The following is a 136,710-nucleotide window of genomic DNA, read 5'->3' as shown; positions in this document are numbered from 1 at the left end:
GGTGACATCACCTCCCACCACCTGGCCTGACCTCGGTGGCAGGTGATTGGGAGGACCTCATGAGGCCAGAGAGGTCCCATCCCCACCTGCCTCGCACTTTGTCATGACATGGTGGCCAGGTGTGAAGACCCAGGCAGCCACGGAGGGATGGGTTCAAGCCCCTTCCCCATCTATGCATTGGGGGTGTGGCCAAGCTGCTAATAGGGTGCCACCAGCTTATCAGCAGTGCTCCCACCCACCCCATGGGGTCTGTGCCCCTCCCACAAAGCAGGGGCTCCTTGTCCTCAACATCAGGGGCGGGGTCAGTCCCTAAAGCCTTTTTGCACATCCAGGCAGCAGCATGTGCCCTGCAGAGGTGCTCACATGCCCTCACCATCCCCCTCCAAGGTCTGACGTTGGCGGCATGGCAGGCTTTCCTTGAGGTCCCAGCTTAGCCTCCTCTGCCCCTCAGCTCCTGGGGTTCCTTCTTCCCCAGCCCCCATTTGGGTTTGAGGAACTCTAAACCTTCCTCCACCTCAACAGGAACCTCAACTCCTCCCCAGTGGGCCCGTTCACCAGGATTGGTCCCACATCCCATACTGGGATGTCTCGAGCCTTCTTTCCCTGGGAGCTTGTGGCATCCTGGAAGTCCACATGGGGTACAGGCAGGAACACCGACTCCACCCTGTCAGCCTGACCTCGGGGACATAGCTAGGGCCTGAGTCATGGGGTCATCGGGCAGGGTCCACGCTCCACACCCCCAACATGCTCACACCCACTCCCAAGCCTCTGCCTCTGCTCACCTACCCTCTGCATATTGGCCTGGGGTCCTGGGACTGCCTGGTTCCCACCCAAAGATGGTGAGAAGGGGGAATCCCAGCAGTCCCCTCCCCAACACACCCCCACACCAGCCCCTGGGTCTCCCCACTGGTGACCCTGTGTCCCTGTCCCGTCCCAGGATGGGCTGCAGCAAGATAGCTGCAGAGGGCACCCCCCACACCCAGAGGCGGGCCCAGCAGGTTTTTCAGGTCTGCCCTTCTGACACCACAGCCGAGAAAGAAATTCCTGGCTGTAATGACTGTTTACAAGCAAGACACCTCACCTGGGTGGCACCCCAACACCTCAGTGGGACCCCCATTTCCACATCCCACCACCTTCGGAGCAAATACAAACTCCCAATGTCTGGGACTGTTCCCCACACCGCCCCAGAGGTCCTCCCCCACTGCCCTCACTCTAGGGGAACAGTGTGGAGGACCAGGCAGGTGCTGGGAAGTAGTTTCTCAACAGCCTAGTCTGGGCTTTCCTAGAGGGCTAGGCCCCAGGTTGAAGGAGGGCAGAGGCTACCCCTGCAGGGGAGGAAGGGGGAGAGGAAGTAGCGGGGAGTAGAGAAGGGGGACGCTGGCTTCTCTTCTCCCCCATCCCTTCCCCTCGTCCACTTCCGGCAAGGAATTAGCTTCATGCCAGGAAAGGAAATTGGACATTTTAGGCTTCGCCCCTCTAGCCAGGCCCTCCTTCCTCGCTGTGCCTCTCACATAGACCTGGCTCTCTCCCGCAGGGAACTTCAGCACACCCTGTGCCCTTCTCCCCCCACCCCTCGCCCCTGGGCCCATTGTTCCCAGGTGCTCACCAATGCCAGAGCAGAGAGGTGCTGTGGAGTGGTCTCAGGTACCTCAAAAAAAAATAGTTGTATCGACCAGGCCCTGCTCCGGCTGGTAGTGGCAATAAGTGGGTGAGCGCAGTGGCGGATGCCTAGGCCGCCTCCCACTAGGCAATGGCCCAGCCTACCTGGCCAGGGACTGGGCCGGCCCATACCTTTTAACCCTTGCCTGCCTGACACCAGGGCTCCGGCCACCCTTAGGAGCTGTCTTGGAGCCAAGTCCCCTCAGGGTGTCCAGCACAGCCAAGAAGAGAGCCTGGACCTCCCCCCTCCCCCCATACACCTAACAGAGGACTGAGGAAGAAGGGCTAAAGGTCGTGGGAGTGGCGACTGCCTCTGGTGCTGTCCAAGTACCCAGATCAGACCCTGTCCACCCTAGGGTACTACCTGGGAGCCAAGGGATGGAGGTCTGGGGAGTTGTAAGCACAGGAGAGGACTTGGGGTACCTCGGGTGTGCGTCTCTTGGCAGCACTGCACGTTCCTGACACCCCTACCCTTTCCTCCCAGGGCAAGGCAGGGGTGGGAGAAGGTCTTAGGGCAATTCCCACCCTCACTGGGGTAATAGTTTCCCAAGTTGGGACAGACAAGGTCCACTTTTCTAAGGAGAGACCATGTCTCAAGACCCTACCACCTTCTGCAGCTTCAGAAGAAATCATCCTAGCAAATGGAAGAAACACACTGGTGGTTTAACCCCTCCTGACCCCTACAAACCTGGGAGGATGGCACAGACCCAGCTCCTCATAGCCAACTTGGAGAGATGAAATCTGGGGCTCGCAGAAGTGAAGAGGCCCGATTCTGATCACAGAGTCATGAGAGCAGGTAGAATCAGAACTCAGGGGGCTGGGTCCTGGGTTGCAAGTTGACAGAGGCAACTCCTGCACGGGAGGAGGAGTGGGAAACGGGGCTCATGCTTCTTCACATCCAGGCTGGGTCTCCCCAGTTCCTCCCCCAACCTCCTGGGGCATTTCTGGTCAGGAGTCAAGGAAATGGAGGGCTCTAAGTCTCTGCGATGTACTGTTTCCCCCACACCACCACCTGGGCTTCGGGCCTGCCCTGGCACACACCACACATCTTGAGCTCCATTTGGGACCATCTGCTTTGTGACCTCAGGGCCCAAGCCCAACCCAGGCCCCGACAGCAGCCCACGCCAAGATGTGATAGAGCAGAGTGAGGAAAGCTCCCTCTCCAATTGGCAGGTGGGCCAAGCCTGGAGAGGAACTTGCTCTGTATCAGCAATGCCCAGTGTACCCCAGTGTACGTGTTACTGAGGCTTCCCGCCACCCTGCCCACCTTTCTTTCTGGGTGTGAGATTTCCGGCACGGGACCCAAAGGCCCCTTTCATCAGCCCCCTTCTCCCTCCCTTCACTGCCTGGGGCTGATGGAGGCAGCAGCCACAAGGTGGGCAGCTGGGTGTTGGTGGGGAGTGTCCTCTCAGCCATGGCCTCTCCCACCTCTTATGGGACACCAAGGAGGCTGGGAAGGGGGATGTTTATAAAATCAGAGCTGAATTCCCTGGTGGTCCAGTGGTTAGAACTCTGCACTTCCACTGCAGGGGGCACGGGTTCGATCCCTGGTCGGGGGACTAAGATCCTACAAGCCGTGTGGCACGGCCAAAAAAAAAATCAGAGCCGAGAGGGACAAGTGTATCTGGCCAGCAATGCAGATTGAGTCTCAAGGCTTAGATTTCTGCATTTGGAAACGGTGCTAACAGAGCCAATGGAGGCCAAAGTAACTTTGGAAGACATTTCAAAGTGCAAGAAAACTCATACCACATCATTAACAACTGTTAATAACTACAATAATAAACTCAGGCAGAGGTGGGCTGGGGCAAGAGTAAGGAGGGAAGAGCAGGTAACTGGGTCTCTTGGGCCAGGCAAGGCGGAGTCACCACACACATCATTGCCCTGGTCCACAGCTTTTAACAGTCTGGAAGACAACCACCTCTAAGCCCCACCCCAGCGGGGACCTGAGCCTCCTGTGGCCTCCCATAGGGCTAGCAAGTGGTGGGTCTGAGATTCAACCCAGCTCTGCCACTTCCCGGCTGTGTGACTGCTTGGACAAGTCACTCAACTTCTCTGTGCCTCAATGTCTTCATCTGTAAAATAGGGGTGCTGACAGCAGTATAAAACTCACAGGGGGGTTGGGAGCATGACAGGAGCTAAGACATTCAAAGATTGCTTAGGACAGTGCCTGGCCCACGGTAAGTGCTCAATATGTATATGTAATATGTCATACATAATTACAAGTATTCCTCCCAGTCCGAACTCAGGAATCAAACACACACACACACACACACACACACATACACACACTTTGAGACACAGCTGGTATCCCTCAGCCTCGAAACCCTCCCCACTTGCCGCCCAGATATAGAACCCTCCTTACTTGCCAAACCAGACATATTTGAAACAGAGCTGTTTTCCCTCATTATCCAACCTCTCCCTCCTCAACATCAAAAATGCAGGAACCAAATATATTCAGAAAAATTGTCTGAACTCTCACTATCCAAATACAGGAACTGAATGGATTCGGATACATTTTTGAGATAGGACTGGTATCCCTCACTCTCTGAGCTTTCCTTACTCACCAGGCAAAATAGAGGAACCAAATACATTTATATAATGCGGTACCCTTACTATCCCAACTCTTGCCACTGGAGCACAGGAAAATGAATAGATTTGAATACATTACTGAGTTAGAGCCATTACCCCTCGTTATCTGAATTCTCCCTACATTTCTCACTCTGCAAAATGCAAAAACAAAATAACTTCAGATAACTTAATATCTTTCACTGTCTGAACTATCCAAACTCTCCCTCTCAGAACTTGTGTACCAAATATACTGGGACAGTGAGGGATGTATGTGCTGTTATTAATAGGTTTGGATACCTGTTTTGGATAAATGAAACAGGTCTGATATTTCATTATTCAAACTCTCACTATTCTCTATGAGAAATACGGTAATAAAACATAATTGAATGACATGTTACTTCCTCACTATTCAAATTCTCCCTGTCTGTCCTCAAAATCAAGGTGATTCAGACAGTAAGAGAACTTATTTTTCTTGTTGTTGTTATTGTCACTACTGGATGAGCCTGATTCTAACAGAGCCCCCCCAATACACACAGACCTGCCCACAGAGGTAGAATGGACTCAGCATCAGGATTTGTACTGCTTACTGCTGACAGGAGGAGGATAAACTCCTGCCCCCATCCTACCCCCACCAAGCCCTGAAGCCTCTGGCCTAGGATGGACTTTTTTCCAGGCCAGAAAAGCAGGGATCACTGCACCTGGGATCAAGACCAGGAGACGGGGGTAACGTGATCTAGAAGACTCACACATACCCCTGAGTCCCCCACCCCTACATGGGGCAGCCCCCAACCTAGCAAGGCTGGAAACATGACCCAGACCTCAAAGACTCCCAGAGAGTCATTGAATAATTTAGGGTGTTCTTTCACACTTGGAGAGGGTAGGGGGCACAGGAAGAGTTCCATGCCCTCCTGGGGCAGGGAGAGAAATGCAAGCTCTGTGTGAGATCACTGGGTGGGGGAAATCACATGTGAAAACTCCCTCAGCCTCACGGGGCCCACAAGGCTGCTTGCTCTTGCTCATGCTAAAAGAAGCATTTGGGATGAATTTCAGAGATAATAGGTACAGTGGAACCTCCAAGTTCATGGCCAGGGTATAATGGAACCCCTGTCCTTCTGGGCTCAGAGGAGATGGAAAGTGGGTGTTACGAAGGAGGGAGATCTGAACAGCGTGGAGGGGCATGGGAAGGGGCAAAACAGGGGCCTGGGGTTGGGACAGAATGAAGACTCAGGACAGGAAGGGGTATAAGGGACAAAACAGAATCAGAGTTGTAGGATGGAGGTCAAAAGATAAGACAGAGAAGAATCCAGGACACTGGCCAGGGGCTAGGATGGACAAAGGCCAGAGAAAAAGTAGGGGATAGTAGGGGACAAAAGAGGAGGGCAGGGATCAGGATCAGTATAAAACGGTAGTCAGAAGACATGATGGGGGACAGGCCAAGACAGCGGTTCAAGGAAGAGGATAGGGAAAAGAGCAGGTTCAGGGTGGAGGTAAGGAACAGGAAAAGACCACGACAGAATGAGAATAGGAATGAGGACAGTGATGGGCCAAGAGAAGACAAGGGAAAACAGCATAGGTTTGGGGGCAGGGACATGGCAGGAGGCAAGAGGGACAGTCTAAAGGTGGTGGGCCAGGATGGAGTTCAGGAGACAGGAGGGGGACCCGGGGGATAGTACTGGGTGGGGAGAAAGTACATAAGTCAGAGGTCAGGAATTGGGACAGACCTGGATCAGACTGGGGTTAGGGGTACAGGACATGACTGGAAGGCGTTCAGGGACTGGACAAGAGAATAGGCAGGTCAAGCATCAGGACAGAAACTGGGGAGATCAAGACAAGGCACGATGAGCTTCAGAGATGGAACAGGGTCAGGCAAGGATCTGGGGTCAGGTCAAGGATGCTGAGAACATAACTGGATGGGGTTTGGGGTCAGGACTGGATTTAGAGATACAAAACAGGGGTTGAGGATCACACCAGGCCAAAATATGGTTAGGTCAGGGGTCAGACCAGAGCTCCTGGGGCCAAGACTGGCCGGGGTTCGAGGTTAAAAAAAGATGTAGCCAGGTAAGGCAGGGGTCGAGGGGGAGACCACGGGGTCAGAGGTCGGGGGTGCACGAGCAGGTACATCGCAGGTCAGCGTTTCCGGGCCTTCACCCCGCCGTCTCCTCCCTTCCAACCCCAAGCGGGCGTTACTCACCGAGGGTCCTCGCCCCGCGGCGTAGGCGGGGTCGGTGCAGGCCTGAAAGAGTGGTGGGAGCGCCCCTCCCTCGCTGCCCCCAGCTCGTTCCCGGGCTCGTGCCTACTACCCTTCCGCGCCCTGCCTGTGGGCCGCGTTCGGCCGTGCGACTATTAACCCTGGGGGCCAGACGGGGGGCGCGGGGAGGGTGGGAGGGTAGCAGCCGCTCGGCCGAGGGCAGTGGACCCCGGCCCCCCACCTTCAACTCAGGTCTGTCCGCTCCCAGCGGCACCGCCACCTCCGCCGCTGAGCGCGAGCCTGGAGGGGCGGGGTGGCGGGGGGAGAGACAGGGGGCGGGGCGCGAGACCACAGCAGCGGCGGAGACCAAGTGCGCAGGCGCCAGTTCGGGTCTTCTTTTTTTGTTTTTTTTTTTTTTTCTTTTCTTTTTTTTTTTTTTCCCCTGCCCTGGGAGCGCCAAGAACGAACCAGTTCGGAGCGCTTGCGCACACGCTTTCTCGAGGGCCGTGGAGCTGTCCCCTACCGAGGCCACGCCCCCTCAGTAATCAGACTAGCGCCCCTCACCCCAATTCACCCCGCAATGAGCACCCAAGAATTACCCACAGACTGCCTTCTATCAGCCACCACCACACTTCTAAATTCCCCCAACTACCCTCCAGTGCCCCAAATGCTCTCCAAACCACACTCCATCATCTCCCAAATTGTATCCCCAAACTATTGTCCATTGATCCCAAAGCAGTACCCCCAATCTGCCTTCCTTGGACACCCAAGCTGTACAAATAAGCTACCCTCCAATACCCCCAAGTTGTTCCCCCAAACCATCTACAATCAGCCCTGAAACTGTTAACCTCCGACGATCACTTCCAAATCACCCTCCCTCTACCCCCAATATGCACCCAAAACACCCTCCATGACCCTAAACCACTCTCCATGTACCGTCCTAACCATACTCTATTGATCCCCAAATGGCACTAAAGAGCCCTCAACACCACCCCAAACATTCTCAACTACCTTTGGAGTGGCCCCCACCTGCACGCCAGATCAATTCCAACAGTCACGTGCTCTAACTCCAAACCATGGTCCATGAACTCCCACCACCACCACCACCACCAAACCTTCCACTGACCAACCCCACTCCTGGCAAAACTCCCATGTACTCCCAACTACTCAAGGTGGATCCCCCAGCCGCACTTCAAACTACCCTCCAACACCCTCTCCACCTCCAAACCACATTCCACTGATCCAAACTCCGACCCCGAAGTTGAGGGACTCTCCAACAGTCCTCAACAAACCTCCATAACCACTAACTTTCTGTAGTTACCCAACTGAACCTCCAAATCATACTCCAGTGACCCCAAATGTGTCCCTCAAGCCCTCCAATGACTCTTATCCACACCCTAATTCATTCTTCAGTGACTCTAATATATTACAAAGCATCCTCCAACAATCTTTTTTTTTGCAGTTATTACATTTTTCTTTATTGTGGTAAAATATCTATAACATAAAATTTACCGTTTTAACCATTTTTAAGTGTACAGTTCAGTGACATTAAATACATTCACGTTGTTGTGACAATGATCTTTTCTTAAAACAACTTAACTGAGGTATAATTTGCGTATCATAAATGTCACTCATTTTAAGCATGCAATTCAATTCAATTATTTTAGTAAAGTTACCAAAGTGTGCAGCATCACCACAATCCAGTTTTAGAGCATTTTCATTATCCCTATAAGATCTCTCATGCCCAAATACCTTTTTTGTTGTTGTTTTTTGTTTTTGTTTTTGGTTTGTTTGTTTGTTTTTGTTGTCCTTGTTGTTGTTTTTGGTGGTACGCGGGCCTCTCACTGTTGTGGTCTCTCCCGTTGTGGAGCACAGGCTCCGGACGTGCAGGCTCAGCAGCCATGGCTCACGGGCCCAGCCGCTCCACGGCATGTGGGATCCTCCCGGACCGGGGCACGAACCTGCGTCCCCTGCATCGGCAGGCAGACTCTCAAACACTGCGCCACCAGGGAAGCCCCCAAATACCTTTTTAAATTAATTAATTAATTAATTTGGTTGCATCGGGTCTTAGTTGCGGCACCAAATACATTTAATCTCTGTTCCCCTTTCCTCAACATAATAAAGGCCATATATGACAAGCCCATAGCCAACATCATCCTCAATGGTGAAAAACTGAAAGCATTTCCACTAAGATCAGGAACAAGACAAGGTTGCCCACTCTCGCCACTGTTATTCAACATAGTTTTGGAAGTTTTAGCCACAGCAATCAGAGAAGAAAAGGAAATAAAAGGAATCCAAATCGGAAAAGAAGAAGTAAAGCTGTCACTGTTTGCAGATGACATGATACTCTACATAGAGAATCCTAAAGATGCTACCAGAAAACTACTAGAGCTAATCAATGAATTTGGTAAAGTAGCAGGATACAAAATTAATGCACAGAAATCTCTGGCATTCCTATACACTAATGATGAAAAATCTGAAAGTGAAATCAAGAAAACACTCCCATTTACCATTGCAACAAAAAGAATAAAATATCTAGGAATAAAACTACCTAAGGAGACAAAAGACCTGTATGCAGAAAATTATGACACTGATGAAAGAAATTAAAGATGATACAAATAGATGGAGAGATATACCATGTTCTTGGATTGGAAGAATCAACACTGTGAAAATGACTCTACTATCCAAAGCAATCTATAGATTCAGTGCAATCCCTATCAAACTACCACTGGCATTTTTCACAGAACTAGAACAAAAAATTTCGCAATTTGTATGGAAACACAAAAGAACGCGAATAGCCAAAGCAATCTTGAGAACGAAAAAAGGAGCTGGAGGAATCAGGCTCCCTGACTTCAGACTATACTACAAAGCTACAGTAATCAAGACAGTATGGTACTAGCACAAAAACAGAAAGACAGATCAATGGAACAGGATAGAAAGCCCAGAGATAAACCCACGCACATATGGACACCTTATCTTTGATAAAGGTGGCAGGAATGTACAGTGGAGAAAGGACAGCCTCTTCAATAAGTGGTGCTGGGAAAACTGGACAGGTACATGTAAAAGTATGAGATTAGATCACTCCCTAACACCATACACAAAAATAAGCTCAAAATGGATTAAAGACCTAAATGTAAGGCCAGAAACTATCAAACTCTTAGAGGAAAACATAGGCAGAACACTCTATGACATAAATCACAGCAAGATCCTTTCTGACCCACCTCCTAGAGTAATGGAAATAAAAACAAAAATAAACAAATGGGACCTAATGAAACTTCAAAGCTTTTGCACAGCAAATGAAACCATAAACAAGACCAAAAGACAACCCTCAGAATGGGAGAAAATATTTGCAAATGAAGCAACTGACAAAGGATTAATCTCCAAAATTTATAAGCAGCTCATGCAGCTCAATAACAAAAAAACAAACAACCCAATCCAAAAATGGGCAGAAGACCTAAATAGACATTTCTCCAAAGAAGATATACAGACTGCCAACAAACACATGAAAGAATGCTCAACATCATTAATCATTAGAGAAATGCAAATCAAAACTACAATGAGATATCATCTCACACCGGTCAGAATGGCCATCATCAAAAAATCTAGAAACGATAAATGCTGGAGAGGGTGTGGAGAAAAGGGAACACTCTTGCACTGCTGGTGGGAATGTGAATTGGTTCAGCCACTATGGAGAACAGTATGGAGGTTCCTTAAAAAACTACAAAGAGAACTACCATATGACCCAGCAATCCCACTACTGGGCATATACCCTGAGAAAACCAAAATTCAAAAAGGGTCATGTACCAAAATGTTCATTGCAGCTCTATTTACAATAGCCCGGAGATGGAAACAACCTAAGTACCCATCATCGGATGAATGGATAAAGAAGATGTGGCACATATATACAATGGAATATTACTCAGCCATAAAAAGAAACGAAATTGAGCTATTTGTAATGAGGTGGATAGACCTAGAGTCTGTCATACAGAGTGAAGTAAGTCAGAAAGAAAAAGACAAATACCATATGCTAACACATATATATGGAATTTAAGAAAAAGAAATGTCATGAAGAACCTAGGGGTAAGACGGGAATAAAGACGCAGACCTACTGGAGAACGGACTTGAGGATATGGGGCGGGGGAAGGGTGAGCTGTGACAGGGCGAGAGAGAGTCATGGACATATACACACTAACAAACGTAAGGTAGATAGCTAGTGGGAAGCAGCCGCATGGCACAGGGAGATCAGCTCGGTGCTTTGTGACCACCTAGAGGGGTGGGATAGGGAGGTTGGGATGGAGGGAGACGCAAGAGCGAAGAGATATGGGAACATATGTATATGTATAACTGATTCACTTTGTTATAAAGCAGAAACTAACACACCATTGTAAAGCAATTATACCCCAATAAAGATGTTAAAAAAAGAAAAAAAAAAATCTCTGTTCCCATTCCCACTCCCAGGCAACTGCTAATCTACTTTCTGTCTCTATAGATTTGCCTTTTAAATCCAATATGTGGATTTTTGGTGTTTGGCTTCTTTCACTTAGCATAATGTTTTTGAGGTTCAGTCATGTTGTAGCATGTATCAGCAGTTTGTTCCTTTTATTGCTGAGAATAGTATTCCAATGATCTTTCACTGCCCCCCAAATCACCCACTAATAGCTCCTCAACTATAACGCATAAAATCCCTCTGACATCCAGACCTCAAAACAGGCCGCTAAACTGCATCCCAGACTGTACCCACCAACCTTCAACTATATCCCCAAACCACACTATTGTTCCTCAAACTTCCTCACTAAACTACCCAACCAGGTCCTCACCCTCATCCCCAAACCTTCCAACTGACCCTACTTTACCCTCAAACTGTCCTCTAAATCCCAAGAATATCCCCAAAGTGCCCTTTCAGTGATACCCAACTCTAATCCCAAGCTACTCTCCAACAATTACAAACCTCGCCCCCCCAATTTCCCTTCCGAGAGCCCCCAACTCTGCCTCTAAATACCCCTTAACTACCTTCCCTTGGTCCCACAGCTACAGCCCCAAACTATACCTCCAAACCACTCTTCAATGACAGCTATAGCTGTCTTAAATTACAGTTGGCCTCCATATCCACTGGTCCCACATCCAGGGATAGGGAGGACTAACTGTACTATGCTATTTTATATAAGGGACTTGCACATCCTTGGATTTTGGTATTCACACATGGGGGTGTCCTGGAACCAATCTCCCCATGGATTCTAAGGGACATGCAACTATATCCACAAAACATCTTCCAGTTTTCTCCAATCGTACCACCCAAACCACCCTTCAAGAACCATACCTCCAAACCACCCTCTGGTGACTCCCACAACCCCACCTCGGTCTTCCCTTTGATGGCTCCAACTGCACCCAAACACTTTCAAATGCCCCAATTATACCCTCAAACTGCCCTCAATCACCTCCAAGCATACCCCTAAGTCCCTCCAACAACCCCAAATCTACCCCTAAGCCATCTATATTAGCTTCCTGTGGCTGCTGTGATGAATTACCACAAATTTGGTGGTTTAAAACATAAGAAAAATTTTAAAACAACATAAGAAATTTATTCTCTCAGTTCTGGGGCCCAAAAGACCAAAATCAAGGTGTCAGCCAGGTCATGCTCCCTTCAGAGGCTCTAGGAGAGAATCTGCTTGTTGCCTCTTCCTCTTTTGGTGGCTATCAGCATTCTTTGGCTTGTGGCCACATCACTTCAATCTCTGCTTGATTGTCACATTGCCTTCTTTTCTGTCAAATCTGCCTCCGCCTCCCTCTTACGAGGACACTATGGTTACGATTAGAGTCACCTGGATAATCCAAGATAATCTCCCCATCTCAAAATTCTTACCTTAATCACATCTACAAACTGCAAAGTCCCTTTTCTTTTTCTTTTCTTCTCTTTCTTCCATCTAAGTTACATTCAGAGGTTCCAGGAATCAGGATGTGCATATCTTTGGTGGTGGCATCATTCAGCCTACAACAGTACACCATTTGGCCTCCAAAGATGCACATCCACTCTATGTGAAAAACACATGTACCTTATCCCAATACTCCAAAATTTCAACCCATTACAGCATCAACTCAAGTTCAAAATCTGACTTTAATATCATCAGCTCAGAAGTTTCAAATCTCATCATCTAAATAATCTAAATCAGGCACGAGTGAGCCTCTGGGTATGATCCACCCTGAGGTAAAATTACTCTCCAGGTCTGGACTTGTGGAACTAGAAAACAAGTTATCTGTTCCCAAAACACAGTGGTGGGACAGGCATATGATGAGAGTCATAGACATTCCTATTCCAAAAGGGAGAAAACGGAAGGAAAAAAAGTGTCACTGGTCCCAGGAAATGGTGAAATCCAGCAGGGCAAGTTTCATTCAGTTTCAAGGCCTGGGAATAATAAATCCTCTGTGGCTTGATGCTCTACCTCTGGGCTCAAGGCTGTGTCCTCAGAGTCATTCTTTCTTTCCCTTGAAGGGTAGCACATGTTTGCTGCTGAGTAGTTTTAGCCTGTATCCTTCCAGTAAAATTTTGGGAGTCCAAAATCCTTCCTTAATTTCATCCTATCTCTTTTTTTTTTCAAGCCAATCAGGCAGTGTTTCCATCAGTATAACATTCTGAAAAATCTTTTGGATCTCCCATGGAAGGCACAAGGATTCACATCATTAGACAAGAGGGTCCTCCTCAAATTTTTCATGGATAATCCCATCTCTATTCCTGACTTCTACTGAGATGGTTGAGAGGATCCATGAGTCACACACAAAATCTCTTTAGTACTAGCAAAAGGCTGTCCAGCCACACCCTTGGCTTTCTCTCCAGAGCATACTTTCCTGACAGTGAATCTCCTAAATTTTATGTCTTTTACAATCTGGACAGCCTGAGAATTTTCCAAATTATCAAATCCTGGCTCCATTTTGCTTAACAGTTCTTCCCTCAATTTATCTCTTTCCTTTCACATTTTACTATAAGCAGCAAGAAGAAACCAGGCAGTACCTCAACATTTTCATTGGAAATCTCCTCAGCTAAATATTCAAGTCCATCACTTACAAGCTCTGCTTTCCACACAACTGTAGGACACAATTCAGCTAAGTTTTCTGCCTTATATAATAAGGATTTTCTTTTCTCCAGTTTCCAATAACATGTTCATTTCCTTGAGCCCTGTTAACAGCAGCACCTGTAACATTAATATTTCTACCAATATTCTGTTTATGATGATATACGTATTCTCTGAGACAATGTATGCTTTCTCTACTGTGCTCCTCATTTCCTTCTGAGCCTTCACCAGCAGTGCTTTTAACATTCATATTTTTCCTAGCAGTCTATTCAAGGCAATCTAGGCTTTTTCTATCATGTGCCTCAAAATTCTTCCAGCCTCTACCCACTATCCAATTCCAAAGCCACTTCAATTCTTTTAGGTATTTGTTGCAACGCGTTATGGAATTAATTGTGTTCAACCCCCCCAATTCATTTGTTGAAGCCCTAACCCCCCAAATGATTGTATTTGGAAATAGGGTTTTTAAGCAGATGATTAAGGTTGAATGGGGTCATAAGGGTGGAGCCCTTATCCAATAGGAATGGTGTCATTATGAGAAGAGGAAGAGACACCAGGAGTGCACATGCACAAAGGAAAGACCACGTGAGGACACAGCAAATATCAGTCATCTGCAAGTCAGGAAGACGGTTCTCATCAGAAATCAACTCAGATGGCACCTTGATCTTGGACTTCTAGCCTCCAGAACTGTGAGAAAATAAATTTCTGTTGTTTAATACTACAGTCTGTGGTATTCTGTTATGACAGCCCAAGCAGACTAAGACACAGCAGCATCACATATCCAGGTACCAAAATCTATATTAGTTTCCTGTGGCTGCTGTAACTAATTACCACAAATTTGGTGGATTAAAAATATAAGAAATCTATGGGATTTCCCTGGCGGTCCAGTGGTTAAGACTCCACACTTTCAATGCAGGGGGAGTGCATTTGATCCCTGGCCGGGGAACTAAGATCCCACATGCTGCGTGGCACGGCCAAAAATTAAAAAAAAAAAAAAAGAAATCTACTCTTTCATGGTTCTGGGGGCCAGAAGTCCAAAATCAATTCCACTGGGCAAAATCAAGGAGTCAGCAGGGCCATACTCTCCCTGGAGGCTCTAGGGGAGAATCTGTTGCCTCTTCCAGCTTCTGGCGGCTGCTGGCATTCCTTGGCTTGTGGCCATATCACTACAATCTCTGCTTCTGTGGTCACAATGCCTTCTCCTTTATGGTTTGTCAAATCTGTCTCTCTTCTTTCTTCTTATAAGGGCTTACAATTAGGGGTTACAATTAGGTTCCATTCAGATAATCCAGGATAATCTCTCTATCTGAAAATCCTTAATTTAATCACATGTGTAAACCATTTTTTTTTGACGTATAAGGTAACATTTACAGGTTCCAGGGATTAGGACATGGATATCTTTTGGGGGGGGCATTAGGCTACCACACTATCCTATGACAGTTAACAGTTCTATTAACAACTCCTTAAACTACAAAAGACTACATACTAACCTTCCATAGTCCCTCCAACTGCATCTCAAACCATCTTCCAACCCCCCAGAGAGTATTCCCAATTTACCCTCCAAAAGCTGCCACCTGCACTCTTAAACGGTCCTCTAACAGCCCCATTCCTCTTGAAGACGTGGTGGTCCTTTAGTTGTGTGCCAACTGTCCTGTAATAGACCCCAACCTCACCCCAAACCACCCTCAATCACCCCTCATATCTCTCTATAAACATCCCCAATTTCACCATCCAACTGCCCTCTCTTCTCCCTACATATCTCCCATTCACCCCGCTCCTCAGTTGCGTTGCAATGAAACCCCAGCTTCCAGAGAGAGACAGAGACAGAGACAGAGAGCACGCAGCAATGAAGACCCAATGCAGCCAAAAATAAATAAATAAAATAAATAAATAAATGGAAAAAAAGATGGCAGCCTCGGGCTTCCCTGGTGGCGCCGTTGTTGAGAGTCTGCCTGCCGATGCAGGGGAGGCGGGTTCGTGCCCCGGTCAGGGAAGATCCCACATGCCGCGGAGCGGCTGGGCCCGTGAGCCATGGCCGCTGGGCTTGCGCGTCCGGAGCCTGTGCTCTGCAACGGGAGAGGCCACAACAGTGAGAGGCCCGTGTACCACAAAAAGAAGAAGAAGAAGAAGAAGAAGATGGCAGCCTCATTCAAACTAAGAAAAATACAAAAAAAAATTTTTTTAAAAAGTGTGCCTGGGTTCCAATCCCAGGTTTTATAAACTGGTGTGACCTAGGGCAAGTGACTTAACTTTGCTGTACCTTGGTTTCCTAATCTGTAGGTTGGGAAAATAAATGGAACCCTCCTCAGTGGTCTGTTTTGAGGATTAAAATGAATGAATACAGATAAAATGCCAAGAATGACCGGTAAATGTTGCTTATTGTTACTTTTCTTTATAGCTTTTGCTTTTTGTATCCTGTTTAAGAAGGCCTACTTTTTTGCCAAAGACTTAAACATAGTCTCCAAACATATTTTGTTCTGATATATATATATATATATATATATATATATATTTTTTTTTTTTTTTTTTTTTTTTTTTTTTGCGGCACGCGGGCCTCTCACTGTTGTGGTTTCTCCCGTGTTGCGGAGCACAGGCTCTGGACGTGCAGGCTCAGCGGCGATGGCTCACGGGCCCAGCCGCTCCGCGGCATGTGAGATCTTCCCGGACCGGGGCACGAACCCGTGTCCCCTGCATCAGCAGGCGGACTCTCAACCACTGCGCCACCAGGGAAGCCCTGTTCTGATATTTTTTATAGGTTCTTTTTTAATGGTTAGGTCTTTAGCCAATCTGGAATTAATTTTTCTGAATTGAGTAAATTAGGGATCTAATCCCTCCCCCCAAAAGACAGTCATTTCTCCCCAAACTACTTTAGTAAATAGTTCATCTCTCTCCCAGTGACTTGAAATATCACTTTTGTCATTTATGAATTCCCACAATACCTAGGTCGATTTTTGGATTTTTTTTTCTGTACCATTGATCTAGTTTTCTATTCCTACTCCCATATCATGATGTTTCTTTTTATGTTTGTATTTCCCTGTGCTTATTTTATTTTATTTTATTATTTTTGGCTGCTCAGCACACGGGATCTTAGTTCCCCGACCAGGGATCCACCCGCTCCCCCTGCAGTGGAAGCGTGGAGTCCTAACCACTGGACCTCCAGGGAAGTCCCACAATGTTTTAATAACTAGAGCTTTGTCAGATATTTTGAATCTGGTAAGATGACGCCCTCCTCTTTCTTTTTCTTTTATAAAATTAGATATTCTTGTGTATTTAAGGCACCGTAGGAATTTTAACATCAGGTCTACAAGTTTCATTTTGCAAATTTTATTGGTAATGTATTGTTTTTTTAAAGATTAATTTTGGGAAGAATTGTCTTTATTATGTGGGTAATGTTTGTGTGTGAGCGTGTGGGGATGTGCGTGTTTACCAAGCCAACTTGGGAAATAAGGGTGCCAATACAGGAAGGTGCAAGGCAAATGGGCGCTCAGCGAAGTTCCCAGTGGTCCAACTGATGGGCATGATCTCGGGATGTTGGGAGGGATAAAGGGAAGGTTGTAGGTCTGGGTATTTTGTGAGCTGACTGTGCATCTGAACGTATGGGTGGGACCCTCTGCTGTGTGCAAGCCGGCTTGCATGTATCTAGCACACAGAGGAGCTCAATAAATGTTAAATCAGTGCACAAATGAGTGAATCAATTTTTGGAGAGATTATTGTATGTCAAACAACCTGCTAGCACTATTCAAAAATAACCTCCAATCCTCATAACAACCCTGTCAAACAGGTATTATGACCCCCATTTGACAGACCAGTAAAGCTGAGGCTCAGAGAGGGTAAGTCCCTTGCCCATATTCAAACCTTGGTCTTTATAATTCCAGAAGTCAACCACAGAAGGGGCCAGATCTAATTTCCATCCTTCCACTCATTCATCCATCTGCCAAGGATTCACTAAGCACCTACAGTGCAGCGCAACGACCTAGTACAACAACCGCTCTAAATGACATAGAGTAGGCGGACCGCTTCCAGGAAAACCAGCTGGGCGGCTGGACTGTAGGTACCAAAAGCGTGGGGTTTCTGGCGCGCACCTTCCGGGAATGTAGCTGCCTAGGCCTCAAGGCTATGGCTTTGGCTGAGGAGGCACCGCTAGATCAAAGTTGGAGCGCGGTTTAGAGAGTGGATACTATGAATATTGGCCTATAGAGGGCGCGTTTCCGAAGCTAGAAGCGTGTCCTGGAGACCCTCCGCGCGCAGACTGGCCATCAGTACGCAGGCGCAGAGAACCCAAGGAGCGGCTTAATATCTTGCGGAGGGATAATTTGAGAAGAGGAGGCGTGGTTCAATCTAATTACCTCTCATCGATTTGCCTCTGTCTCTGAGGGCGTGGCCTCGGTGCCCCCTTCTCGGAGTAAGGGCCTGCGGAATCTAGTTCTCTCTCGGCTTCGGAGGCGTAGCTTAGGGCGGGCCCTTGAGCCACCCCTCAACGATTGGCCGCCTCACCCGGAGGGCGTGGCCCAGCGAGCTGTCTATCCTCAGTGCGGTCACTTCCTGTGGAGTTTCCCCAGCCCAGGGAGGAGGGGGAAGAGGACGAGGGGGAGGAGGGCGGTCGTCCGGGGTTAGGTTGGGGGGGCGGTTTGGTCCGTTCTGGGCGGGGGATGACTCACAGCCCATCCCATCTCCCCGACGCCGCCCGCCCGCCCGCGCAGAGCTCGATCCATGGCTTAGCGGAGGAGGCGGTGGCGAGCGGGGGAGGGGGACTCTTATTTTGTTAGGGGGACCGGGCCGAGGCCCGACCGGCCTGGCAGGGCTCGCCCGGGGCCGGGCGTCATGTCTCATGCGGCCGAGCCAGCTCGGGACGGCGTAGAGGCCAGCGCGGAGGGCCCTCGAGCCGTGTTCGTGCTGTTGGAGGAGCGCAGGCCGGCCGACTCGGCCCAGCTGCTCAGGTGCGGGACCGCCTGGGACCGGTAGTGCTAACTGGGGTTCCCGGGGGCCTTATCTGGGGGCAGCGGGGGCCCAGGACTGTGATTGGAGGCCCCGGCCTAGTCTTGGAGGACGTCTGAGCGCCTGACTCGGGGGGGCACCTAAGGAATCTGGCGGTGGCTTGCTTGGACTGAGGCTTAAAGGAGTCGTGGAAGTGCAGTAAGGGAGGCCTAGTTCAGATTTGGCGGGGGCCCTTGACTCGGTCTCGAGGGGCTGATTCTGTTGTGTCCAAAAACTAGTCTAGGGTAGCTGAACTTCAGGGACTGAGACTCTGACTAGAGGCTGAATTTGGGGTCTTTGAGTCAGATATGAGGGGAATGAATTTGAGGGGGCACTCTGTAGGTGAGGCACTGATTTTTAAGGGACTTTTTCCCTCAGAGAAGACGTCCTGGGAGATAGAGGTGCTGTCTTGGGAGCTTGGTGACTCCCAGTGGCTGGTTGCTGGAGGCTGTGTTTGGGGATAAAATGACTCTGGAGGGATTTGGGGGTATCTCGGATATACTGCGTGGGACCAGCCTTGTGAGTGTGTGTGAGTGAACAAGAAAAGCAACATTCATCAAGACTTGATCAGAATAATCCCTTCGCCTGCCCACCCATCCAGCTGGGTAGTGGAAAAGCCCTCTTCCCACACCCCATAGGGGCTTGAATGGGAAACTAGTCAGACAGACAGGCAATGGAGATGGTGCTACCTCTTAGCCCAGAGAAGGCCTCAGACCTTATTTGGGAACCCACAGGAGGGTCTTGTTCTTGTTGCCACCTGCCCTAGCCTCTCAGCCAGCTCTTTTCACCCCCTACACACACACAGACACAGAGGTTTTTTTTTTTTTTTTATCTCACCTTCCCAGTCTGTCTCTCAGGCCCTGGAGGCAATCTTGAATCTGACCCTAGAGCTGGAATGAGCACCAATTGCACCATCCCTGCCTGGGTGGGTCCTCTCTGACCTCTTAGCCTCACTTCCATCAGTGGGCCTGGAAGCCCCAGCCTTCTCTGTCCATACCCTGCTCATTTCAGTGCCCACCTCTTCCAACTTCTGTGCAATGGAAGTGTGAGCATGGGAGGGGGCTTCGCCTACTTTCTGCCTGGGATTGTGCTGAGCTCAGCGGCTCCCCAGCTTCCTCTTCCCGACTTCCTGGGGTGGTTTTAGGGCCCCGTCTGTGAGTGAGGAAAGGGAGGAAGACAGATTCTTGGGGAGGGGCAAGTCAACGACAATCTCAGGATTATAAATCTTTGACTAAATTCAAGGATGCATATCTATCTGCCTGCATGTTAATGTCCCCTACACACTAGGGTCTTGCAGCCAGCATGGAGGGTTGAGCAGGAGCCTTTCAATATATGAATTTACCATCTCCTGATGCCTTTATAGCAACCTAGATCATCACAGTAGTGGCGATAGTTGAAAGGGACTGGTGTACATGGCTTCTTAGTTTGTGTGTCAGTGGGTGTTGGTATTGGAGGTGTGTTTGTGTTTTGATCTGTCGAAAAAACTGGAGAGTGCTGGGCAAGCTCCTCTGACCAAGAAAAGAATGTTCCTATAAAGCAGATCATCCACCCAAATTCTCCCTCTTGTCAATCCAGATTGTTGGACTGAGGGGAGCCTTTGTTATTTCCATCTTGTTTTTGGATGCGTGTTCACATCCCACAAACTCTGGCTGGGGCAGGGTTGGTGGCCGGGAGCTCTTTTGGGAAGTAGTGGATCCTTCAGTAAAGTGAATCAGCTACCCCAGTTCTCTTTGTGATGCATTCAGTTTGTGTTACAATGGACTGTTCTGCCGAGGGAAGCCCCTACCGTGCAGTATGCCTGTGGACCTATGTGGTCTCACATTCAGCAGCCAGGAAAACAATGGGGGGTGTGGGGGCTGGGAGAACTCTGAATGCAAAGTCAGGAATCCCACAAAGTGAATTGTCATTCCTCAACTCTTCGTTTCTATTCTCCTGAAACCCAGGTTGTACACCCAGGTGATTGTTAGATCGAGGATCTGGGGTTCAAGCTTATTATTTTTAATCTTAAGGAACTATGGGTAACACGGAGCAAAAGAGAGTGGAGAGGGGAGAAGACATGGGAATTCATGGTGGTGGTTTCAGCAAAGTGGCTGAATGTGAGGGATACACTCTATTCTCCTCTCTCCTGGTGTATGCTTCTCTTCTCTTCTTTTCTCTTCTGTCTCTGTCTCTGTCTCTCTCAGGGGAATGACGTCTCCATACAATCACTGACCATCACCCTGCCTTCCCCCCACCCTCAGCCTGAACTCTTTGCTTCCGGAATCCGGGATTGTTGCTGACATCGAATTAGAAAACGTCCTTGATCCTGACAGCTTCTACGAGCTCAAAAGCCAGCCCCTATCTCTACGCTCAAGGTATGTCTCTTCTCTCTGACTCCCCTCCCAATTCCTCAGGCCCCTCCATCCCCTCTTGATGGGCAGAGGCCCTCAGTGCCAGCCCAACCCATTCTCTCACCAGCCTGAATTTTCCAGATAGTAAAATTAAGAGCCAGAAAGAGCATGTGGAAAGCAGGAGGCCAAGCTAGGATTCTAGTATCTCAGACAAAATCTCCCCTGCTTCCTCCCCCACCTGCACATCCATTCATAGATAAAAATTGCAGCGTGCCTGGAGTTCCCAGACACAGGGCGTGGCCTGCTCAAGCCCAGCCCCCAAGTAGGCGGAGCCATTCCCATAACCCCTGGTCACCCCCCGCCCCAACTCAACAAATTCACCCACTCCCAGCCCTTGAAGAACCCCTGCTGGTCTCTTCTTTCCCCCAAGCTTGAAAGTCTAAATGTGCTGAGTCATGGGCCTGGGCTCTAAGAGAGGGGAGGGGACCTGGAAGAGGGGCAGGAAGGGAGGATTGTGAAATCTCTGAGATTTTCGAGACTGACTAGCTCCTGGGACCAGAGGCCCAGGCAGGGGAGGAAGAAGGGCCTGCGGTTGCCCATATAGATTGATGCCCACCCCCAGGAGCTCAGGGAGCATCTCCAGCCCCAAATTGAGCTTAATGAGCCCTCTGTGTCTGTATCTACTCCCACAACCTCAATTCTGTTTCCTTCTGCTCTCCTGTAAATAGCTCGCAGAGCTGAACAATGGTATCTCCGCTTGATATACGAACAGGCCCAAATCCAGGCTTCACCATAAGGACTGCAGGCTAAAGTTCCCCCACCAGACTGTGACCCCTGAGGGTTGTGACCAGGTCTGGTTCCTTTATCTCCCCTCCACATTGTGGCTTCTGAAGGCAGAGAACAGGCCAGGTTCGAATGTCTGCTCCATCGCACTGTGACTCCTTAGGCTTGGGCCGAGACTTTTAGCTTACCTGTGGCCCCGTATTTCCCATTCCACAGCCTCCCAATATCACTGCAGGCCACACCAGCCACCCCAGCTACACTCTCTGCATCATCTTCTGCAGGGGGCTCCAGGACCCCTGCCATGTCGTCATCTTCTTCATCGCGGGTCTTGCTGCGGCAGCAGCTAATGCGGGCCCAGGCCCAGGAGCAGGAGAGGCGTGAGCGTCGGGAACAGGCTGCAGCCTCTCCCTTCCCTAGTCCTGCACCTGCCTCTCCTGCCATCTCTGTGGTCGGCGTCTCTGCTGGGGGCCACACATTGGGTCGTCCTCCCCCTGCTCAGGTGCCCAGGGAGGTGCTCAAGGTAAGGTGACATCCAGAGGCCCTGGGAGGGGCTCCTGGTGACTGAGGATTGGTCCTGGTGGCTTTGGGACGAGGTCCTAGGGGCTCTAAGGAAGGTCTCAGGTACTGTTAAAAGGGGGCTGTGCTAGTATCCCATTGTGTTTAGGGTTTCCAAGGCATTCTTGTGGAGTTGTGAGGGGTTCTTGGGGGCCATAGGATGTCTTGGTGGATCATGGAGGCTCATGAGTGCCCTGAGTGGGCCCTGGAGTCTGTGAAGTGGCTTTGTAGGAAGCACTTCACATATGGTTATGCATTAGGAATTCTTTGGTCATTGGAGTGTCTTGGGAAGCCATGTATAGTTCCCATGTCTGTTAGGTGGGGTCACCAGCTTTGCGGGGGGCCTCTTGGGGACTGTGACAGGGTGCTCCAGAAACTGTGAAGGAGTCTGCCACCCATGGGTAGATCTTGAGGGCTGTGAAGGATCTCTGAGAAAGGGAGTTTGGGTCCTAGGGGAGACTTTAATCAGTATTTGGGGGTGGGAGAGGGTTCTCAGATTCTGGGCCTGGTTTGCCATCTTGAGCCTAGGAACAGATGACTTCTGTGGGGCAAGCTGGGGCTCAGAGTCACCCCTCTGAGCCCTGTTCTACCTTGTTCCCTCCCACCCTGTCTCCCCCACATTCCACAGGTACAGACCCATCTGGAGAACCCGACGCGCTACCACCTGCAGCAGGCGCGCCGGCAGCAGGTGAAGCAGTACCTGTCCACCACACTTGGGCCCAAGCTGGCGTCCCAGGCCCTCACCCCACCACCGGGGGCTGCTAGTGCCCAGCCACTTCCCGCCCCTGAGGCTGCCCATGCTACTGGCCCCACTGGCAGTGCTCCCAACAGCCCCATGGCACTGCTTACCATCGGGTCTAGCTCAGAGAAGGAGGTGAGTGGCTGCAGACGACCCTCCCATGCTCCCCCTGCCCCAGCTTCTTCTAAGGCTCTTCCATATTTCTTCTCCCAGATTGATGATGTCATCGATGAGATCATCAGCCTGGAGTCCAGTTACAACGATGAGATGCTCAGCTATCTGCCTGGAGGCACCACGGGGCTGCAGCTCCCCAGCACGGTGAGACCCTGAGATGGGAGGTTGGTCTAAAAATTAGCGCATCCGTCTATCACTGAGGGATATCTTATATACACTCGGGCAGGCTAGCTGTGTACATAAGAGACTGTCACCTTGGATTGTACTGAGATAGAGATAGAGGCTGTATGTTGAGAATGGGGCACACCAGTGCCCTGGGGCCATGTTGCACTGCATGGAGAGGTGAACCTTGTAGATTTTGATATCTACACGGTGGGGACTTCATGGAGCTATTAGGGCATACCGAAGCACTGAAGCTTCACTGTGGGAGGGACCAAGAGGTGGGGCTCTTGTAGCATTTTGTTTGTTTGTTTGTTTTGAGTATAAGACAGGTTTTTTTAATTAAGTTTTCCTAAACTTGTCTCATGTTTACTGAATGTTTTTCTTTGTGTAAGAATGTAACCTGGAGCTTTAACAAACCAATTTGGACAATGCAACCTGGATAAATGCTTGTCTGCACACAAGTCATCGATTACCATTCTCTGGCCTGGCCTCCATGTAAATCCAATTGGTCTTAAAGCCTATCTAAACAGAGAGCAAGCAGACCACATCATCTTATTTCTAGTTTAAACTTTAAACCTCAAATTCACCCCTATCCCAAGACCCACACCCTCCCCCACACACAAAAGAAACTTTTTAGAAGAAATGGCCATTAAGAACTGAGTCAGTTGCATAAGAATTGGCTTAATCCTGCAGCCAGCACTCCAAAGTAGCTCTTGGCTTCACAGCAGGCCAGCTGGAACTCTTGAAGCAGGACAGGTAGAGAATGGATAGAGGATGCTCTAAGAACAGGGCCAAGTCCTGGTGCTGCGAGGCTTCCACACATGCTTACACTCCAACATAAATACACTTCCACCTTCCTCCCCTAAGTGATGTTTCTCTATAGCACTTTAGAGCTTGTAACTCTCTAAATTTTTTAGTGCAGAGATGGACAGAAACTTATTCTAAACATGCAAGGTATAATCTTATTTCTAACAACATAGGCCAAAATTAACAGAGAAGCTCTCTGTTATACAGATTATCTTGTAGCGTTTTGAATGTACCAGGACATTCAGGTCATGAAGACACACGCAGACCATGAAGTGATTGGAACATAATATGCCAAAGGTGTCCAGATTTGATGTGGTTGGACCTTGAAGTGACTAGAACATACCACATCTCTTAAAGTGAACTGTGCCGAGAGGCTGGGTCCTTGTAAAGACTTGATAAAACTTTCTAGAGCAGGAGCTGCACCAATGAATTTTAACATTCTGGTTCTGAACATTCCAAGAGTCTCATAACTCGTTTTGGGACATACCAAGTGCCTATAAGCTTTACTTCTTTCCAACTTATCAAGAGGATAGAAGCACATGTAAAAATGGTACCAATTTATCAGAATTTTTCATTGATTTGGGCACAGCTAGAGATTGGATGGATCCAGCAGTCTAGTGGGGGTTTCAGGAGATGAAAACTCATCAAGAGGTGGGACTGATTACTTATGGATTAGTTCATTGCCCTAGGATGTATCCAGGAGAGTGTGAAAGAGAAAAAAAAAAAACTAGGCTGACATAAAAACAGTGCTTGTTGAGTAGTTGGACAAGAAATCCTGAGAGATCAGAATGTGCAAGAGGGTGCCAGATGAGAACTTCGGTGCATGGCAGCCGGAGACTATATGCAACGCAGTCACAGCAGAAGACTGGAGATTGGGCTGGAACTCTCCAAAAGGCCAGATTTTGGGTGGAATGTTGCCATGACAATTTCCCAAGGTCTGAGAAGACTGGGTTGGAGTGTTCCAAGAATGCTGAGTTGGAATGTAGCTCTAGGAGGGGCTGAAATGTTGCATTGGAGCTGACAAAGACCTGAGAAGGGTGGTTTTCTAGCACTTCTCAGAGCCAATGCCGGGGTTTGAGAGAGGGGCTTCAGAAGTCACTGGGGGATTCGAGGGGCTGTGGGGACACGATGAGCAGGCCAGGCAGGCTCTAGTCCCCCAGCAAAGCAGGGTAGGTCCCCTTGACCCTGTCTTTCCTGTTGAGTGGCTGTGTGAAATTCCCTTGAAGGAGAAGGAAGGGTTTCCATGCTGGGCCAGCCAGTCCTTGCATGAGGGAGCCCATCTTTGGGGTGTGTGGAGGGTCAGGAACCTGGTCGAAGAAGGGGCCGAGCCTGGGGTCTGTTTCCAACCATCATTTTTCCGCTCTCCCTGCCTGCAGCTGCCTGTGTCAGGGAATCTGCTTGATGTGTACAGTAGTCAGGGTGTGGCCACGCCAGCCATCACTGTCAGCAACTCCTGTCCAGCTGAGCTGCCGAATATCAAACGGGAGATCTCTGGTAAGGGCTAGGGTCTTGGCCCCGTGCAATTATCATATACCCCAGGGTGAGCCCCATATCTACCAGGTCTGGGGGTCAGGCCTGATTCTAAGGGAAGAGGGTTTAAACAGACAGAAATGGGGGCTGTTTGCCATCTTTGTCCATATGGCCCGTGGTCCTGCTTTCACTCCACTCCCTCTCCTCTTGGGTTTAACAAGTGGCCTGTCACCATGGCTTCTTTAAAAATTGTAAAAATGGTGGCACTCCCCTTGCCTGCGCCCACCAAAGCCTACCCCAGTGGCTGCACATGCTGCCCACCATCGTCTGTCATCTTTCCCAGGCCCAGAGGCCCTGACCACCTCCTGCACTCTCTTCCAGAGACAGAGGCCAAGGCCCTTTTGAAGGAACGGCAGAAGAAAGACAATCACAACCTGAGTGAGTGAGAGCGCGTGCTCCTGCCCATGTGCTGTGCAGCCCAGCCTCACTCTGCGCCCAGCCTTCCTTGGGGGCCTCTCCCTGCAGCAGCCTCCCAATTCCCCAGTTTCTCCTCTTCGCTTCTCAGCCTATTGACGACTCTTTCCCACTTTCTCTTTCTCTCCCCCGCCTTCAAAGTTGAACGTCGCAGGCGATTCAACATTAACGACAGGATCAAGGAGTTGGGCACCCTCATCCCCAAGTCCAGTGACCCGTGAGTCTGGGCCAGGAGCCCCAGGCCGGTGGAAGGTGGGGTGGGGGCCCCACTCCCTGAAAGTCATTCCCGGGTGGGCCCGCCCTAAGTGGGAACCACCCAGGCAGTCCTGCTCCTTTGCCCCTTTCTCACCCAGCTTTCCTCACCCTGAGCAGGGTGGCAGCCCCTCACCGTGTTCCCATCTAAAATTTTAGGTGCATGACATTATGGTCCATGACATTATGGTCCATGGTCCATGACATTATGGTCCACGTCATCTGCCCCCCTGTACGACATAGACAGTTTTCCGCTTATTTAGTACCTCCTTTATTTACTCAAAAAATGTATTGAGCTGCTTCTGCTTTGTGCCAGGTACCATGCTAGGCCCTGAGGATACCAGAGGGAACAAAATGCACAAAAATCCCTGACCTCATGGAACTGATGTTTTAGTGGGGGCAGACAGACAGCAAAGAAGATAAATATGTAAACTCCGGTGGTTATGATGAGTGTTGTGGAGAGGAATCAAGAACGGAGGGAAGATGGGATATTGGGGAGGGTCACAGTTTGGGGTGAGGAGGGTGGGGACAGGGCAGGCCTCAACTGATGAGGAAATACTTGAATAAAGAGCCTAAAGAGGTGAGGCAGGAACCATCTGGGTGTCTGAGAGAAGAGTGTTCAAGGTGGAGGGCAGAGCTGGGATGGAGGCCCTGAGGTGGGAATGATTTTCCATGTTCTAGGAGCATTGAGAAGCCAGTGTGGCTGCAGTGAGATGAATCAGATGGGCATGGGTAAGAGGAGCAGTATGGGATCAGGTCAGAGAGGGCTTTCTGGGTTCGGGGTGTGATGGGGCATCACTGGAAGGTTCCAGGCAGGTGGTTTTCATCCGAGCATTCTGTACCCTTGATGTCCCTCTGCCTCAAGTTGTAGGCATGTGGCGGGGTGCTCCATCTACCTGGTGCAATCGCCCCCTTCAGCTCCCGAGAGACTCCATGTGCAGCATTCCCTTCTTTCCTCCCCCTTGGGCCCCACAGGGAGATGCGCTGGAACAAGGGCACCATCCTGAAAGCCTCTGTGGATTACATCCGCAAGTTGCAGAAGGAGCAACAGCGCTCCAAAGACCTGGAGAGCCGGCAGCGATCCCTGGAGCAAGCCAACCGCAGCCTGCAGCTCCGAATTCAGGTCTGGAAGGAGAAGGCGGTGGCAGGGGTGAGGGGGGCTTCCTGGAGGCAGAGGCAGAGGGAGAACAGGCTAGGATTTCTCCTCCTGGCATATTTGGGGGATCCCCGGGCTTCCTGACTCACATGATGATGATGATGATAAGTAGTAATCATAACATTAGCAAGAATAATAATGAATATTGGTTAATGGACACAGTGTTTTATCTTGTGCCATGCACTATGACAAGAGCCTTATCTCCATTTACTAAGTTAATCCTCACAACAATCCTGTGAGACAGGGACCATTATTATACCCACTTTCTAGGTTGGGACTCTGAGGCTCAGAGACGGTAAGCAACTTGCCTGAAGTTACGCAACTAGTGAATGGCAGAGGCTGAATTCGAACCCAGGCAGCCTACCCTTTTAACTGTTATATCCTCTGCCTCTGAGGGACTCTGAACTCCATCTTATCCCACCCCCACCACCCACCCCGCTACGTTTTGCAGGAGCTAGAACTGCAGGCCCAGATCCATGGTCTGCCAGTGCCTCCCACCCCAGGGCTGCTCTCACTGGCCACAACTTCAGCCTCTGACAGTCTCAAGCCAGAGCAGCTGGATGTTGAAGAGGAGGGCAGGCCAGGCACAGCAACATTTCATGCAGCGGGGGGACCTGCCCAGAGTACTCCCCATCAGCAGCCCCCAGCGCCACCCTCAGATGCCCTTCTGGACCTGCACTTTCCCAGCGACCACCTGGGGGATCTGGGGGACCCCTTCCACCTGGGGCTGGAGGACATTCTGATGGAGGAGGAGGAGGGGGTGGTGGGGGGACTGTCAGGGGGCGCCCTGTCCCCACTGCGGGCTGCCTCCGATCCCCTGCTTTCTTCAGTATCCCCTGCAGTCTCCAAGGCCAGCAGTCGCCGCAGCAGCTTCAGCATGGAGGAGGAGTCCTGATCAGGCCTCACCCCTCCCCTGGGACTTCCCCACCCAGGAAAGGAGGACATGTCAGGATGAGGCCCCGCCTTTTCCCCCACCTTTTCATGAGATTGCCCTGCCCAGGTGTACTGGGGGAAGAGGAGACTGATGAGGCCCCACCCCTATAACCAGGCAAGGAGGAGGAGTCAGATGAGGCCCCACCCCTTCCCCACAGGACAGGCCAATGCAGGTATTTCAGACATGGAGAAGGTAGGGGCATCAGGGCCTGTCTCTTGCAGAACACAGCCTCACCCCTGCCCCGTGGGACCCGCCCTTGCCCAGGTGAGGGAAGGAGACAGGATGAGGTCAGCCCCTGGCCCCTAGGGACTGTCCTAGCCATGTTTCCTGGGATACAGAGTGTCAGGATACTGCTCCATTCCCTCTCTTGGAACCAACAGTCTAGTCTATCCTGGCAAGGAAGAGGAGTCAAAATGGAGGTCCCACCCTGGGGGTTTAAGCGCTGCCCCTTCCCCATGAACCCTGCCCTGCGCAGGCAAAGAACAGAAGTGAGGATGAGAGCCAACCCCTTTACCTGGGAACTCAGTCCTGGCCTTCTAGCAATGGAGGAGTCAGGCCCCGCCCTTTCCCTATAGGAACAGCCCGGCGCAGGTATTTCAGTGGAGGAGTCAGTAAGATCAGGCAACTTTGTGGAGATCACAGCCCTCGTCTCTTAGCAACATCCCATCCAATCATTCCACACTGCAGGGAGGAGTGGTACTTAAGCTCCCCCGCCTTAACCTGGGACCATTGTGACAACCTAGGAGGGCTCTAAGCCGACCTGGCCCTTGAAGAAGGGGGCAGATCTTGAAATCTTGTGGGTTGACATTCCAGACCTAGATCAGGAGTGAGTGAGAGTTAGACCCCCACACTTGGGCAGAGTTTTACCTCCTTCCTTGAAGGGTAGATTGGGGAGGTGATGGAGATAAGGGGGTACTGGGTCCATGTTCCCAGAACCAGCACCCCAGTACTCTTTTACAACATGTAGAGGAACAAGATAAAGGAAGGGGCCTTTCCAGGGAGTTCCCCAGCCCAGGAACAAGTAGAAGCCTGTCTCACCAAGGCAGAGGCTTAGGGGGAGGATTGCAAAAACATATATATACCCTCTTTATGAAATTTTTTTACTGACCCCCTACTCAGAAGCTAGGTCACCCCCAACCTCTGGCCTCCACCTAGTTCTCCATTTGGAGAAATCTTCCCCATTTCAGAGTTATCAAGAGACACTCCCTGCCCATCCCCATCCCTCCTACCCCATACACCCAAGGTTGTCAGCTTTGGATTGTTGGGGCCAAGCCCCGAGGAGGGTGTACTAAGGGGTCTGTAGGTTTGTGATTAAGATAATAAATGCTAGGCGTGTTTGATGCGCTTTTAACTTTGGCAAAGAGTCTCCTGTCCTTGCTTTTTGTCTGTGCAATGAGCATGGCTCATGAGGTTCTTGGAAGAAACAGATTTGAGTGGGATGGGTACAAGAAGTTAGATAGAGGGGCTGGAGAAAACAGTGTACAAACAAAAGCAATCAGTCCTTAACTATCTGCTAGGCAGCCTCCTAACTGTTTTACCCAATTTATTATTCTAAGGAATATTCATCAAGAAAGTACTGATTCTTACTCCTATTTCACGTTTGAAGAAACACGAATAGAACAGGGTTTAAGTAACTATCTGACGATATACAGCTGGTAAATGGATGAAGCGCTAAATGGTAAAGTTAGGTAAGTGAGGGCTCTGGTTTGAACAAAGTCATTGAGGACAGACGGGCCAATGAAGATTTTCGTGCAAGTTCACTTTTTTTTTTTTTTTTTTCGGTACGCGGGCCTCTCACTGTTGTGGCCTCTCCTGTTGCGGAGCACAGGCTCCAGACGCGCAGGCTCAACGGCCATGGCTCACGGGCCTAGCATGTGGGATCTTCCCGGACCGGGGCACGAACCCGTGTCCCCTGCATCCACAGGCGGACTCTCAACCACTGCGCCACCAGGGAAGCCCGCAAGTTCACTTTTGAAGCTGATAAGGAAGTATATGAGGATATCTCCTGGCAGACAGTAGAGGTATTCCAGATGGTGGAAATGGCAAAGACAAAAACCGTAAAGGTAGAGGAACAAGCAAACAACTCGGTTTTGGAACAGGTGTTGACATTTGTGGGGAATTTAAATGGAAGTGAACAGACACAAGTATCTTAGGCTGGGGAAAAAATATTCCTGGAATCTCTCAACCGAACTGACTCCCAGGACAGGTATCAGGCCTGATCCTGTGTCACCCCCATCAGGCTGTGACCACCACACTTGCTGCCTGCCCCTTTCTAGCCTAACATACTGTGAGCCCTAGGGCCTGGTTGCTGAACCTCTACCACCAGACTGGTGGCTCCCTGATAGCTTTATTTTTTTTCCTCCTCAAATTGGATATATTCTCTTTATTTTACAAAGATAACATGTAATACCCAGAAGTGTTTTTTTTTAACTTTGTATTCTGAAATAATTTTAGATTTACAGAAGTGTGGCAAAGACAGTAGAGAGTTCTCATACCTGTTATCCAGCTCCCCCTAATGTTAACAGCTTGAATAACCATGGCACATTTATTAAGGCTAAGAAAATCACATCGGCACAGTACTAGGAACTCCAGACTTTATTTGGATTTCACTGGTGTTTCCATGAATGTCTTTTTTCTGTTCTAGGATCCAAATAAGGATACTCTGTTTGTTATCTCTTTCTGTGTAACGAATTACCACAATCTTAGTGGCTAAAAAATCATGCATTCATTATCTCCCAATTTTTGCAGGTCAGGCAGCCAGGCTGGCTTAGCTGGCTCCTCTACTCCAGTGGCTCTCAAGAAGGTACAATCAGGGGAGGTGTGGACAGGACTGAGGACTCATCTGAAAGCCAGACTGGGGAAGAATCTGCTCCATACTTGCACTCACATGCAACTGTTTGGGGCAGTTCTCAGTTCTCTGCAGCCTGTTAAACAGAGGGCCTCAGTTCCTTGCTGGCTGTCAGCTGGAGGTGCACTCAGTCATTACCATGTGTGCCTTTCCTTCCATGAGGCAGCTCACAGCATATGTACTTTGCTTCATCAAAGTCAGCAATAGAAGAGTCTGCTAGCAAAACAGAAGTTACTATCTCTTGTAATCTAATCATGGAAGTGACATACCCTGACCATTGAGGCATTCTGTTGGTTATAAGCAAGTTACTCACGGGAGAGGATTACACAAGATCATGAATAGCAGTAGGACCACTGGGGGGACATCTTAGAAGCTCCCTACCACATTGGGTTGAGCTGTCATATCTTCTTGGTCTCCTCGGACAGTTTCTGTCTGCCCATTGAGAAGGCCTAGACATTGTGCTATTCCAGAAGCAACAAGCACATCTAGTACCTACATCTTGGTTTCTAAATGCCATTCTCCAATGAAAGGAACCAGGGCTCCTTGGAGAAATGGCTGACTTTAAGGCTGGGGGAGGGAAACACATGATGAGCCTGGAGCACTGTGTGGTACCAGAAAGTAAGGAAGAATCTAAACAAAAAAAGATGGGAGTGTGTCATAAAGATGCAGGAGCCAACCTGAAAGAACTCCCAATAACCAAATATGGAGCAATTTGAGCAACAAAAAAATGGTAGTGCTGTATTGTAGTCCAAAAACTAAATATCCATGATTCCATGCTTATATGTATCAGTGATATAATTGGGTAAGTAAATAAATGCTGGAGATGGGACAACTCTTGCTTGCATTAGAATTCCAAATAATAAATATAGAAGGAATGAGATAAATAGAAAATTACCATTAGAATACCACAGTAATACTTACTGGGGAGTGGATCCACAGCTAAACGCTAAATGTTAAAATTAGTGGGCAGAAGAGATAAACCCACGCACATATGATCACCTTATTTTTGATAAACGGGGCAAGAATATACAACGGAGAAAAGACAGCCTCTTCAATAAGTGGTGCTGGGAAAAGTGGACAGCTCCATGTGAAAGAATGAAATTAGAACACTCTCTAACACCATACACAAAAATAAACTCAAAATGGATTAAAGACCTAAGTGTAAGGCCAGAAACTATAAACCTTTTAGAGGAAAACATATGCAGAACACTCTATGACATACATCACAGCAAGATCCTTTTTGACCCACCTCCTAGAGAAATGGGAATAAAAACAAAAATAAACAAATGGGACCTAATGAAACTTCAAAGCTTTTGCACAGCAAAGGAAACCATAAACAAGACCAAAAGACAACCCTCAGAATGGGAGAAAATATTTGCAAATGAAGCAACTGACAAAGGATTAATCTCCAAAATTTACAAGTAGCTCATGCAGCTCAATATCCAAAAAACAACCCAATCCAAAAATGGGCAGAAGACCTAAATAGACATTTCTCCAAAGAAGATATACAGATGGCCAACAAACACATGAAAGGATGCTCAACATCACTAATCATTAGAGAAATGCAAATCAAAACTACAATGAGATATCATCTCACACTGGTCAGAATGGCCATCATCAAAAAATCTAGAAACAATAAATGCTGGAGGGGGTGTGGAGAAAAGGGAACCCTCTTGCACTGTTGGTGGGAGTATAAATTGATACAGCCACTATGGAGAACAGTATGGAGGTTCCTTAGAAAACTAAAAATAGAACTACAATACGACTCAGCAATCCCACTACTGGGCCTATACCCTGAGAAGACCATAATTCAAAAAGTCATGTACCACAATGTTCATTGCAGCTCTATTTACAATAGGCAGGGCATGGAAGCAACCTAAGTGTCCATCGACAGATGAATGGATAAAGAAGATGTGGCACATATATACAATGGAATATTACTCAGCCATAAAAATAAACGAAATTGAGTTATTTGTAGTGAGGTGGATGGACCTACAGTCTGTCATACAGAGTGAAGTAAGTCAGAAAGAGAAAGACAAATACCGTATGCTAACACATATATAAGGAATTTAAGAAAAAAAATGTCATGAAGAACCTAGGGGTAAGACGGGAATAAAGACACAGACCTACTAGAGCATGGACTTGAGGATATGGGGAGGGGGAAGGGTAAGCTGTGACAAAGTGAGAGAGTGTCATGGACATGTATACACTACCAAATGTAAAACCGGTAGCTAGTGGGAAGCAGCCGCATAGCACAGGGAGATCAGCTCGGTGCTTTGTGACCACCTAGAGGGGTGGGATATGGAGGGTGGAGGGAGACCAAGAGGGAGGAGATATGGGGCTATATGTATGTATGTATGTGTGTGTGTATATATATATATATATATATATATATATGAATGATTCACTTTGCTGTAAAGCAGAAACTAACACACCATTGTAAAGCAATTATACTCCAATAAAAATGTTAAAATAAAAATAAAGTTAGTGAGCAAAACTTTAAGGTGAGCAAACAGTAAGCCTAGACTGTACTTTCTTTCTGCCTGGGTCAGTTTCAGGAGCCCCTTGGAGGGAAGTGGAGCCTAGGAAGAGAATAGCAATATAACTGAGCCGGGTGGGAGAGATCAGATTTCGGGACTTCGGTCTAGCAGGCATGGTATTGGAGAAAAAAGAGCTTTGTAGAGGCAGACTTCCAGAAGTCACCAAAGGCATTGCTTTAGGTCTTTGGCCAAATACTAGGCTGTGCAGGCTTAGAATGAGACACTGCGAGGCCAAGCAGAGATCAGTCCTGGGCTAATGTGAACTGAATCGATGCTTGCACAATTCTGGGAGACACAGGGATTTTGACCAGCCTGAGTGCAGAATCTTCACCCAATACCCCACTGAGAAACAGACACTCCAGAAAGACCATGCCTTAAGAGTAGGCTACTTCAGCCCTAGAGTAAGGGTTACTGTAGATCTTCTCCAAAGTATCCTAAAAACATGCTTCAAATGGATCAAGCTGAATTGTAACATAAAATGTGTATAGCTATAGCATACATAACCATAACACAAAGGACAGGATTTGGGAAATGAAACTATACTTTTGCAAGGTTTTTCCATCTCATATGAGATAGTAAAATATTAACTTTGAGTCAACTGGGATAAATTAAGGATGCATTTTGTAATCACCAGGGCAACTGCTAAAGAAAATAATGAAAACAGGTACAGATGAAAAGCCAATAGAAGAATAACAATGGAATATTAAAATATATTTGGTTAACTCAAAAGAAGATGGGAAAGGAGGAACAGAGGATCAGAAACCAGAAGGAACAAATAGAAAACATATTATAACCAGATAGAGCTTAATCTGACCATATCAATAATTCCATAATATGTAAATGGACTAAAAGCTCCCATTAAAGGCAAGGGTTTTTTAAAATTAATTAATTTATTCTTTTTTGGCTGTGCTGTACAGCTTGTGGGATCTTAGTTCCCCAACTGAGGATTGAACCCGTGCCCTCAGCAGTGAAAGCACAGAGTCCTAACCACTGGACTGCCAGGGAATTCCCTAAAGGCAAGAATTTTAAGGCCAGAAAAATAAAAAGCAGGACTTAACCAGAGCTAGGATTAGGGACAGGCAGGTGAGGCACTTGTCTTGAGTGCCAAATGTAAAGGGGTGCTTCCCTGGTGGCACAGTGGTTAAGAATCTGCCTGCCAATGCAGGGGCCATGGGTTCGAGCCCTGGTCCAGGGAGATCCCACACGCCGCAGAGAAACTAAGCCCTGGCACCACAACTACTGAAGCCCATGTGCCTACAGCCCGTGCTCTGCAGCAAGAGAAGCCACCACAGTGAGAAGCCCGTGGACTGCAACAAAGACCCAAAACAGCCAAAAATGAAATAAATAAAATAAATAAATTTATTTTAAAAAAGAAAAGAAATAAAATGTATGGCCAGCAATAGCACAAATATTGGGAAGGGAGAAATGGAAATACACTGTTATAAGTTTCTTATACTATACATGAAATAGTACACTATCATTGGACAGCATATTGTAAAAAAAAAGTTAAAGATGAATAAATAATGAGTTAAAAATAAGTTAAACCCTAAAACCATTACTAAAGTAAGACAAAGAGTTATAACTAATAAATCAACATAGGAGCTAAAATGGTATTATAGAAAACACTCAATAAATCCATGAGAAGGCCAAGAAAGAGGAAACAAAGAACAGATAGGACAAATAGAAAGCAAATAGTAAGATGGTAGATTTAAACCCAACTATGTCAATAATCTAATAACAGAGATTCAAAATAAATGAAGCAGAAACTGATAGGATTGCAAAAAGAAGTAGACAAGTCCATGAATAAAGTCAGAGATTTCAGCACTCCTCTCTCAATAAATGGTAGAACAATCAGTCAGAAAATCAGTAACGATGTAGGAGACTGAATCAGAACCAATTTGACCTGACTGATATTTATAGACGATTCCATCAGCAAATGCAGAATACACATTCTTTTCAGGTGTACATAGAATATTTACCAAGAAAGACCATATTCTGAGCCATAAAGCAAGTTTTAAGAAATTTAAAAGGATTCAAGTCATACTGTGTTCTCTGACCACAATGGATTTTAATTAGAAACTAATAAGAAAAGTAGATCTACAAAGTCCCCAAATATTTGCAAACTAAATAATACATTTCTAAATAACCCATGGGTCAAAGAGGAAATCAAAAGGGAAATTATAAAGAGAATTTTAAGAAGAAATTATAAAATGAACTGAAAAAAATGAAAACATATCGGAATTTATGTGATGCAGCTAAAGCAATACTTAAAGGAAAATTTATAGTACCAAAATGCTTATACTAAACAAGAAAGATCTAAAATCAAATACCCCAACTTCCACCTAAGGAAAAAGAAAAATAAGAGAAAAATAAGCAAAAGAAACAAAATAATAAGGATGAGAGTGGAAATCAATGACATAGAGGACAGAAAAACAATAAAGAAAACTAATGAAACCGATATTACTGAGAAGATCAGTAAAATTGATAAACTTCTAACCAGATTGATCAGGATAGAAAGAGAGAAGATACAAATGATCAGTATCAGGAGTGAGAAAGGTGACATCATCACAGGTTCTACATATATTAAAAGGATAATAGGGAATACTTGTACACCAACATTCATAGCAGCATTATTCACAATAGCTGAAAGGTGGAAACAACCCAAGTGTCCATCAACAGATGAATGAATAAATAAAATGTGGTATATACATATAATGGATTATTATTCAGCCATAAAAATGAATGAAATTCTGACACATGCTGCAACATGGGTGAACCTTGAGGACACTCTGCTAAGCAAAATAAGCCAGACATAAAGGAACATATATTGTATGATTCCATTTTTATGAAGTATCTAGAATAGGCAAATTACCAGAGAAAGAAAGTAGAATAAAGGTTACTAGGGGTTGGGGGTTGGGGGAGAATGGGAAGTTCATGCTTAATAGGTACAGAGTTTCTGTTTGGGATGATGAAAAACTTCTGGAAATACACAATGGTGATGGTTACATAACACTGTGAATGTATTCAGTGCTACTGAATTGTACACTTAAAAATGGTTAAAATGGTGAATTCTGTTATGCATATTTTACCACAATTTTAAAAAGAGAATAATAGAATATTATGAGCATATTTATGACAATAATTCTGGCAACAAATTTCATGAAAGACACAAAATACCAATGCCTACTCAGGAAGAAACAGAAAACTTGAATAACCTTGTATCTATTAAAGAAATTGAATCTATAATAAAACATCTTCCCACAAGGAAAAGTTCAGGCCCAGATGGCTTCCTTGGGGAATTCTACCAAATACTTGAGGAAGAAATAATATCAGTTCTACACAAACTCTCCCAGAAGATTTAAGAGGAGGGGATACTTCCCAACTCATTCTATGATACTAGCATTACACTGATACTAAACCAAAGAACATTGTATAAGAAAACCATATGGAACCATTCTTCACAAACAGAGATGCAAAAGTTTTAATCATTTTACTAGATCTAATCCAATTGTATATACAAAAGATAATACATCAAAACAAAGTTGAATTTACCCCATGCAAGAAAAAACATGTGATTATCTCAAAGATGCAGAAAAAGTATTTGACAAAATCCACCATCCATTCCTGGCTTAAAAAAGAAAGAAAGAAAGAAAGAAACAACAAAAAAGAAACTCTCAGAAAACTAGAAGTAAAAGGTAATATCTCCTCAACATGATGAAGAGCATTTATGAAAAAACTTACAGTAACATCAAACTTAATGGTGAAAGACTGAATGCCTTTCCCCCTAAGATCAGGAAAAAAGCAAGGATGTCTACTCTCAGCCCTTCAGTTCAACGTTGTACTGGAGGTTCTATCCAGTGCAATAAGGCAAGAAAGAAATAAAAGGCATGAAGATTGGCAAGAAAGAAATGAAGCTGTCTTTATTCGGGGATGACATGATCATCTGTGTAGAAAATCGTATGAAATCTACAAAAAAGCTACTAGAGCTAATAAGTGACTTTAGCAAGATTGCAGGATACAAGATCAATATACTACATTTAACTGTATTTCTAGATACTAGCAATGACCCATAGAAAATTGAAATTTTAAAATACCATTCATAATAGTGTCAAAAATATGAAAGTACACGCCCAAGACCTGTACGCACAGTACAGGTCTCAGCAGTACAAAACTTTGCTGAGAGAAGTTAAAGATCTAAATAAATGGAGAGATACACATGTTCCCAGATCAAAAGACTCAATATTATTAAGACATCAATTCTCCCAAGATTGATATATAGATTCAATACAATCCCAGCAAGGTTTTTTCCTTTTTTCTCCCTTCCTTTCTTTCTTCCTTCCTTCCTTCCTTCCTTTCTTTCTCTCTCTCCCTCTCTTCCTTCCTTCCTTCCTTCCTTCCTTTCTTTCCTTCTTTCTTTTCTCTCTCTCTTCCTTCCTTCCTTCTTTCCTTCCTCCCTCCATCCCTTCTTTCCTTCCTTCCTTCCTTTCTTTCTTTCTAGACTTGACAAGTAGATTCTAAAATTCATATGGAAATGCAAAGGACCAAAACAACTTTGAAAACCAAGAACAAATTTGGAGGACTTGCACTTCCTGACGTCAAGACTTACTGTAAAGCTATAATAATTAGGATATTGTGGCATTGATATCACGACAGCCAAATGGGGGGGGAGGAATTTGATGAAGGTGGTCAAAAGGCAAAAGCTTTCAGTTATAAGATAAATAAGTACTAAGATAAATAAGTACTAGGGATGTAACGTACAACATGATGACCATAGTTAACACTGCTGTATGATATACTTGAAAATTGTTAAGAGAGTAGATTCTTTTTTTTTAACTTTTATTTATTTATTTTTGGCTGCATTGTGTCTTCACTGCTGCGCAGGGGCTTTCTCTAGTTGCGGCGAGCAGGGTCTACTCTTCGTTGCGGTGTGCGGGCTTCTCATTGCGGTGGCTTCTCTTGTTGCGGAGCATGGGCTCTAGGCACGCGGGCTTTAGGAGTTGTAGAACGTGGGCTCAGTAGTTGTGGCTCGCGGGCTCTAGAGCTCAGGTTCAGTAGTTGTGGTGCCCGGGCTTAGTTGCTCCGCAGCATGTGGGATCTTCCTGGACCAGGGCTCGAACGCGTGTCCCCTGCATTGGCAGGCAGATTCTTAACCACTGTGCCCCCAGGGAAGTCCCAAAGAGAGTAGATTTTAAGTGTTCTCATCACAGGGAAAAAAATCATTTCTTTTGTATCTATATGAGATGTGGGTGTTAACTAAACTCCCTGTGGTAATCATTCCATGATGTATGTAAGTCAAATCATTAAGCTGTATACCTTAAACTTATACAGTGTTGTATGTCAATTATATCTCAATAAAACTGGGGGCGGGGGAGACAACCAAATATGTCAATGAAGGAGAATAGAAACTCCAGAAATAGACCCACACGGGCTTCTCTGGTGGCGCAGTGGTTGAGAGTCCGCCTGCCGATGCAGGGGACGCGGGTTCGTGCCCCGGTCCGGGAAGATCCCACATGCCGCGGAGCGGCTGGGCCTGTGAGCCATGGCCGCTGAGCCTGCGCGTCCGGAGCCTGTGCTCCGCAACGGGAGAGGCCACTGTTGTGGGAGGCCTGCATACCGCAAAAAAAGCAAAACAAAACAGAAATAGACCCACACATATATGGTCAATTGACATAAGTGAGAGAGTGGCATGGACATATATACACTACCAAACGTAAAATAGATAGCTAGTGGGAAGCAGCTGCATCGCACAGGGAGATCGGCTCGGTGCTTTGTGACCACCTGGAGGGGTGGGATAGGGAGGGTGGGAGGGAGGGAGACACAAAAGGGAAGAGATATGGGAACATATGTTTATGTATAACTGATTCACTTTGTTATAAAGCAGAAACTAACACACCATTGTAAAGCAATTATACTCCAATAAAGATGTTAAAAAATAAAATAATAATAATAATAAAATCCCATAGATCTTTACAGCACACACACACACAAATGCATCTTAATGTATGAAAAACTTTAAAAATCAACCAGGAGGTCAGGGAATCCCAGTATGGAATGGAGGCTGTGACAATATAATCTAACTTTATTCTAAACGTATGACATAATGTCGCTGAAGAGCATGGGGAGAAGGTATGCTGATCTAAGTAACCTTGGAAAATGGTATTTTGACTGGAAACTCCAAGGCTAAAGACAAAGGGAACCATAGAAAAGCACTTAACTCCACTTTGGTAAAGTTGTTTCCCACAGGAGTACAGGTTAACAATTCTGATATTGCTATACATATACACTGGGATCAAACAATTAAGTAAATGGGTGGTGGATGGCTGGAGCTGGGCTTCTCACTGTTGGAATGGAAGGCTACAGATGAGCAAGAAGGGGAGGCTAGAATGTACTACGTGGTACTGGAATATCAGTATGAATTTGTGTTTATCTTAAAATATATAGATGGGGGCTTCCCTAGTGGCACAGTGGTTAAGAATCTGACTGCCAATGCAAGGGACATGGGTCCGAGCCCTGGCCCAGGAAGATCCCACATGTTGCGGAGCAGCTAAGCCCATGTGCCACAACTACTGAGCCTGCGCTCTAGAGCCTGCAGGCCACAACTACTGAGCCCACGTGCCACAACTACTGAAGTCTGCGTGCCTAGAGCCTGTGCTCCGCGACAAGAGAAGCCACCGCAATGAGAAGCCCACGTGCCGCAACCAAGAGTAGCCCCTGCTCGCGGCAACTAGAGAAAGCCTGTGCGCAGCAATGAAGACCCAACCCAGCCAAAAATAAAAACAAACAAATACATAAATAAATTTATTAAAAATATATATAGAGAGAGATGAATAGATACAGAAATACTTATAGATATGTGTGTATACATGGGTTAGCATGCATACATCGATTTTCTAGCTCCTAGGATCATAAACATGGTCAAAAGACAACTGAAAAAATGGGACAATATATATGCAACATATATTGCAATATAGTGTTAATATCTCCAATATACAAAGAACTCTTGAAAATTAAGGGGAAAAAAGTCCAAAAAGCCACTAGAAAAAATGGGCAAAAGATGTGGGCGATTCACAGATTAAAAAAGGATATTAAAATGGCCTTAACTTATATGAAAAGCACAATTTCACTCATAAGTAGAGAAAAACAAATTAAAACTACACCAAGAGAATGGATAAACAAATTGTGGTATATCCACAGTATGGAATTCTACTTATCAATAAAAAGGAAAAAATGCTGGTACACACAACTTGGATGAATCTCAGAAGCATTATGCTGAGTGAAAGATGCCAGACACAAAAGAGTATATATTGTCTAATTCCATTTGTATGAAACCCTACAAAAACACATATAATCTACAGTGACAGAAAGCCAATCAGTGGTTGCCTAAGATGGAGTGGAGGGTTGGGATGGGTCAGTAAGGAACCTTTTGGGGGTAATGGAATTTTTCCATATATTTATTGTGGTGGTGGTTACATCTTTGTATGTGTTTGTCAAAACTCATTGAATTGTACCCTCAAAATAGGTAGAGGGGTATACAGATAGAGAATATATCTCAATAAAGTTCATACGTTGAAAAAGGAAAAAAAAAAAAGAGCCCTGGCTGAAACCATTTTCCCACAGCAGGCAGATCATTTGGTCTGATGAAAATGAGCGGGAAAAAAACTACAATGAGATACCATTTCTTTGTTCTGAGATTGGAGAAAATTTAAAAATACAACAACACAGGCTATTGGCTAGTCTGTGGGGAAACAGGCACTCAAACACGTCGATAGTGGGAATGAACTTGGAACAGCCCTTTTGGGAGGGAACTTGGGAGTATCAACTAAATCCAGATATTCACTTTTTGATGCAGCAATCCCAGTTCTATGAATTTACCCTGACGATACACCTCAGATAATAAAAAAATACCTATAGGTACAAGGTTATTCTTTTTGGCATTGTTTATAATTGCAAAATATTGGAAACCACCTACATGGGCAAACATAGAAGAGTGGCTAAATTATGATACATCTACAAAATGGGGTACTATGTACCTGAGACCGAGAGAGGGAGAAAGAAGATATTATCAAATGAAAAATGCAAAGTGTAAAAGAATAGTTATAGGATGCTACCCTTAATGTAGGATAAATAAGATAATATACATGTATGTGTCAGGGCAGAAAAAATTTTCCTTCTACTCTTCTAGGTTCTTTGCTGGTTTAATAATTAAATTGACATAAGACAGAGTAAGAGGAGAAAAACTAATTTCATATGTACAGGATACCTATAAAAATATGAGACCCAAAAGTAGTTAGGCAATTGAAGCTTATATGCCATCCTGAGCTAAGGAATGGAATAGGGGCTTCAAAGGGGTTTCAAATGGGAGGAGGGCAATTCACAGGATGATAAGAAGAGCAGATGTTTGGTAGTCAAATGTTTGCCCTGCCACGTGGGTAAGTCTTTCAGATAAAAAGTTATCTCTGATATAGCTCTCTTTCTGGGCCAGACCCCTATCTAAATTCTTCTAAGCAGTTAAAAGAGAGGTAAACGTTTTTCTTGAGTGTGCTGGGTCTTGATTGCTTTCAGCTTAAAATAAGCCACACGCCAAAGTGGAACATTTTGTAGACATTTCTTCAAAGAAGACATACAGATGGCCCACAGGCACATGAAAAGATGCTCAATATAGCTAATTATTAGAGAAATGCAAATCAAAGCGGCATGTTTTGGTGTGGCATTTCTGCTCCCCTTCATATGTGTTCATTTGTGCGAAAAGAAACAGAAAAGATAAACCAGAAATTAAATAGATTAGTTACCTCAACAAGGGGGTGGAGGGGAGGGCAAAATGGAATTCAAACGAAAACAAAGGAACCTAACAATATTTCAAATGAATCGTGCAGCCTCATGGGGGGTGGTGGGAAGAGGGAGAACTAACCCAAGTAATTTTTTAAATTAATTAATTATATTTATTTATTTTTGGCTGCGTTGGGTCTTCATTGCTGCGCACAGGCTTTCTCTAGTTGCGGCGAGCAGGGGCTACTCTTGGTTGCGGCACGTGGGCTTCTCATTGCGGTGGCTTCTCTTGTCGCAGAGCACAGGCTCTAGGCACACAGGCTTCAGTAGTTGTGGCACTCAGGTTCAGTAGTTGTGGCTCTCGGGGTCTAGAGCTCAGGCTCAGTAGTTGTGGCTCTCAGGGTCTAGAGCTCAGGCTCAGTAGTTGTGGCGCACGGGCTTAGTTGCTCCGTGGCATGTGGGATCTTCCCAGAGCAGGGGTCGAACCCATGTCCCCTGCATTGGCAGGCGGATTCTTAACCACTGCGACACCAGGGAAGTTCCCCCAAGTAATTTTTGAACACAGTATTTTGACTACCATCAGATTAAAAACAAAAAGGAACTGCATCAAATATTGAAGCTACAATAGGCTTGTTAAACACAGTATTTTGACTACAGACCACCAGGAACTTGAAGACAAAAGAAGCTGTAAAAAAGTATTGACCTGTAGTTGGTAGATTTGTTTTTCACAGTCTTGTGGGTTAGCAGTTCTGGAGTTAATGTGTATTATATGATTACACAAATAAGTAAATTTATTGTGGATATTGGGAGCTAGGTTTCTTTCTGTTGGAGAAGGGACTTACAAATATGAAAAGTGAGGAAACTAGAATGAATCTTGTGTTGTTGTGTTGAAATGGAAGGTATTAGTAGTGTATTTATGTTTTTAAAGTATATATGCCTATAGCAAAATATATAAATATAGATGTGTGTTTACATGGATTAGACTATATACATGTATTTTCTAGCTCTGTACACTGAGAGGGCCTAGAAACAATTACACCCTAGTAGCAATGAATACTTTCTCAACTGGGGCTGAAAAGGAATAATGTTGAGTCTGGAGCATCTTGTAATGCCAGAAAGGAAGTGCATTAAAAAAAATGATGGGGGCATGTCAAAGGGACACAAAAGTCAACTTGAAGGAGCTCCCACTGGCCAAATCTGGGACAATTTGAGCGTCAAAGGAAATAATGATAGTGATTGATTATAATGTATAATGTATAATGAATAAAATAAGAACACGAGTCTGTACAGATATAAACACATAAATGGGGAAGAAGAGAAAGCTCTTCCTTACAGTAGAAGAGTAACTAACAAGTATCAAAGGAATGTTGGTGTTAGAAAATAATCGATGGATGCTGAAGCCAATGGTTCAAAATTTTTATATTTAGAGACAGAGAGAGAGATAATGATAAAGCAAAGGTGGCAAAATGTGAACAATTGATGAATCTGGCAAAAGGGTACAGGGAATTTCCTTGTACCATTCTTGTTTTTCTGTACGTTTAAAATGGCATCAAAATTAAGTTTCTCCCCCCCACTCCCCGCCAAAAAATAAAGAAAATAGGGTGTATCCTAGTAGAGATATGTTGCTGCTAAACATGCTTTCTAATTTTTTTCTTTCCCACATAAAAACTACTGTTTGGGTGGCAGGGTTTGCAGAGGTGGCTGGTAAGCACAAGAGAGGCTTATAATGCATTTTAATACTTATTTGAATGTTCCCGGTGTTTCGTCATCCTATTTTTGTTTTTTAAATGCAGCTTTCCCGTTTGCGTCACTGCCATTCTTTCCTCACAGGTATTTTAAATTTATTGGTGGCTAGGTCCTTTATCTAACAACAGCATCATGTAGAAAATCAGCGTCAAATCTTTAACAACAAAACAAAACAAACAAAAAAAACGTCAACGGTTTCACCAGAGGCGGAATTCCCTTTTGGGGTCACCCGGAGGAGGGCGTGAACAAGACGTGCGAAAGCTTCCGCTTTCTTTTCTACGGTAAAGCCAACCATTCTCCTTAAAGGAGTACCACAGAAGCGTGATTTTCGGTCGGCAAACGCATCCCTAGCGACGAGTCCACCCATGACACGGGGATGCCATAGTGTCGCATCACAATGAGTAGTCTATGAGAGCTCAAAAGCCAGAACAAATGACCTTGATTCTGGTAAAATATTACATTGCAATTCACCTAACCTGTCAGTTTCCTTCTCTTGTTTTCCAAAATGCTGAACTTCCGGAGTAGACTCCTCCCCCCTCTATTCCTGCCCAGTGGTTTGGTCCGACCTTAATACTACTGACAGGAGGGACAAACTGCGTCTGCGCAGAAAGCTCTTGGGGGGGTGGGGGGGGAGGAACATGGCGCAAGCTCTGTCTGAGGAGGAGTTTCAACGGATGCAGGTGCCGCTCGCCGGGGAAAAGACCACCGGGCTAGGCGACGGGAGGGCGGGGAAGAGAAAGATCGTCCCACCGGCTTTGTGCAGGGGTTGGTTGGGATGGACCTTGAGCCTAAGGGGTTGGTCTGGAGAAGGGAAACTGAGGCTCCGAGTGGTGAGACTACTGGATTCTGAGATACAATTGGGTTCTGAGGGGATGGATTCTGTTAGCCTTTTGGGCGGAAGAGAGAGTCCTAGCGTGGGCGATACCTTACTCAGACTTGGAGGGGACGAGACCTTTGGGCCCGTGCGGGGGACACCTTGGGTGGGTGACGGTAATGCTGGGGTTTGAGGGAAGGAGATCCTGAGAGGGGGAAACCATTTTGCCTGGAGAGGAAGGAAGCGGGTGTTGGGCTGTTTGCTTCGTGGTGGGGGGAGCCCTGGAGAGGGCAATACCATTATCGGTGGGAGGTGGACGTTTTTGTGGGAGATACCACTATGTCAGGGGACTGGGGAAAGACCCCACATGTCATTGTTCCTGGGAGGTGGAGCTCCTGTGCGAGGGGTGGTAGCGGATCCCAAGAGAGGGCAGTACCATTGGATGATTACGGGTGATCCCATTAGATGTGGGGTGAAGAAGGCCCTGAATGGGTAATACGATTAATCCTTGTTGGAGAGAGAACCAGAGGAGGTGAAAGAGTGATACCTTGGACTGCGTGGAGGGGAAATCACCAGTCTGTGGAGAGGTACCCTGACTGAGTTCTGTGACCACTTGATTCTTTTTGGGGGGATTCTGAGATGGATGAAAGGCCAGAGTAGGCCCTTGTTGAGAGAATTCCTTACTGGGGAAGGCCATTGGATTTTGTGTGGAGACTCTGAAAGGGGGAAACCCTGCGTAGGGTCCTGTGGGAGGACAGGAGGAACTCCGAGTGAGAGCAGGTAATCCATTCATCCTTGAATGAAGGAAACCAGTTGTCACTATGTGAGGGACCCTGAGGGTGGAAGACTGAGATAATTGGACCAAAAAAGGAGAAGGCCCCTGTAACTTGTGCAAAGTATTCCATGTAAGAGTAATCCAGCTGGCCCACCCAAGGCCTTGTGGGGGAAAAACCCTGAAGGGTATAGCATCATCCCATTGGATTATGACTGGGGAGATCTTGAGGGGTATAGGGGATCCTTGAATGAGGAAGATTGATTCTATTGGTCATGAGTGAAGGGAAAACCATTGGGCTCTGATGGATAGACACTGTAAGTGGGTGCCAGGGGTGTTCCAACTGGATCAGGACTGGGGGAGACAGATCACTGGGTCTGGGAGAGGACAGGGGCAGGAAAGATTCTGTAGAGGCCAAGCCCTCTCACCTTTAGCAGACCACCCAGGGATGGAGGCTGGTGCCGTGGGAGAGAGGGAAAGGCCCTGGTCGGGTAAGGGATGGTGGTCTGGGAAGAATTGGCCTCAGCACCTACAGGGCTGGTAGGTAGGGATATGCTGTTTGGAATGGCCCATACTTCACTTTCCCTCAATTCTTGAAAGGGGTCTGGACATATTTTGAGAGCCTTGGGGGTGGGGACCCTGGAAAGCCCCCTTTTACTCAGTGAAATTGGTCATAATACCAGGCTCTCTTCCCTTGGGAAAGAGGGAGGAAGGCAATCCCCTGCCCCCTACTCTGGCCAAGAGGATAGACAACACCTCTGACAGAAGACAAAACAGTGTTTAGCATGTGACGAGGCCAGGCCAGATGAAGAGGCAGACTTTATCCTTTGGGCATGGAACACACATGAGCAAGAGACTGACTGGGTCAGCACTCTGTCATGGCCTGAGGGCACAGTGGGATTGGAAGGGGAGAGATGGAGGCAGCAGGGAGACAGGTGAGGCTGACTGTGTTTATATAAGTAGAACTGGAGAAGGTGGGACAGGCTGAGTGGCTGGACTCATTTGGGATGAAGCAGGCACGGGTCTTAGGAGTGACTAAAGAGGCGCATGGAGGGCAGCAGGGTCTGTAGGGCTCAGGGGATTGGTTCTCTCCTCATGAGGGTAGGGGGCACATTCCTGCCAAGTCATTTCCTTCCCTGCTTCCCCCTAAGGCTCAGCTCCTAGAACTCCGGACAAACAACTACCAGCTTGCAGATGAACTACGCAAGAATGGTGTTGGTGAGCCAAGAGGGTCTCATTAGATGGGGGTGGCTTTGGAGGACAGAGGCCAAGGGGAAAAAATCTCAGAGGCCTGGCAGGAGGACCTTGCAGCTCCTTACCGCTGACTGAGGCTGAGACTCCCTGCTTTCCCCACACCAGAACTTACCAGTCTTCGACAGAAGGTCGCCTACCTGGATAAGGAGTTCAACAAAGCTCAGAAGGTACCTCCTTCCACCTACTCACCCACCCATGTGTTCCCTGTAGCCATCTGACTCATTCATCTGTCCAGTGAGCACCTACAGTGAACCAGACCTAATGTTACATGCTGTCACTAGTCGTTCAAAAATTTCTCATGGAAGTCTCCTTTGTTTGGTAATTTTATCTAGGTCTGCTTAATTAATTAATTAATTTTCATTTACTCTTAATTCATTTTTAATTTCAATTACTCATTCTCATTCACTGATTTCTAACTAAATAATCAAATCTATCAGTAAATCTGCCTTGAACCTGCCTCCTGTCCCCCACTCATACTCCTGCCTTGTGCTCCTATTCCCCACCCCTGTCCTGGTCCTGTTGGTAAAGTGAGACTAAACCTACCTCTCAAATCCTTTGAAGATGAGACAGCATATAACCTATCATGGCCCCTCAAGGCATTCAAGGCCCTCCTTTGTCTCTTTCTTCACTGCTCTGTCCCCATGCATAGTACAATGTTATACGCAGTATGTTCTCCATATATATTTGTTAGATGAAGGAACACAGAATGCAGAAAGTCTGGCAGTCAGAAAGCTAGGCTTCTCTTTGGTAGGGTACTGATTTCCCAACCTGGCAATGCCCTTAGCTGCCCAGCAGGGGAACAGCAGTTTCCACGGTGCATGGGAGGGATCCACATAGATGTGTTTGGACAGATGGAACAGTGAAGCCATAATTTCTGAGTCCGGAGATCCAGCCTATGAAGGGTTAAATACTAAGACCCATGAAAAGCCTCAAGAGCTTAGAGGAAAGGATGTAAGCAGGGTGCTCCTCATTCACCACTCACTCCATCATTCCTGTGGGCTACAAATTGTGTTAAAGACACCCCCATCCCTCACCCCCTGTTATCATGGTCCCCCCTTGACACTTGCCACAGTATCTCCATACCCTAGTGAGGGAGTCCATCTCTGGTCACCTTATCTCTCTTCTCACCTCCCTCACTTTTAGGCACTGAGCAAGAGCAAGAAAGCTCAGGTAAGGGGACCCCTGGCGGGTAAATGTGTCTGGGAGACTGTCTTAGAGGGGATATTTCTGTATGCTGGGATCTCCTGGTACTGGCCTTTCTTTCTCTGTGTGTGTGCTTGCATCAGTGACTACCTCCCTGCCATGTGTTTTTGTGTCTATCTTTGTTCTCCTGTTTTGTCTCTCACTCTGCACCTCTCTCTGTATGTCTTTCCTTCTCCCTTTCTTTCTCTGTGTCCTCCTCTCTGAGTCTCTCTTTGTCTCCGTCTTTCTGTTCCTCTCGGATTCTTGTTTCTCTCCCCAACCTTCTCTTTTTCTTTCCCCCACCTGTTCCTATCTCTGCCATCGTTTCTCTCTTTCCTTCTTTCCCTTTCTTCCTCTCTCTTGACTCCTTGTTTCTCTCTCCCCTGTTCCTCTCTCTCCTGTTCCTTTTTCTCTTCCTGATTCATTTCTTTCCCTGACCCCCTCTCTCTGTTCTCCCTCTGTTGATCTCTCTGTTCCTATCTCTCTGTCGCCCTACCTTTTCTTTTTTTCTCTCTCCCCCATCCCATCCCTCTCTCCTTCCCTATCTAACCCCCTTTCCCCATCTTTCTCTGCTTCCTTTCTTCCCTATTTCTATATACCCCTCTCTTTCCTCCCACTGTCTCCCCTCATCCCTTTCTCCTTCCACATCTTCCCTTCTCTCTACCCCATGTCTCTCTTCCCTCCTTATCTCCTCTTTTATCCCTCCTATGTCTGTCTGTCCCCCTGTATCTCCTGATTTCACCCATCTCATTCTCTGTACCCTATGTTCTCCCCCAATGTCATTTTCTCCCTCTCTCTGTTTCTTTGCCCTACTGCCCCATCCTTTCTACCCCTGTTGGAGACCTGGCCCACATCTGCCACTGCAGGAAGTCGAGGGGCTGCTGAGTGAAAATGAGATGCTGCAGGCAAAGCTGCACAGCCAGGAGGAGGACTTCCGTTTGCAGAACAGCACGCTTATGGCCGAGTTCAGCAAGGTGCTGGTGCCCTGGATAGTTGAGGGGGGTCCAAGGGGTAGGGGCCACCTGGGCTGAAGCCGGAGGGCAGCTGAGGGTGGTTGGACAGAGGCTGGCCCTGGGTCACTGTCCATGGTGCTGAAACAGGGCCTCGATCTCTGCTGGGGGGCAGTGATTTGACAGATGGGACCGCCCACTGTGCTGGGATTAGAAGGCTGCAAGCCATGAGGTCAGCTGGTTCCTGACCAAGTCACTCCTTTCCTTTGAGCTTCAGGTCTCCTTGTGTATATTTTGGGGCTGATGCTGTGGAGCCCCAGGTTGTTGGGAGGTCTTAGGTAAAATTCTTATGCTTAGTATGGGATGGAAAGATGTTCGAGCTGCTTCCCTTTTCTAAGTTTTTCATGTGTTGTAAGGGAAAAAGTCTCACAGCAACAAAAAAGGTATTTCCAAGGCTCTACCTGAGAATGTAGAGCTCAAAACCTTAAAAAAGAAAACAAACCAAAAACACAACCTTTGTGTAGGTACAATACCAGAGGCAATTTAATAAGTAGTAGTTAAGAGCCAGAGGCCTAGATTAAACTCTTGGCTCTGCCTTTTACTAACTGTAACCTTGAGCAAGTCACTTAAGCTTCCTGTTTCTTGGTTCCCAAATATTTAAAATGGAAAAGATGATAATGACAGTACCTGCCTGGCAGGGCTTTTGTGAGGATTGAATGGGTTAATGTCTATAAACCACTTAGAACAGAGCCTTGCACATAGTATCAGCTATGTAGGTGTTAGCTACTGATGGTATCCTTTTATTAATTCATTTTCCCTCTAAAATATTTCTTGACTATTTAAAAGTTTTATATCCATCCTGTGACCTTGCCCTGCCTCAGCCCTTACCACCTCTATTCCCACAGTCTCCTCGCTGGTCTCCTCACTTCTAGCTTCTTTTACCAGACCAAGCCATAACTGTTGTCCTGACCCGCAGGTCTTACCACATTGCTTCTTTAGACAACACCTCCCAGTGGGTCCTCATCCCCGAAATTTCAGAACCCCTGGTGCTCACATAACAGCTGACCTCATCGCCTCACTTCTCACTGCTTCCTGCCTCTGGCCTCAGTGGTATCATGGTTCTTGCTGGGCGAGGCAGGGACAGTTATTCCTCTATAAACCCAGCTCGTGTTTCTCAGCACCTGCCCTGGGCTAGGCACTGAGCCAGGTATAAAACCTCCTTCGCACTACCCCTCCTCCTCCTGGAAGCTAGAAATGCTCACAGGGAGACCTGAGTTCCAGGCCCGCCTCCACCACTTATTTGCCAACATATTTCAGCTCAATTGTTCCTTCAACAAATAGTTATTGAGCCCGCACTATGTGCTCTGTGTTCTGGAAATAGTTGTGAGCAGTACAAGATAGTCCTCCCTCTTGGGTAGCTTCTATTCTGGGGGTGGGATGGGGAAAAAGATGATAACATAGTAAACAAATAATAATAATAGCACTGATAGCTGACAGTTACATAGTGTTTACTGTGTGCCAGGTCCTGTTTGATGTGCTTTACATTATTCACTTATTTAATTCTTACAGCAAACTGATGAGATATCATTACTATCCCTATTCGACAGATGGGGAAAACTGAGCCCCGTAGAGATGAAGTAATTTGTGCCAAGGTGAAATGGCAGAGTAGAAATTCCCATCCAAGCAGTCTGGCTTCCGAATCTATGCTTATGACCTACGTTACAAAATAAAATTTAATTGTGAATCACAATTTATTATCCAAACATTTTCAGAGATTTAAAAAACTAAGAACATGTTAGGTAAATTTAATTGCAATTCGTGCTAGGTAAGAAAGAAGCAAACAGAATGCTGTGCTAGAGAGTATTGGAATTTCTGTGTTGGGGGATACTACTTGAAAGGTAACATTTGAGCAGAGCACTGAAGGATGCAAAAAAGTCAGTCATGTGAAGAACTGGATGAAAGGAATAGTGTTCTGGGTAGAAAATATCCCAGGCAATAAAATAAAAATTCTCTGTGGGCCTCAGTCTTCTCATTTGAAAATGGGGACAAAGGATCTTGTCAGGTCTGCCGTGTGAACTGTGTTTTCTTCAGGAGTTGAGCAGGGGGCTGGCTTAGTTTTATTTGCGTTGTACTCCTCTCCACGGGCTCTCCAAGGGCTAACGAGAGGGAGCCATGGGCAGTGCTAACCCTGGAAATGCTCTGAAAGCTGTCTGTGGTGCCTCGGCTCCCAGACGCAGACCCCTCCACAGAAGAAGGCTGGCAGTGGGGCTATCCATGATGCTGACATCTTGGACCAGCAACTTCCAGAGGAGCCTGCGGTCTTGGATTGCAACTGTGAGGTTGAAAGCGGGCAAGCAGAAAATTGTTCTCAGTATTCTCCATCTTCCATGTCTCTGTCACTTAACAGGTGTTTGAGTTTGAGGTTGTTTAACATCTGTGCCTCAGTGTCCTTATCTGTGAAGTGGGGATAATGAGTAATGAGAGCCTCTACATCACAGGGGCGTTATGGGAATTAAATGAATTGTAAAGTACATGGGCCAAATGCTATGTATATTTCAGCAAATGTTGTTCTGATTCTTTGCTCTTCTGCTACCTCACTTGTCCCCTGCTCAGCTCTGTAGCCAGATGGAACACCTGGAGCGGGAGAACCAGCAACTGAAGGATGGGGCTGCCAGGGCAGGGGCTACCCAAGCCGGGAGCCTTGTGGATGGGGAGCTGCTGAGACTGCAAGCAGAGAACACAGCCTTGCAGAAGAACGTGGCAGGTGCATGGAGACCCTCCTGGGGATGTGGGGATCTTGGGGCTTGAGTAAGGTGTTGTCTTCCCTGGGGGAAGAAAAAGGCTTCAGAATCAGGCTTGGCCCTGCCATGAACCAGTGTATGATTTTGGACAAGGCATTTCACCTCTCTGAGCCAAAGCTTTGTCATCTACGAAGTGCATGTAGTGATGTCTACCACCTGGAAAATTGTAGTAGAGATAAGAGGTGATATATTTCTGAGCTTAGTTCAGCACCTGGTACCTAGCAAATGTTACTGATAAGCAGATTGAACATCAGAAAGGAGGTGTTTGCTAAATGGAGAAAGTGAATGAAGGAGTGTTAGGAAGATTCTGAGCCCAAGTTGTCAGTGGGGTCTGGGATGAAAGCTGAAAGAAAGTTTGATAAAGTGTGGGAGTGAGTGTCCTGATGTGTGGACTTGTGGAGAGCAGCTGGGCTTGTGGGGTGGTGGGTGGTAGTTTGGTGATCAGGAAGGAGACTTCGTAGAATGTGGCTGGGGATTAGAGGTTATAGGAGGATTCGGCTGTAAATGGAGGATGGTGGGCATCACCTTGGAGGGCTGTGGGTGGGGCTTGGGGATGGGGGTGGGGCTTGGGAAATTATCTTGGGCTGATTTGATGGTAGACAGGATTTCCGTGGTTGGTGGGGCTTAAAAGATTTGTGAGAGGTGGGGGCGAACCTTTGTTTTGTAGGCTTATGGCCACTGAGGCAGGGTTTCTGCTACCTAAGGGGTTGAAGGCCAGTTCTCCTTCTATTTGAGGTGTGTCAGGGGTCTTCTGAGACAACCTCATCCATCATATGTCTCTGTTCTACCCACCAGCCCTGCAGGAGCGCTACGGGAAAGAGACTGGGAGGTCCCCAGCTGCCAGTGAGGATCAAGGGGATCCCTTGGGGGGCCCAGCTTCCCCTGTCCTGGCCCCCATGCCATTGGCAGAAGTGGAGCTGAAATGGGAAATGGAGAAGGAGGAAAAGAGACTGCTCTGGGAGCAACTGCAAGGCTTGGAGGTGAATCTGGGTCTGTTGGGGCTGCGGTGCCAGGAGGCAGGCAGATGCCCTAGCTCTGCCTGTGGTCCCACGGAGATATCTGTGACATCACCATCTTGTGGGCTGATGGATTAGGAAGGCAGGAGGGCAGGGAAAGGCACAGGCCTTACCTCCCTGCTTGCTGATAACAACTCCCTCCCTCATCCTTCCCAGCAGACCTTGAAGCAGGCTGAAACATCCAGGCTGCAGGAAGAACTTGCTAAGGTGGGGCTGCCGAGCTTTCCCTGGACTTTGCCCCACCCACTCCCCACCTGCCATGCTTCCCCTGGTAGGGTAGAGGGGCAGAGTATCTCTTCAAAGCCTCAGTTTTGTCATCTGTGAAATGGAGAGACTCTCATTTATGTCTCAGATTTGCTTTCAATATGAAATGGGCTAATGTGGTCCTTCTACGTCTTGTGCATGGCAGGCCCCATCCCATCCTTCTGGGTCCTCCGATCTCTGCTTTTTCATTCATCTATCCATCCATCCATCCGTCCATCCATCCAAGCATTTATAGACTGCTGGCTCTTATCTTAGGAACTTGAGACCCAGTGGTGAGGCAGCCAATCATGATCCTGTTTTCCAGGCCTCCCAGCCTAGCTATTCTATGACATGGCCATCGGTCGATAGGTCGGAGGCATAAATGTTGGGCTTTGGAGCCTAAGGAGCTGGGTAGAGGTCATGTTTTTGCTGCCGACCAGCTGCGCAACCAAATTATTTAACCCTTCTGAGACTCAGTTTCCCATTTGTAAAGCCAGTGGTGCTCACTTCTCAGGACTGTTTTGAGGATTCCATGAGGTAACAAAAGTAAATTCCAGTTTCTATAAAGGACTTAGTAGGAAGTGTCTGTAAACATGAAGTAAATTGTTGTCTTTATTAATATTATTCTCATTCTTATCACTTGTCTGTACCCTCCTCCCCCACTCCAGCTTGCCGAGAAACTGAAAAAGAAACAAGAAAGGTAAATTTCTTTCTTCCAGAGCTGGGGGGAAGGGGTTTGCGGGGACTAAGGAGGGGATTGACTTGTGGAATGGACCCATATATGTCTGTCTTTCTGTGCCCAGTTTTTGCCGTCTGCAGACAGAAAAGGAGACGCTATTCAATGACAGCCGGTAACTACCAGGGTTGGGGATATTGGTGGACAATGGGGCAGTGCCCAGCAGGATTAACCGAAGATCACAGGGGCAGAGCTGGGAGACTGGGCCTCAGTCTGTGGTCACTGTGCCCCTCCCTCCCACCAATCACCCCCAGGAACAAGATTGAGGAGTTACAACAGCGGAAGGAAGCTGATCTCAAAGCCCAGTTGGCTCGAACTCAGAAGCTGCAGCAGGAACTTGAGGCTGCCAATCAGGTAAGGGGTTGGGTTCTGAGATCACTGGGATAGGGACAGGGCTGGGAGTCCGGGGAGCTCTGAGGTCTACGGAGGCTAGTTGGGGAGTCTGATATTTCCTGTGTTGGAAATATAGGGACTGGATGGGTCCTGGGCCCCCTAGGAGCTAGGAAAATGGGAACTAGGGAACCCCGAGAGCCCTAGGAGTTGGGCTAGGAATCTGCATGAATTAAAGATCTCAGCGGGGCTGAGGACTAGGCGCCTATGTGCGACAGGTTTGGATGAATCTGAAACTCCAGGGGATTAGAGACAGGAATCTGGAGAAATCTGTGGTCACTGGATTGGGACCAGGAGTTTGGAGTGAGTCTGAACTCCCTGGAGGTTGGTTAACTTTGAGACCTATGGGGGCTGTGTGGATATAAGACTTTCAAGGGTAAGACAGTTGGGCCTGGAGTCTGAGTGCGTTTGAGACCCTCAGAGCTTGGGGGCTGGTTTGGGTCTTAAGACACCTAGGAAGTTGGATCATGTGAGTTGGTGGTCCCTGGGGGCTGTGAATGAAAAACTGGTGAGTCTGAGACATCGAGCGACTGGAGCAAAAGTCTAGGTAGGTCTGAGGCTCCTAAGGGTTGGCGGCTGGGTGACTTTAAAGCCTCCAGCCTTCCCCTTAGAGTGAGTGAGTCTCAGGTCCCTTGGATTGGGGGCTATGATGGCTTGTGGGTCTAACTAAAGCCCCTAGGAGCTGGGGACAGAAGTCTGGGTAAAGCCGGGTGTGAAGATCCCCAGAGACTGGGGACAGGAGTGGCAGGTGTGGTATCAGTCTGAGACCTCACCAGGAGCTGGAAACTACACACTTGTATCAGTTTGAAATCTATAGGAGCTGGGGTGGTGAGTTTGGGTGGGTCTGAGACTCTTGGGAACTAGAGACATGGGGGTTGCCTGTGTCTAAAACCCCTGGGGGTTGGGGTCAGGAATCTGGGTGAAGCTGTAGTCCCTGGGGGTTGAGTGTGTCTGAGAATCCTGGGGCCTCTGAGCTGGAATCTGGCTGAGTGTGAGACCATCTTATGGATGGGGGCTGAGTGAATTTGAAATCCCCAGGAGCCTAGGTGGTTTCTGAGGTGCTTAGAACTGGGATACAGGGGTGTGCGAGGCCCCTGGGGATGATGACCAAGAGTCTGGGTGAGCCTGAGATCTCTGATGGCTGGTAGTCCAAGGCCCTCAAGTACTTAGGCAGCATGCTGCCAGGTGGTCAGAGAGGGAGTCTGTGTGGTCATATGTACCCCAGGGGAGGCTGAGGTCTGGAATGGGCTCCCCTGACGTCGTCCCCACAGAGCTTGGCAGAGCTGAGAGATCAGCGGCAGGGGGAGCTCCTGGAGCATGCGGCAGCTCTGCGAGCCCTACAAGATCAGGTACATTGTACTGAGCGGGCTCAGGGAGGTGGGGGTGAGGGTGGGGTCAGCCTCAGTGGGTATTGTACAGGCAGGCAAGGCCCCAGGGTCCTGCTTCCCCTGGTCGTCGTTCTCGTGGGTGTGTGTATGTGTGTCCTTTCTTTCTTGGCTGCGGGTAGGTCCTGTCCTCCTGTTCTGGACCCACTCTCACTCGTTGTGGGGGTGGGGCCAGGTGTCCATCCAGAGTGCGGATGCGCAGGAACAAGTGGAAGGACTTTTGGCTGAGAACAATGCCTTGAGGACTAGCCTGGCTGCCCTGGAGCAGGTACAGGACACGTGGGAGCCTGCGCCGATCCCTCCGCAGCTCCCCATCTCCCTCTGCTTTTGATCCACATTGGGGCAACGTCGTCTGGACCTCATGCTGTTCTCCTGCCTCTGTTTCTGTTTCATTCTCAGCTTCTCCTTTCTGTTGGCTTCCACCCCTCTTCTCTCTGGACATCCATCCCTGCTTTTTTTTGCATTCTAGTTTCTCTCCAGTAAACTGCAAGAAGTGTACTAATCTTAAGTGTACACTCAGTGAATTATCCCTGTCTGTATATTTATCTGTCTCCATGTAGCCACCACCCAGATGAAGATATAGAGCATTTTCAGCACCCCAGAAGGTCCCTTTTACCCCTTCTCAATCAATGCTTCCCCAGAAGTAACCACTCCTCTGACCTTTAGCAACATAGATTAGTTTTGCTTGCTTTTCAACTTCATGTAAATGGAATCAGACACCCAATCTATGTCTGGCTTCTTTCCTGAAGCGTTATATCTGTGAGGTTTATCCATATGTAGCACTGATCTGTTCTACTTTCTCTGTGTACTATTTCATTGTATGAATATACCACACTTACCAATCCCCTGTTGATCTCTTTCTCTCACTGCTTTTCTCTTTGAAATACTCTCTCTCTACTCCTGGCTCTCCTTCCACCTCTCTCCCTGTCTCCCTGGAACACCCCGTGACTGGCCCCTGGGGCCCCTTTCACTCCACTTTCCATCACCACCACTCTCTCCAGATCCAAACAGCAAAGACCCAAGAACTGAATACGCTCCGGGAACAGACTGCTGGGCTGACAGCTGAGTTGCAGCAGCGGCAGACTGAGTATGAGGACCTCATGGGACAGAAAGATGACCTCAACTCCCAGCTCCAGGTGACGCCTCTGGCTTTGACCTGTCTCCTCCTAGTTCCCTAGTCCTGGCTCAGTGGAGTTTCCCATGAGGTGCTGTGGGAAGACCATGGAGTCAGGTGGACCTGGGTTCCAGTGTGACTCCCGAACTTATTAGCACCTGTGTGTCCTAGACCAAGTCATTTCACTTGAGACTGAGCCTCTTCAGTTAGTTAGGATAGCCATTCAGATTCCACAATAGAAACCGGAATAATAGCAGGAGAATGAATGCTGGGGAGCAGCTAGCAGCCTCTGCCATGTTTCTCATCTAGAAATAGAACATCACCCACTTTACCAGGGTTAAGGGAGATGTTCTACCAGAAATGTCCTGGGTGCGCAGCACCTCATGGGGGCTGTTTATCAAACTCACCCTTTTTGTCCCCACATTAGGAGTCATTGCGAGCCAATAGTCGGCTGCTGGAACAACTTCAGGAGCTCGGGCAGGAGAAGGAGCAATTGACCCAGGAACTACAGGAGGCTCGTAAGGTGGGCAACACCACAGGGGGAGGCCCAGTCTGCAGGGGGCCAGGTGATGTGGGCAAGCCCACGGGAATGGGAGGGCACAGAAAGTGACCAGTTCCATGAGGACGGGTGAGTGACTTAGCCGTTCAGTCGGGATGGGGAGGAGGTGGACTTCGGCTTGTTCCTTGGGCCTTGTTTGGTGTCGGGGGAGGAGGTTGACTGACCTCCTCCTGCCCCCCTCTCCTGGGTGCCAGAGTGCTGAGAAGCGGAAGGCCATGCTGGATGAGCTAGCCATGGAGACGCTGCAGGAGAAGTCCCAGCACAAGGAGGAGCTGGGAGCAGTCCGACTACGGCACGAGAAGGAAGTGCTGGGGGTGCGCGCCCGCTACGAGCGTGAGCTCCGTGAGCTACATGAAGACAAGAAGCGGCAGGAGGAGGAGCTGCGCGGGCAGATCCGCGAGGAGAAGGTGGGTGGGCAGATGATAATGCCTCTCTGCGTCTAAAACCTGGGGAGCGTAGCCTTGCTGATGGGCCAGGGGATGGCGTGAGTGAGGCGCCCGCTCCTCCACCTGGCCCTTGCTGCTCTGCCCTCTTGCAGGCCCGAACGCGGGAGCTGGAGACTCTCCAGCAGACAGTGGAAGAACTTCAAGCTCAGGTACACTCCATGGATGGAGCCAAGGGCTGGTTTGAACGGCGCTTGAAGGAGGCTGAGGTGAGTTGGTGCAGAGGCTGGTTGGGGGGTATGCATGTCAAAGCAGGGGACTGGAAGTGGTCAGGCCCTGGAACTTTCTGAGGCTCTGGACTTGGGCATCCCCACAGCGCCCCCTGTCTCAACAGCAGCCCTCTGGAGGGGATCAGGCCATGGCCATCAATCAGTAGGGCAGAATGTCAGATGTGCAAATTTGAAAAGGCACCTCTTCCTTCTGAAATTGTACTTCTGTCGGAAGATTATTATAATATAATAATTCTAATTTTGATGCAACCAGAACTTTTACTACCATTTTCTGGAAAACTCATGGTAATACATAAGAGGCAGTGTCATGTAGCAGTGAAGAGCACACATGCTGGAGCCAGTTGTTTGCCTGGGTTTGAATCCTGTCTGGGCTGCTTTCTAGCCCAGACAGGGCAAGTAAATAACTTGCCTTGGGCAAGTTATTTACTTCTCTGTGGCCCGTTTTCGACATCTGTAAAAAAAGGGATAACAATAATACCGGCTGTCTAGGTGTTACGGGAGGGTTATATAAACTGAGTTAATATATATAAAATCCCTACAACATTCCTGGTGTGCAGTAAGCGCTACGTTATGTTTTATTAAGTAAAGTAAGATGTAAATGCAGATGTTGGGCTTCGATGTGAATGGCGCAGCCCTCAACGTGACACTCTGTTTCTTCTCTGCATACGCAGGGGCCCTGCTGCAATCCTTCACACCGCTCACTGGGTGTGATGTCCTCTGGGGGGTGTGACGTCCTCTGGGGGGGCCGTGGCCAGACCTGGGACTTGTCTTGTAGGAATCTCTGCAGCAGCAGCAGCAGGAACAAGAGGAAGCCCTCAAGCAGTGTCGGGAGCAGCACGCCGGCGAGCTGAAGGTGCCCATTGCATGATGGCATTCCTCTCTGGTGGGAGGACTGAGGTTTCCCAAGCTGCGGCCTGAGCTGCCCTCTGCTTTGCAGAGCAAGGAAGAGGAGCTGCAGGGTGTGCGGGATCAGCTCCAACAGGCCCAGGAGGAGCGGGACTGCCACCTGAAGACCATCAGCAGCCTGAAGCAGGTCACCCACTGGTCCCTCCTAGTCCCTCGACACATCCTGGGCCTCAGCATGCAGTAATGGGGCAGGGAGGGAGCACGCTGCATGCAGCCATTCTGGCACTCACCAGCTGTGCTTTCTCTATCCCACAGGAGGTGAAGGACACGGTGGATGGGCAGCGAATCCTGGAGAAGAAGGGCAGTGCTGCGGTACGATGGGGAAAGGTGTCCAAGCATGGCCCACTCCTGCCCTGCGGCCACCCCCACCTGTGGGCCCACCGGGCCTCAGCCCCTATCTTTCCCCCGTTCCCCACAGCTCAAGGACCTCAAACGGCAGCTGCACCTGGAGCGGAAACGGGCGGATAAACTGCAGGAGCGGTTGCAGGACATCCTCACCAATAGCAAGAGCCGCTCAGGTGAGGGGCCCGGATGGCAGGGGAGGCTGAAGTGTGGGGAGGCAGAGCTTGGGTCTGAAGGCTGGGGCTGCTTCCTATACTTCACTCTGCAGGGCTCTGCTGTGTCTTCTGTCCCTCTTGCACTCTGTCTGTCTTTTACCCTTTCTCTGCATCTGTCCCACCTCTGTTTCTTTCTTTTTAATATATTTATTTATTTATTTATTTTTGGCTGTGTTGGGTCTTCATTGCTGCACGTGGGCTTTCTCTAGTTGTGGCGAGCGGCGGCTACTCTTTGTTGCGGTCCACGGGCTTCTTATTGCAGTGGCTTCTCTTGTAGCGGAGCACGGGCTCTAGGCACGCAGGCTTCAGTAGTTTTGGCACGTGGGCTCAGTAGTTGTGGTGCATGGGCTTAGTTGCCCCGCGGCCTGTGGGATCTTCCAGGACCAGGGCTCGAACTCGTGTCCCCTGCATTGGCAGGCGGATTCTTAACCACTGCGCCGCCAGGGAAGTCCCTCCTTCCTCTATCTCTCTCTGTGTTATCTCTCTGTGTGTGTCTCTCTCCCCTTTCTGCTGTGTCTCTTCTCTGTTTCTGTCTCTCTCTGCCTCCTCATGTCATCTCTGTATCTGCCTTCCTCTCCTGGCTTTCTCTTTCTAGTTCTCTCCTTTTCTCCTCCTGCCTTTTTCTTCTCCCTGTTCCTTTATCTCTGTCTCTCTTCTCTCTCGTCTGTGTCTCTGTTTGTCTCCCCACTATCCCTCATACACTCCCACACCTCACCCAGAGTCTCTAAGTCTCTTGTATCCATTCTCTCATTCTATAAATATGGACTGAGCCCTCTCGCTCACATCCAGGGTCCCTGGTAGGAGGCCCGCCCAAGTCTCAGTCCCCTAGGAGCTCCCTGTTGAGCTAGGGAGACAGACTTACAATCAGGCAGCAACACTACCGTGTGATCATTATGCAGCTAAAATCCATGTTATTTTTGCCACTTAAGGCAGAAGACACAACAGGAAAATTTGAGTTGCCTTGGACTTTTTTTTAGAAAGAAATGGCCTTTAAATATGTTTAAATAAATAAGATGCAGTGATGGCTCTGGTGCATCTCCCATATCACAAACGAGAGAAAACGTGCTCCCTGTCCCTCCACAGCCATCCTGCTCTTGCTGGAGATCCTTGGCTTGTGGTGTCAGCCCCCCTCCCTGACACCCAGAAGCAGCTGCAAGAACAGAGACACAAGCTTAGTGGCTGTGTTTCAAGTGACATGGCAAAAACGGGTGTATCTCTTACCAAATCAATGTCTCGCTGAGGCACTCAGTCTCCTGAAGTTACCTCTCTTTATAAGGGAGGACTTTTATTTCTGTTCTGTTACAGATTGGTGTACAGATCAACAAACAGATTCAAATTGTGTGCCATACATTCTATCCATTCATTAGGTGAAATTCAGATTTAGGTGCATGGCTACTAGTCTGCCGCCATCTTTTCTCTCTCTGTCTCTGCTCTGACTAGTGTCCTTAGCCAGGGTCTCTGTTTGCCTCTATCATCAGCTCTGGCTTGCTGTCTCTCTGGGGTCTTCTCTCTGCACATAGGGGTGCCCCTCTGCCCTCTTCAGCTGTCTTTACCCTGAGTCTGAGTGCATTCACCACTTTATGCCCATGTGTGTCCACATCACCATCTTTCTCCCCATCTTCATCTTTGTTTCACTTCTGGTGTGTGTTTGCCTAGAGAGGCAACTCCTTTTTCGGTTTCTGCCTTTCCCTACCCTACTGTCGGCTTCCACTGTTACCCATGCCTGAGTGTCTCTTTGCCTCTCTCCACCTCTGTCAAATCTATTTCTGCCTCTTCTTGCCAGTCGGTGCCCTGGGACCCTGGGGGATTGGGGCTCAGATTTCTCTTCCCTCTCTGCCCAGGGCTCGAGGAGCTGGTTCTATCAGAGATGAATTCACCAAGCCGGACCCAGACTGGGGACAGCAGTAGCATCTCCTCCTTCAGCTACCGCGAGATCTTGCGGGAGAAGGAGAGCTCGACTGTTCCAGCCAGGGTAAGGGGCAGGGAAGAACCTACAGCCCCAGCTTCTACCCAAATTCTGGGCCCTCCTTTTTCCCTCCCCTGCAGCCATCTTCTACTCTGGGCCCAGCACACACATTTTCTTGTCAACTTTTCCTCAAGCTCACCAACTTGGATTCAGATTGCTAAATGGGGGATGGACAAATTATTCTCTCTGACCCTCTGTTTCATCATCTTTGGGCTAATTCCACCTTTCCTGGTGCTATAAAATATGTGGCTCATAGTAGGTGCATTATCCATGTGGGAGATCCTTTTTTCCAACTCATAATTATCACTTATTATTATTGTTGTCTGCGTCAGCTTCCTTGCCAGACACTTTTATTTGGAAATAACCTTTTTATCATTCTGTAAGTAGTATGTATACATTGTAGAAAAGTTTAAAAAACACAAGCAAAGATTTTTTTTAAAAATCCAAAGAAATCACATCTTCACCATACAGAGATCACCACTATAAATCCTTAGTTCATACTGTTCTAGACCTCTCTCTCTCTTTTTTTTAAACCTAAATAAGACTACAAGTAACCTGTTGATCTCTACCCTCCCAATTTGGTAAATTTTCATCTTTTTGAATACTTTGACCTTAGTCAGATTTCTCTAGTTGGTCCCAAAATGTGCTTTATTGCTGGTTTTATGGAAACCAGCATTCAATTTCAGAGCACATTTGCTGCATCTGGTTGCTTTATGTGCCTTAAGTCTCTTGAATCTAGTGTGATCCATTTTTTTCATGACATCAACCTGTAGAAGAGACCAGCCCAGTTGACCTGAAGAAAATGTCCCACCTTTGGGATTTTCCTGCTGGCTTCCTAGTGGTATCATTCAGCTCATTTCTCTCTCCCCTAGTTTTCCTGTCAACTGGAAGTGAGAGCTCATTTGTTATAGGCTCTCTCTTCATGGTCTCAATAAGGCTATGGTGTGGTGGTTCCTGTCTCCCCCTTTAAAAGGCAAAGGGGGATCCAGAGTCTCTGAAGGTGCCGAGGCTTGTCTGCAGTTTGTCTGCAGCCCCAGTTGCAAAGCCCACCCTGGCTTGGTTCTCCTTCTCAGCCCCTGATCCTATCTGGGGTGTCGGCACTGAGCCTGGGCTGGCCTCTCTGCCTTCTTCCCCGCAGTCCTTATCCAGCAGCCCTCAGGCCCAGCCCCCGCGGCCAGCAGAGCTGTCAGATGAGGAAGTGGCTGAGCTCTTTCAGCGCCTGGCAGAGACGCAGCAGGAGAAGTGGATGCTGGAGGAGAAGGTGCTGTCTGCCTGCTCGTCCCCTCTTGGCCTGCCCTTGGGGAGGAGGCCGGGGTGGCAGGAGTGGGGGGTGGGGGTGGGGCAATATCTGGCCAGGCCCCTCCTCATGGGTGAACATGCACAGTTGAGGGCCTGAGGTGGGCTGGGCCACCCTGCAGGTGAAGCACCTGGAGGTGAGCAGTGCGTCCATGGCAGAGGACCTCTGCCGGAAGAGCGCCATCATCGAGACCTATGTCATGGACAGCCGGATTGGTCAGTGCCCCTCCCCAGCCCTCACCCCTCGTCCAGCCCCTCACCTACCCCCTCCTTCCCCAGTGTCCAGAGCTGCGGCTTCTCTCCTCTCCTTACGGAACTCACCAAAGTTACTGCCGAGACCACAGGTGCTAGAGGGAAGAGCCAGGCAGGCCAGGACCTGTGTGTCTTGCTCTGTATTCCATCTCTTGTCTCGGCTCCTCCCTCCTGTCTGAGTCTCTGTCGTCTCTCCACTCTCCTTTCTCTAGTGTCTCTCCATCATTCCCATTGTCCTTTCTCCTCCCTGTGTCTCTTCCTCTGCTTTCTCTCCCTTCTCTTCTTTCTGCCCCATCCCCCCTTCATCTTGTCTCACTGTTCCTACTGCCTGTCTGAATGGTTCCACCTCTGGAAATTTTCATTCTCTGGATGCATATCCCTTTTAGGGTCCTTCTCTCCGCTCTTCCTCCCCTTTCCTCCTTTCTCCTCTTCCTTCCTCCATCCCCCATTTTTATTTCTTTTGTTCCCTTCTTTCAGATCTTCTCCTCTCCCTGTTTTTTCCTCATTAATCAGAATAATACCAGTTGACGCTTGCTGAGAGCTGACTGTGTGCTCTGTGCTTTGCATACAGATATGTGTTTTTCCAGCTCCATGAGTTAGTTCCTAACCCCATTTCTCAGGGCCGCACAGCTAGTAAGTGAAGCCAGGTCTCACATGGCAAAGCCTCTGCTTCCTCCATTAGATGGCTTCTCCCCCCATTTTTCTCCCCCACTCTCTGTTTCCCTCTTTCCTGCTCTGTCTCTGTCTCTCCTTCGGCTCGACCGAGGGGGTGATTCTCAGCCTGGGCCCTTGCAGATGTGTCTGTGGCAGCAGGCCACACAGACCGTAGTGGGCTGGGCAGCGTCCTGAGAGACCTAGTGAAGCCAGGCGACGAGAACCTTCGGGAGATGAACAAGAAGTTACAGAACATGCTGGAGGAACAGCTCACCAAGAATATGCACTTGCACAAGGCAAGTGTGGCCTACCAGTCTACCCCTTTGTCTCTCCAGCCACATAGCCCCTGGGTCATCTGTCAGTCCTCTCTCCACACACCCCATTCACCAAGCACTCCTTCCCCCTCATCTTCCCATCCTCCAGTCAACCTACTCACTATCAGTTTAGTCTTTCACTCTTCCCTCTGTCCTTGCACCCACCCACTCATCCATTCATACACACATTCAGCCACTCTCCCATCAACCCACCTACTATTTGTCCATCTGCCCTGCTACCCGTCTAATCATCTGCCCATGCCTTTGCACCCATCTCCTTTTTTTTTTTTTTTTTTTAAATATTTGGCTGCACCGGGTCTTTGCGGCACGTGGGATCTTTAGTTGCAGCATGCGGGATCTAGTTCCCTGACCAGGGATCGAACCCGGGCCCCATGCATTGGGAGCGTGGAGTCTTAACCACTGGACCACCAGGGAAGTCCCCTGCACCCATTTCCTGATGCATCACTCTGTCTTACCTACTCATCAGTCACCCCTTGTCTTACCTTTTACCCACCCACCCAGCGACCTGCTTGCCTACCTGTTGTCCTCCATCTGTCCTCTGAACAGTTCATTTTTCCACCTATTTGCCTACCATGGATCTCCCATGCATCCATCCACGTGTCCACTCACCCATCCTGCCACCCAAGTATTTCCCCATCTCTGGGGGAAGTCAGAAAGGATGCAAGTCCGGCCCCTGCCTCTGAGAAGCAAGCTCACCATTTAGAGACAAGAAGGTGGCAGGGGTAGGGGTCATGTCCTCCAGCCTCACCACACAGAGCAGATGATCCACTCCCATGTCCATATCCCTAGCTCCAGGCACTCCTCACCCCCTCACACACACCACACACACCTTTGCCGAGCCCAGCCCACTGCTGGGAGCTCTGGGAGCTGCTCCAAATACCTTCCTGTCTCAGGCTAGACATAGCTGGGCATTGATGGGATGAGAAGGATGACACCCAGGCTTGATGAGGGTGCCATCGCCTGCCACCTTCTCTGACTCCTGATGGCTCATTTGTTTCTTAGGACATGGAAGTTCTGTCCCAGGAAATTGTGCGGCTCAGCAAGGAGTGCGTGGGGTCCCCCGACCCAGACCTAGAGCCGGGAGAAGCCAGCTAAAGACCTGCAGGCTGCACCCACTCCCTCCCTTCCCCACCCGCCATTCCCTTGGGCTGTGGTGGGAAAATGGGGGCCAGCGCCAAAATCAGATAGGTTGGGAGACTGGACATTAAAGGGGTTGGAGGCCTGGTGGCTGGCGTTAGTGACCCTGTCTTAGGGCCGAGGCCCCTGGGGAGTGGGGAATCCTGAGGGGAGGGGCAGGGATTCTCCTCCTTCTTGGCCCTGGCTCCCAGGGGCCTTTGCCTTCATCTCTGCATGAGCTCTCCCTCCCAGAGACCAACTCTTTTTTAATTTTATTTTATTTTTTAATTTATGTCTGGAAGCCTGGCTACTCTGCATTTGGGATTGGGGATGCTGGGTGGGGCACGGTCCATGTTCAGCGTTCTAGCAACATGTGTGTGTGTGTGTAAAAGCTGTGCAGCCAAAATACCATCTGGCCAGACTGGCCCACCCACTGACTGTCTGCTCTGATTCTTTCCAACCATGAGGGATGTGCTGGGGGTGGGGAGGTTATACCATTGGAACTGGGAGGGTGGTCTCTGGCTGCAACTTTACTCTCCTTCCCTCACCCTCACCCAGCCTGTCTCCAGTCACTGTTGACCAGCCTCTCAAACTGAATGGAGCAGAAATATCTGCAGATATGTATGTGGGTGAATGTGTATGGGATGTGGGTGTGGATGAGTAGATAGATGGGAGGATGGATAAGTGGTTGGATGGACTGATTGATAAATAAGTAGAAGGTTGCATGGATTGGTGATGGATAGGTTGGGAAATAAATGGATGGATAGGTGACTGGATGAATAAATGGACAAATGGATTGCTAGGTGGATAGGTAGAGGATGGATAGGTGGGGGTATAAATGGATAGATGGATAGCTAGGGGAATGTGTGGATGGATGAGTGGGCAGATAGATGGATGAGCTAATGGGAAGAGTAAAGAGTAGGTGAATAAATGATAGAGCAATGGATAGATGGACAGATAGTTGGGTGGTGGGGGATCCATATGGGTAGGGGTAGATGGGGTGAATATACAAATGGATGAGTGAATAGGTAGGTGGATTAATGACTAAATGGACGATGGGTGGCTAGAGGGAAGGACAGAGTAATTGGCTGTGTGAGGGGGAGAATGGATGGATAAGTGGGTGGTGGGTGGGAGGAGGGATGGACAAATGGACAAATCAGGAGTGTGATGAGCAAATGGAGGATTACATGGATGGATAAGTCCATTGAAAGGCAAAAATTGGCCCTGCATTACTGCTCCCCCATCACCACACACCTTTAATTGTTAAAGGTAAGGCGTCTTCTGTGTGCCATGCCCCTTTCACATCACTCCATTTATTGCTCCCAAAGACACTATCAAGCTGGGGTAACTCTCCATCCGACAAAGAGAAAAACAATGCAAGTCACTTGCTCAAGGACATAAGTCAGTGGCACAGCTGGGGCTTGAACCCACCCATGCCTGAGACACTTGGTACCCAGTGCTCTTGCTACCCAGGAGCAGAGCCCTCTAGCGGAGAGGCATGATTTGAGGCTCCTGGATGTGGACAGATGATGGAGACTGCACCTCAGAGTGGGGCCTGCCTGGGGGAGAACCTGCTATGGAGGTGGGACCTGGCTTGTCCCCATCTGTACTCCCCTTACCGCCCCCCCCCCACGACGTTTCACATCCGCAAACAGGACAGTGCTCCAGTCCCACGGCAGCAATTTTGGTTAGAGCAGGACTCTAACCCCTCCAGCACCACTGGGGAGCAGCTTTGGGGGCCTGGCCTCCCCACCAGTTTTCCCCCACCCCCCCTTCTTCAGCCTAGGGGGCAGGGAGGGGACACAGCGCTGCATCATTCCCCGTGGCACTCCCCGCTCTGGGGCCATTAACAGACGCCTCCCCATCGATCGGATCTGCTAAGTGCTGCTGATTCAGACGGGTGGGGGTGGGGGCCCCTGGGGGCAGAGGGGGTAGGATCTGGGCAGGAAGAGGGGGGAGTCCAGGAAGGAGGTGGGGAGAATTGGCAAAGCTCCCTGCCACCCCCATTTTCCAGATGACGCGACTGAGGCCCAACCAGCTTTGTAGGAGGCGGAGTCTCCCCAGGGTCCCTCTCAGGCAGTCCTAGGGGAGGGGGCTCTGGGAGCCACGAGGCCCCTCCCTGCCTCTCCATCTCCCGGCAAGCTCAGAGGGGCGGGGAGAGAGAGCCAGAGGAGGTGGAGAACTTGGGCAGCTCTGCAGAGTGGGGCAGGAGCTCCGGTGTTTGGTACCCCCAGCCCCACCGCTGTTGCTGCTGCTGCAGCGGGGACACAGGTGAGGACGGCCCTATGGGGAGGGGGAGGGGACCACCAACAGTGCTGTCCTTGTCCTTCCCTGGTCCAGCCCCCAGGCCCTAGCCCATCCTGGGACAGTCCTACTGGACCTTGTCCTTCCAGAGCCTCCTTCCAGGGACCCAGCCCCCTCCTCCTGCCTGTGCTGCCTTCTCTCCCAGGCCTGGCTGTGGCTGCTTCTCCTCTTCCTCCTCACGTCCTGCTGCCGCTGCTGCTTCTGCCGCTGCCCAGCACATACCACCAGCCCCTCGGGGTGTGGTTTCCCCAGACCAGCCCCCAACAGTGGGACGCAGCCTGATCCCGGCCCTCCTGGGCTCCTGTAAGGCCCAGGAGCCCCCCTCCCTGCAGACACACCCAACTCCCTTTCAACACCCCACCCTGCCCTCCAACCCATTTTGAGGGGGACCCCATCTTCCTCTTATCTTAGTCTTTTTTGATTCTCTGGATGCTCTGGGGCTATGCCCAACTTCCTTCCAGTTGAGTCCCAGCCCTGAGGCGTTCCCCAGGTCCCTTCCCTACCCCCTGAACTCTTGAGAGGGTGGGCCAGGCTTTCTCAGCCCCCCTGGATACCCTTCTCTACCAGACACCTCTCAGCCTCTGAAAAATAACCTGGCCGCATATCTAACCCTTTAGATACCCCACCCCCTTCTCCAGCCCCGCTAGGGGGCCCCACCTCTCCTTCCTTCCCCAGAACTCCTGTAGAGTGTGGACACCCCACCCCCAGGCTATTCTTGGCAGCTCTAGGCACTCCCAAGACACCTCTCAGCCTCTTTACAAACTCCTGGCTCTGTAGCCACCCCTTAGATGCACCACCCCCTTTCCTAGATCCACGAAGGGGCTCCAACCCCCTTATCTTCTCCCCAGAAGTCTTGAGAGTTTGGACAACCCTCCTCACCTCTCTCAGTTCCTTCAGAATCCCCCTCCAGACACTCTCAGCCTCTTGCAAACACCTCTGGTTCCATTTCTACCCCTCCGGATGCCCCGATCCCCTCTCCAACCCCACTAAGCGGTTCCAGTCCCTTCTTCCTTCCCTCAGAACTCTTGAGAGTGTGGACAACTCCCCAGTGTTTCTTGCTTCATTCTAGACACCCCCAGATACCTCTCAGGCAGTGCTGACCCCTCTAGAATCATCTCAGTCTCTAAACACTCCCTCGGATCCTTTTTGGCACCTCTAGACGCTCCTCTTCTGCTCCTCTCCATGTCCCCTAGCCCCTTCTCACTCCCTCAAGACATCGCCCTGGTCCCTCTTAGACCCTCTACATGTCCCCCAAGCCCTTGCCCATCTCTCTAGGTCCTCCTCCCGGTTCCTCTTGGCCTCTCTAGACACCCCCAGTTTCCTTGTGCGAGTGGCCCAGGGCCTCTCCAAGCCTCCACCATCCTGGAGACAGCCACATTCTCCTAAAGGCCAACCCCTCCCCCACAAGTCTCCGTGGGCCTGGGGCGCGGCAGGATGGCAGCAGGCGTGGCCACATGGCTGCCTTTTGCACGGGCGGCCGCGGTGGGCTGGCTGCCCCTGGCCCAGCAGCCCCTGCCCCCCGCGCCGGGGGTGAAGGCAACTCGAGGGGATGAGGTTCTGGTGGTGAACGTGAGCGGACGGCGCTTTGAGACCTGGAAGAACACGCTCGACCGCTACCCAGACACTCTGCTGGGCAGTTCAGAAAAGGAATTCTTCTATGACGCCGACTCAGGCGAGTACTTCTTTGATCGCGACCCAGACATGTTCCGGCACGTGCTCAACTTCTACCGCACGGGCCGACTGCACTGCCCACGGCAGGAGTGCATCCAGGCCTTTGACGAAGAGCTGGCCTTCTATGGCCTGGTGCCTGAGCTCGTGGGCGACTGCTGCCTCGAAGAGTACCGGGACCGCAAGAAGGAGAACGCCGAGCGCCTGGCGGAGGACGAGGAGGCCGAGCAGGCCGGGGACGGCCCATCCCTGCCTGCTGGCAGCTCCCTGCGGCAGCAGCTCTGGCGGGCCTTCGAGAACCCACACACGAGCACCGCAGCCCTCGTTTTCTACTACGTTACTGGCTTTTTCATCGCTGTGTCGGTCATCGCCAACGTGGTTGAGACCATTCCGTGCCGCGGCCCTGCACGGCGGCCCCCGAGGGAGCAGCCCTGTGGCGAGCGCTTCCCGCTGGCCTTTTTCTGCATGGACACGGCCTGTGTACTCATATTCACAGGTGAATACCTTCTGCGGCTGTTCGCGGCCCCTAGCCGTTGCCGCTTCCTGCGGAGTGTAATGAGCCTCATCGACGTGGTGGCCATCCTGCCCTACTACATCGGGCTCCTCGTGCCCAAGAACGAAGATGTCTCGGGCGCCTTTGTCACCCTGCGGGTGTTCCGGGTGTTCCGTATCTTCAAGTTCTCCAGGCACTCACAGGGCTTGCGGATTCTGGGCTACACACTCAAGAGTTGTGCCTCTGAGCTGGGCTTTCTCCTCTTTTCCCTTACCATGGCCATCATCATCTTCGCCACTGTTATGTTTTATGCCGAGAAGGGCACAAACAAGACCAACTTTACTAGCATACCCGCGGCCTTCTGGTATACCATTGTCACCATGACCACACTTGGGTGAGTGCAGACCCTGTGTGGGGAGCTGCCCGATCAGTCAATTACACTCACCTTTTCTGTAAAATTAAAAAGGTTAGATAAATGATCTCTCTCTCTCTCTCTATTTGAACTTCAATTTGGTCATCTTTAAAAAGTGAGGGAGTTGGATTAATCTCCAAATCCCTCCCAGCTCTGACAATGCCTTAATTTTCAGGTCAGGAGACTTGGATTCAACGATGGTCTTAGCTGCACTCTTTCTGTTGACCTTGTTTTCTCTGGGCTAGTTTTCCCCTCTGCAAAATGAGAAATGATGATCACTTCAACATCCAGAGGGGATTCAGTGACATCATGGTTATGAAAGTTATCTGAATGTTTCTGGTGCAGGATAAATAGATATTCGCTTTCTATCACCCCTTTTTCCATCTTGAGGACCCATGTCTCCCAACCCTTTAGATTCATCTGCTGTGTGGGGCACTACCTCTGTGGCTCCGTGATTCCTTGATGTTTCCCCAGAACAAGATATTTTCGGCATCATTTTTTTTTTTTTACTGCCAGTCCTTGAGAGGAAATGGGATAAACGCATCAAATGAAATCACCAAACTCATGTTGTTCTTAAAGACACTGTCTAGGGCAGATAACTGTGGTCCTTTTCTAAATTCCTATCACTGGGATTAGGTATGCAGTTGCTGCTCAGTATCTGTTGAACGGATACATTGGGATTACTCAGGACCTTAGTAGTAGAACAGAAAAATTGATTTGAGGTTTCTAAGAAGTAGAAATTAACTCTGGTTGGAGTTTCAGGATTGTATTGACAAATACTGAGCACTGAGAACAGGTTGGAACTGGGTATTTTGATGTCCTTTTATCCTATTCAGTCCTCACAACAACCCTGGGAGGATGTCTCATAGTTGAGGACACAGTCAGAGATGATACATCACAGAGCCAGAAATGGCCAAGTTGGAGAGACTTTTAAATGAGTCAAAGTAAAGAAATAAGGAAGAGGCATCCTGGGGGAGGGGGTGGGGGCAAAGGCCTAGAAGCTGAAGACTGCAGAGGCTGCGTTTCTTTGGAGGGGATCTGATTGGTCCTGTGGTTAGAACAAGAGTATGCTGTGTGATTTTGAGCAAATCAGTTATGGAACCTTGCTGAGCTTCACTCCCCCCACCCCCAACCAAACAAGTTGGTAAGATTGGCTCTGCTCCATCTCCATGGGAGGGGGGGTGGTATGGAGGAAGGGAGGGAGGAGTTTCAAGGCTCCCCCCCTATTTTTTAATATGAGGACAGTTTCAAGGCTTCCCCTGGGGGAATAAGATGGGGTGCTACCTAGAGAAGGTAAGACAGACACGAGCAAAACCAACAGAGCACTGCTCCCAGGACTCAGAGCCCCTTAGCTGGTTTGTGGTGGTGGGACTCTTTCTCCGGGAGGCTATATTTACTGCCTCTGACTTCCTCCTTCCCCCCTATGCTTGGTATTAATAGATTTCCAGCTGACTCAGATGCCCGGTGCATGGCTTGGATGGGGGCAGCAGACAGTAGGGGCTGAGGGCCCATTTCTCATTTGACCCCCACTGGTGGCCAGAGAGGTCATTCCCCAATTTTTGCAGAGCAAGAAACTGAGATCAGAGAGTTTGAGTGCCTGGCCAGGGTCGCAGAGTGAGTCAAGTTGGATGGGATGCAGTGGGGGACTGAGGGGTGGGTGGGTATTTTTCTTGACCTTGGCTTACCTCCCCCGGCCCCAGCTACGGAGACATGGTGCCCAGCACCATTGCTGGCAAGATTTTCGGATCCATCTGTTCACTCAGTGGCGTCTTGGTCATTGCTCTGCCTGTGCCAGTCATTGTGTCCAACTTTAGCCGCATCTACCACCAGAACCAGCGTGCTGACAAGCGCCGAGCACAGCAGGTAACTGCGCCTTCCATCTGAGTACCTCCTATTCCCCACACCCCAAGCCAGTCTACTCTTATGTTTGCCTACCTGACCTTCTATCTCCTCCTCTCTCTGTAGAAGGTGCGCTTGGCAAGGATCCGGTTGGCAAAGAGTGGTACCACCAACGCCTTCCTGCAGTACAAGCAGAACGGGGGTCTTGAGGTGGAGAGGGGCCTGGATTGGGGTGGGAGGTGAGCAGTGACGGGAGGAGGAAGGTGCTGACCTCATCCCTCTGCTCTATCCACTCCAGGACAGCAGCAGTGGGGAAGAACAGGCGCTGTGTGTCAGGAACCGTTCTGCTTTTGAGCAGCAACATCACCACTTGCTGCATTGTCTAGAGAAGACAACGGTGAGGCCTAATGAGAGGTGGTGTGGCAGAATGAAGGGGGTCCCTTTGCCAGCAAGCCAGCTCCCTCCTGGGATGGGAGGCTCACTACTAATTGTGGAAATCACACAGGGCTTCCCGGAAGAGGCCCCAGTAGAGCTGAACCTTGAAGGATGGGCAAGGGAAGGGAAGAGAGAGCGACTTACAGAAAGGAAGGAATGGCCTAAGCAAAAGCCTGGGGGTGAGGTCAGCTTCCTTGTGGTGCCCTGTGACCATGCCTCCCTTCTGCCCACAGTGTCATGAGTTCACGGATGAGCTAACCTTCAGTGAGGCCCTGGGCGCTGTCTCGCTGGGTGGCCGCACCAGCCGCAGCACTTCCGTGTCCTCCCAGCCAGTGGGGCCTGGCAGCCTGCTATCCTCTTGCTGCCCCCGCAGAGCCAAGCGCCGTGCCATCCGCCTTGCCAACTCCACTGCATCGGTCAGCCATGGCAGCATGCAGGAGCTGGACACGCTGGCAGGGCTGCAGAGGAGCCCTGCCCCTCAGAGGTAAGCATGCTGACCTGCTGTGCAACCCCTCTCCCGGGGAAGCTCAGAGCTTGGACCAAGGGGTCTGAGATTTCATGACTCCAGGCCTCCTAGCAAGTCAAGCTCAAACCCAAACTCCTCCATGCTGGAAGCTTGGGCTTATCTTGTCTGGAACTCCTCATTTTTCATTTGTACTTTCAATAAACATTTATTGAGCATCTCCTGTATGCTAGGCACAATTTGGGGCATTTTGGAATTCACTTTAGTTTAGGAGTTTAGTTCAGTTTTGGCAGTGAATAGAACAGACAGAAATCCTGACCTTATGGAACTTCTATTCTAGTGAGATGAGACAGTTAAAAAACAAATACACAGATGATGCAGTGTGTTAAGTGCCAAGGAGAAAAATAAATCAGGGATGGGGGATAGAGAGTGTAGAACAGGGTGTGATGCAGTTTTAACAGTGTGGTCGGGGAAGGTTTTGCTGAGGTGACATCTGAGCTGAGATCTGAAGAAGGAGAGGGAATGAGCCACGTGGATACCTAGAGGGAGAGCTTTCCAGGCAGAGCAAACAGCCTGTGCAAAGGCCCTGAGGCAGGAATGGGTCTGCATGTTAGAGACACAGCCAGGAAGCTTCTGTAAGTAGAGTGGAGTGAGTGAGGGGGAGAGTGGTAGGAGGTAAAATCAGAAAGGAACAGAAAGGACCAGATTGTGTAGATCTTACAGTAGACTGTTGTGAGGACTCTGGCACTGCAAGGAGTAAGCACAATAGATAACACTTTTATGTGTGTGCTCATTATGTTGCAGACACTACTCTGAGCATTTTGTATCATTTATTATCTTATTTAATCTCCACAACATCTCTGTGAGGTAGAAAACATTGTTATTCCCATGCTACAGATGAGAGAAGAGAGGTTTAGAGTGGTTGAGGTGGGATCAGGACTATTTGACTCCAGAGCCCTCATTCTGCACCACCATAATTAAGGGTGCAGGGGAAGCATTTAGCACAGTGCCAGGGACCTAGTAGGCACTCAGTAAATGTCATGATCGCCGTGGCAAGTATTAAAATAACTTTTTAAGAACCTTCCATCTTCCCACCCTTATCCACAGCCGCTCAAGCCTCAATGCCAAGCCCCATGACAGCCTTGACTTGAACTGCGACAGCCGGGACTTCGTGGCTGCCATCATCAGTATCCCCACCCCTCCTGCCAACACCCCAGATGAGAGCCAACCTTCCTCCCCTGGCGGTGGTGGCAGTGGGGCCAGCAGCACCCTCAGGAACTCCAGCCTGGGTACCCCTTGCCTCCTTCCCGAGACTGTCAAGATCTCTTCCCTATGAGGGACGGGCCTGCCCATCCAGAGTGCTCTCCCAACTCTTGGGGGCTCCCTTCCAAAGCCATATTTTGGGGACGCAGAGAAGGGCAGCCTGGGGACCCCTTCTGCCCCCCACTGAGAACTATGCAATGGAGTTTCATGGAATGGCCCACCTGGTGGGGAAATAGCCAGGGAAAGGGAAACTTCCCCCACCCCAGACGGTTTTCCCTGTGGGAGGTGAAGCACTGGGCTTCCTCAGGCCCCCAGCCTCCTTGCCCCAGCACACTGGGACTGGCCCCTCTACCCAAGCGGGCCTCCTGCATGCTCCTCCCCTCAGGAGTTCTGGCCCAAGAAGAAGAGGTGAAACTTCCTCTTCTCTCTGGCTGAGCTGTGGAGGTTTGGGGGTTCATTGAAGAGAACCCTCACTTCTGATCTGGCCTCTAGAAGAAGTCCCCACCCTCCACCGGGCCCAACAACTCTCAAATTCCGAAGCTTGGAATGCAACCACAGGCTTCATGGGCTGTGGCCTCAGCAGTGACCTTGGTTCAGGGGTCAGGCTGCCTTTCCCAACACACACAGATAGCACAAACACCACCCCCCTTCCCTGGCTGCTGGAAATGGGTCCCCCACAACCCCGTCCTCCACTGGGCCCCCAGCAAACTCTAGCAATAGCAGCTGCTGCCGTGACATTATGCAAAGCCTCTGCCCAGTTTGCTGCAATATTTACATCTGCCCTAATCATAGGGGCCACCTCTAACTACTCCTCCTTCTCTCTTCTCTGGCTTGCTTCCTTCCTGGGTTGGGCTGGAGTCTGGACTGGCTGAGATAAAAGCCTGGCAGCTGGCGAGAGCTGGGCTGTGTTTGGAGATCATGGGCTGATTCCATGTTCTTGGGCAGGAGTCCAGAAGTGGCAGGGGCTGAGGCCTGGGTTGTTCCTGAGCTCTGGGAGCTGGAGGAGGCAGGAGGAACTTCTTGATCTCCTCCTCCTCCCCCACAATGCCTTTTCACATATCCCTCTCTCTTCTCCCTCTTCGGTCACCTTCAGGAACTCTGTCTGCTCTCAGGCTGAAATCTGGCATCATCTCAGGTTCCCTGTCCCCAGCACTGTCCCTGTGGAGCTGGTGGCTGACAAAGATGTAGTTTCCATCAGTCAATAAAACCTGAGAGGAGAGACAAGGATGAGCACCTCCTGGCTCTGTGGGTTTGGGGGCTGGGTTGGGCTGGAGGGGTTGAAAATACTCCAATTTCAATTCCTTTTAACTAGTAGAAGGGCTGTTAGGGGAAAGGTATGGGAGGTGGATGGTTGCTGGTGTGTTTTGGAAGATGGGGATCTAGGAGAAATGAAAGAGGGTGGTTGAAGAGGTGAATCTGCAGCCAGTGACGTAGGCTAGGAGGTCCTGAGACATGCCCCATGGACATAATCTGCTCTAGCCCCCTCACTCACAGATGGGGAAACTGAGACCCAAAGCAGCACACGCTTGGTTAGAGGAGACTTGAACCCAGGCTTCCTGACAGCAAACAGCTCTGAACTGAACCCTGATGAAAAGCATCTCTCAGTTTGGCGAATTCCCCTTCCCTGTGGATGTCCCCTACCTGTATTCTCTCTTCTGGACTACTGGATATACTAGACTAGTGTAACTGAGCTCTGTGGAGCACAGAGAAGACAGACCTTGGATTCAGGTTGACCTGGATTCCAGTCCCTGGGTGAGAGAATCACTTATCTTCTCTTGCCTCAGGTTGCTAATCTGTGAAATAATCATTCATCCATTCACCAAATATTTATTAACTGCATATCATGTGCTAGCCCTAGGGGTACAAAAATGGGCAAAGTAGACATCATCTCTGATCTACAGAGGTGAGCATGGAAGGCAATTAAGCAATTACAATATAGTGTAGTAGAACCAAGATTAGTGGATTACAGAAGCATATAGATGGCAAGAGAACCTAACCTGGCCGAACAATGAGCTGAAGTTAGCCAGGCAAAAGACAAAAGAGTGAAAATGTTTTAGGCAGAGGGAACAGCATGTGCAATGGCCTGGAGGTTAGAGCGCCAGCTCAGGGCCTTGGGAAACTGAAGGGGTTCAGCACAGCTAGTGAGGAGAGTGTGAGACTGTGACGAGGGTGAGGATGTAGAAGTAGGCCAGATCACAAAAGGCCTTTGAAGCTATGATACAGATGTGGACTTCATCCTAAGGATAATGGGGACCTCTGAAGGCTTATAAACAGGAAAGTCCGCTAGTTTTGTATTTCAGAAGGATTATTCTGGCTGTGGGGAGTGGGTTATAGAGAACCAGTCCTGGAGGGAGGAAGAACAGTGAGGAGGCTTTTGCAGTTGCCGAGTTGGCAGGTGATAGTGGCTTAGACGGGATAGTGGCAGTAAGAGTTGGAAAGTCAAGAGATTTCAGAGATAGGACTGGCAAGATTTAGGATTGACAGGTATGTGGGAGTTGAGGAAGAGGGAGCAGTCAGGGTTGACTCCCAGGTTTCTGCCTTGGGCAAAGGCTGGAGGGGGTGCCATTCATTCACTGTCAAAGGGAACATCAAAGCTGTTGAGCACACAGTAACAGGCACATAGTAAGTACTTGGTGAAGGTTAACTACAATTATTATCATAAGTTCAGTTTTAGATGTGTAGTGCTGGACAAATATTGAGTAGGGAGTGGGATACATGGATCAAGTGAGATGGTCCTGAGAAGATTCAATGTGATAATGTACACAGGCATTTGGCACAGTGTCCTAAACACAGTAAGCCCAGTAAACGTGAGTCTTCTCCCATTAAGTCTCAAGAGCAGAAAACACCACCATAGTCTGTTTATTACCAACACCCTTCAGGAAAGAACTTCAACTAGGGTTGGCATCTGAAGGGAGACGTTTAGGTGGCACTCAGAAGAGCTTTCTGATGGCCTGTATATGGCTTGGCTCTTAAGACTGGCAGGGAGCCCTCACCTCTCACAACAACTTCTCGGTTCATGAGCTCATCTCAACTCCATAACTACTCCCTGAGGTAGTCTGGGCAGGCATTATCATTCCCGTTTTACACATGGGTAACCTCAAATTTGAGACACAATGACCTCCTCAAGGTCATACAGTTGGTAATGGTCCACCGTGCCTGGGACTGAGGTCTTCCTGACTCCAAAGCCTGGGATTCTTTCCACTGCACTGCAGTGCAGACTAATTTATTGAGCACTTACTAGATGCCAGGCACAGCACCAGACGCTTTGCAAGCATTAACTTCTGATCCTTAAATTGGGATTATCATTGCCATTTTACAGAGAAGTAGAAATTGAGGATGGGGTGGGTGTTAAATGACTTGCCAGATATCACTCAGAAGGGGCACAGCTAGGATTAGCTTGTAGCTCTCCATCCGTTCAGTAGCAGGAATTTTGCCAACCTTATTGCGAGACGCTGGTTGCTGACAGAGCTGGTTTACAAACTTTGCTCGATTCAGGTAAACACCATTGGGGGGACCTGTGGGGTGGGGAAAGGCTGTGCCGCGCCTGCGCGCTAGCCACAGGGGCGGGGAGGTCAACATGAGGGCAGCGGTGCGCCGGTGCCAGAGTGGGCGTGTCTGCTTCCCAAACACCCACTGTCCCAATGGTGCATGTCTGTCCCAAGGTTGGCCCGTTCGACTTGAGTGGTGGCATGTCTTAACCAATCACTGCAGAACCCGGCCTGTTGCCAGGGTGAAGCTGTGCCCGCCTCTCTACCGGAGGCGGATTTCTGGTGGGTGGAAACGGAAGTGATGCTTCAGGGGCTAGCTAACCTCTGGGAGTGTTGATATTTTCCAGTCAGTCCGGCTGACTGGGGCCAAGTTGGAAGCCCGGAAGGGAGGCGATTTAAAAACTCGTGCACGGGGCAGGCCACGCTGTCCTGTTGCAGTGCCCCCGCCTGCGAGTCAGAGCCTCGGGGAGACAAGAGCACGACGGGACGAAGAGGAAAGGCAAGGAACAAGGGTGCCGACTTTGACTGAAATCTGAGACAGAGGGCAGGGGAGGGCGATCGTTCGCTTCTGATTGGCTCGTGGGCATCATCGAGGACCCACGCAACCGCTTCGATTGGTTGGTGCCCTCAATTGTTGTGGCGGCGGCGAAGATTTTGCCCACGTACTTCCGAGCGAGAGGCGGGGCTGCGCCCCGGCGCGCCTGCGCAACGCCCCGGGCCCCACCCGGTAGTTCAAGAACCTGCGAGGGGGCGGGGCGAAGAGGTGCTTGTTTTGGTTCTGTTTCCTTTGAAGCCGAAGGCCGGAACGAGCATAGCAATAAACTTGCTGGGCTTGGAGAGAAGGCTACGACAAGCTCGCCGCGGTGCCTTCATCTTGGACTTCACATCCGGGTTCTCCGGCCGCGTGACCCGCGCGCCGCCGACGTTCGAAAACCGGTGCCTCGATCTCTTTATCCGGGGCCCGGCGATCCCGTCGTGCTTCGCGCACCACTGTAGCCCCCCTCATCCGGGTCCTCTCCCGGCGTGCCCCGCGCCGAGTTTGGTGGGGGGTACTCGGCGGTGCCGCCATGACTATTCTCCCCAAAAAGAAACCACCGCCTCCCGACGCCGACCCCGCCAACGAGCCGCCGCCGCCCGGGCCGCTGCCCCCGGCGCCTCGCCGCGGCGGGGGTGTAGGCGTGGGCGGCGGCGGCACGGGTGTGGGTGGCAGCGATCGTGACCGTGACTCGGGAGTCGGCACCCGTCCTCGAGCCTCGCCACCGCCTCAGGGCCCGCTCCCGGGGCCACCGGGTGCCCTCCATCGCTGGGCGCTGGCCGTGCAGCCTGGCGCCGTGGCGGGACCCCGGCCACAGCAGGCCTCTCCTCCTCCTTGCGGGGGCCCCGGCGGTCCCGGCGGCGGTCCCGGTGACGCGTTGGGTGCTACAGCAACGGGCGTGGGCGCGGCGGGCGTGGTGGTGGGCGTGGGCAGTGCCGTGGCCGTGGGCGGCTGCTGCTCTGGGCCGGGTCACAGCAAGCGGCGGCGTCAAGCCCCTGGGGTTGGCGCGGTTGGCGGGGCCAGTCCTGAGCGGGAGGAGGTCGGCGCAGGTTACAACAGTGAGGATGAGTATGAAGCGGCTGCAGCGCGCATCGAGGCCATGGACCCCGCCACCGTCGAGCAGGTATGGGCGGGGGGTGACGGGTGACTGGGTGTGGTGGACGGGATGCCCAGACTGCGTAGGGACCCAAGGAAGGCTATTTGAGATCGCTCCAAGGGGCCTTTGTCTTCTCTCTGAGACTGGCACTCTTTTCTCTGGTAGTGGGGGTGTGAGAGACCCTATTTCCCCCGCCAAGGACTTGGGGTTAGAGGCCCCAGATAAGATGGAGGACTTAAAAGTGGGGTCTGTGATGTCTCCTAGGGCCGTAGTTGTCATTCTGGGCCCAGGGACCTCTTCGTGTAGGGCCAATAGGTAGGAACTCCCCAGGAGAAACAGGCAAGATGGAATGCCTCCTGAGAGGGGAGTCTCACGACTCTCCAGAGGACCTTGGTCTGTGTTCAGTGACTTGAGATTTCTTCTCCTCTGGGATAAGAGTTTAAGGCTTCTTCTCCAGGGAATACAAGTAAGGTGGAGATCTCAGAGATATGAGTGTCCCCAAGATACCAAAACCGTTTCAGGGGTCTGAGACACTCTATATAGGACAACCCCCTTCTCTTTCTCAGGGGGATACAGCACAGGACCATGCAGCAGTGGGGTCTGAGACTCCCTCTTCTAGAAGTCAAGGGCCTGACACACACACATACATACCCCCCTAAGATCCCCTTCCCTATGGGAACAAGGGTCAAAACCAACACCCTGGGACCAGAAAGTCTACTAGGGTACATGAGATTCATCCCCTTCTAAGTGACAAGGGTCTGTGCTTTCTCAAAGAGGTCTGAGACCTCTTTGGAGACAAGAGTCTGAATTTCTCTCTAGGAGCTTAAGCTATTTTTAAGGTCTAGACACCCGCCCCCCCAGCACCAGGCCTGAACCTTTCTTCAAGAAAATAGGACTCACTGTTTCGGATACTGGAACCTAGGATTGCCCCTGCTTATGGACTGGGGCTTTCAGAGACTGGGTCTGAAGCCTCTTCAGGAGACTGATACCCCTCCACAGAGGTCTTTAGGGGACTTTTCTCCTCAGGGAGTGGTCTGAGAATTCTCTTTGGGCATCTGAGACACTGTGCCAAGGACTCTTGAGCTTTCCCTCAAGGACAAGAGATGCATACATGCCCCAGTGGCCAGTGTGTCTCTAGAGGTGAGGTCCAAGCTTCCCCCTCAAGGAACTTAAGGTACTCCTCAGGAGCAGGAGGTCTCCCCTGACCAGATTTGAGCCCTGAGACCCTTCCCTTGGGGCATGGGTAGAGTCCCTGGGGAATAGGGTTCCGCATCTCCCCTCATGAGTTTGAACTTTCTCTCAGCATACGTGTACCCCAGTTTTAGAGGCCTTTTGGGGGCATAAGATTTCATGCCTTGGGGACTTGAGCCTAAGCCCCCCTTCCACTTTGAACTAAGTCCTGCGGGCTGCTCATTACTCTTGGGGACATGGGTAAGGTGGGATTCTGGGGGAAAGAGTCTGAGCCTCCTCGCAGGGGCCTGAGCTTCCCCTCTGGGACAAGAGATCCTTCACCTTAGGGAGGGGCTTGAGCTCCCCCCTTGGGTATGAGGCTCCTCCTCCCCTCCCTTCTCCCCCAACCAGGCAATCCTTTCTCACCAGGGAGAGGGACGGGAAGTCCTCCCCAATGTGGCCTGAGGCCTCCCCCATTGGACAGAAGGACCTGGATGCTTTTCACAGTCATAAGAACTCCCTACCTGAGCCTGCTCAGGCTGGGAAGTTCTCCTTACTTTCTGTGAGAAAGGTGTCAGGTACTGGGGACATGAGGACTGAGGCCTACCCTCAAGAGCTAGGAGATGTGTTGAGTCTCTCCCTGACCCAGCTATGCTTCTAATTTCCTGGATCAGGGAAATATTCTGAGCTTCCTGAATTTCTTTCAATAAGCTTTTTTCTTCCCAGAGACAGGGAAGGGGTTTGGGACATCCCCACTGCAGGAAATTCTCCACCCACATTCCTCTCCCTCTTGGTTCAGGTAAATCTTTGTGTACTTCACGGGGGCCAGGGCCAGGGCCTGGTTTTGAGCTCCTGTTTTGTTCCCTTTCCATGCATTACTACTTCTCCAGGCAGGATAAATCATCTGCCAGGGTGAGGACCAGGAGTTATTTCTTCTCACTGGTTGCAGTAAAGTGTGCCTTTCCTTCTCCACAGAAACGAGGAGTCCCAGGAACAGAGAGAAAGTCATGTGCTGCCATGGTGACTAGAAAGACACCTCCTTACATCCCCTTTGCATCTCCTGGGCTAGGAGTCCCTCCCTTGTAATCGTTCCCATAAGAACATGGAAGTAAAGCTCTGTGGTTGCATGATACCTTCCCTTCCCAATGACGGAGGAGAGGCTTCATGTCCTCCCACTTCTTGGGACAAAGGGAGGAAGAAGATGCTTCTTTTTGCTTCACCTGGTTGAACTTGGGGATGAAAAGAGGGGAGATTCTTCCTGCAGCCCTAGGCTTAGTCCTGAACCGTCACTGGGGGCATTTGTAACCCGGAGGCCAATTAGATCCTTGGGAAAGAGGGGAGTTGTTGAGAGGGAGCCCAGATGGTGAATCTGGTCCTTGTGACTACTCAGACTTATTGTCTGTCCTGGTGCTGTTACTGTATCTACTGCCTTTAGGAGCCCTTTTGACACCCTGGGGGTCCCAGTGCTAGGAAGGTGGTGTTGTCAGGGGTTTCCTTTCCCAGGTATGGCTGCCTTGCCGAGAGTCTCCCCTCTGAAAAGAATGGCCTGAGAGCGTCCTGAGCTTGAGGACGCCACAGAGCATTTTGTGAAGGGGGCCCGTGTGCTGAAGTGGTGGGAGAGGGTGGACCTGACACTGAAGCCAGGATGCCTGGGTTCCCACCCTGGCTCTGATGGGGCTTTTCTGGATGAAGCAGAATAGTTCTGCCTGTGCTCTCTGGGCCACAGTTTTCTCTTTGGTCAGGTAAGGAGCTGGTGAGGTATTGTTTAGCTTTGGGATTTTAGGGAGCTCACACCAAAGCCCTTTGGGCCTGGAGGTGACAGGGAACAGTAGGTGTCTTTCGAGGCAGAACTGGGTTCCTCTTCTCTCTCCCCTGCCTCTGTGTTCCCTCTCAACCATCCAAGCTTGGTGGTCAGGACAAGTCGCCCGGTCAGTTTGAGGCTCAGGGTTGGCAGACAGTGATTTTTGTGGCCAGCTATGCTGTGGTGAATAAGCTCGGGGGTTGCCTGTTGGGAGACCTCTTGGATGGTTTGGAGGTAGGGTTATGTGTAGAAAAAGTTTAGGCTTTGGAGCTGGCAGGCCTGAGTTCAAATCCCAGGATCTCCTGCTTAGCTGCCAAAAGTCCACCCATGCCCAAGGTTATTGAGTGTCTGAATACCTGACCTGGCCCACCTTGGACCTTGGCTGATTCTTCTCTTGAAGTTTCCCCAGGATCATCTGGGTTCTTCCTAGGAGCCTTTGCAACAACTGATCTTTGTTGGCAAAAACCCTTCATTTGGCTTCTAGGAACCTGCTGATTCCTCTGGTGAGGAGGCAGAGTGGTATAGCAGGAAGTGGTCTCTGCCTGGGTGGTCTGGGTTTGAGTCCTGTATCTTTTGGTAGTTCCTTTTTCTGGGCCTCAGTTTCTCCATCCATAAAATGGGTAGTGGTGGGGAGGGAAGTTGTACTCATTGCTTTGAAGCTAGTTGTAATCTCTTTAATTCTCTGCTCTCTACTCCCCCCATCCATTGTGAAAGTTTTGAGTGGGACCCCTTGGCTTTGGGAGTATGCTATGAAGTTTCAAGCAGTTACCAGCTTCCCTCTCACCAGCCAGTGCTGTAGGCCTTTGTGTGTGTGTTTTTTGTTTTCTCTTGTTGTTGTTTTTATTTTTTGGCTTCACCACTCAGGATATGGGATCTTAGTTCCCTGACCAGGGATTGAACCTGCACCCCTTGCAGTGTAAGCATGGAGTCTTAACCGCTGGACCGCCAGGGAAGTCCCTATGTGTGTGTTTGTGTTTTTTTTGTTTGTTTGTTTTTTTAATTTATTTTTGGCTGTGTTGGGTCTTTGTTGCTGCGTGTGGGCTTTCTCTAGTTGCAGTGAGTGGGGGTACTCTTCGTTGCAGTGCACGGGCTTCTCATTGCAGTGGCTTCTCTTGTTGCGGAGCACAGGCTCTAGGCACGCAGGCTTCAGTAGTTGTGGCACACGGGCTCAGTAGTTGTGGCCGCACAGGCTTAGTTGCTCCGTGGCGTGTGGGATCTTCCCGGACCAGGGCTCGAACCCATGTCCCCTGCATTGGCAGGCGGATTCTTAACCACTGCGCCACCAGGGAAACCCCCTGTGTGTGTGTTTTTAACAGCTTTCTTGAGATATAATTCACACATCATGCATTTCACCAGTTCAAAGTGTACAATTCAGTGACTTCTAGTGTAGTCACAGAGTTGTACATCCACCACCACAGTCAATCAATTTTAGAACATTTTTTTCACCTCAGAAGGAAACCCTGCATCATCATCATCTCCCATCCCCTTATCCCCTCTCGGCCTCTGACAACCACTAATCTACTTTTTGTTTTGATTGATTTGTCTTTTCTGGATATTTCATATAAATGGAATCATACAACATGCAGTCCTTTGTGACTTCGTTCTTTCACTTAGCATAATGTTTTCAAGGTTCATCCATGTTGTAGCATGCATCAGGACTTTGTTTCTTTTTGTTGCAGAATAATAGAATCTTCATTTTTTAATCCCCCTCACCCCCCTACCCCAGTGGCCTGGCAGTAGGTTTGGGGCCTTTTGCTCTTTTCCGATTCCTCTGCCCTGGAGAGCTTGTGTTAGTCCTTAGCGGTGTGTCTGTCTGTTTCTCATTGGATGGGTTGCCTATGTTTAGCCCGTGGAGCAGAGCCAGTGTTCCTGGGTATTTTGGGGGAGAGAGGGGTGGTCTTGGCACCAGGCTTGCTGGGACAGAGCTGTGTAGCCCAGAATACTAAAAACCTCTTGGCCGTGGGTTCTGGGAAGACATCTGTCCATGAGCTGCCACTGCTGCTGCCATCTCCCCCTGCCTCCTCCCCGTTTCAGTGGCAACTCATTCATCAATAGACAGAGTCAGCAGCTTCTCAGGCTGGGAGGGGGGATTCCAGGCCCCTGCAGCCTTAATTCTAACCCTTTCCCTGGGGGGATGCAAACAGGGTGGATCTTGTGGGATGTGAGCATTGCCACGTTGCCTCACAGCTCACACAAGGGAGTGCTACAAGGAGGTTGTATTTGTTTCCTGTGGTTGCTGTGACAAATTACCACAAACTGGGTGGTTTAAAACAACAGAAATTTATTCTCTCACAGTTCCGGAGGCCAGAAGTCCGAAATCAGTTTCACTGGGCCCAAATCAAGGTGTTGGCAGGGCCACACTCACTCCACAGGCTCTATGGGAGAATCCAGTCCTCTTCCAGCTTCTGATGGCTACTCCCATTCCTTGGTTTTTGACCGCATCACTCTGACCTCTGCCTGCTTCTCCTCTGTGTATGGGTGGTCTCCTCCTCTGTCTGTATCAGGTCTTCCTCTTCTGTTCTAAGGACACTCGTGATTGCATTTAGGTCCTACTCTGATACTCCAGGATAATCTCCCCATCGCAAGATTCTTAACCACATTTGCAAAGATCCTCTTCCTGTAGCATTTACAGGTTCCAGGGATTAGGGCCTGATGTCTTTGGGTGGTCATTATTCAGCCTTCTACAGGGGTGTTCTTGTTTCCCTTCCAGGGCGAGGAAGGGAACTCATTAAGTGCTCTCATACTGGGCAAAGTCCTATAATATTTGAGTCTTCCCAGTATCCCTATTATTGGGAGGCTTGTTATCCCATTTCACAGATTGGAAAACTGTGGCTCAGAGCAGTTCATCACATGGCTAATAATTAGTGGAGTTGGATTGAAACCTCAGTCAGTTGGGTCCCACAGCCTGCTTCAACTTCTGTTGTGCCTTTGGACCAGTAGGTTGCAGTCTTGTACCTTGGATCTCCTGGTGTCAGAGAGCTTTGCCCAACCCCTTTGTGGAGGCTCAGAGATGTGGAGGGAGTCAGCCACAGGTTCAGCAGTGGGCTTGGAAGATTCAGGGTCTGGACTTTTTGTATTTTTATTTTATTTTATTTATTTTTAATTTAATTTTTGGACTGCGCTGCACGGCATGTGGGATCTTAGTTCCCCAACCAGGGATCGAACCCTGCAGTGGAAGCACAAAATCTTAATCACTGGACCGCCAGGGAAGTCCCAGGGTCTGGATTTGACTTTCTTAGGCCTGGACATTGATGTAGCTTATGCCTGGGCCAGCTCCCACCTTTCACTTCCGCCAGACCTTCCTTCCTGGGCCATTTTCCTAAACGACTCTCAAGTTGGCACTTTCCTTGGAGGCTCCTATCCAGCTGGGGAAAGGAAAAGACTGTGCTCTGAGCTCTTGGGACTCTAAGCTCTTTTTGGAGCCCAGGACCATGACCTCCCTGTTTTCTCCCCGCAGAGGGAGAGAGAGAAGGGGTTTCAGCCAGAGCCTGCTTTAAAGGCTGCTGGTGCCAAAGGCAGTGGGTGGCTAGTGGTCTGGCCTCCAGTTCCAGGCCCAGATGCTAGTCTGGCTGCCCCAGTACCAAAGCCTTGCTTGTGCAAGGGGAATGCTCAGGCCTTCTTCATTTTTAAGGACAAATCAGGATTTTCCCAAATGGGCTGCCAGGTACATCTCCATGCTGTGACTCATGAGGCTTCTCTTGTTGCCTTTACGCTAGGCTTTGCTGGTGCCCGAACCCCAGTTCCTTTCTGCCTTTGTAAAATGAAGATAATGCTTCCTGCCACCTGAGCTGTGGTAAGGACAGTTAAATGAGGTCACCTTTTGCATCTGGCACCTGGCATGGGCAGGCATTCGGCTAATATGAATTCATCTTTTTTCTTGGCCCTGCCCTGCTTACTTGCCTAGTCCTATCCAGGACTTTAGCTCTGCTGAACTCATTGCTGGGCCTCTGGCATCCCTGGAGTGACAGAAGTGATCTCTTATCCAATTAACAAGCATTTCTGGAGGTCTTGGTGTTTTACTCCTTTACCCAGGTGGCACCTCCTCTCAAGTGCCAGCCTTAATGACTGGCCAGGTCCCTTCCTCTGTTTCACAGCACACCTGTGTTCACCTCTTTCAAAGCCCTTGCTCACACTTCAGTGTGGACATTGCCTGTTTCCCCACCCCTCTAGCAGTTCATGAATTTATCGAGGTTGAGACCAAATTTGATTCATTTTTCTGTCCTCATTGCCAGCCCAGGGTCTGACTTAGTAGCTGGTTGGTAAACCTTTGTTGGATGAGTAAGTAGGAGCCACTCTCGTCCTCTTTGATCCCCTGTCCCCTCTCGATCTCTTTTCCCCCCATCCTTGAGGGCAGGAGGTTGCTGTGTGCCCTGCTTTTTTAGAACTACTTCTTCTGTCCAGTCTGGGGTTGTAGTCATAGTTGCAGCTTCCCTGCTGAAGACCCCTGGCTAGGGCAGGCGCCATGGTGCTGGGAGATGGCTGACCCTGCAGGTCAGGGATAGGGGAACTGGCTGGAGTAGGCCAGTCCAATGTGACAGCCTCAGGGCAGGAGGGACACCTGGACTGCTGGAATGTTGTACCCAAACAAGAGTTTGTGCTGTGGAAGCCCATTAAGAGCTTCCAGGTGCCTTTGTCATCTCTGGAAAGCCAGCCACACCTTCCTGGCGTGCAGGCCCTGATGGTGGGGCTACTGGCTATTCCCTTGTCACCCTCTCTTCATCCCCTCCTGTCTAGCCACTCACCTGGGACTTTCTGAGGGCCTCTCAGTTGTATGTCATCTCTGTCTGTGCTGGTCTTGCCCCTTCTTCTGTTACTGATGACCACCTCACCAGTGCATGGTATGTTGTTTAGAAAGCCTTTTCAGGTCCTGAAGCCCCTCTGAACCTCTTGACAGCTGTCGGACAGATCACATATCCCCCGTTTGATAGGCTGAGGCTTGGAGAGTTCAGGTAGCTTACCTGAACTCATGCAACAAGTGAGTGACAGAGCTGGGGTTGGAACCCAGAGCTTTTTAGCCTCTAAACCCTGTGTTTCCTACTTTGCCAGGAATTTCTCTCACCTGAGCTGGCTAAAAATGGCCTGCAGAGAGGTGACCTCCTCTGTCTCATTGGCATTAGCCCAGATCCTGTAAATCCCTAGGCTGGGTCGTGTCCCCAAGGAGCAGCAGCCTTGGGATTTCTGGTCCCTAGACCTGATGCGGGCTCAGGCTGGCTTCTTCTGGTGGCCAGCAGATGGCGCGAGGAGGCTGGGAAAGATCTGCTGCTTCTGGTTCGTTTTGTTTTGAGATGGAAAACGTGTTTTAAGTGACACGGACATTATTTTTTAATAGATTTATTTTTTAGAGCAGTTTTAGGTTCACAGCAAAATTGAGCAGGAGGTACAGGGAGTTCCCATATACCCCCTGCCCCCCCACATTCAGAGCCACCCCCATAATCAGTGTCCCCCACCAAAGTGATACATTTGTTACAATCATTGGACCTACATGGACACATCATAATCACCCAAAGCCCATAGTTTACATTAGGGTTTGCTCTTAGTGTTGTACATTCTATGGGTTTGGATAAATGTATAATGATGTAACCACTGTTACAGTATGTAACAGTATGTAACAGTATGTTTCACTGCCCTAAACATCCTATATGTTCCGCCTATTCATCTCTCCTTTATTTATTTATTTATTTATTCATTCATTCATTTATTTTTAGCCATGCCAGGCGGCATGCCGGATCTTAGTTCCCTGGCCAGGGATTGAACCCGTGCCCCCTGCAGTGGAAGCGTGGAATCTCAACCGCTGGATCACCAGGAAGTCCCTCTCCATTATTTTTTTTAAAAACATCTGAAAATACACACTTGTACAGATTCACTTAACCCCACACCTTTAGAGCCAGCTGTACTTTGGAATTCAGAAAAATTTCAGAATTTAGGAAAGTCACCTGGTATGTGTACTGTGTATTATGTAACACCTCCCGTCATAGTCAAACACCTGAATGTTTCTGCATAGAAATGTTTGAATATTCGCCTCTAGGTGGAATAAATGGGTTCTTGTCAACTCAGGTCGGATTGTGATGCTAAATGAGTTAGATAAAGACTTGATTTTAAAAGCTTTTAGAAGTTTGGAATTTTGGGTAAGGTATTGCATACCTCTTTTTATAAAGGAGGTGGTGAAGTAAAATCATCTGTAATACCAACATTTAGGGATAATATTTTGTTGTGTAAAGTCTTCCCAACTTTGTGTGCATGTGTGTTTGTATACATATGCATATATATATGTTAAATGTGTTCTATCACAAGTGACATCATACTTTGCATATGTTTTGCCTTATACAGTATATCTTGGAATTCCCTAGCTGTATGTGGAGCTCAGGAACTAGACTCTTGCCAGTCACTCCCTCCTAAACATCTCCCCTACCCTAAGTGACTAGAGGGGGTCCCCAGGTGAAACTTCTCGAGGTAGAGCCAGGTTTTCCCCCCCAGGCACTTGCTGGGTCTGGGCCTCTGGCTGCCTAGGGGAAGGCCCAACACTGGATTCTCAGCATGGTCAGCAGTGGTCAGAATACAGATGGGGCTTCTGCCCTTAGGGCAGCTGAGACCCCTCTGGGAGCAAGTCTGCTCACACAGTGACTGATTCCCTAAAAGAAAGGGTCTCCTCCTGCTTCACATGCACATAGAGTTGTCAAGCAGGGCAGAGAACTGGACCCTGCCCATTGTCCTCTCAGCCAATCATCTGGGCCCCTTGCAAGCTCAGGGGCAGGGCCCTGGGGCGAGGGTACAGGCCTTTCCTGTTGCTGACCCCCACCTCTTCCCTCCAGCAGGAGCACTGGTTTGAAAAGGCCCTGCGAGACAAGAAGGGCTTCATCATCAAGCAGATGAAGGAGGACGGCGCCTGTCTCTTCCGGGCTGTAGGTGAGTCTCTGCCTCAGCCTTCAAGGGCCTAGGGCTGCCCCTGAGCTGTGTCCCAGTTGTCAGGAGTAACCCGTGTGACAGGGTTGGGGGCAGAGTTAGCTGATCTTTTAGGGACTCCAGGCCCCAGCCTCAAGTTAGTGTCTGGCCTCTAGCCCTCAGTCATGAGGCAGTATGGTGGTATGAGAGTAATAACAGCAATAATAGTGATAAAGAAAGTAACATTACTTAGGGACAGATTTCTCTGTCAGACACTACAGGAAACCCTTTTAATTCTCCTCCAAGCTAGGTAAGTGTAGGACTATTGCTTCCAGTTGTTAGATGAGAAAAACATCTCAGAAATAGGGAGTGACTTACCTAGGGTCAGAAGTACATAGAACAGTCGGGAGTCGGAGTCTGGGTTAGGTTAGTCTGAGGCCTCTTAACTGCAGCACAAAGCTGTCGCCCTGGAATCATAGAACTTTTTTTAAACTTACACGAAAGAAGAATAGTGAACCCTCATGTACCCATCATTCATCTTCAAAATAATCGTTAACATATTGCCAGGCTTGTTTCATCACTACCCCACCCACTCTTTTTTACTCTTCTGAAATGAGTATTTTTAAAGCAAAACCGCATCATGGATCATCTCATTTGTAAATATTTCTGTATGTTTCTCTGACAGATAAGGGCCCTCTCTTTCTCTTTTAACATAACAAAAATGCCATTATCATACCTAACAAAATTAATAATTCCTTAATACCATCTACTATCCAGTCTGAGCTAGATCTTTGAAGCTTCTCTGGCTCTGAATCTCTGACTCAACAAGCAATTGTGAGGTCCTGTGCTGGTGTCCAAAGGAAGCTGGGAGTGTGATCTGATCCTCCCTTTGGAGCTCTGATATCTCCCAAGGAAAAGTGCCCTCCAATAGGAGCTTTGAGCTGGGAGTCAGAAGCCCTTTCTTCTAGTTCTTCCCCTGACTCATAACTTCCATTTTCCCATCTGTGAATGGTGTTGATTCTGAAGGGCTCATTGAATCCCTTCTGGGTCTGCTATTCTCTTAGTCTGTGCAGACCCATCATGTCTGTTGGTGGGCTGGACTGACTCAGGCTCCACTTCTGGCTCTACCACTGATTCTTGGTGTGCCCCTGGGCAAGCCCCTCTTTTTTCCCTGAGCCTGTTTTCTGTATCTCAGGTACCTGTGTACCATGAGGCTAAAAGATGTCGTGTTATAATGGTTAAATGAGATTACTTTAGTAAATCCCTTTAGTGCCTGACTTGGTAGACTCTCATGGAACAATAACATTGATAAAGCTTGAGTGCTATTATTAGTGGTGCCTCAGAGCCACAAATGTTTGAGTGGGTGAAAGAAAGTTAGGTGGGGTGACTGGTTGCCTCCCTATTCTACCAAGCAGAAGAGGTTCAGGCAATGGAATCTGCTGGGCTGGGAAAACTCCAACCTTCCTATCCCTGTGGCTCAAGTCCATGTTCTCCCTGGGATGTTTCCTAGAGAAAGAGCTAGGTTTGGGGGCATCTTGGACCAAAGGAAGGCAAAGAAAGAAGACGTGGGGGCCCATGAGGTGTTAGGCCTGTGCCGAGACCTTAGGTTGAATGTGGGCTAAGCAAGGCTGCTGGTGGAGTGAGGGTCAGAGAATGCAGCTGGGCATCTGGATCTTGGGTGGTCTTTGAGGCAGACCTTGGGCCTGGTGAGGACCTGGCTTGGCAGTAACCCATGTCAAGAACAAAATTTAAGTGTGTGTCCATCTAGCTGTTCTCCCCAAACACCTTCTGACCCTTCCCCCTCATTGGGGCCTTCCAGTAAGGGGCCTAAGTTTACAGGAAGAGCTGACCATGACAGGTTGAAGGCCTTTCCCTATCAGCACTATGGCTACACATTTCCTCTGACTGGGCTGCCCTTGGGTTTTCTTCGTAAAACCTCAGAAGCCCCACGGTCTCTCCCTGAGAAGTACATGATCCCCGGGTCTCTAGGCCTCACCTTGAGGTTTCCCTGGGGCAGAGTGCACAGGACATGTGCCTGGGAAGGGGACTTTATCCTCAAGCTTTCTGCTGCCCCTTTGCTTCCAGCCTAGCTTGGGACAGGGACAGGTGGTAGTTACCCTAGGCTCTGGTGAGAAGGGCTACAGGCTGCCACATATTGAATAGTAGAAGGACCACGTAACTGAGGGCTGGAATTGGAGGGGGGACCAACATAGAGACCACTCTGTCGTTCCTTGACCCCGAGTGATTGCTAGGCATTCCTCAGGGTGCTTCAGGTTCACCTGCAAAATTGCGATCATTATCCAATGAGACAGGTGAGAAGATTGAGGCTCAGGAAAGGGAAGTGACATGCTCAGGGTCATTAGTGGCAGAACTGCATGGGAACCAAGAGGTGTCCAAAGGACACATTCTTTCTATGACCCTAGGGAAGCCCTAGCTTCTTAGCTTAGCTGTCAACTGGCTGGGTGACCTTGGCTTTATTCCTTGACCTCTCTGGGTCTTACTTCTTCCAGCTAGGAACCTGTGGTCCTCTACTCTTAGGAATCCTGAGGCAGGTGGGTTTCTACCCTCTGTTTTACCTCTGAGGTCTGGGTGTCCCCAGTGTGAACCAGTATCCACTGCTTGTGCCCAGTTCTCTTTTCCACAACCACCTGTTGGGAACTCATGAGCATTGGCACAGGCTTGGGTGGAGTGGAATTGGGAGCCTGGGTCCCAGAGGTATCCTGTGGTCCACCCTGCCCGTGCTATGCTCAGATAACCTCCTCCTGGAAACGTGAGTCTGCATCTCTCTTCCCTCCCTCTCTCTATATGGCTTTGACTCAGCAAAAACCTCTGGCCCTGGCCCTGGCCCTGGTCTTGGCCTTGGCCTCAGCCTGTGTGGGCAGAGTGGCAGCCACATGTGCATGTGTCTGCGTGGGCCTTGGGGATACAGCTGGGACTGTGCACGTTACAGTGATGGGGCCCAGAAACATTAGCGAGGCCCACTGCTCTGGACCTTTTAGTCTTGGAACATGGACTATCAGCATTGGAGGAATGGATCTTAGATCAATTTTGACTCTTCTATAAAAGGGAAATAGGCCTTAAGAGAAAGTCAGGGCCTTATTATCTAGGTCACACAGCCAGTATCAGAACATTGGTGTTTGAGGTTGAACCAGGCCAGAAGGAGAAGCATCCCATGGGCCACCATGTACACCAGCTTCTGTTGACCTCTCTCTGCCCTGCCTCCTTCAGTGTTCCCATCTTTGCAGTGGGCATTTTATTTATCTATCTATCTATCTATTTATTTATTTATGGCTGCATCGGGTCTTAGTTGCAGCGCACGGGATCTTTCGTTGTGGTGCGCAGGCTCTCTATTTGTGGCATGCAGGCTGCCCTGCGGCATGTGGGATCTTAGTTCCCCTACCAGGGATCAAACCCACGTCCCTTGCATTGGAAGGCAGATTCTTAACCACTGGACCACCAGGGAAGTCCTGCAATGGGCATTCTTGAGTAGAGGAGCAGGCATCTCAGAGACCAGGCTATTGAGAGGGCTGAGTTCTGCTGTCTCCCCCGCTGAGGGTGTGCCAGTTGGGGTAGCTGGGGCCACAGGCCAGGTATGCACCACAGCTGCTTGACAGGCAGGTGAGGCCTTATTTTTGGTTCATCTCCTCAGTGGGGCCAGGGTTCCCACTGGGCCAGGAGAGAAGCAGGGAATAGAGCAGGTCCTGTCTCCCCCTACTGCTTTGTACACACATTCGTGTGGTTTGTTTTTAGATTTCCCTGCACACACCAAGCTTCCTTTTCTGTCCTCAGTGGAACTCGCTGTGGCTCTTCCAGCAGGCAGGTAGGCAGGCAGGCAGGCAGCAGCCTGGTAGGGAGGTAATCCCCAGGTGCCTCTAAAACAAATTGTAGGGCCTTGTACTTAAACTCTTTATTTATTTTTTAAAAAAATTTATTACTATTATTTTTGGCTGCACCATGCAGTATGTGGGATCTTAGTTCCCCGACCAGGGATTGAACCCATGCCCCCTGCAGTGGCAGCATGGAGTCTTAATCACTGGACCTCTAATGAAGTTCCCCTTAAACTCTTTAGAGAGTCCAGGCTCTCCTGTCTTGCTCTTCCACATAATTCCTCAAAAAACAGTGACTACATTTTGGGGGACCTTCCCCCAGGCAGCAGGGGAGGGAGGTTGAGACAAGTCTGTTAGAGCTATTGGCTATTCCCCGCTTCCATCAGGCCCCGTGGCAAAGGCTAGGAAGGAGGTGTGGAGGGGTCCTCAGTTTGTACAGCCTCATATCTTGTCCAGCCTTCAGTCTTTCCTGGTTGGTGGCAAGGGCATCTACTTGTTGGATGCGATAGTTCTCTGCAGTTGTGAGGGTTGTTGTGTGGGTATTTGGCCTCAGGGAACATCTTTGGCAGGATCTGCTGGTTGTGTGCATGCACATACGCATTTCTATGCTGGTGTCTCTGTATGCTCAGAGAAAGGACAGAAGTAGGGTGTGGGGAGGGAAAGTTCATGCTGACCTCTGTGGCCCTAGTGAGGGGTACAGCCCCTGATATCTGTAATCTCTGCCCACTTTCAGGCCTTTCCTGTGTTCCAGCTGATTCCTGCTTGTGCTGGTGGGGAAACTGAGGCAGTCAGGATCAGGCCTGGCCTAGAGAGTCAGGTGGCTAAGGTGATAGCTGGATTGGGAGTGGTGGTAATGTCACCTGGGGCATCAGTGCTTGAAGTTACCAGTTACACCTTGAAAGCCTGGCCTCTCCTTCAACCTCCCAAATGTGTGACCTTGGGCCAACTATGCCACATTTCTGTACCTCAGTATCTGTCCTGTGGAAAGTAGGGTTTTTTTGGGTAAGAATGGAATGAGTTAGAATGTGAAAAGGCCTTGGTGGAACCAACTGTAGTATTGTACTGAGGATTTCTGAGCCCTATTTGGGTTGGGGACAGAGGTGAGGTAGTGGGGACCCCCTTTCAGCTGGACTCCGGGAGGGGAGAGCAGGTGCAGATTGCCAAGTGCAGTGTCAGCAAGAGGAGGAGTTTCGGTTTCTATCAAAACAAGTGCTGTGAATTCCCCTACCTCTGCAGGACCATTGGGCCCTTTCCCTCCACCTTAGACTCCACAGGGAAATCCAGCTCAGCCCCTGGTTCCATGTGCCACCTTCTTGGGAGGAGGAGGGCTTTCTGGAGGACAGAGGTAGGGCTGGCAAAATCAGACAAGCATCTCCTGAGTGAGGATTTCTGTGTTCTTAGCCCTGCACTGGGTGTTTTTCCTGCCTTATGTCATTCAAAAGATCCTTCTACTCTCCCTCATTGGCAAGGTACTGTTGCTCTGTTTCCTTGGTTCAGAGATGCACATTTTCTTACATGTTGATGATCCCCAAACTAGGGTACATCTTATAACCAGTGAGGTGGGTTCCCCCCTCCCAAAAGCTGTGATTAAATACATGTACCGTAGAGAAGGTGGTATTTTACATTTTATAGATAAGTAGAGAAGGTCATACTTTGCCCACATGTAAGGAACCCATTTTGTGAGGCCTGTTTGGTTGCTGAAGATTTGAACTATAGGCACAGAATGTAGGCTTGTGGACCTTTGGATTCAGCAAAGGTAGAGAACCAGTTCTGCCTTCATGAGGAGGGACAACCTAGACTTTGAGTTTGGGGCTTTCCTCTGGCTGATGAAGTGCAACAAAAATGAGGAAGGGCTTAATAAGTGGTTCCGGTGACATTCTAGCTGACTTGTGGGTGGCTGGCTATCTGAAGGAGTCATCGTCCTCCTTATGACAAACAGGAGCCCTGTCTCTTGAACACCTAGTATGCTTTAGGTGTTTGGCAGACCATCCCCGTAGTCTTAACAACGCCCCATGAGAGGAAGAGGAGTTATCTCCCCCACTTTATGGATAAGGACATTGCAGCCCAGAGTGGTTAAAGGCCTTTTCCAGTGCCACATAGCTTGGTTAAAGGCCTTTTCCAGTGCCACATAGCTAGGAGGCAGAAGAGCCTTTCTGTCAGGCAAAGGAGTCAGTGACAGGGCAATGGGGGGACCCTCATGGGAAGGTTCTCCCCCAACTCCCTTCCCTGTCTACAGTCTCCCCTCTTTCCCCCAACTTCTTGCATCTGGCATCTAGGTCGGGTAGATCTACCTCCCAGGCCTGGAAATGCCTGTTGACCCTTCCCTAGGAACATCTCAGCCACCTCCCTGAGCCTGATAGACCAACCCCTATTTTTTAACCCCTTCACTCCTGTCTCAGTTCCTGTTTACTGCAGCTGCTGACAGCACTGCCTCTTTGGCACCCCAAGTTTATTCTACAGAAATAGCTCCTCGGGCAGCTCCGGCAGCCACAGCGGGTTCTGTGGTCCTGGCTTCTAAGAAAGGCAGCGACAGGGGGCCCCCAGCCTGTGCACAGGGCATGTGACTTGCTGGAAGTGCTGCTGGGGGGTGGGGCAGGGGAGAGTGTGGCCGCAGAACCCACATCCTTGTTTACATCGGTGAAGGGACTACCCCTTCGCGCCTTCACAGCCCCCACTCCCCATCCCTCTCAGGTCTCTGCACCTCCAGGAGGACGTGAGACAGGCATGGGCCCCGTTTTCTATCTCAGAGCGGCCTTTTTCTCCTTATCTCACATAACCCTCCAGGGAAGGAAGGGGAGGGCAGCGAAGGCGTTCTTCTAGCGATTCTTCACAGAGGTAGACTGGCTGTCATGGAAGAACTCTGCAGTGTTCCCTGCAGGACCTGCCCCTGCCCCTGCCCCAGTGCCCCAGGGAGATCCCGTCAGAGCAACGGTCTGGGGAGACAAAGGGAAATTCCCTCTTCGTCTTAGCCAGTGGACATAAGGCGTGCCTCATCTTCAAGCCCACTTTAATTTCTCAGGGAGAAGGCTCCCTGGCTCCCGCAGCCTTCCCATCCACTCAGCAAACTGTTCCCAATTTCTTGCACTGCATCAGGCTCTGAGCTGGGGGTGGACTTGGATGTGAACTGCCCTCTGCCCTCAGTGGGAACCCAGTGTGATCAGGCAGATGAAGTCTGTACGCACCTTTGATAAATCTGGTGATAAGAGGTGCTCTGGAGGGTGGGGAACTGTTTTAAGAATACATTGATATTTGATAAGTAGGCAGACAAGGAGGATGGAAATAATGTCTTGAAAAGGGAACAGCATGTTTGAACATCCTTAAGTGAGGCAGAGGGAGCCTAGTTCTTATTGTGACCAAAACCCTATAATGCCTGGACCATTTGGGCCACAGGCTGCCTTTCCTGAATTAAACTTAAGTTAGGTGCATATGTGTCTTATCTCTCTTATAGAATATATGCTTCTTGCAGATAGGGGCAGGATTTTACTCACCTCTATCACCTTCACAGTACTGCACGTTCAGGCCCCACTACAGGAAAGGGGGCTCTGAGTGACTGCTCTGTCCCAAACCCAGTGCTAGTCACTTCACACCTATTATCTCATTAATCCCACGAGAGCCCTGCCAGGAAGTCATCCAGCTCCATCCCATGTTACACGTGAGGCATATGAAGGTCAGAACACTTGGGTCATTTGCCTCTGGTCATTTTGCTCACTAGTACCTAGCAGAATTGGGCTTAGAGCCCAGTTGTTTTTCTTTTCCTTTCCTTTCCTTTTTTTTTAACCTTATAAAGGCCATACTGACTCCTGAGAGTCAGGAAACTGAATTATAGAATTGAATCTGTCACAGACTTGACTTCTGTGTGACCTTGGTCAAGCCACAAACTCCCCGAGCCTCAGTTTCCTCATGTGAAAAGTGAAGGGGGTGTATGTGGAATTGAAGGTGCTTAAGGCCACTTAGGGATTTAAAATGTTTGTTGACAAAGTCATCTGCTCAAGAGGCCTGTGGTTGTGTCCCTCTTACCTGTACTCTTGTTCTTAAAGACTGTCCCTGCCTGCCTCTATTTTCATGACCCTATTCCAGCCCACAAGGCCAAGAACTCTCCATGCCTTAGGGTAGGAAAGGGCATTTCCCTGGCCCCCAGCCCTCCACCCCCAAGGATGTTCTGTGACTCAGAACTCTTCTTTGGTGGCGGCTCTGACCCCAGCCTCTCCTTCTGTCCCCACAGCTGACCAGGTGTATGGAGACCAGGACATGCATGAGGTTGTGCGAAAGCACTGCATGGACTATCTGGTGAGACTTTGCAGAGACCTTGGGGCGGGGGCAGAGTGGGAGGATGTCTTCTCCACATAGAGCTTGCTCCTCTGATCTATTCTGCAGATGAAGAATGCCGACTACTTCTCTAACTATGTCACAGAGGACTTTACCACCTACATCAACCGGAAGCGGAAAAACAACTGCCATGGCAACCACATTGAGATGCAGGCCATGGCAGAGATGTACAACCGGCCCGTGGAGGTGTACCAGTACAGCACAGGTACTTCTGTGGTGTTAGTGAGCGACTGATCACACCTGGTCCGAGCCTGCCCCACCCAGCCCATTGTGGATGCTCCCTCCTTCTCTTTCTCTGCAGAACCCATCAACACATTCCATGGGATCCATCAAAATGAGGATGAACCCATCCGTGTCAGCTACCATCGGAATATCCACTACAATTCAGTGGTGAATCCTAACAAGGCCACCATTGGCGTGGGGCTGGGCCTGCCATCATTCAAACCGGGGGTAAGCAGGTCCCCATGCCCAGAATGGATGCTGGATATAGAGACCAGAAATCTCTGTTGGAGTTTCAGTTTTGCCCCTAGCCCACAAAAATATCCTGTCCCCTCTCTGAGTCGCCCGTAAGGTCTCACCTCTGTGAAGTTAGGAAGTTACCCAAGGTGATCTCTCAGGGCTCATTCTGTGGTCTTGGTTTGCCTGTCTGAGCTGGTTCACCCATCTTTTGTGCCTGTTAAGGGTTGGCATTTGGGGATATGGAGTCACACTTGGGAACTGTGAGCCAGGGCTTGGTCTGGGTGTCTTGGCACCCACATGGATCCTCCTCCGAACCTCAGCAGGTACAGACAACTGTGGTCACAGAGACTTGGAGTGTAGGCCTGGCCCCACAACTTACTGGCTTGGGACCTAAGGCAGATTGTACAAGTAATTTGACTTGGTAGCTTGGCCGATACAGAAAGTGCCTAACACTGGGCCTGGTGCCTAATAGGTGCTCAGAAGGTGGCAGTACATTTTCTCAGCACACAGTGACAGATTCTGATTCTCTGTCTCATAAACAGTTGTCTGCTGGGGATTTTGGTATCTTCTATTCAGGTTTCACTTCCTACAAACAGAAAGTGCTCCTGCCTCATTTTAGGAAACACACCCTAACACCAACACACCCTCTAGCATAAAGGTTTTTTGGTTTTGTTTTTTAAATTTTTAATCTCAGAACAGTTTTAGATTTATGTAATTATTGTGATTATAGAATTCCCATATACCCTCCTATGATTAACGTATTAGCATAGTGTATTTGTCATACTTAATGAACCAATATTGATATATTAACTAAAGACCATATTTCTGTGACAGTTTTTCTGAATTTCCTTGTTTTTGATCTGTTTACAGACTCTATAGTTTTGCCTTTTCTAGAATGTCATATAATTGGAATCATAACAGTATGTAGTTTTTCCAATGGCTTCTTTCAAGTAACACTGTACACTTAAGATTCATCCGTGACTTTCTGTGGTTTGATCATATGTATCTTTTCTTTTTCCTTTTGTTAAAAATGTGAGTGCCCTAAGTTTTTTTTTTAGTAGACTTGTTTAGAATAGTTTTAGATTTACAGAAAAATTGAGAAGATAGTAAAGAGTTCCCATATACCCTGCTCCCCCTTGCACACATTTTTGCTATTATTCACATATCAGATGACTGTGATACATTTGTTACAATATATGAACCAATATTGACACATCATTATTAACTAAAGTCATAATATCTCCTTAGGCTCCCCTGTCTGTGATGGCTTCTCACACTTTCATGTTTTTGGTGACATTGACAGTTTTGAGGAGTACTGGTCAGCTATATTGTAGGATGTTTCTCTTTCGGAATTTGTCTGATGTTTTTCTCATGATTAGACTGGGGCTGTGGGTTTCAGGGAGGAGGATCACAGTGGTAAAGTGCCATTCTCATCACATCATATCAACAGTGTATACTGTGAACGTGATTTATAACTGTTGATGTCGACCTTGATCATCTGGCAGAAGTAGCGTTTATCAAGTTTTCTCCACTGTAAAATTAGTCTTCCCCCACACCACCCCCTTTTCCATGCTGTACTGTTTGGAAGGAAGTCATTTACAGCCCACACTTAAGAAGTGGGGTTAGGGAATTCCCTGGCAGTCCAGTGGTTAGGACTCGTGCTTTAACTGCCGAGAGCCCGGCTTCAATCCCTGGTTGGGGAACTAAGATCCCACAAGCCGCACAACACAGCCAAAAAAAAAAAAGAGGATACACTCCATCTTCTTGAGAGCAGAGTATCTACATAAATTATTTGGAATTCTTCTGCAAGGGAGATTTGTCTCTTATCCTCCATTATTAATTTATTCAATCATTTGTATCATTGTGGACTGATGGGTATATCTTTAATACTTTTACACTTTGGGTTATAATCCAATAGTATTTTTATTTGATGCTCAAATTTTTCCAATTTTGGCTATTGGGAGCTCCTTTTGTTGGTTCCTGCGTCTCTGACATACCCCCATCATTGTGGTGGTGTGTTTTGGGAGCGCGGGGTGTTTCTTGGTTTGTTCGTTTTTCTTTTATTTATTTATTTATTTTAATTAATTAATTTATTTATTTATTTTTGGCTGTGTTGGGTCTTCGTTGCTGCACGCGGGCTTTCTCTAGTTGCGGCAAGCGGGGGCTTCTCTTCGTTACAGTGCACGGGCTTCTCACTGCAGTGGCTTCTCTTGTTGCGGAGCACGGGCTCTAGGCACACAGGCTTCAGTAGTTGTGGCACGCAAGCTCAGTAGTTGTGGTTCGCAGGCTCAGCAGCTGTGGCGCACGGGCTTAGTTGCCCCACGGCATGTGGGATCTTCCCAGAGCAGGGCTTGAACCCGTGTCTCCTGCATTGGCAGGCGATTCTTAACCACTGCGCCACCAGGGAAGTCCCTGTTTTATTTTGTTTTGAATACTTACTTTCTGGCACTGCAAGGTGCTCCAGGCTCACCTTGTATATTTCCTGCCCCATTCCTAGAACCAGCCATTTCTCCAAGGAGTCCTAGTTCCTTTTATTGGAGAATGTTATTAGAAACCAGCATCTGAGTGCTGAGTTTGCTCCTTGCTATTGGGGTATCCTTGTTTCTAGGCCCTTTCAGCTGACAAAACAAGGAAGTATATGTGTATATACTAACCTGTGTGTATACACGTATCTAGAAATATTTCTATATGTAACCATCCATATCTACATGAAGCTATAGTTCTTACTGATATCTTTAACTGATGGGTACCTTGTTGTTATTTTTAATTTGCAGTTCCTAATGACAAATGGTGTTGAGCATCTTTTCATGGGCTTATTTGCCATCTGTATATCTTCTTTGAAGTTGTATGTTTAGATTTTTTCCCCATTTTTTAATTGGCTTATTCTAACAGAGTTTTACATTCTTTTTGGACTGTTATCCATGGGTAAAAAATTACATTTTACATCATTACTTAGTGCATGCACACATTGGTGTGTGGTGTGTATATGTGCATTAAAATAAGTTTCACTGAGCAATACTTCACATTTATTCCCTGGGATATGCACTGATACTTTTCATTATTCCGTTTTTAAAAATCTGTTATGTCTCACAGCCTGACAGAGAACACTCTCACACAGTGTTCCACGACTCATAGCACCTCACACCATGCTGACACTGTTCTCTTGTCCAGTTAAATGCCCCAATAGTCCCTCTACCCTGTGCACACAGAGCTCACTTCTCGGGTGATCTTTTCGCCTTGTCCCATCTGGGCATAGGTGAGGAAGGCCTCAACAACTGAGTCGTCACTGGGTGAGGCTTCTTTAAATTCTAGCCCTGGCTGGAGAACACCTGACTGCCCCAGACTTAGTACTTCAGTTGAGGTGTCTTGGGGTTGGGAGCAGAGCTTCTGAGTATAGGAGTTTGGAATGACACGTCCCACAACCCAAACCTGCCTTCCCCCAGCCCCTGATGAATAGGCAGCCTGCCCAGGGGGTTGCTTAGTAAGAGTACCTGCCTTTGTGCCTCCTCTCTTGCGGGCCTGTGGGCCCACCTCCCTGAGCCAGTTCTGGCTCTTGGCCAGAGTTCAGAGTGTCAGCCCACATCACTGTTCCTCCCCCACTCCTTGCAGTTTGCAGAGCAGTCCCTGATGAAGAATGCCATAAAAACATCGGAGGAGTCGTGGATTGAACAGCAGATGCTGGAAGACAAGAAGCGGGCCACAGACTGGGAGGCCACAAATGAGGCCATTGAGGAGCAGGTGGCTCGGGAGTCCTACCTGCAGTGGCTGAGGGATCAGGAGAAACAGGCTCGCCAAGTCCGTGGCCCCAGCCAGGTGGGTCCTGGGGTCTGTCACTAGCCTGGCTAAGAACCTGTTAATTCCCACGTTCTGCCCACAAACAGGCAGAAAAAAACTAAGCAGTTTTGGCATCTGGGAGAGAAGGAAGCTCCCAGCCCCGTCTGTACCTTATCTTGGCCTTAGTCTTGGCATTGTGCCTTAGAACTCTCAACGCTTGTGCAGAACTAGCTCTTTTAAGGAGTGAGGGAGGGCAGCCACTGATGGTGACATGCAGGGTTCATGGATAGTTTCAGAGGGACAGGCTCTTGCTGAATGTTCTTGTGTGGCAGGCTGTGTGCTGAGGATGTAAAATCAGGTCTGGCCCACTCCACCCTCAGTGATTCTGTCTGTTAAGGGAAACACATGCATCAGTGGGACCCTTGACCCTGGCTGGGAGACCAGTGAAGGTGAGGGCTCTGGTCAGTCTCCACACAGAAAGGTTGAATTTTTAGGGCAGGGAGTGGGGCATGACAGCCAGGCATTTGAGGAATCACAAGGAGTTTAGAGTGATTAATAGACATTGGCAAGAGCTGAGTAATTCGTTGAACAAATATTTATTGCAGGCACTGTTCTCAGTGTATAGGGGTACATTGGTGAGCCGGGCAGTCCCAGATCCCTGTACTTGTGGTACTTACATTTATGCAGAGTGGAACAAAATAAACATAATGAATAAATTAATTGAGAGGTGGTATGCATGAAAGATGTAGAGCAGGATAAAGGGGATGAGTAGGACTGAGTGGGGCTGGGAGTTCACAGTATTAAATAGCATGGTCAGGGTTGGCCTCAGAGCAGGTGAGATTTGAGCAAAAGCTTGCAGAGGTGAGGGGATTAAGTGCCTATGCCAGGGAAGGCAGAGGGCCAGCTAGAGCAAAGGCCCTGAAGTAAGTGCACACCAGGTGTGATTCAGAAGCAGCCTGGAGGCCATTGTGGCAGAAGAGAATGTAGTAGTAGATGGAGTCGGAAGGCGGTGGGGCCAGATTGGAAGGGGCTTGTGGGCTGTGGTGAGAACTTTGGCTTTTTTTCTGAATGAGGCAGAAGCCATGAGAGGGTTGTGAGCAGAGAAAGAGTGGGATCTGACTTAGGATTTAACAGGATCCTCCTGACTGCTGAGTGTAGAATGGAGTCTAGGGGGCAAGGGTGAAAGCAGGGGACCAAAAAGGAGAAGGCTACCATAGCAGTTCTGGTGACTGACGACAGTGCTGGCAAGGGAGGGGGTGAGAAGGGGATAGATTCTGGATCTATTTTGAAGGTGGAGGTAACAGGTTTCCTGTCAGATTGGCTGTAAGGGTGTGAGAGGGGCTTTAAAAGAGCTTACCTTCATCCTGTGGTCCATTGTGTGAACAGGAATGGTGGTGGCCTATGTAGAAGCTATATCATAGCCAGGATCCTGGGAGGGAGCGAGCCCTTTGGGAATGGGGCAGAGGAGGGTTGCGACTGGTGTTGGTCTTTACCTCCTCATCCTTGCTCACTGCAGCCCCGGAAAGCCAGCGCCACGTGCAGCTCTGCCACAGCAGCAGCCTCCAGTGGTCTGGAGGAGTGGACCAGCCGGTCCCCAAGGCAGCGGAGTTCAGCCTCGTCACCCGAGCACCCTGAGCTGCATGCCGAGCTGGGCATCAAGCCTCCTTCCCCAGGCACTGTCTTAGCTCTTGCCAAACCTCCTTCACCCTGTGCACCAGGTCAGTGACTTGCTGATAGGGAGCATGCAGGGGTCAGGAGGTCCTGCCTAGGTCCTGAGCCCTGCCTCTGACTGTCCATCTGCCCCAGGTACGAGCAGCCAGTTTTCGACAGGGGCCGACCGGGCTACTTCTCCCCTCGTGTCCCTCTACCCTACTCTGGAGTGCCGGGCCCTCATTCAGCAGATGTCCCCCTCTGCCTTTGGTAAGCCTCCTCTGTCTATGGTCCAGGGGCCAGCTGGGAGTTGGGGAGAGATGGCAGAACCAGCTTGTCCTGCAAAGGGGGCTTCTTGGGCCTCTGGCCATCTCCCCAGGAAAAGAGAATTTTTCAGGTCCAAGAGTCTGTCCCAGAGGCGGATCTGAGTGGGGTTTTGTAGGCCCAGAGGAGTCTTCTCCTTAGAGAAAAGAGTGATGGGGGCCTGAATGGGATCTCTCCAGAGCCAGGGATCAGCAAAGGGCAAGGAGAAGGCAGGCTTTAAAGTGCTCTGTCATCCTTTCTCCCTTCCTCTTGCCCAGCAGGCCTGAACGACTGGGATGATGATGAGATCCTAGCGTCGGTGCTGGCAGTGTCCCAACAGGAATACCTAGACAGTATGAAGAAAAACAAAGTGCACAGAGACCCACCCCCAGACAAGAGTTGATGGAGACCCAGAGACTGGAGACCATCTCCCAACCCCCACACTCCTGCCCTCTGGTGCCACCCCACCTTCTTTGGCTTTCTTCCCTCTTGCCTTCTTCCTTCTTCCCTCTCTCCCCTCCTTTCACTCCTCCCCACTTCCCTCCGGCTAGCCCACCCTGCGCGCCCTCTCATCGCTGCCACCACCATCATCACCTGTCTCTTCGCCAGCTGATGTGCCCTGTTGCCCCCTGCACAGCACCATCCCTGCATTCCACAGGGGACTCGGGCAAGGGTGCTGAAGGTAGGCGAGAGGCACACAGAGACAAACCAACTGGCAGCCAGGCAGCCCCTGAGGAGAGACATTCAGACAGAGGAAAGTCTCCTTGTCCCCGATTCCTTCCAAGATCAGAAACTTGTCACCCCACCACAAATGATGCCGGGGAGGTGGGAGGAAGAAGTGGGAAAATCCCCTTCCCAGTACCCCAAGAATGTCTGAGCCTTCAATGTTGAACTTTTTCTTTATTAAAACGTTACTTTTATCTTATAAAATCAACCAATCAAAAAGTGATGTAGACAACAGCACTGGCTCTATGAAAGTGGCATCTCTCTGGTTTGGGGGCAGGCAGGCCACGGGGCACGAAGATGTGATTGATGTCCCTGGCCTCCAGCTCTGTGGAGGCGGGCAGGGTCTAGTGTGAGCCAGGGTGGGGTGGGAGGGCAAGGGGGGGCAGGTGTCAAGTGGGCTTTGGACAATGAGACTCTGACCTTGCTGCATTCCTTATGCTTCCACCACCACCACCAGTCATTTTGGAATCTCGGGGTGGGGGGCACCTTTGAGGATCATGGCCACCGCCCAGGATTTGAGTGTGGGGGGTGGGAGCAGCCTTGGCAGATGGGGCACCCATGCCCTGCAGGTGTCAGCAAGATCCGCCATCTGTAATGTCCTTGGCACAATAAAACCAAATGTCAGTTTCCCCTGAGCGCCTCTGTTCTGTGTGGGACAGGGGGTGGGTGAGCCTCTGATCAGAGGCGGTGATGGCACAGACCTTGGCTTGACCTCTAAGGGCCGTATGCTCTCCCTTGGGGTCTCTCTGGGGGCCCAGAGTTTGTTCATATTTGATTCACTGGTTACTAAACCAGCTTTTGGACCTGTTACCACCAAGAAAGCTCTGTCTTTGCCCATCGTCCTTGCCTCACTATTGGCACAGGATGTAGCCTGCCCACTCTATTTCCTGGGGTGTGATGGGAGCAGAGAACTGTGAGCTTAAAGGCAGGGACTGAACTTCCAACTTCTCTGCCTGCCTCTCGCCCCAATATGTTTGCTCTTTCCTTGTGATTGTTTGATTAGGAAATGCTTTGGTCAGCCACAACGGTTGCTTCATAGCAACATGAGTTTAGTGGAAGCGACCAGAGGGGACCTCCCCACACTTGGTTTTAGAAACCGAGGAATAGCTAAACCTTTTTTTGTTCATGTTCCCCAGTTCTCTGGACACTTCTGTCCTTGCCCTTCCTAGACTAGGTGAAGCCAAGGCAGAGAAGGATGGCTGGCCCTCAGGTTTTGTCAGTTGTCTTTGATGTCCCTCAATAATGGGGTTCTTGTGGAAGGATGTGTGTCCAGTTCTGCAGGTGAGGGTATGGCTGTCTGCAGGGTGTCTCTGTGGAATCCACTGGTTAAGCACATGTGTGGAGAGTTGGTTTGAAACCTCGGCTTTTTCTAACTATGTGGCCTTGGTCAAATCACAGGCTCTCTGAGTTTCAAGTGTCCCATGTGTGGGACAGGGGTGATTAATGTCTACTACCTCATGCTCTCTCTGGTTGTGAGCATTGAGAGAGTGTATATGGTCAACATAATGTACGACGGCGCAGTGCCTGCCACGTTCTGAGAGCTCAAATGTTAGCAGGTATTATTTATTATCCTAATGTTGAAATTTCTGCACCATTTGGCCCCTGCCTACTTCATCTTGCCACTCTGTCCAGTTTTCCTTGGCCTCTGCCTGGAATTTGCCTTTCCTCTGTCCCAAGCCTCCAACCTTGTCTTTCAAGATGGGTAGAGGGTCTCCTGAGAAGTCCTGTGTGACCCTGTCCACATTCTCACCTCTATCTACAAATATGTCTTTACTCCTTTCCCAGTAACTGTACTGTCAACTTCCTGGGCAAGGGCTATGATGCCTGACTTATCTGTGTATCTCTTAATATCTGCACCCCCTCTAGGGCCTTGCAGGCTTAAGTAGACCCCTAATAAATGTTGGATGAATAAGGGAGAATACATGTGTGTATTTGCTTTTTGGGTGTTTGTGTGTGTGTGTGAGACTGGTGAGTCCAAGTCTCTGTGCATCTCACAGTGTCTTTCTCTAGTGTGTGTGACAAGGGCTTAGTTCCAGGTGTGTCAGATGGTGACTGAGTGTGGGACTCTATCTCTGACAGTTTGTGTCTGTTTCTGAGACAAGTGCATGTCTGTGTGGGTCTGTCTGTGACAGGGCATCTGTGGTTTCTTTCTGATAGGGTGGATGTCCGTTTGTATTCCTGTGACGATTCTGGGTAGCTATTTCTGGACAGTTTCAGTGACAACACTGCATGTCTGCTGGTGTGTGTGTGTGTGTGTGTGTGTGTCTGTGACTGTGACTGGGTCAATCCATGTCTGTTTTTGTGACACTGCCTATCTGTGGCTCTATCACATAAGTATATGTCTGCCTTTGGAGCAGTGCATGTGTGTCTTGAGCATCTGTGTGTCTTCCTGTGACAGACTCTGGGTCTCATTTCTGGGACAGTACAAGTCTTTCTGTGACACTGTATGTCTGATGGTGCCAGTATCTTTGTGACAAGTTCTGGCGGTATGTCTGACAGGACATTTCTGTGTCTTTGTCACATGGCAGTGTAGGTCTATGTGAATCTATCTGGAGTACCTTTCTGTAACAGTGCATCTCTGGTGTCATTCTGGGACATAATTTTCTGGCAGCATGCCTGCCTGACAGTAGATTTCAGCCTCTGTGTGACAGTACATATGTACATGTGTGTCTAGGACAAGTTCATGTGAATGTGTCTGGCCGTATGTGTTTGTGTATTTCTCACATGCTGCTTCTGTGTGTGTGTCTTTGGAGTGCATGTCTGTCCATTTGCAGCATGAGGCCTATTTTTCCCAAATTTGTGACTGAGGGTATTTTACTACCTCCCCGAGCCCTCGTAGCCCCTGTCTCTCTCATCCAGAAGCACACCCCAAGCCACCACTACTCTGGCTTGCTCCCAACCCCAAGAACCGCCCCCCCCCCGCCATTCCAGATTCTAGACCTGCTGACTGGGTTCATGGCTGGGTCTAGCCAGGTCTGTCTACGTTAAGGGTTCCACAAACACCCCACAGGCCGTGGCCTCCGGGCATGGGAACGGTGCCTTGGACCAGCGCTTCCCCTGAGGTGGTTGTCAGGGAGGTTAGCCCTCCCTGACGGCTGAACAGGTTCTTCCAGGATCCCCGGCTTCAGTTTCCGGGCGGAGGCCGCCGGGCGCCTAGAGGGCTCTGGTCCTGGTTTGAGGAGCACCCTTCCGGAGACAGGGTCCTGGATAACCACAGGCCGGGATTCTTAGAACCCTTAGAAGGCCTGGCGTTATCTCCGCGCTAATCTCGAGGCAGCGGCGGCCAACCAACTTCCTAGGAAAGGAGGCGGTGCAGGTTTTTTTTTAAGTTTATATATACACATACAGACACATATATAAAAACAACTCCGCGCAACAACCAAAACAAACGCGCTTGCTGCAAAAGGGATTCCCAAAACCAGTTTCCTCTTCGCACGCGCCCCCTCATTTGCATGCAGACCCCGCCCCCGCGGAAGATCCGGGCATGTATTTGCATAAGGGGGTACTTGAAACGTTAGGGTGGCATGCAAATAAGGGCTGGCTCCGATTGGCTGGGGTACAGCAGGTGCTGCGTCCGGATTGATCAAAGCCAAGTGGGCGGGGCCGTCGCCCGGGGCGACTCTCTCGGGAAGCTAGTGCCCTGTCTCAGTAGCGTCGGGGCTGGCGCGCGCGGCGAATCTTAAGGTTGCGCTGTTTGCCGGCTCTTCTGGGCCACCAGTTTCCTTACCTTCCATCCTGGCGCCCCCCAGTCCTGGTTCCCCGGCCTCGCTGCCCCGGGCGTCCACGCCTTGCGGGCTCAGCGGGCTCAATCTGCGCAGCTCCTCCTCCATGTTGACTAAGCCTCTGCAGGGGCTCCCGGTGGCCCCCATGACCCCCACGCCGCCGCCAGGTGAGAGAGGCTCCCCTACCGCGCGACCAGGCCGGGCGGGCTGAAGTGGTTGAGGGCGGCGCGGGGGGAGGGGGAGAGGGTCGCGGCCGGCCTCAGCACGCCGCCACCCTGACTTCCTCGCCTCCGCCTGCGTAGGAGGCAAGGATCGGGAAGCGTTCGAGGCCGAGTACCGACTCGGCCCCCTCCTGGGTAAGGGGGGCTTTGGCACCGTCTTCGCAGGACATCGCGTCACAGACCGACTCCAGGTATCCACCACGAGGGTCTTGGGAGGGCCAGGTGTGTGTGGCAGCGGCGGGAGCCCCGGGGCTGGGATGCTAATTGAGCAGGGAATGAGCCTACAGTGTGCGAGTGGTAGGGTCATGAGGGCCGGGATCCGGGTTGCTGAGGGTGTCTTGAGTGCGCGCCTGTGTGTGTGTGTGTGTGTGTGTGGCGGTCCAGGTGGGTATGTGTGGGAAGGGGGTGTTTCAGGGCAAGGATTCTGGAAGTCCAGGGAGTGAGACTGGAGAGTGGCGGGTCGTGAGGACTCTAGACCTTGCGATCCAGGAGAGGTGTATATATGTGGGAAGGTGGGGACCTAGAGTTGAGATTTTTGGGATTTTGGAGGCAGGTGTCCAGGGTGGAGCCGTGAGGACCAGGACCCCCCCTACAGGGCTGGGGTGTCCTGGGGCTGGATGGGAAGATCGAGGGCTTGGGGTGTTAGGAAATTCAGAACTCGTCACGTGGAGTGAGGGGTCCTGAAGCCTTGAGAAGGAAGAGCCCAGGGCCAAAGATGGTGGGAGAGGTGTACTTGGTTTTGGAGACTTGGAGGGCAGGGGAGAAGCACCAGCTCATTTGGGGTTGTGGTGTGGAGTGGTTGGTTGGGACCAGAAAGACTAGGGTGAGGGTCCAGACCGGGAGAGGTCTGAGGGTCATGTGCTGGCTCCCTCACCTCAGCCCGCTTCTTCAGGTGGCCATCAAAGTGATCCCCCGGAATCGCGTGCTGGGCTGGTCCCCCTGGGTGAGTATCTTTGCAGTCCTTTTTGACCTGGCGACGCCATCTCTGACGATGGATTTCGCCTTTCTATGGTTTGTATAACTCCTTGGGCCCTGTAACGGTGAAAACACTCCTACCAGCCCATGTTTACTCCCCTGTGGTGATATCCACACCTCCATACAGTTCTGACTCACCCCAGTTCCCCTAGAGCCCTGGATTCTCCCCTCCCACCCTCCTTTCTCAGCCTCTAAACATTGCCTCAGGGGCTGCCCGCAGGGCATGCTGGTGAGGAAAGAGGGGCAGAGGTCATTGGTTGCCATGGTGACGGTGGCTGCTTCTCTTCTGCCTTTAGAGCGCTAATAGACAACAGGGCGGGTCTGGGCAAGTTGTAGGGGCGGGAGCGCCCCCTGGCGGGCTCTGGGGAAACTGCGCCTGAGCAGGCTGTGGGACCCAGAGGGAGAAGGTGCCCCTGCGCAGTAGCGGAATTTTCATCACCGTGAGAAAACCTGTCTGCGGCTGTGCAAGTCAGTGCACTGGCCGGCAGAGGGCCCCAGCTCAGGCAGGAAGGCTGCTTCTGGCAGTCCGTGTGCCCGCGCAGGGCTTCGAGAGTGGGGCGGGTTTTGTGACCAGTAACATGTATGCCTTTTATTGAGTACCGACTGTATGCCTCAGACTTTGCTTCATCATAAAAGCTTACTGTGTTCCAATTTCCACTAAGTATTTTCATTCAACACGGTTCTAGATGCTTGGTGACAGTGACAAAATATCACATAATGACACTATTGAGTTCTTACTTTGTGCCAGTTCCTTTGCAGTTAATCACTTTTAGCTATTTAACAACTGTATATTAGCACCTAGAACGTGCCAGGTACAATTCTAGGCACTTGGCAAAATATTACATTTATTGAGAGCTCTTTTTGTGCTAGTCCTTTTCTACTAATTGCTTTCACCTATTTAACAACTATGTATTGAGCTCTGCCCTGTTACCAAGCATTGTTCTAGTGTTTGAGCTATGGCAATGAACAAAGCAGACAAACCATCACACAATAATAGTATTTATTGAGTGCTAACTGCGTCAGATTCTATGCTATAAAGTGCTTTTATCTATTTAAAACATTTTTAACATTTATCAAGCAACACTGTGTGTAAGGTACTATTCTAGTCTCTTTACAGATGTCAGTGGACAAAACAGATAAATTACTACATAATAGTGTTTATCACTTGCTTCTGCTGAAGGCCTTTTGTTAAGAACCACCTTCATTTATTCCTCAAACATTTCCTGAGGGAATTCCCTGGTGGTCCACTGGTTGAGATTCGGCATTTTCACTGCTGTGGCCCAGGTTCAGTCCCTGGTTGGGGAACTAGGATCCTGCAAGTGGCACAGCCAAAAACAAAAACAAAAATGAACTGAGCTCCTATTACATGCCAGATGTGCAAAGGCTTTGGCTTTTTTAAAATTAAATTTTATTGGAATATAGTTGATTCACAATATTGTGTTAGTTTCTGCTGTACAGCAAAGTGAATCAGTTATAAATATACATATATCCACTTTTACTTTTTTTAGATTCTTTCCCAATATAGGTCATTACAGAGTATTGAGTAGAGTTCCCTGTGCTACACAGTAGGTCCGTATTAGTTATCTATTTTATATATAGTAGTGCTAACATGTCAATCCCAATCTCCCAATTTATCCCTCCCCACCCCATAGCCTTAAGCTTGAATCACCTTCCCAATGGCTATGTGAGTTTAAGCCCTTAAGATGAGAGAACTGAGGCCCAGGGAAGGAAGCAGGTTGCTCAAGGCCACACAGTCAGGAGGCTGAGGAGCTATGATTTAAGTTCAGGCGAGAAGTCAGCCTCAAAGCTGCTAGCCTGATGTCTGTATTCTCTTTTCTCTCCCTGCTTCCCCCCCCACCAGTCAGACTCAGTCACATGCCCACTGGAAGTGGCACTGCTATGGAAGGTGGGTGCAGGTGGTGGACACCCTGGTGTGATCCGCCTGCTTGACTGGTTCGAGACACCAGAGGGCTTCATGCTGGTCCTTGAGCGGCCTCTGCCTGCCCAGGATCTCTTTGACTACATCACAGAGCAGGGCCCGTTGGGTGAAGGCCGAAGCCGCTGTCTCTTTGCCCAGGTAGTGGCAGCTGTTCGGCACTGCCATGCCCGTGGAGTTGTCCATCGTGACATCAAGGATGAGAACATCCTGATGGACCTCCGCCGGGGCTGTGCCAAACTCATTGATTTTGGTTCTGGCGCCCTGCTTCATGATGAACCCTACACTGACTTTGATGGTAAGGCTTCCCTAAATCTCTGTGGGGGGAGTTTTCACCTTTTATCTTTTTGGCCTCTTGACATTTGACCTCCAGTGCTGGGGTATCCTGTAACCCTTGATCTATAGTACACCTTTATAAGGTTCTTGAGTTTTAATTTTAGGGGCTTTCAAGCCTTGCTCTCTAATAAGTCCATCTTCTGACAGTGCCCTGATCTTGTTCTGGGCTCTTATTCTGATGATGGGATCCTGCTATTATCCTGAGTCTTCTTTTTCTGGTAAGGAGGTCCTACTGTACCTTTTAAGTGCTTTTATTCCATTGAGCTTCTATTCTGGTGAGGGGACCCTGCTCATACAGTGAGTTCTCTTAATTCTAGTGAAGTAACCATACTTCCTGGGGAGGGTGGGATGGGAGAAGGGCATTATCAGAGAATGGTCTAACCTGTGGCTTATGTGCAGGGACAAGGGTGTACAGCCCCCCGGAGTGGATCTCTCGTCATCAGTACCACGCACTCCCAGCCACTGTCTGGTCATTGGGTATCCTCCTCTATGACATGGTATGTGGGGACATTCCCTTTGAGAGAGACCAGGAGATTCTGGAGGCTGAGCTCCACTTCCCTGCCCACGTCTCCCCAGGTGAGGCCCCACCCACCCTAGCCCACCAGACTTCATCCCTCCCAGGGATTGGTGCCCCCAACTCACTGCTAATCTCCTGTGTGCTTCTGATCTGCAGACTGTTGTGCCCTAATCCGCCGGTGCCTGGCCCCCAAACCCTCTGCCCGACCCACACTGGAGGAGATCCTGCTGGACCCCTGGATGCAGACACCAGCTGAGGATGCATCCCTCAACACTCCCAAAGGGAGTTCCACCCCTTTGGCCTGGTCCCTACTGCCCTAGTCCTGGCCAGGGCCCCCATTAGTTGGAATAGCCATCCCATGGCCACGCCACAGGGATAGATGGACATCTGTTGATCTGGTTTTACAGGTCATTAAAAATCCAGTGTTACTAGGGTCAGAGATTGGGGATCAGGTGTCAGAAGACATAAGCCAAGTTTACCTAGTCCCTATCCCAATCCTGCTAAGGAGCCTTCCTCCCAGAACGTATGCTCTGTTATTCTGGAGGGGGTCCTTCTTTGCTTCTTGTTTTGCTAAGGGTGTTTATTTGGTTGAAATTACATTCTGAGCCTGCAGGGCTCTTATTCTGATGAGCAGTAACCCCTACACTGGCACCTCCTGCTACCACCACACAAACTTAGTTTAAATGCTCTGACTTGGGCAAGGGTGCTTTCCTTCCAATACCCCAGCGGCTCTTATTTTAGCAAAGGGACACTTTCCCCTAGCCTAGGGTCCCATATTCAGTCAAGCTGCTTGCCTACCTCAGCCCAGGGTTGTTTATTCTGGGGGAGGTAAGCCCTATTGTTGTCCCAGGGCTTTTGTGTGTGTGTGTGAGGGGACCCTACTCTGTTATCCCAAGTGCTCTTATTCTGGTGAGGAGAAACCCCACTTTCATGATTTGGGAGGGGATGGGAGATGGACACTACTAGAGTCCACTAGGATGGGGTGGATGGTTTTTGGGGGGATGGGGTGAGGGAAATGTCTTGTTTGTTCTCCTAGGGCCCCACCCTCCACCTTTTTTTGATTCTTGCTGCCTCCTTCTGAGCCAGGGTTGTCCAGTTGCTGAAATGTAAATACTTATGTATTGGGGAAGGAGAGCTCCAACTGTATCTTCCTCTTCCTTCTCCCCCGCCTGGATTATTTAAAAAGCCATGTGTGGAAACCCACTATTTAATAAATGTAATAGAATCAGAAGCGACTGGCCATTTGTAGATGTGGTGAGGCATTCGTGGAGCATCTACTGAATGCTGAGCCAAGAGGGAGATGGATTGGACCTCTCTGCCCACGGGAAGCCTCAGTCTTGTGGTGCCATCCTGAAGATCTTTTATGGGTTCATTTAAGGTGAAAGAAAAACTTGATTTTCCCCTCAGCTCTTATGTAGCACCCCGTATGTGCAGAAGGGCTGCTTTGGAGATACCATAGACATTGAAGATGTCTGGGACACACTCCCAAATCAAAGATGGTCAGCTCAGAGGCAGAAAAAACTCCTTTCCCCCAACCCCAGGGGAGGAAATACCTTCCCCATGGGAGAAGAAAAGCCCTTTCTGGGGCTTGGTGAGGGCAGGGTGGGGGTTGAGCGCTGACAGGAATCTTCCTAGCCCTTCCTTGTTTTCTAATAACGTCCAAGGTGGAGTCACCTGTTTTGCCTCTACCTTTTTCACCTCTTCCTTGTCTTCTTACCTGTTCATCCCGCTCACTTCAACTTCCTCAACTCTTGACTTACCTGCCCTGCCCTATTTTATCATAGTTGCACTTGTCCCGACCTCAGTTGTACCTTCTCTTGCCCTGCTTTCAACAGCTAACCTAGGGAATTTCCTGGCGGTCCAGTGGTTAGGACTAGGTGCTAGTCCTAACTGCGGTGGCCCAGGTTCAATCCCTGGTCGAGGAACTAAGATCATGCAAGCCAGGCAGCGTGGCAAAAAACAACAAAAAACAACTAACCTGTAAACCTCTCACCTACTGGCTTACCTACCCACTTCTCACTTTTCCATTCTTAATGGTGACTCACTTGTCCTCCCTTCTCAGTCTGAACTCTCCTGTGCCATTTCACTAGTATATCCTTAACTGCCCTGCCTTTATCTGCTCGCTTACCTGCCTGACCCTCACCTGCCCTGTTCCCTCAAAGTCTCACTTCCCTCCCAGATGCCCGCTGTCTCTCCAGGGGGCGGGGGTTGGCCTCGCCGGCAGAAGGGAAAAGAACTTCAGTCCAACCCGAAGGACCCAGGAGTTTTGATGCAGAAAGGGCGGTGCCATCAGAAGGTGGCAATAAAGAGCCGAGACAGGAGACAGACACCGGAACCAAAGAGACGAGGAGACAGAATGGGCGGGCGATATGGAAAGCGGGGTCAAAGAAGATGAGGGCGGGTTTAGTAACGGGAGTGGGCTAAAGAGGCTCTGTAAAGACGGTGGGAGACTGAGCCGGCTGCGTGCCCTGCCTCCGGATCTCAACGGAATTTGGAAATCCTGAGACCGCTCTTAAACTAGCGTTCAGGAGCGAACGAGGAGAGCCACCGCTCTGGGAAGCTTCTCGCTCGCCCCATCCCCACCCCGGGGTGCCGGAAGCGGAAGTAACGGACACGGAAGTGGCTTACTGTTGCCGAGGGGACGGGCCAGGCAGATGCCAACATGGCAGCGGTGGGGTCCGGCGGTTCCCCCGCGGCGGCCGGGCCAGGGGTGGTCTCTGCAGGGATGTTGGAGCCTGGGACCACGACTGCGGGTGAGACAGGCTGTGGCTGAGCAGTCGGCGGCGGGCCGGGGGGTGGGATCGCGGGGGGGTCAGAAAGGTTCCTCACTGAGGCGAGAGGGAGCATCCCGTACGGACCAACCTATGTGTGGGGAGTGGGAGGGTGGGAGGAGGACGTGTGTTTTGGGGGCGCGGAAGAGACCATTCTGAGGGTGATGGGGAGGTCCCTTCTGCAAATGGGGAGTAGAGACCATTCTGAGTTGGAGGCGGGTGTTTCCTTTTGGGGAGGCTAAGACCACTAAGACCATTCTGAGTGTGTGTGGGGGTCCGTCCTTATACAAGGGAGAGACCATTCTGAGAGCGGGAGAGTTCTTCCTTACAGAAGGGAGGAGCTGTTCTGAGGGAGGTGGTTTCTTCCTTGTAAAGGGACAGGGGTATTGTGAGTTAGGGTGGGGCAGGTTCTTCCTTATATGACTTAGAATGTTTTGAGGATAGGGATGTCCATTATATGGGGAGAAGACCATTCTAGGGGTCCCTTCCTGATGGAGATAGTTCATTGTATGTTGCAGTGGGAGGGGCCTTCCTTATATGGCGGAGAAAGGACGTTCTGAGGGTGCCAGGCCATTCCTTATAACGGGGAGAGTTCATTGTGAGTGTGAGCAGGACAAGGGATAATTCCTTGGGTGGGGGTATGCGGTGGTGGGAGGATGATTGGTGTATAGGGAAATATTTCCTTATATCGTTAAGGGACCCAGACCATTCTTAGTGGAGTAACCATTTACTACATGGGATTCAATCCTTTGGACAGTGAGGGAATCATTTCTTATATTTGTTAGACCATTCTGGGGCAGGGAGGAATCAGTCATCATAGGCGGGAGGGGTTGGAGAGACCATTCTGAGTGTAAGGGAATGGAATAATTTAGATGAGAGAACGTTCCTTAAGGGATGGACATGCCTTATATACAGTGGTCTCATTCCTTGTATTAGGGTATCGTTTTTCACATGAGACAATCATTCACTAAATAGAACCATCATTTCATATAAATATTTGGTTGTTCATCCATAAAATGGGAACACTGATAGTTCATTCAGAGATCAGAGCCATGTAGGGGTCTGTTGAGGTGATCCATATAAATCCCTTATCCCAATGATAGGCACGCAGTAAGCACTCAATAAATGTCGAGGATGCAGTTGGTATTCTGCCCAGGGCAGGGTTGCTTCTCACTCAGGGGAGGGAGAGAGAGGGCTGAGGTGGGTGTCCAGGACCTGCCCCACCCATTTCCTGACACCTCAGCAAGGATTCCAGGTATGGGCTGGACAGGGAGAGGCCCACTTCTCCCTTTCTGGCTCTTCCTGCCTGTGGCTGAGGCAGTGGAAGCTGGCAGGGATGAGACTCACGTTGGGTCAGGATAGGCAGGCAGAAGGAGGAAGTAGCGGTGGCTAGGAGGATCCTGGTTGAGAAAGGAGAGAGGAGGGTGGTAGTGTGGTTATGCCACAGCAGCTTTTGACCCCTTCTTCCCCCTTACTCCTTCCATTCCCCACAGCTCACCGGCGCCTCAAATACATATCCCTAGCTGTGCTGGTGGTCCAGAATGCCTCCCTCATCCTCAGCATCCGCTATGCCCGCACATTGCCTGGGGACCGCTTCTTTGCCACCACTGCTGTGGTCATGGCTGAAGTGCTCAAAGGTCTCACTTGCCTGCTGCTGCTCTTCGCACAGAAGAGGGGTATGAGCCAGGGAGAGGGGCTGCAGGGAGGGGGGCTGCATTGGAGTCGGTGGGTGGCAGTGTGTGTATGTATGTATATGTGTGTGTGTGTGTGTGTGTGTGTGTGTGTGTGTGTGTGTGTGTGTGTGTGTGTGTGTGTGTGTACGTACCCGCTCCCACGTGGAGGGTTTGGTTGGGGGATTATCTCTGTGTCTATGAAAATGCCTGGGGACTGTGTAAGTGTGGCTTGGCTGCCTTGTACCTCCAGCTATGAGTAGCTGCATCCACATGTTTATACCCCTAACTCCCCAGGAGCTGGCCAGTAAACACTGAAGGAATGAGACAGTCTGTGCCCATAAGGTAGCAGGTGACCCTTACATGATGATTTATTGATTTCTCTCTAACTTTTCATTATGGAGAATTTCAAACACAAAATCAGAGAAAATAATAAAATGGTAAAATATCCATGTCCCATCACCGAGATTCAACAATGATCAACTCGTGGCCACTCTGCCATTAAACAGCATCAGTGATTATCCACTCACTACCAATCTATGTGTCTGTTTACCTACTCCTGCACCTTGATATATTTTTTTTTTTAATTTTTTTTTTTTTGCGGTACGCAGGCCTCTCACTGTTGTGGCCTCTCCCGTTGCGGAGCACAGCCTCCGGACGCGCAGGCTCAGCGGCCATTGCTCACGGGTCCAGCCGCTCTGCGGCATGTGGGATCTTCCCGGACCGGGGCACGAACCCGTGTCCCCTGCATCGGCAGGCGGACTCTCAACCACTACGCCACCGGGGAAGCCCCACCTTGTTATATTGAAGTATGTCCCACATGAAGTATTATTTTGAAGTAAATTCCCTCTTATTATCTTGAGTAAATATTTCGGTACATTTAAAATAATGACTTCAATCAGTCATGACTGCTAGAAATCATACATCAAAAAATTAACAATAATTTTTTAAGTTAATCAAATAATCAAATATCCAGTCAGTGTTCAAATTCGTAATGATTTCTCAAATGTCATAAAAGTTTTAAAAATTTTGTTTGAATCAGGTTTATATAAAGTCAGTGCTTTGTAATTGGTTGGTGTCTTCTAGGTCGGCTAGCCTCTAGTTTCCCCTCCAACTGTTTTTTTTTCTCTCTGCAGTTAATTTCTCGAAGACATAAGGTTGTTTGTCTTGTAGACTTCGGGTAGCCTGGATTTTGCTGAGTGCCTCCCACTGGTCTCATTTAACATGTTCTTCTGTCCTCTATATTTCCTATAAGTTGAATTTATTTACTAACTTAAACACTTCCCCAAAGGCCTTCTTTAAAATGTTGCCCAGTCATTTCTCTATAAAGGCCTCGCATGCAGCTCTGCCCTAGGTATTTACACTGAAGAAAGCATTCTCACCCACTCATTAGCTCCAGGGCCCTGGGAGGCAGCAGTTTAGGAACTCATCTGCTCTGTTCTAGATTGAGTCTGAGACGGTTCGAGTGAACACTGTGTGGCAGGCCATGTTCTGGCTGTGGAGGTGGACATGTTAGTGATGCAGACGTGCATCTTGCCCTCAGGGGGCTGATATTTTAGATGGGGAGAAACAAATAGCTACAGGTTAATCACAGCTTTCATCTCTTATCTACAATTTCAGCAACCCCCCCCCCCCCCGTTTTATTTTTTTAGTTTTCTCATTTGGTGTGAATGTGTCCACGGGTCACTGCAGAAATATGAATGTGCTTGATTACGGTGTGCAGCGCCATATACGTTGTGTGTGTTATGTGAAATGTATAGCATATATGCCGTGTTACCTTTCTAACACCTGGACATTCTTGAACACCCAAACCCCTGGGCCCAGGGAATTTGGGTAAAGGGTTAGAGGTTGATAGTTACTCCTGGGATTAATGCCATGAAGGGAAAGGGCAGGGTTTTGTGAATGAGCATCAGCAGGAGTTCCTGCAGTAACCTTGTGCAGTGGTTGTGGGGTTTTCCCTGAGGAGGGACACTCAGATGAGTCTTAAAAGATGAACTGCAAAAAAGTGGGGTGAGATTTGCAAAGGTCTTATTATATAGGAAATTATTCTCATTTATTGATTGGAGCAGGTCCCAACCACACTTTCTGCTTTAGAGTCAAGCCTGCATTCTTCCACGTGACAGGGGCAAATGCTTGGTGTGTGTGGGGCTGACAGAAGGAGGCGGCCAAGTGGAAGATGGCCCCTGCCCTCAGGCAGCTCTCAGGCTAGGAAGGAACTAGGAAAAGTCTAAAAGTTGAGTCTAAGAAACTTCCCTGGCAGTCCAGTAGTTAAGGCTTCGCCTTCCAATGCAGGGGGTGTGGGTTTGTTCGATCCCTGGTCAGGGAGCTAAGATCACACATGGCTCGCGGCCAAAAAACCAAAATGTAAAACAGAAGCAATATTGTACAAATTCAATGAAGACTTTAAAAATGGTCCACATCAAAAAAATCTTTAAAAAAAATAAAAGCTGAGTCTAAAACTTTCCCTCTGCTTGGTAAACAGCTTTCCACCCACACTCCTAGAGCTTCTACTTCACAAGCTCCTAGTTAGTGCTGATTATTTCATTGCACAAACTGTACTGAGTGCTTGCCCTGGGACTTTGTGCCAGGGAGGTGGGCTCTAAGATGAGTGAAATATGGTCTGTGATTCTCAGACTGAGTATCCGAAAGGCTTGCTGGAGACGTGTTTGTACTCTAGAGAAACCGAGAGTGCAGACCTCATTCTAGCCCTCAGGGAGTCGGAGTGTGGTGGGGAGACACAGGACCAGGCCCAGTCCTGTCCTTTAGAGGATCCCCATCTTTGGAAGTCAGCGCTAAACAGGGCTCTCCTCCCTCCACCTAGGTAACGTGAAGCACCTGGTTCTTTTCCTCCACGAGGCTGTCCTGGTGCAGTATGTGGACACACTCAAGCTCGCAGTGCCCTCTCTCATCTACACCTTGCAGAATAACCTCCAGTATGTTGCCATCTCCAACCTGCCAGCTGCCACTTTCCAGGTGAGCCCCAAGCCCAGGAACTGGCTGGGGTGGGGGATATAGGATGTTGGGGAGGGAGGGCTGCAGAGAGCGGGGGCTGTGTTTCCTCCAGAATGTCCTTGGATCTTCCTCAACCTCGGTTTCCTCATCTGTGAGAACTGGGAATGGAAATGGTAATAGTAGCTACTCACTGAGATGACTAAAAGAAGTAATATCTGGGAAGAGCCCTTGGTTGGTGATGGATAAGCTTTAGGCTATTTACAAGCAACCTTTAAGATGGTTAAAGAGCCTGGATTCTGGGGCCAGGCTGCCTGGGTTCAAATCCCAGCTCTGCTACTTTCCAGCTGTGTGATATTGGGCAAGTCACGTAACCTCTCCATCTCATCTTTAAATTGGACATTACAATAACACACTTCATATGTGAGGATTAAACGAATTCATGTGAAGTGCTTAGACCCACACCTGGCACATAGTAAGCTCTATGTAAATGTTTACTGACGTCATTTCATGGCTGATTCATTTGTATCAACACATCCTTATCAAGACCTCCCTCATCAGGATGTTTACCATTCATTCATTACCTGCTGTGTGAGGTGCTTCACATACATCAGTTGTATTTACAGATGGTATGTCAGGGCTCAGACAGGGCAAGTGCTTTGTCCCTCGTCACACAGCTAGGACATGGGGTTGGGATGTGGACTTGGGTGTGGCCCAGGACGTCCTTGCACAGCCATCCTCCTGTGTGCTTTCTGGGAGGCGCCTCAGAGCTATTTAGCCGCATCTCAGTCAGTGGCCAGTGGCTGGATATTTTTGCTGTTTTTATGGTTATCTACCCCACCCTGTCCCTCCATTGTGCCTGGGGGCCCACAGTGGGTGCCGTCCCCCACATGTACATGTTGGGGGTCGGAAGCAGCCCTCAGTGTCTTCCACATGCCACTCGCAGGTCACGTACCAGCTGAAGATCCTGACCACGGCACTGTTCTCCGTGCTTATGCTGAACCGCAGCCTTTCCCGGCTGCAGTGGGCCTCCCTGCTGCTCCTCTTCACCGGAGTCGCCATTGTCCAGGCACAGCAAGCCGGCGGTGGGAGCCCGCGGCCTCTGGATCAGAACCCTGGGGCGGGCCTAGCAGCTGTCGTGGCGTCCTGTCTGTCCTCGGGATTTGCAGGTGTCTACTTTGAGAAGATCCTCAAAGGCAGCTCAGGCTCCGTGTGGCTGCGCAACCTGCAGCTGGGCCTCTTCGGCACAGCCCTGGGCCTGGTGGGGCTCTGGTGGGCCGAGGGCACCGCTGTAGCCCACCGCGGCTTCTTTTTCGGGTACACGCCTGCTGTCTGGGGCGTGGTGCTCAACCAGGCCTTCGGCGGGCTACTGGTGGCTGTTGTCGTCAAGTATGCCGACAATATCCTCAAGGGCTTTGCCACCTCCTTGTCCATTGTGCTGTCCACTGTTGCCTCCATCCGCCTCTTTGGCTTCCACGTGGACCCTTTGTTTGCCCTTGGTGCAGGGCTGGTCATCGGTGCCGTCTACCTCTACAGCCTGCCCCGAGGTGCAGCCAAAGCCATAGCTTCCGCGTCTGCCTCCACCTCTGGGCCCTGCACTCACCAGCAGCCTCCGGGGCAGCCACCGCCACCGCAGCTGTCTTCCCACCGTGGAGACGTCAGCACGGAGCCCTTTCTGCCAAAGTCAGTGCTGGTGAAGTGAGGGCTGGCGGTGGCGGTGGGGGGAGACAGGGAGGGACACTGGGTGGAGGGTGTTGGGCATCTGCAGGACCCAAGTTGCCACCGGGGCCTGGCTCCCATGGGGTTGGAAGGGTCTTTTCTTCCAGGTTCTCGAGAATTCTGGAAGCCTGTGGGACTAGGGCAGGGCATCACGTGAACCCTTCCTTGTAGCCAGGGGTTTTTAGAGCTGCCTCCTCTGTCTCAGTCTAACCTCTTTGGGGACCGGGTTGGGGGTGTTGTTATTCAAGGCTTTTTTTGTCTGCCCCCCTCAGCCAGAGGCGTCCTGTGTCTCATGCCTGGGAGAGTCCCTCCCAGCAATCCCTCCACCTTTGTAGGGACAAATTGGACAAAAATCCTACAACTCCTTAGTAATGACTGATGCCTATGTGTGGGGTTCCGATTCTGATAGCTTGAGGCCTTCTCTCCTCCCTGACAACCACACTGGATCATATTAGTAGCTCTTTTTGTGGCCTTGGGGCAGCTTCCCTAACACAGGGACTTGAAAATGGGCCTCTTGTGAGCACCCAGAGAGAGAGGAAGCGGGGCGACAGCTGAGATTTTTGCATCAGCCCATTCAAGGGGAGGGTGCAGTAGGGGCCATTTGTTTGCGATTTGGGGGTTTGTGGTGTAATCAGATGAATGATCCAGGGTGTGGGAAAAGTGGAGAAGGGAGGTCCTTGAAGTGGCCTAATCTCATGGAATCTAAGACACTGTCAGTTGCTGGATGCAGGGTTATTTTCTAAGATACCCTGAGAGGAAAAATAAAGCTGCCAGCCACACTCATGATACCCCACTGGCTGTACGAGGCACCCTTCATGGGGAGGGGTGTCTTTAAATTGCTGAAATGTGGAACCTGCCCCCTGCACTCCCCAAAGCTTATTGACCCCTTAACTGTCTCCCAGGGTGTATATGGGTGTGTGTGTGTGTGTGTGTGTGTGTGTGTGTGTGTGTGTGTGTGTGTGTGTGTGTGTGTGTGTGTGTGTGTGTGTGTGTACACGTGCGTGCGCGCACAATGCCTGGGCTGTCTTTGCTATATGTACATAGGGCCGTTGGATCTTTATTTTTGATTAATTTGTTCTGATTTTTTGGTTGGTTTTTTTAAGGAACTGTAATGAACAAATGTCAGGATACCCAATGCCAAATAAAGATATTGTATTTATTTAGTCCACGTGTAGCTTTCTGACCCAGGGTACCCGCTCTCTCCACATGGGCTCTGTTACTAACCCTGGGGACTACCAGCCTCCCTAGTCATCCTTGCTTGCTCAGGACGTCCACCTGCCAGCCCACCCCAGCTTTCTGTGTTTTTCTTTCCTCCCCGTTCCCACCACAGGTTGCTCACCAAGGTGAAGGGTTCCTAGCCGCTGGGATTGAAGACGCTGGCCTGGCCTCACTCTCCCTTCTTGCCCTGGTCCAGCCAGGACCAAACGCTCTGATCAGTACTGGTGGGGGGGGGGGTAGACGCCAAACCCCCTGTCCCCACACCCCCTCTCCCACGCAGGGCTGACATGACTAAACTCTGGCCCAGACAGGACCCAACCACCCCCATGCCCCTGCTACCCCTACACTATTTCTTAGGTGAGTTTTTGTAAATAAAATGTGTTTTGCATCTTGCTGGCTTGGGTTGGGAAGTCTCAAAAGTGTGAGAGAAGGAAGCACTCAGGTCTCGTGGGCATGATCCACCGAAAAGCTTTTATTAAGAACCCCAGGGTGGGCCGGGCTGGGGAAGGTTCAGTCCTGCTGCTTGGTTCGGGAGGCCTCGGCATTGGCCCGGAGCACAGCCCCCGGGGATGGGTAAGGGCGCTGCTGGAAGAGGGGCCCGGCTGCTGTCGTGTCTGCACCCGTCTTGGCCTCATTCCGCTTGGGGAGTCCTGTTGACCACGTGCCCCTGGGGGTGACAAGGGGCGGGGGCGGGAATGTATAATATGTGTACTGTGGCAGGCACCTCCCACCCACCCACAACTGACAAAGGGGGAAAGGAGACAGGAAGAAAGGAACAGTCAGCGGTGCAGTGAGTCAAGGGGAAAAAGGAAGGGCTCTCGAGGGGTGGTCAATTACCGGGGTGCATCTGAGTACGAACTGGGGTCCATGGGGTCTAATTCTTCATCCTTCCGGCTTGCCACTGCGGAAGTAGGTGGCAGAGTGGGGTCTTCGACGGGGGCACAAGGAGTCCCCGATCACCGAGCTCTCCCATCCCCAGAAGAAATGGAGCCTGAGGCTGCCAGGCCCCAGGCTCAGGCACTCGTGTGAAGCCAAGCGAGGGCTTCCTTACACTGTGCCCCCCTGGTGCCCCCGTTGCCTCACCCCAGCTTACCCTTCTTGCTCTTGGGGTAGGGAGCCAGCTCCTCCCGGCGATGGTGGCGCCGTTCTTTGCCCTCTTCCCGGTCCACCTTGTCATACCCGCGGTCCCGGTCCCGATCCCTGTCCCGCTCTCTCTCTCTGTCCACCTTGTCATAACCACGCTCCCGGTCTCTGTCAGACTTCTCATGGCTCCGTTCTGACTTCTCATGGCCGCGTTCCGACTTCTCGTGACCTCGGTCCGATTTCTCGTGGCCCCGGTCCGATTTCTCATGGCTCCGATCCAACTTCTCCTCAGCATCTGGGGACACGAAAGCCTTGTGACCTTCCTCCTCCCACCTCAGGACCCAGCAGCCTCTGCCTTCAACAGCCTCCTTTGCCTGGGGCTGGGTCTGCCTGGTCTTACCCGCCCTGGTCTTTTACCTGACCCCTCCTGGAGAACTGCAAGAACACTCGAGGCACCCTTGTATCTGCCAACTCACCTGCATTACTGCTCCTGAGCTTCTTGGCAGATTTGGAAACAACGGAGTTGGGATCATGTGGGGACAGCCAGGACACAAGGTCTGTGTCCACATTCCAGTAGTAAGGGAGCCCGCTGCAGGGCAGTGGAGGGAGGGAGGGAGAGAAGGAATGTCAGCACAGATATCCTCTCCTTGTAGCCTCAACTCTCGTCTCCCCGATCTCTGCCTGTACCTGCCCCATGCCAGGACCCTACAGGGAGGGACCCCCAGATGTCTTCCTTTGTGGCCCCCATTTGCCCCCAGCCCACCCCGCTGCATCCCCAGACTCACCAGGAAGGGTCAAACACCTTGTACCAGCTTGGTGGCAGGCCCTCCAACCGGGTAGCCTCATAGTCCACAGGATCATCATCATAGTCCTCGGCAATGATCTCTTCCTCCGGTTCTGGCAGGACAAGGAGGAAAGGAGGACAGCAGTAAGGACCAGAGGGATCCCCATCCTGCAGTCAGGGCCTGGGGAGACACACTCACATTCACATGGACCACGTGTGTGTGCCAGGTCTCAAGTGCCCTAAAAAATATTGCTCACATTCCAAATCCAAGTATCTGAATATTAGGATTTACCAAAAAATTTACCCAAATCTGTTCTGTTTCTGGGTTCAGATATGACATAATGTTACCTGAACTTATCTGGCTTGGCGAATATGAGGTTTCTGACTCCGGTATATTGACTAGCAAGTTTGGATAGCAAGGGATTTATCCAAACGCTTCTCTGAATCTATTCAGTTCCTGAGGCCTATAACTGTTGTCAGTTACTATCAACAGAATGAAAAAGGTGTATGAGTACCTGGACCTCCATAGGTCTAGCATAGATTTCACCTATAGCTAACAATGAAATGTATATGTCAGCAACAGCAGAGTGCCTGTCACACAACAGGCCCAAAATAGATGTCAGCTATAATCATCGGTATTGTTAGTAAGATATATACAATCAGCACAGGGCCTGGTACCAACAGCCTTAAAGTAAATGTCATATCAATGATCATTATCAGTATTATTAACCAAAGATCTATGCTTGGCACACAACAGGCTTGTAATAGATGTCACTTATCAATAAAGTGAAAATATGATGAGTTTTCCAGTACCTGGAACACCCTAGCCCAAACTAGATGCCAGCTTTTGCTATTACTTACAATAAGGTAGAAATACTAGCAACAGCAGCACAGTAGACTGAAATGATAGATCCTATCATTATTTTATATACTGTTCACCATAATGTGTATGACACTTCAAGTAGACCCAAAATACATGTCAGCTATTGATACGGTGAACAATAAGGTATATATCACCAGCACAGTGCCTGGCTCCACAGTAGGTCTAAAATAATGTTATCTATTAGTATGGTAAAGAGCAAAGTATTAGCATCCTGCCACTGTGCTTGGCCCACAGGAGGCTGCGGTAGATGTCAGCTTCTGTCAACTGTTACTATCCTTACTATTAGATAATTTGTAACCACTTCCAGGGATTGATAGATGGATTAAACTTGGGATATAGAAGACCCAAAAATACACGTCAACTGTCAGTATTATTAAGGATGAAATGTCTATTCCCCGTCCCCACCCGCCTCCTCATACGGTAGGAATGGGTGTCAGGAATACGCATTGTTAACAATGAAATGCCTGCCACCCCACTGCTTGGTGCGAAGTAGGTCCATGCTAGGTATCAAGTGGCAGTATCAACAACAAAGTGCCTGTCAAGCCTGCCACACTGGTAGGCCTATCTGCTCTTAGCTCTCTCACCGGGCTCCAGATGTTTGAGAATGCCTCTCTTGGCCAAGCGGGTCTGCAGCGCAACGGGCAGCGGCATAGCGGATAGCAGACAGACCTAGGGAAGAACAGACAGACCAAAAAACAGCTCAGATGAGGACTGAATCTGATCTTGTAACCAAGCGCCTCCCCTCAGCAAGTACTCATCTGGACCCCCACCTACACTAGGAGCTGGGCGAAAGACCCTACGCTAAAAGGTGGAAGGGATAAATGGCAATATCACCAAAACTCTCACCAACCCTCCTCTCCCGGGCCGGGTGCTCCAGGACCGGGTTCCTCTCCCAGGCCCAGGCTCCGCCCACTGCCACAGGGGCCAAACGCGGCTGCCCCTCGCCCCAGAAATGGGCTCACCCAACTTCCCCCGAAGACTACCGGGTGGAAGGAACCAAGGCGCTGGGATGGGGGAGCAGAGTGCAACACCTCCAGCTCCAAAAAATGCGCCCACCCCGACATTACCAATACAGTCACGCGGATAGTGGAAAGCTGACAGACTGGCCGTCTCTCTCTCGTCGCTTCTATGAGTGCCAGGACTACACGACTCTCTTCTCCCAAACCCCAGAACGGGGTCCTCTCCCTCCGAGCCTGGAGGAAACTGGGCTAAGCTCAGGCTGCGGCGAAAGGATGACACAAACTTGGCTGGCCAATGAGAGTGCCCCTTGGTCTGACTTCTTCTGGTGAAACGACCCAATCATTGCCCTGGAATAGGTGGAAAGCTCGAACGCCTGTGTGCATTTACGGTGGGGGCGTGGCCCGCCCACGGTTTAGTCAGACTGCGCGGCCGGACGCCGGCGCCATGGAGGAGTACGCTCGGGAGCCTTGGTACGGCGAGGGGCGCAGGCCTCGGGACTGTTGCTGGGGCGCCACGGCCAGCGGTGGGAGGCGGGCGGGGGAGGCATCGGCCACACAGCGCCACGTCCCAGACTCGGGAGACTCTTAGACGTTTGTTGTCTCCTTCTGCTCCCCTCCCCTTCCTCCTACTCGGGCTCCGTTAAGAGGGGCCACAACTGTGTGCCTAAAGGAGAAGGTGCGGTGCAAGGACGAACCACTCCACGTTTCCCTTGCCTTCGTACCTCCCAGTCTCTTTGTTAACGAAAAGACACGCTGGTCGAATCCATTCCAGCCGAGGGGGTGGTGCGGTATTGAGCGGTGCTGGATCATCCCCCCGGTCTGCGATTGGTTTTTCCCAGTTGTACGGGTTTAAAAAAAAAAAAAGAGGGCGTGGCTTGGTTGGACGTGCTCATTGTGGGAAAGGGGGGTGCGAGCCCGTTCTGCTTTAGTAACAGTGCTAGCTTAACACTTCTGTAGCGCTTATTTAAACTTGCCAACTCTTTGCTTGTTATCAATTCATTTAATCATTGATAGTAGTAAAGCGGTTGATTTCTTGGTTGGCTGCGAAGGGGAGGGGCGGACAGGGCAAAGACTAATATTTTCCCTCCTTCGCACTATTTCTTGCTTAAATGAGGGGGAGAATAATCTATTATCTGAAATTCTGCTTCCCATTTGGGTGACTTAGTCTCTCCCAGTTGGAAAGAGTCATTGTGACATGGCAAGAGGGAGGGCTCACATTAACCCCATCCTCCCCTTCCCGCTTGCAGCCCATGGCGAATTGTGGATGATTGCGGTGGCGCCTTCACTATGGGTGTTATCGGCGGTGGAGTCTTCCAGGCCATTAAGGGCTTCCGCAATGCCCCTGTCGTGAGTCCTGGCCTTCCCTGGGTGGCGCGGGGGTCCTGCCCTGCCCACATGGGATACTGTTCTGAAAACTGCTTGGAGCTGCCAGTCACATGCACTTATTCATTCTGGTGCCTGCTCACCTACTATATGCCAGGCCTGGCTCCAGGATCTGGAAGTTTGGAGGAACTGCAAACATGACCTCTGCCCCTCACCCCCCACCCAACTGGAGCTCCTCTGTGGAAATGCTGTGATGTCAAAAGGGTCATCACCAAAACCTAAATGTGTGTGTGCAAAGCCAGTCAGATTTTACCTAGAGGCAGATTCTGGGTTGGAAGCCTGGATAGAGGGAAGTGACAGGAGTTTAATTGGCAGGAGGAGGACAGCCTTAAAGCTGAGAAAATGCTTTTAATTTAACGTAATCTATTCCCTCTCTCTCTCACTCTCTATCTCTGACAACCCCCCTCCCCTTCCTGGGAGACCTCATCAAATGTCATGACTTTAAATGCCATGCATTTGTCAAGGTCTCTGTAATTTCTCTGTCTAGCCCTGTCCCTCCCCTCATCTCCTGGAGCTCTCTTTCCTGGATGTTTGTCCAGGTTTCTCCCTCTTATCCTCAAGGTCTCAGCATAAATGCCCCCCTCCTTAAAGAGGTCTTTCCTGACCCTTCAGCCACTGTCATAGCTCTTTTTCCTATTTCCTCTAGCGTTCTTATTGCTGTCTGAAGCTGTCTTATCTGTACCCTTATTTAGGATCTGTCTCCCCCACTATAATGTGAGCTCTGAGAGCGTAGGGGCCAGGTCTACCTTGTTTACTGCTGTATCCCTGCACACAGCATGGTGCCTGGCACATAGGTGCTAAGTAATGAATGAATGAATGATTTCTCATCCCAGCTCTTAGAGCACCTATATTGGGGTGCTCCCCAGCCCCCTAGTTCTTGGCCCCTTCCCGACATCTCTACCCCTGATACCCCACCAGGTTTCCTGCCCCCATCCCTCTCTTAAAAGCTAGAAACCTTGTCTGCCAGTGGCCTCAACCGGGCTCTGATTCCCTTCCTCCTCACTTTCCTCCAGGGAATTCGGCACCGAATGAGAGGCAGTGTCAACGCTGTGAGGATCCGAGCCCCTCAGATTGGAGGTGAGAGGTTTGGGGAGACAGATGTGATAACAGAGTTGAGCTGGTTGCTCCTTTGAGTCTAGACTGCAAGTTGGGGGTCCAGATTCTAGTCCCACCTCTGCCTGGGACTTCCTGGGGGAGTGACGTTTCCCAGCAATTTCATATGGGTGAGTTCTGGAGTTTAAATCCAGGCCCTGGCTCTTCCCTGCTGTGTGATCTTGGGCTAGTGGCTTAACCTCTCTGAACCTCATCTGCAACATGGGGATGACAAAACAATAAGTTCTGTAATTTATGTAACTTAGGTAGTACTTACTAAGTGCTGGTTGCTCTGTTAAGCGCTTTGATAGTATTAACTAATATAAATTTTCAGAAGTCAAGTAACATGCAGTGTGTAGATCAGGTCCTGGCACACAGTAAGACTTGAGTAAACATTTTAACTATTGTATTGTTAACTGGCTTTGCTAACCCCTTTCCTTCTCCCTGAAACCAAGGTCAGAATTCCAGTTCTGTGTGGTAGTTACAAAGATCAAAGTTGCTCTGTTAAAAGCCATATAGAAGGGAGTTCCCTGGTGGCCTGGTGGTTAGGATTCCGGGCTTTCATTGCCGTCACCCAGGTTCAATCCCTGGTCAGAGAACTGAGAGGAATGAGTGCATGGCGGGGCCAAGAAAAAAGCCATATAGAAGCAGATAAATCTGCCCGTAAAATACTTGTCAGCCCCCTGTGAAGGTGAAAGGAGTGCCGATGGCAATTACAGACAGATTGAAGGAGCTACCACAGAGACAGATGGGGGCTCTCCCCTAGGAGTTTGCCATCTGCCTTTGCCTCTGGGTTTTTCCCCCCGTTCTTTGCCAGAGCATTCAAGCCTTGGGAGTCCCTGGACCCTGAGCCGTATATTCTGGGGATTCCCCACAAACACTAATTAGGCTGTGGTCCCTCAACAGGTAGCTTCGCAGTGTGGGGGGGCCTGTTCTCCACCATCGACTGCGGTCTGGTGCGGCTGCGGGGCAAGGAAGATCCCTGGAACTCCATCACCAGTGGAGCATTGACCGGGGCTGTGCTGGCTGCCCGCAGTGAGTGCCCCATCCCCAGGCCCCAGCCCCTTCCACCCTGTTCTGCCTGCTCTCACCTGTCTCCCTGTGCCTCCTCATTCCTCCAGGTGGCCCATTGGCCATGGTGGGCTCAGCAATGATGGGAGGCATTCTGTTGGCCCTCATCGAGGGTGTTGGCATCCTCCTCACTCGCTACACTGCCCAGCAGTTCCGCAATGGTGAGTTCCTGGTGAAGCTGGCCAGGGAGAGGTGGGAAATGCTCTGCCTTGCCTCCTCCACTCATCTTTATCCAATTCTCCCTGCTCCAGCACCCCCATTCCTGGAGGACCCCAGCCAGCTGCCCCCTAAGGAGGGTACCCCAGCCCCAGGCTACCCCAGCTATCAGCAATACCACTGAGGAAGTGACCGCCTGTCATCGCCACCGTGGGAGCTCCTCCTTGGTTCCCTCCGCGATGATCTACCTCGAAGGGAGGGCTGGCTCCCGGTTGGCCCTGGGACCCTCCAGAGAGGGCCTCTACTCTGTTCCCTTATCCCAGGTTGGGGGTGGGGCACCCCAGCTGCCCTGATGGGTGGGTCCCTTCTCTCTCAGGCACCCCAGCCCCCACTCATATGTAACAAGCTCTCACCCCAGTCCCTTTGCATGGCGCCCTGATCAGTATTTAAAGCCAGTTTTGAAATGCCTATGTATGTACTCCTTGAGCCACCCATTGGAGCTGCTCACTAGGACAAGGGGTAGAGCCCTCTTCAGGGACTTGGGAGCCCTAGGATTTGGAGTCCCACAGAGAGTGGGCTCTAGTAAAGGTTTGTGGGATGAATGTGTAGGAGGGGGAATGAATCCAGATGTGAATAGTACATGAATAAGGGGGCCAAGTGTTGAATCACAAGCAGACGGAAGAGGAACAGGCTTGGGAAAGAAATGAGTGAACACAGGATTGCTGGGGTAGAGGGGTGGTTCAGCATGCGGCACCTCTGACCCCTCTCCCCCATGTCCCCATTGCAAAGACTGGGAAATCTGACCTCACAGTGAACTCTGTCTTTCTGAATACCAGTCACCCCATTTGTGAAGATAATTCCCCCTCCATGTGGCCTCACCAGGGACCTGGGATGGAAGTAGGGGTCGGGGAGACCCAGCTTCCTTGAAGACGGTACCCTTAATCTTCTCTTCTGCACTACAGAGAGATTTCTGCTCTGCGATGCTCAGGGTTGTCAGTATTTAAGGGTACCGGATGAGGTTTCGTTTTGGGGGTGGAGTGGGGGTTATGGGAGAGAGATTTTCTCGGATGGACATCGGCTCCAAACACTGTCTCTTGCATGCAAACACCTACATGTGTGGGGCAGACGCCTCCACGGGGGTGCAGGTGGCCTCATGGGAGACACACCAACTGTCCCTTTTATGCAAGCCATTGCAAAGAGGTGGAAATGCCTTCTCATACAAACTCGCTCCCTGGGGATGCAAATGCGGAGTTCTCAGGCCTCCGAAGGCCCCAACGAGGTCCTAGTGGTCCTCGGAGGTAGTAGAACTGCAACGCTGATTGATGGACTCAGTGCCAGGCGCACGTAGCAGGCCCCGTGCACACAGCTCTCTCAGTGCCCCAGCAGGGCCCTGGCCTCGAACTTGCCGACTCCATGGCCACGCCAGCAGCAGCAACACACTTGCCTGGGTAGGACCGGGATGCCAGTCAGACCCTGGGTATCCCAGGCTGCAACCCTTGTATTTCCAGGCCACTTCCTTTGGTCCCGCCCATTCGGTACACCTAGGCCGCGCCCTTCCTCACCTCCAGGCCCCATCCCCGCTGCGTTTCCAGACCCCACCCTGCTCCTATCAAACATAGGCCCGCTAGCTCTCCTGAGCCTTTTCCTTCCTTGAGCCCTCAGGTTCTGCCCACCTCAGGCTGCTGTGCTGTTCACAGACCCTTTGTCTCCAGGCCCCGCCCCCAGGTCCACCCCCTCCCTATCTTTCAGCCCTGCCCTCTAAGCCTCCTGCAGGCCCAGGTTTCCCGCCCTCAGAAGCCTCTAGACCCTACCTCTTCCCGTCTTCAGACCCCGCCCTCTCCTGCTCCTTAAGGTCCCGCCGCTTCGGGAACCTCAAATGCTCGGGCGCCCCGCCCTCCTCCCACCTTTGGGACCCCGCTCGAGGTCTCCGGGTCTGGAAGGCTGTTGGAGCCGTGGGGCCGTGGAACGGTTCATGGTGAAGTTCAGGGCCTTGTGCTCTGGCTCCTGGGGCTGCTGGCTGGGCCGGGCGGGACCAGTACTGGGTTTAGTAGCGGAGGCCTGGGCTTCGGCTGAGAGTTGTAGAGCGGCATCGAGTGGTGGTGGGGCTTCGTGGGAGCCTAGCTGCCGCGGCGTCACCCGGCTCCGAGGTGGGGCTGAGGCGTCCGGTGTCGTGCAGGTCTCCGGAGTTGGGGGGAGTTGGGTCCAGGGCGAGTCCTCAGGCCCCGCCCCCTGACCTGACCGCGGGCCTGCTGCTCTTCCCAGAAGAAGGGAATGTGGGGTCAGACCCCGGATGGTTTCCACCGGGGGTGGGGGGGATTGCGGAGACCCAGAAAAGGCAGGAGACGGAGAAGGCAAGAGTGAAACAAACAGATGGCGAGAGAAATAGGAATTGAGGGACATACACAGGGACATAGAGACACTAATGGACACATAGAGAGGCAGAGAGACATATAAGAAATAAAGGAAAAGAGACAGAGACGAGGAGAAAGGGCAGAGACAGGAAAAGGAGCAAGAAGGAGCTGTTTGAGGGTCAGAAATGCAGGTGGGAAGACCCTCAGCGTCAAAGTGGAGGCCAAGGCGGGAGAGAAGGTGAGGTGGCGGTGTAGAGTTCTGAGCTGGTTTGAGGGGCTGAACCGACAAGGGTTGTCAGGCCAGGCCTCCTCAGGCTGCCTGCCCACTTACCCTCCAGCTCACTGGCCTCAGAGAGGCAGAGAGATGCCCAAACTGCATTCTCTCTCTTTCTCTCTCATAAGGATTTCAGTAGCTCTCCCTCAGGTTCTTCCTTCCGGTCTCCCTCCTCGCCTGAGCCCCAACTCTGCCTCTATGTCTTGATCTGTCTCTCAGCTCTTCTTCCTCATCTCTCTGCTTTGATTTCTCTGGCTGGTGACTCTCACCCTCCCTGAGTCCTGGAGTTTGCCATCCACCTGTCTGCACGCGGTGGGGAAGGGAAGATATTTGGTGGATGAGGAGGGTTAGAGAGGTGGACAGAATCAGAGAAGAGCAAGAGGTTCCAGCCCTGACAGTGGAGTGGGGAAACCCCTTTGTCCACTTCCTCAGGCAGAGACCCTGAGAGGCTGGGGAGAGAGACAAGGGGAAATCAAAGACAGAGAGAAAAGATAGGGAAAGAGACAGATAGCCAGTTTACAGAGACATCAAAGGAGAAATGGAGATGCAGAGAAACAGATACCAAGAGAAAAAGCAGTACACATTAAAAAAAAGGGAAAAGAGGGAATGAAAGTGAGGAGATAGAGACATATTGGGAGAGACAGAGATAGCAAAGAAAAAAAGAGAGAAGCTGAGGGGCAGAGAAAGAAAAAGAGAAGTGGGAGAGAGAGAGAAAGTAAGACAGAAGAGTTGGGTGCATACCTTACTCTGAGTTGCTGGTCTGAGTGTTCTCATTTCCCCTGTTCTCTTAGTGGCAGTTGGATAACAGGACCTGGCTGGGCAGGACAGCCCTCATAGCTCCACCCCTACCATCCCAGGTCCTCCAGGGGGGTGGGAGGGCTGCCTTCCCCAGGGATACACCTTTAGAGATCTACGCTCTGATGTTGGGACCTGGCAACCATCTCAAGGAGCCCATTTAGGGCCAACCTCTGGAACTGACCGATCGGGGCCATCTCCAGGGGATCTGCAGTGTCATCAGATTACCTGCAAGCCTGTGATCACTTCGGATATGCCAGTGATCACTTCGGAGGTGACAGAGGAACCTTCCTTTCCTTACGCTCATTATACATATGAGGAAACTGAAAGCACAAAAAGGTAAAGCAACTTGCCCATGGTTATACTGCCTGAAAATGGCAAAGCTGGGATTTATAGTCTTATTTACGGTGTATAGAGTTTCAGAGGTCACTTGCAACATGATTTCCGGGACAACACATTATCCATCCTAATTATGGGTGTTACTTGAAGGTTTTCATGGATGGTGTGAACTATTTTTTTTATAAATTTATTTATTTTTATTTATTTATTTTTGGCTGTGTTGGGTCTTTGTTGCTGTGTGCAGGCTTTCTCTATTTGCGGCGAGCGGGGTCTACTTTTTATTGCAGTGCGTGGGCTTCTCATTGCGGTGGCTTCTCTTGTTGTGGAGCATGGGCTCTAGGTGCACGGGCTTCAGTAGTTGTGGCACGCAGGCTTCAGTAGTTGTGGCTTGCAGGCTCTGGAGTGCAGGCTCAGTAGTTGTGGCACACAGGCTTAGTTGCTCCTCGACATGTGAGATCTTCCCGGACCAGGGCTCGAACCTGTGTCCCCTGCATTGGAAGGCGGATTCTTAACCATTGCACCACCAAGGAAGTCCTCTAGAGTGGATTTCTTGAGTGGAGTTAAACAGTAGCAGCAAAACAGGCTAAAGTGTGTTTGAAGAGAACAAACTGCCCCAACTGTTAGCTCCCATTCCTGATGGGCTGGGTCTTGCTGATAGGGTTGCAGTGACTTCAGCAGAAGCATTCTCTGAGGCCAACAGCCAATTTTTACAAGATCGAGGTTTGGGATTTTTTTTTTAAGGGAAATGTGAGAGGACCTATAGAAAGAAAGCTACCTTCTGAGGTATTTAAAAGAAGAGCTATTGCATTTTTGTCAGTTTGAGGTAGGCGTGTGAGTCTGCATGAGAGAGAGAGTGAGAGAGAGAGATCGAGATCCAGCAATCAAATTCATAGTAGCTGTAGTCTGAGAAAATACACGAGATAGTTTCGTTTTTCCCCTAAGTGACAGAGGGAATCCATAGCGGGTCAAAAGTAACAGGGTGAGAGATATTTTACTTGGTTAGTAGAAGGTGTCAAGGTACAGTAATAGTCAAGAATAATAGTGAAGTAAAAAGAAAAAAAGGTGCTGAAGAATCAGAAAATTACTCTTGTTCTGTCACCTTGAGCAGAAGCCATCCAAATCTGCAGTCATCAGCTTCTGGAGAATTCCTAAGAATCCTCAGTTTGAAGCCTATTAATAAGGTCTTTTCCGCTGAGGCTCAAGGGCAGCTTTCCCTTTGATCATACAGACTTTTTTGGAAATGCAGCTTGAACCTGTTATGGGGACATCTGGAGGCATCACACGAGTCTCTAGTAGTATGAAGTCATATTGGCCTGTAAGAGGGTAGAATCTAGGATTTGAGGTGCAATTACAAAACACTTAGGGTAGTCTGTTATTAACTCAGAAGTAGCTAACTATAGGTGGTCCCCAAAGGGGTTAGAGCTTATTGCCATCAAGGCTAATGGCAATACTTTAGTCCCTGGAAGTTTGAGGGTTAGGGTTAGAAGTTTGTTGATTTTACTTTCCAAATTCCATTAGGTCTCTCCACTTTTTCTGAAGATTATAGGTGATAATGGCTGTAGAGTTTCTGAGGAAGTTAAAACTTTACAGAGCTTTTAAATAACAGAGTTCTTTAAATAAGTGCAATGCCTGTCCCTGCTACTGGGGAGGTAAGTTGAGTCGGGAATACAAAGGCAAGCAGTTTCCCTACCTTTACAGTGATAACTCTCTGACCAGTAGGAAAAACTCAGTTCACCTGGAAAATAAACCACAGCCAGAACTTGCTCATAGCCCTTTGGAGGTGTTCAAAAGGGCCTCGAGCTATTGGTTTCTATCCACACCCTACCTTTTCAGTCTTTGTCATGATTGTTATGGGGTGTGACATGCAAGGGAACCATCTCAGCAAGACCCTTAAAGTTACCCCATCAATGTTGGTTCAGTGTCAAGGCCAATTTTTCTCTGCTATTGTGGCTATTATCATGAAGCATTTTTGTTAACCTCCACTCTTCTTATAGTGATCTCAAGTGTCAATTGGAGAAAAAACACACAACATAAGAGCTGTCAGTTGAGTTTTATTCAGTGTTTCCGAGAACTGGGAACTGCTTCAAAGAGGTAGGGGAGGGACTAGTAAATGTATAATTTTTTTGGCTGGGAAATACATGTACTCAAGCATGCATCTTGGCAAAAGATTACTGCTAATCACACACACACACACACACACACACACACACACACACACACCCCATATCTCTCTCTCTCTCTCTCTCTCTCTCTCTCTCTCTCACACACACACACACACACACACACACACCCCATATCTCAGTTAAGGATTTTAGTGCTTATCTATATATGGGAAGATGCAAGAATCTGGGGTCATTGAAATTCTTCTTTAGATATGCATCTTAACTACCTAGGAGCCCATATATCCAAAACATAGAATGTTTCCCCCTGAATTCCTTTCAGGGTATACTTGTATAGGTGAGTGATTGCAACGGCTAATGACTTAATCCTCGTAGAACTGGAATGGTAGGCAGCATTCTTTGTTTACACAAGTAATGGAAAGCTATATAGAAATTCCTTCATTTGTTGTCCATTTTGATAAGGGTTTTGTAGTGGCTTCACTTGAATATGAAATTATCACTGTAAAAGGCTAGTTACATTTCCCTATGAAAGGAGAAGGGAAGAATTTTGGCTGCAGGAAAACGCGATTTGACATAAACATACTCAAAAGAGAGTTATTACAGCTGATTTAAACAATAATTCAGGCCCTTGACAGTTTTATCAAGGCATACTATTAAAAAATCAGCACTTCTTAATCCCCAAATACAGAAATGAAGAGGAGGGTGTCTCCTATGTTAAACAAAATGATCTCTCTCCTTGAGACAGATAAAACAAGCAAGCTCGGGACTCCTCTGGTGGACCAGCGGTTAAGACTCAGGGCTCTCAATGCAGGGGGCCGGGGTTCCATCCCTGGTCAGGGAACTAGATCCCACATGCCGCAACTAAAGATCCTGCAGGCCTCAACAAAGATCCTGAGTACCGCAACTAAGACCTGGTGCAGCCAAATAAATAAATAAATAAATATTTAAAAAAAATAAAACAAGCTCTTCGTGTGGTTTTTCTGCCCTTTTTGTTGTAAGGAATCTCTCAAATGGACAATCTTGTTCATGGCAAAAGTTTCTCAAAGTGGTTATTTCAATTCCAAAATTTCCCTGGTGAAAATTGCCACTTAGAGAGATTGCCACTTAGAGAGATAATGTGAGAAAACATGAAGGAAGCAAGTGCTTGGCCTGCAAGGGGCACGGTTTTATACTGAGAAGTCCTCCTGAGAACTGCAGTGTTTCAGAAGGGTGGTGCTTGTGTGACTTGGTGTCTCCAGATTTTGGCCAAAGGCCAGTCATCACTGCTATTGGGCCAGGAATAAAAACCCTCCTGATTCTGGGCAGATGAAACTAAACA

General features: G+C 49.7%; 9 protein-coding genes across 30 annotated transcripts in view; 7 read left to right on the top strand and 2 right to left on the bottom strand.

The window, feature by feature from the left end:
• CCDC120 (coiled-coil domain containing 120) overlaps positions 1-6,690 on the bottom strand; it is a 14,738-nt gene extending 8,048 nt beyond the window's left edge. For 2 of the 8 annotated variants that reach the window (XM_033409724.2, XM_049704330.1), the window contains exons 1-2: positions 6,419-6,690; positions 2,348-2,511 (exon numbers count right to left, since the gene is read on the bottom strand). Coding sequence is in view for 2 of the 8 variants with exons in the window: in XM_033409725.2 (XP_033265616.1) it covers positions 1,607-1,789 (183 nt within the window). In the remaining 6 variants the exon portion in view is untranslated. Of the gene's footprint in view, positions 1-1,606; positions 2,286-2,347; positions 2,899-6,418 lie in introns of those variants that run through there. The other 6 variants (XM_033409721.2, XM_033409722.2, XM_033409725.2 and 3 more) reach the window with 6 other exon arrangements.
• Positions 6,691-18,066: 11,376 nt separating this feature from the next.
• Positions 18,067-29,647, top strand: TFE3 (transcription factor binding to IGHM enhancer 3). Of its 4 annotated transcripts, XM_033409618.2 has the most exons (11): positions 18,073-18,413; positions 20,691-20,804; positions 21,780-22,083; positions 22,747-22,992; positions 23,071-23,175; positions 25,377-25,494; positions 25,852-25,908; positions 26,086-26,161; positions 27,172-27,319; positions 27,623-27,647; positions 28,183-28,397. In XM_033409618.2, exons 1-11 carry the CDS (start codon positions 18,298-18,300, stop codon positions 28,245-28,247), a joined length of 1,374 nt encoding a protein of 457 aa, XP_033265509.1. In that variant the 5' UTR covers positions 18,073-18,297; the 3' UTR covers positions 28,248-28,397. The 4 variants fall into 4 exon arrangements, with proteins under 4 accessions (XP_004281996.1, XP_033265509.1, XP_033265507.1 ...); XM_004281948.3 differs by lacking the exon at positions 27,623-27,647 and having other exon boundaries at positions 18,067-18,413; positions 27,804-29,647; XM_033409617.2 differs by lacking the exon at positions 27,623-27,647 and having other exon boundaries at positions 18,074-18,413; positions 28,183-29,647.
• A 15,140-nt stretch (positions 29,648-44,787) lies between these two features.
• On the top strand, positions 44,788-65,591 carry GRIPAP1 (GRIP1 associated protein 1). Of its 7 annotated transcripts, none has more exons than XM_004281949.4 (26): positions 44,788-44,866; positions 46,924-46,990; positions 47,132-47,193; positions 48,170-48,196; positions 49,075-49,182; positions 51,772-51,922; positions 52,755-52,939; positions 53,135-53,182; positions 53,887-53,918; positions 54,022-54,069; positions 54,209-54,308; positions 55,616-55,693; positions 55,905-55,997; positions 56,731-56,865; positions 57,271-57,366; positions 57,597-57,809; positions 57,941-58,054; positions 58,851-58,928; positions 59,013-59,108; positions 59,237-59,293; positions 59,400-59,499; positions 61,380-61,510; positions 62,643-62,765; positions 62,923-63,016; positions 63,848-64,002; positions 65,044-65,591. In XM_004281949.4, exons 1-26 carry the CDS (start codon positions 44,825-44,827, stop codon positions 65,134-65,136), a joined length of 2,526 nt encoding a protein of 841 aa, XP_004281997.1. In that variant the 5' UTR covers positions 44,788-44,824; the 3' UTR covers positions 65,137-65,591. The 7 variants fall into 7 exon arrangements, with proteins under 7 accessions (XP_004281997.1, XP_033265528.1, XP_033265530.1 ...); XM_033409637.2 differs by having other exon boundaries at positions 44,797-44,866; positions 53,132-53,182; XM_049704329.1 differs by lacking the exon at positions 44,788-44,866 and adding an exon at positions 44,980-45,587 and having other exon boundaries at positions 49,050-49,182; positions 53,132-53,182.
• Positions 65,592-67,112: 1,521 nt separating this feature from the next.
• Positions 67,113-76,217, top strand: KCND1 (potassium voltage-gated channel subfamily D member 1). The gene is made up of 6 exons (XM_004281950.3): positions 67,113-70,016; positions 71,735-71,897; positions 72,000-72,083; positions 72,172-72,270; positions 72,542-72,792; positions 73,879-76,217. Exons 1-6 carry the CDS (start codon positions 68,896-68,898, stop codon positions 74,105-74,107), a joined length of 1,947 nt encoding a protein of 648 aa, XP_004281998.1. The 5' UTR covers positions 67,113-68,895; the 3' UTR covers positions 74,108-76,217.
• Positions 76,218-77,816: 1,599 nt separating this feature from the next.
• Positions 77,817-105,987, top strand: OTUD5 (OTU deubiquitinase 5). 3 transcript variants are annotated; one of them, XM_033409641.2, is made up of 9 exons: positions 77,817-79,180; positions 88,937-89,027; positions 97,053-97,117; positions 97,205-97,361; positions 97,458-97,606; positions 101,225-101,428; positions 102,906-103,107; positions 103,196-103,309; positions 103,621-105,987. In XM_033409641.2, exons 1-9 carry the CDS (start codon positions 78,590-78,592, stop codon positions 103,743-103,745), a joined length of 1,698 nt encoding a protein of 565 aa, XP_033265532.1. In that variant the 5' UTR covers positions 77,817-78,589; the 3' UTR covers positions 103,746-105,987. The 3 variants fall into 3 exon arrangements, with proteins under 3 accessions (XP_033265532.1, XP_012392963.1, XP_004281999.1); XM_012537509.3 differs by having other exon boundaries at positions 77,818-79,180; positions 88,934-89,027; XM_004281951.4 differs by having other exon boundaries at positions 77,819-79,180; positions 88,934-89,027; positions 103,624-105,987.
• A 1,483-nt stretch (positions 105,988-107,470) lies between these two features.
• Positions 107,471-113,006, top strand: PIM2 (Pim-2 proto-oncogene, serine/threonine kinase). The gene is made up of 6 exons (XM_004281953.3): positions 107,471-107,957; positions 108,093-108,202; positions 108,904-108,954; positions 110,848-111,220; positions 111,658-111,834; positions 111,932-113,006. The coding sequence occupies exons 1-6, from the start codon at positions 107,897-107,899 to the stop codon at positions 112,093-112,095; spliced, it is 936 nt and encodes a 311-aa protein (XP_004282001.1). The 5' UTR covers positions 107,471-107,896; the 3' UTR covers positions 112,096-113,006.
• A 149-nt stretch (positions 113,007-113,155) lies between these two features.
• SLC35A2 (solute carrier family 35 member A2) lies at positions 113,156-122,495 on the top strand. 4 transcript variants are annotated; one of them, XM_012537487.3, is made up of 5 exons: positions 113,156-114,528; positions 116,040-116,222; positions 119,038-119,189; positions 120,702-120,848; positions 122,215-122,495. In XM_012537487.3, the coding sequence occupies exons 1-5, from the start codon at positions 114,438-114,440 to the stop codon at positions 122,386-122,388; spliced, it is 747 nt and encodes a 248-aa protein (XP_012392941.1). In that variant the 5' UTR covers positions 113,156-114,437; the 3' UTR covers positions 122,389-122,495. The 4 variants fall into 4 exon arrangements, with proteins under 4 accessions (XP_012392941.1, XP_004282002.1, XP_033265533.1 ...); XM_004281954.4 differs by having other exon boundaries at positions 120,112-120,848; XM_033409642.2 differs by lacking the exon at positions 116,040-116,222 and having other exon boundaries at positions 120,112-120,848.
• Positions 122,496-122,554: 59 nt separating this feature from the next.
• On the bottom strand, positions 122,555-126,077 carry PQBP1 (polyglutamine binding protein 1). The gene is made up of 7 exons (XM_004281956.4): positions 125,920-126,077; positions 125,437-125,521; positions 123,971-124,082; positions 123,662-123,774; positions 123,196-123,480; positions 122,940-123,003; positions 122,555-122,769 (listed from the first exon to the last, which is right to left on the bottom strand). Exons 2-7 carry the CDS (start codon positions 125,501-125,503, stop codon positions 122,613-122,615), a joined length of 798 nt encoding a protein of 265 aa, XP_004282004.1. The 5' UTR covers positions 125,504-125,521; positions 125,920-126,077; the 3' UTR covers positions 122,555-122,612.
• A 66-nt stretch (positions 126,078-126,143) lies between these two features.
• TIMM17B (translocase of inner mitochondrial membrane 17B) lies at positions 126,144-129,981 on the top strand. The gene is made up of 6 exons (XM_004281961.4): positions 126,144-126,282; positions 127,059-127,158; positions 128,208-128,271; positions 129,193-129,321; positions 129,408-129,518; positions 129,609-129,981. The coding sequence occupies exons 1-6, from the start codon at positions 126,257-126,259 to the stop codon at positions 129,695-129,697; spliced, it is 519 nt and encodes a 172-aa protein (XP_004282009.1). The 5' UTR covers positions 126,144-126,256; the 3' UTR covers positions 129,698-129,981.
• Positions 129,982-136,710: the final 6,729 nt, after the last annotated feature.

Source organism: Orcinus orca, chromosome X (genome assembly GCF_937001465.1).
Source record: "Orcinus orca chromosome X, mOrcOrc1.1, whole genome shotgun sequence".
NCBI lineage: Eukaryota > Metazoa > Chordata > Mammalia > Artiodactyla > Delphinidae > Orcinus > Orcinus orca.
Note: the sequence above shows the minus strand (reverse complement) of the source record. Positions and strands in the feature narration are given on the sequence as shown.

What these genes read in the sequence shown, in the direction of transcription:
- PQBP1 (XM_004281956.4), bottom strand. Translation starts at nt 125,503, where the DNA reads ATGCCGCTGCCCGTTGCGCTGCAGACCCGCTTGGCCAAGAGAGGCATT. An exon ending in AAGGTGTTTGACCCTTCCTG is followed by an intron (nt 123,775 to 123,970) that starts GTGAGTCTGGGG and finishes ACTGCCCTGCAG; the next exon opens with CGGGCTCCCTTACTACTGGA. An exon ending in CTACCCCAAGAGCAAGAAGG is followed by an intron (nt 123,004 to 123,195) that starts GTAAGCTGGGGT and finishes CTACTTCCGCAG; the next exon opens with TGGCAAGCCGGAAGGATGAA.
- KCND1 (XM_004281950.3), top strand. Translation starts at nt 68,896, where the DNA reads ATGGCAGCAGGCGTGGCCACATGGCTGCCTTTTGCACGGGCGGCCGCG. An exon ending in ACAAGCGCCGAGCACAGCAG is followed by an intron (nt 71,898 to 71,999) that starts GTAACTGCGCCT and finishes CTCTCTCTGTAG; the next exon opens with AAGGTGCGCTTGGCAAGGAT. An exon ending in AGCAGAACGGGGGTCTTGAG is followed by an intron (nt 72,084 to 72,171) that starts GTGGAGAGGGGC and finishes TATCCACTCCAG; the next exon opens with GACAGCAGCAGTGGGGAAGA.
- TFE3 (XM_033409616.2), top strand. Translation starts at nt 18,298, where the DNA reads ATGTCTCATGCGGCCGAGCCAGCTCGGGACGGCGTAGAGGCCAGCGCG. An exon ending in TATCAAACGGGAGATCTCTG is followed by an intron (nt 25,495 to 25,851) that starts GTAAGGGCTAGG and finishes ACTCTCTTCCAG; the next exon opens with AGACAGAGGCCAAGGCCCTT. An exon ending in ATCCCCAAGTCCAGTGACCC is followed by an intron (nt 26,162 to 27,171) that starts GTGAGTCTGGGC and finishes TGGGCCCCACAG; the next exon opens with GGAGATGCGCTGGAACAAGG.
- PIM2 (XM_004281953.3), top strand. Translation starts at nt 107,897, where the DNA reads ATGTTGACTAAGCCTCTGCAGGGGCTCCCGGTGGCCCCCATGACCCCC. An exon ending in ACCCTACACTGACTTTGATG is followed by an intron (nt 111,221 to 111,657) that starts GTAAGGCTTCCC and finishes GCTTATGTGCAG; the next exon opens with GGACAAGGGTGTACAGCCCC. An exon ending in CCCTGCCCACGTCTCCCCAG is followed by an intron (nt 111,835 to 111,931) that starts GTGAGGCCCCAC and finishes TCTGATCTGCAG; the next exon opens with ACTGTTGTGCCCTAATCCGC.
- OTUD5 (XM_012537509.3), top strand. Translation starts at nt 78,590, where the DNA reads ATGACTATTCTCCCCAAAAAGAAACCACCGCCTCCCGACGCCGACCCC. An exon ending in CTGTCTCTTCCGGGCTGTAG is followed by an intron (nt 89,028 to 97,052) that starts GTGAGTCTCTGC and finishes CTGTCCCCACAG; the next exon opens with CTGACCAGGTGTATGGAGAC. An exon ending in TGCCATCATTCAAACCGGGG is followed by an intron (nt 97,607 to 101,224) that starts GTAAGCAGGTCC and finishes CACTCCTTGCAG; the next exon opens with TTTGCAGAGCAGTCCCTGAT.
- TIMM17B (XM_004281961.4), top strand. Translation starts at nt 126,257, where the DNA reads ATGGAGGAGTACGCTCGGGAGCCTTG. An exon ending in CCGAGCCCCTCAGATTGGAG is followed by an intron (nt 128,272 to 129,192) that starts GTGAGAGGTTTG and finishes GTCCCTCAACAG; the next exon opens with GTAGCTTCGCAGTGTGGGGG. An exon ending in TGCCCAGCAGTTCCGCAATG is followed by an intron (nt 129,519 to 129,608) that starts GTGAGTTCCTGG and finishes TCCCTGCTCCAG; the next exon opens with CACCCCCATTCCTGGAGGAC.
- GRIPAP1 (XM_033409637.2), top strand. Translation starts at nt 44,825, where the DNA reads ATGGCGCAAGCTCTGTCTGAGGAGGAGTTTCAACGGATGCAG. An exon ending in GGCGCTTGAAGGAGGCTGAG is followed by an intron (nt 58,055 to 58,850) that starts GTGAGTTGGTGC and finishes CTTGTCTTGTAG; the next exon opens with GAATCTCTGCAGCAGCAGCA. An exon ending in TGTCATGGACAGCCGGATTG is followed by an intron (nt 63,017 to 63,847) that starts GTCAGTGCCCCT and finishes GGGCCCTTGCAG; the next exon opens with ATGTGTCTGTGGCAGCAGGC.
- SLC35A2 (XM_004281954.4), top strand. Translation starts at nt 114,438, where the DNA reads ATGGCAGCGGTGGGGTCCGGCGGTTCCCCCGCGGCGGCCGGGCCAGGG. An exon ending in GCCTGGGACCACGACTGCGG is followed by an intron (nt 114,529 to 116,039) that starts GTGAGACAGGCT and finishes CATTCCCCACAG; the next exon opens with CTCACCGGCGCCTCAAATAC. An exon ending in GCTCTTCGCACAGAAGAGGG is followed by an intron (nt 116,223 to 119,037) that starts GTATGAGCCAGG and finishes CCCTCCACCTAG; the next exon opens with GTAACGTGAAGCACCTGGTT.